At 42.9% G+C, this 105,040-nt stretch overlaps 2 protein-coding genes and 1 pseudogene across 10 annotated transcripts; 2 read left to right on the forward strand and 1 right to left on the reverse strand.

Moving 5' to 3' along the window:
• The first annotated feature begins 1,925 nt into the window (after positions 1-1,925).
• LOC105601988 (zinc finger protein 160-like) lies at positions 1,926-25,712 on the forward strand. Its single transcript, XM_060398959.1, is given in 7 exon segments — positions 1,926-2,108; positions 3,463-3,588; positions 7,918-8,018; positions 14,594-14,730; positions 15,844-15,932; positions 16,843-16,969; positions 21,302-25,712. Coding segments are annotated over 3 exon segments (1,818 nt in total). The 5' UTR covers positions 1,926-2,108; positions 3,463-3,588; positions 7,918-8,018; positions 14,594-14,730; positions 15,844-15,917; the 3' UTR covers positions 22,978-25,712.
• LOC114118018 (zinc finger protein 665-like) lies at positions 1,926-97,180 on the forward strand. Of its 9 annotated transcripts, XM_027978657.3 has the most exons (14): positions 1,926-2,108; positions 3,463-3,588; positions 7,918-8,018; positions 14,594-14,730; positions 27,125-27,318; positions 28,766-28,934; positions 29,016-29,097; positions 29,238-29,447; positions 30,008-50,158; positions 57,624-57,682; positions 70,752-70,839; positions 74,783-74,865; positions 79,974-80,100; positions 94,045-97,180. In XM_027978657.3, the coding sequence occupies exons 12-14, from the start codon at positions 74,851-74,853 to the stop codon at positions 96,543-96,545; spliced, it is 2,643 nt and encodes an 880-aa protein (XP_027834458.2). In that variant the 5' UTR covers positions 1,926-2,108; positions 3,463-3,588; positions 7,918-8,018; positions 14,594-14,730; positions 27,125-27,318; positions 28,766-28,934; positions 29,016-29,097; positions 29,238-29,447; positions 30,008-50,158; positions 57,624-57,682; positions 70,752-70,839; positions 74,783-74,850; the 3' UTR covers positions 96,546-97,180. The 9 variants fall into 9 exon arrangements, with proteins under 9 accessions (XP_027834458.2, XP_027834457.2, XP_060254910.1 ...); XM_027978656.2 differs by lacking the exons at positions 1,926-2,108; positions 3,463-3,588; positions 7,918-8,018; ... (4 more) ...; positions 29,238-29,447; positions 30,008-50,158 and adding an exon at positions 55,423-55,479; XM_060398927.1 differs by lacking the exons at positions 1,926-2,108; positions 3,463-3,588; positions 7,918-8,018; ... (4 more) ...; positions 29,238-29,447; positions 30,008-50,158 and adding an exon at positions 55,423-55,479 and having other exon boundaries at positions 74,783-92,129.
• Positions 78,706-84,002, reverse strand: LOC132657782 (uncharacterized; annotated as a pseudogene).
• Positions 97,181-105,040: the final 7,860 nt, after the last annotated feature.

Below are 105,040 nucleotides of genomic sequence, written 5' to 3' on the forward strand. Positions count from 1 at the left end.
CATCAGTCTGTGTGCAAAAATGCAGCTCTGTGGAGGCTGGGTAGGAAGCTGGCCAGGGCCCCAGAGGCTCAAGAATTCCAAGACATACTACCTTATCTAAAGCACTGCCTGACTTGCTGTGCTTGGGGGCAGGCATGGAATCTGGGCTGTGTCTGAGCAGGTCAGAAGCCTGCTCTCCTGCTACTGAACCCTGAACAAGACTTCCTTCATTTTAATTTCCTTAACAGCATGGTAGGCACTAAGTTAACTTGAGGTTTTCTGAAGCTGTGTGAGGAGCATGTAGAGAATAACAGCATAATTATAAATCATTTTTGTACTATATACTCAAAGAGGTGGACTATAATTCCCAACTCTCTTCAGTGTTGCCTGCATTAATTACTTGCTTTTAAACAGTATGGTCTGGACTATAAATAAAATAGATGAACAAGTTCCTCCTATATAGCACAGGGAGCTATATTCAATACCTTGTGTTAAAACATAATGGAAAGTACAAAAGAAAGTACATGTATGTATAACTGAATAGCAAAGATTAACATTGTAAATCAACTATACTTCAATTTAAAAAACTAAATGCAGCTCTGCATTTTTTTCTCTGCTACCTTTGTGGAGAGAATTTCTCGGTCCAGAGGTTGGTTTTCATTTGTATTTTTTTTCTTTTTTCATGCTTTTAATTATTGAAATATAGTTGATTTACAGTGTTCTTTTAGGTTCAGGGGTATAGCACAGTGATTCAGTTTTACATATATATATTCACACCCTTGGGCTTCCCTTGTGGCTCAGCTGGTAAAGAATCCGTCTGCAACGTGGGAGACCTGGGTTCCATCCCTGGGTCAGGAAGATCCCCTGGAGAAAGGAACGGATACCCACTCCAGTGTTTTGGCCTGGAGAATTCCATGGACTGCATAGTTCATGGGGTGCAACAGCTGGACACAACTGAGCGACTTTCACTATTAACACCCTGATCTTGTCAACAACCCTACTGTTTTGAAACTCTAAAGAAGACAGCAAGACTATTACTGCTGATCCTTATCACATATCCTCCCCTGACTATATAAACTCTCCCTGCTCCCTGCTCATCAAGCAGTTCTTGAGGTGCTAGACTACTGTATCCCCACTTTGTCTAGAAAAGTTATAAAGCTACTGTTTCTTCTCCTCCATAACTCTTGTCTCCACATTTCAGTTTGGCCTTAGGGCACTGAGAGCCAAGATTTTGGCATCAATATAACCTCTGGGTTCTTGTTCAGTTTAAGAGCAACCCAGACCTCTGACTTGACTTAATGATTTAGAGCAACATTCCTTCAACACGTACCGATGTCTCTAGGATGTGACAAGACCATACACAACACAGCCACATATGGACACGCAGGACCCTTCCCCATCATTCAAAGGTATATATGCCAAGGTTCTTGGGCCTTTGTTATTGTCTTTATTATTATTAGTTTAATATTCCTAACGTTCCATTTTCAACTATAGCATGTGTATTTATCATTTTTTACTTTTGCCTGTTGTTACAGTTTATGGTGACAGAGTTGAAGCTTACTTCAGACCCTCTAATTGTGGAAAATAGCAAAGGTTAAAGATTTCAAGTTCCAGGAAATGGCTTACTGTCAAGACCCACCCTCCCCCATTATCACTGATTTAAGACTCCCGCTTGGTCCCTTGTTTACATGGGGAAAAGCCAGATTGTCCAAAATTCCATTCTTTGGCCTATCAATGATTACCCGCCGCTGGCCCCGCCCACCGCGCCCCGAGGCCCCGCCCTCCGCGCCCCGAGGCCCCGCCTCCCAACCCAAGGTCCTCATGCGAGCCCCGCCCTCCGCGCTTGGGGTCCCCACGCAGGCCCGATTCTCTCCACGACCCGCCCCCTTACGGCCTCGCCCCGTCTAGGCCCCGCCCTCTAGGCCGCTCAGCGTTTTCAGTTTCTCACACACCCGGAAGCTGAAAGCTGAGAGCAAAGGTCTCGCTGCGCAGCGTGAGTTTCTGTCTTTTTAGTCAAATCTGAGCCTCGCAGTTTCCTTTCTTCTGTATCCGGGGTCTCAGGGTCGCTACAGATCATGAATTTCCGCGCCCGCCCCACCACCCCGAAGCAAATTCAGGCGTCTCTCCAGGTACTTACCTTTCGGTTTAAAGTCGCTCTGGAGCCGGTTCCTGTCTTCGGTCCGCTTAGACGCTGCCTTTCGCACCCCTTTCCAGCTTACAACCTTTCACTGACCTCACTGACCCCTCTCCCCTCCTGCACCGCATAAAATTCTCTCCCATGAGGTGGATTTACTCGCACTACCGCCTCTAGCCTCGCCCTCTCGGCCCCTGAGGTCAGCTCCGGCCACCCCACTCTCGGAGAGGCCGCGTCCTCTCCCCGTCTTGAGACCCCCCACCCTCCCAGCCCCGCTGTCCTCGAGTCTCCTCAGGCCGGTCCTTCTGCCCCGCAGGCGTTCCCTTCATAGTGACCTCTCCTCTAAACCCGTGTTGGCAGAGGTGACCTGGGTCAGCCATGTGACACCCATGGTCTTCGGTTCCAAATTCCACCCTCTGGAAAACAGGCTCTTGCGGAAGAGGGTGCTTCTTATTCAGTCGCCATCCCTGTAAATAGTGGGCGAGGAGGGTTCAGGAGAAGCAGAGACAGCTACTCCGAGAGAAAAAGAAAGTTAAGAAAAGCATGAGGGAGAAGCGATGGCAATGAAGAGGATCGGTGAGGCACTTGGAAGAGACACCTTCATGAAAGAGAATAAGCCTTGAAGGTAGCGGGTGGGGAAAGGAGAGAAGTTTAGAGAAAAGCAGGATCTCCGGAGAAATGAAGGTGAGCAGAATAGGAGAGGGGCCCTTGCTCAGCGGTAGCAGCGGGGAAAGAGTGGTGAAGCGCATCATTCTGATGGGGCAGGCGAGAGGGTGAGACTTGGAGCCTTGGTGGTGCTGGAACAGAAGGAGACCTGAACGAAAATCTGCCCCCAAGGATGCGAGGCGGGGCGGGGTGGGGGGGGTGGTTGTGGAGGGGGTCGAGGGGAATGTCACAGGGATAAGAGGGAGGGAGAGGAGAGGAAGCTCAGATGGGAGAAGAAAGAGGCAGAAATATTAATACTTGGAGATTTAGGACAGTCAGGTTGGAGAAAAAAAGCAACAGAGAAGTACTGAGTGGCAGAGTGGGCAGGGCTGGTGTGAGAGGAGAAATAGAAGGGCAGTAACAGCCCAGAGCAGAGGGGGAACAAAAAGACAGAGAGAGAGAGAGGAAAAAAAGAAATAGGGAGATAAACAGAATGACAGAGGGGAACGCGTATTAGTGAAGAAAGAGGAGTGACCTGGACCCATGTGAGTCAGTTGGATATGAATTTGGATATAAATGGGTATAAACTATTGTTGTGGTATCATGACTTTGTAGTCTAATAAATTTAAAAGTTGGAATAGATGATGAGAATTGCAAAATTCTACTCTCTAATGCTTGTGTTGTTTTATATTTATTTTTATCAGAAGATAACTTTCATTTGCAATCGTTCAACCAGAGACATGGAATAGGGTGTGTGTGTGTGTTTGGAGCAAGAGAAAATTGTCACTTCATGGTGCCTATTTAAAGGAAAATTACAACTCCTTTTTCTGGTAATTTTTTTCATTGTTCTTTTTGTAGCTTGAACTAAATCTTATCATTCAATTTCTACTTTCCTATAAATAATAACTTCTGAATTGCTTTGCTGAAATTGCTGGGCATCCTGTAATCAACTCATGTGATTTTCTAAATTTATATTCATAATATTTTCTGACTTTGACACCAGAATTGTGTAGGATATATATATATGTAATATATATAATTGTGTAGGCTATATATGTATGTGTGTATATAATGGTGTAGGCTATATACATAGGCTATCAGTTCAGTTCAGTCACTCAGTCAATCCGACTCTTTGAGACTCCATGGACTGCAGCACGCCAGGCTTCCCTGTCTGTCACCAGCTCCTGGAGCTTGCTCAGACTAATGTCCATCAAATCGGTGATTCCATCCAACCATCTCATCCTCTGTTGTCCCCTTCTCCTCCTGCCTTCAATCTTTCCCAGCATCAGAATCTTTTTAATGAGTCAGTTCTTCGCATCAGGTGGCCAAAGTATTGGAGTTTCAGCTTCAGCATCAGTCCTTCCAGTGAATATTCAGGACTGATTTCCTTTAAAATTGACTGGTTGGATTTCCTTGCAGTCCAAGACACTCTAAAGAGTTTTCTCCAACATCACAGTTCAAAAGCATTAATTCTTCTGTGCTCAGCTTTCTTTATAATCCAACTGTCACATCCATACATGACTACTGGAAAAACCATAGCTTTGACTAGATGGACCTTTGTTGGCAAAGTAATATCTCTGCATTTTAATATGCTGTCTAGGTTGGTCATAGCTTTTCTTCCAGGGAGCAAGCATCTTTTAATTTCATGGTTGCAGTCACCATCTACAGTGATTTTGGAGCCCCCCAAAATAAAAAGTCTGTTACTGTTTCCATTGTTTCCCCATCTATTTGCCATGAAGTGATGGGACTGGATGCCATGATGTTCGTTTTTTAATGTTGAACTTTAAGCCAACTTTTTCACTCTCCTCTTTCACTTTCATCAAGAGGCTCTTGAGTTCTTCTTCGCTTTCTGCCATAAGGGTGGTGTCATCTGTGTATCTGAGGTTATTGATATTTCTCCTGGCAATCTTGATTCCGGTTTGTGCTTCATATAGGCTAGCATTTCTCATGCTGTACTCTGCATATAAGTTAAATAAGTAGGGTGACAATATACAGCCTTGACGTACTCCTTTTGCAATTTGGAACCAGTCTGTTGTTCCATGTCCAGTTCTAACTTGTTTCTTGACCTGCATACAGGTTTCTCAGGAGGCAGGTGAGGTGATCTGGTGTTCCCATCTCTTTAAGAATTTTCCACAGTTTGTTGTTATCTACACTGTCAGAGGCTTTGGCATAATCAATAAAGCAGAAGTAGATATTTTTCTGGTATTCTCTTGCTTTGTCAATGACCCAAAGGATGTTGGTAGTTTGACCTCTGGTTCCTCTGCCTTTTCTAAAACCAGCTTGAAAATCTGAAAGTTCACAGTTCACATACTGTTGAAGCCTGGCTTGGAGAATTTTGAGCATTACTTTGCCAGCATGTGAGATGAGTGCAATTGTATGGTTTTGAACTTTCTTTGGCATTGCCTTTCTTTGGGATTGGAATGAAAACTGACCTTTTCCAGTCCTGTGGCCACTGCTGAGTTTCCCAAATTTGCTGGCATATTGAGTGCAGCACTTTCACAACATCATCTTTTAGGATTTGAAATAGTTCAACTGGAATTCCATCACCTCCACTAGCTTTGTTCATAGTGATGCTTTTGAAGTCCACTTGACTTCATATTCTAGGATGTCTGGCTCTAGGTGGTGATCACACCATCATGATTATCTGGGTCATGAAGATCTTTTTGTATAGTTTTTCTGTATTCTTGCCACCTCTTCTTAATATCTTCTGCTTCTGTTAGGTTCATACCATTTCTGTCCTTTATTGTGCCCATCTTTGCATGAAATGTTCCCTTGATATCTCTAATTTTCTTGAAGAGATCTCTAGTCTTTACCATTCTATTGTTTCCTCTGTTTCTTTGCATTGATCACTGAGGAAAGCTTTCTATGTATCCTTGCTATTCTTTGGAACTCTGCATTCAGATGAGTATATCTTTCTTTTTCTCCTTTTCATTTAGCTTCTCTTCTTTTCTCAGCTATTTGTAAGGCCTCCTCAGACAACCATTTTGCCTTTGTGCATTTCTTTTTCTTGGGAGTGGTCTTGAACACTGCCTCCTGTACAATGTCAGGAACCTCCATCCATAGTTCTTCAGGCACTCTATCAGTCCCTTGAATCTATTTGTCACTTCCACTGTATAATCATAAGGGATTTAATTTAGATCATACCTGAATGGTCTAGTGGTTTTCCCACTTTCTTCAATTTGAGTCTGAATTTGGCAATAAGGAGTTCATGATCTGAGCCACAGTCAGCTCCTGGTCTTGTTTTTGCTGACTGTATAGAGCTTCTCCATCTTTGGCTGCAGAGAATATAATCAATCTGATTTCGGTGTTGACCATCTGGTGATGTCCATATGTAGAGTCTTCTCTTGTGTTGCTGGAAGAGAGTGTTTGCCATGACCCGTGTGTTGTCTTGGCAAAACTCTGTTAGCCTTTGCTCTGCATCCTTCTGTACTCCAAGGCCAAATTTGCCTGTTACTCCAGGTATCTCTTGACTTCCTACTTTTGCATTTCAGTCCCCTATGATGAAAAGAATATAGTTTTTGGGTGTTAGTTCTAAAAGGTCTTGTAGATCTTCATAGAACCGTTCAACTTTAGTTTCTTCAGCATTACTGATTGGGGCATAGACTTAAGTTACTGTGATATTGAATGGTTTGCCTTGCAAACGAACCAAGGTCATTCTGTCATTTTTTTATACTGTACCCAAGTACTGCATTTTGGATTCTTTTGTTGACCATGAGGGCTACTTCATTTCTTCTAAGGGAATCTTGCCCACAGTAGTAGATATAATGGTCATCTGAATTAAATTTGCCTGTTCCAGTCCATTTGAGTTCACTGATTCCTAAAATGTCTTGCCGTATCCTGTTTGACCACTTCCAATTTACCTTGATTCATGGACCTAACATTCAAGGTTCCTATGCAAAACTGCTTAAAGATGGCAGAGTAAAAGGACGTGTACTCATCTTCTCTTTTGAGAACTCCAAAATTACAGCTCACTGCTGAACAGCCATCGACAGGAGAATGTTAGATCCCACCAAAAAGAAATACTGCACATCCAAGGGCAAAGGAGAAGCCCCAGCAAGACAGTAGGAGGGGCGAAATCACATTTAAAATCAAACACCATACCTGCCAGAGACGCTTGGAGAGCTCAAACCAAACCTTGTGCACACCAGGACCCAGCGACCCCACAGAGTGTAGTGTATACATATATATACACACCTGTATATATACGTATACACACACACACACACACACACACACACACACACACATATATAAGGTCTTATATATAAGGTCCTGTATATATATGTATATATATATATATATACAAATTTGTGTAGGATATATACATGTGTGTAGGATGTGTGTGTGTGTGTGTGTGTGTGTGTGTGTATTTGGTTGTGCCTGGTCTTCGTTGCGGTATGTAAACTCTTAGTTGCAGCACATGAGATCTAATTCCCCCACCAGGGTTTGAATCCAGGCTCCCTGAATTGGGAACTCCAAGTCTTAGCCACTGGACCACCATGGACGTCCCTTTGTAGGGTTTTCGGTTTTTTTTTTAATTACAAATTGTTTTCCTTTTAAATTTGTTTCTGGTTTAGAGAAAGCCTGTGACTTTCTTCTTTTATATATTGGAAATATTCTTCGGTAACTAGTAAAGAATTTTAGACTGTCTCCCAATGGATACTGGGTAAAGGTGTCCATGGTCCTTTATTTTAAGTGTTGGAAGCTGATTTTACCTAGTTAGTCTGATACTCCGTTTTCTTTGGTTTCACATAATCTACTACAACATGAGCCATGAGCTCCTGAGCAGATGTCTCCAGTCGCATCCTGGGAGCTGACCCTTTTCTCACAGTTCCCTCTGCCCTGGTCACATTCGCCTTTTCTCTGCTCCCAAACATCAACACCTTTTCTGTCTCAGATCTCACCTCCTGCTTAACCCTTTGTCTCTAAAGCATCGCTGCTCTGGCCCTTTCTCCTCCTCAGGTCTTGGCCAGAGTTGTCTCCCCACCTTCTCCTGCTCATCTTCTGAAGTTCCCTTCACCTGCCATTCTCTGTCCCATGACCCAGGTTTTATTGCTCCCACATTGGTCTCCTCTATCAGAAATGTTTTTCATCGATTATTTTGGGTCTTTCCTGTTTCCCCTCCATTGGAGGGTGCCTGGTCTCTGTCTTCTTTCCAGGACACCTGTGACACTTTCCTTTGGGAAGATTTAGATGCTGAGGACTGTAATTGGATGGAATACTCCTCAGGGAAGAACGAGGAGCTTGGGCAGGTGATGAGGTTAGTTCCCATATTTTTTCTGGAAATTTCAACTTGAACTAAACCTGCTATGACTACTTATTTACTCAAAATAAGAGCAAAATTATATGCTCTGAGGCTTAGCCCTACAGAACCAGTGTCCCCCATGCAGTGTGCTAAGGTGTCCCATGTTCATTCCACTGTGTCTCTGCACCACTATAGTGCCCAGGTCTTCTAAATTGTGTGCTTCTGGGGTGAGCTGCCATCTTGAACAGGAGCCTTGCCTTACAGCAGTTATCTGCTCAGAGTCAGGGATACTGACTACACTTTGCTAAGGATGCAGAGAAGCTTAGGAGTGTGGGGATGGGCATGAAGGAGGGCCCTGCCTTGGCGCTGGGGTACCTTGCGGTTTTCTCTGAGTGGGGAGGACAGGAGACAGTGAGAGCGGGGCTGTCTTTCTCTCTCTCTCTCAGTGACAGCCTCACCAAACACAATCCAGCCAATCCTCAAACACCTTTAAAACTAGAATCCATCATGTCCCCAATTGCTGGTGAGGGCCTCCTTTTCCAGGGAGGGCCCGCTTCTTGATCTCCATACTGAATGCCCAGTGTCCCACTGTTTGCAGCACTGTCCACTCCTGTTGCAATGCCTCTGCATATGGGTTTGTTTTAGCCTGATTTGTTCGTACGCACCTGAGGCATGTGTGTGTACTCAGTCATGTCCGACTCTTTTGCAGCCCCACGGGCTGTAGCCCACCAGGCTCCTCTGTCCATGGAATTTTCCAGGCAAGAATACTGGAGTAGGTTGCCTTTTTGTTCTCCAAGGGATCTTCCCCACCCAGGGATCGAACCCACATCTCTTGCATCTCTGGCATTGGCAGGCAGATTTGTTACCACTAGTGCCACCTGGGAAGCCTGGAGGAAATGTCAAGACCTGCACAAAAGTGGAGGAAAGACTTTAGGGGTTTGCAGGAGGGATATGGCAGCAAGTGTGGGCCTCTAGAGGAGCCCAGTGAGCTGTATGAGCGCCTGTCCCATGCATGGCTTGGGCTTCAAGGGGTGTGTGGAACTTTTGGAAAGGGGCATCTTAGTTCTGGCTGGAGCATCTAGACATGGATTCACAGGGAGCTATGGGGCTGTATGGATCGGGCTTGGTGCCATAGTGTCTTTTCTCAGGTTCCCTGGGACGCAGAAGCTGAGACTGAGTTGTTGGTTTTGTTTTTTGAGGTTGAGATTTTCAGGCATGGGTTTCATAAAAGCCATGATCACACCTGAAAAGGAATGAGGAAGTAGAATTAGGAAAAGGAATGTTATCCTGTATTGTTACCCAAAGCCTGAGAGGAGCCCACAGGAAGCTCTTGGAGCAGGAGGATGGCTGCCTTGGGACAGGGGGTGGATTCAAGAGGTGCCCCACAGCACTCACTCCACACCGTGGATTTTGTGGGGTCTTTTGGTGCTGGTTTAGTCCCTAACTCATATCTCACTCTTGTGACCCCATAGACTGTAGCCCACCAGGCTCCTCTGTCCATGGGATTTCCCAGACAAAAATACTGGTGTGGGTTGCTATATCCTTCGTCAGAGGATCTTCCCGACCCAGGGATCGAACCTACGTCCCTTGCATTGGCAGGTGACTTCTTTACCACTGAGCCACCAGCGAAGTGTGGGGTCTTTGTGGGGGGCAGAAATCATTGTGCAACCCATTGTGTAGTTACAGAGAACATCTCCGAGGCCATTTTGTGGGTTATCTTTGGTATTTTGGGATATTTGGGCAAAGTTGCAGCAAAGTTTCAGGTGCATTTTGAAAGACACAAAGGAGAATTTGGAATGTTTCCTGGGAAGACGCTGAGGTCTCATTGGCATCACGGGCCAAAGCTCTGTTTTGTTAGTAGATTTTGGAGGTGACAGTGCTCAGACTGGGGTCACTGTGAATGAAAACGTGGTGTCACGTCTAGTGGTCTTCATGAGTAATCATTCCATCGTGAATGCATGAGTCATGGGGCCTTAGAGTGTTTGATGGGGTTGTGTAGCAGGTAAGGGGATGGCTTTGCTGTTTCTGGGGAGTGTGTCAGACCCCAGGGAAGACTATAGGTTTGTTTGAGTCCAGAAGGGAAATGATAGGTGTTAAGACTCACATGGCAGAGAGTTATCATCGAGGGCCTGCTGGGGATGGGACCAACGGGAGAAGGGCTGTGAGAACTCATGACTCGGGGAAAGATTGTTCAGCTGATCAGGGGCAGTCACAGCGGAGAGACGTCAGCCTTGGGAAGACCCGGCTGCTTTTGTCTTACTGCCAGACCAGTGGTGGTCACTCTGCTGCCTCCGCCTGCCCGTCCCGGAACTCACACACACACAGTACAGTCATAAGGAAGCTGTGGTGCGGAGGGGCAAGGTGTTTTAAACTAAATGTGGGACAAGCGTATTTCTTTGAGAAGGAGGGCTGCTGTGTTCTGGGGAGGAAACAGGAAGGTGGACAGTGTTTGGGAACTCAGAGCCCTGGCGATAGCAGGAAAGCTCAGGAAAGAGGTGAAGGAAAAGCTCTGTTCCTACTCACCAGTGCTCAGCAGCTAGCCCAATAGAAGGGGGTGAGGTATCAGGGCCCCATTTAGAGAAAGGATCTTGTCTTTCTACTCAACACCCACTCACCCTCTGTGCACATGTCTTCATTGTCTTCTCTAGAATGGCACTCACGGTGGTGTCCCCAGTAGATGACCTGAGAAAGTAAAGTGTTTTCTCTCTTTGTGCCCTGGTGGCCTCAGCTTCTCCTCCACTGTTCTATCAGACACCCACTTCCCTGCTGTTCTTGAAAGGTTGTTGAATTATGACGCCGGGATTCTTGGCCCCCGGAGGAGAAGAATTCAATCCGGGGCCAGAGACGAGGCTTGATCGCTCAGAACTTATGTATAACAAAGTTTTAAGATAGAGAAAGCTTCTGACATAGGCATCAGAAGGGGGCAGAAAGAGTACCCCCCTGTTAGTCTTTAGCTGGATGTTATATAGTCACCAGCAGTCTGTTAATGAAAGAAAGGAATGTCTCAAAACTTGGAATGGCACCAGGCCCCTCACCCATAACATGTATTTTGGCATAATCTTGGCTCCAAATGGTTCATCTTGGGCCATAAAAGGATTAACTTGAATCTTGAAGAAGGGCAGAGCACCATACAAATAGTGTCGTTTACGTAGATTAGAGGAAAGATATCAGAGTATTACATACTGGTTTATCAGGTGGGTTCTGAGCCCAAAAGGCGGAACCGACTTAAAAGAGTTTGGGGTAAATGCATAGTACATTAGCATAGCTTAAGATAAACATTTCCATAAGAAAAAGGCAATGGTTAACTTCAAGTGAAACCAGGTGTCATTATGGCAACACAGAATTTTAAGAGAAACCTCCTTTTAAATTTGTATAGAGAAGGAAAAAAATATATCGCTAAATTGTTTCTTCCTGCCGCTTAAGGGAGATAAAAATGTCTGACATTTGCAGGCTATTTCCTTCACTTGGAGACTCCTGGCCTTCCTGCCTGTTACCCTCTCATTCTTCTCACTGTTAGTTTGCACAATCCCAATGAAGCCAGTCAAGTCAGCATTTCAGGCTGTGATTTTTCTTCAGCTAACATCAATGTAGCTCAGTCGGTAAAAGAGTCTGCCTGCAATACTGGAGACCTGGTTTCAATTCCTGGGTCAGGAAGATCTCCTGGAGAAGGAAATGGCAACCCACTCCGATATTCTGGCCTGGAGAATCCCATGGACAGAGGAGCCTGGTAGGCTACAGTCTATGGGGTCGTAAGAGTCAGACACGACTAAGCACACAGACAATATCAATGCAGAGTGAGAAACCTTAGATTCCAGGAACCTTTTTCCCGATTAAGTGTCAAGGCAGCCAGGAGCCTCCTCCTTTTTCTGTGGATTGTTTTATATTATGTTTGACTGCACAGCTTGTGGGCTCCTTAGTTCCCCTACCAGGGACTGAACCCGGGCCCACAGCAGTAAAAGCTGATGAGTCCTAACCACTTGACTGCCAGGGAAGTCCCAGTTTTTGACTCTCTATTGCCAGACTGGGTCTGCTCAGCCTCAAGCAGCTACTGCTGGGATGAGCTCACTGCCATCCTAGTTGGACTTGCACATGACCTTTGCACCTCTAAATAGAGGACCCTTGGCTCCACCGTCCTCAGCTGTTCCTGTTTGGCCTGTCTTCACTCCTCCAGGGCAAAGGTCCCCTGCCCACGTCAGTCCCCCAACGTGAAGACGACGGCAGAGTGGAAACTAGTGTAACTTTGTGTCCATCTCATTCACTTATTCACTACATAAAGAGTACCATATTTTTAATTTCTGTGTGTGTGTGCTTAGTTGCTTAGTCATGTCCAACTCTTTGCAACCATGTGGACGGTAGCCCTCCAGGCTCCTCTGTCTGTGGAATTCTTCAGGCAAGAATACTGGAGTGGGTTGCCATGCTCTCCTCCAGGGGATCTTCCCAACCGAGGGATCAAACCCTGGTCTCCTGCATTGCACATGGATTCTTTATCACCTGAGCCACAACGGAGGCTGGTGTTTAATATTTATTGGGGTATGGTTGATTTTCATTGTTGCATTAGTTTCAGGTGTTTAGCAAAGTAAATTGTCAAACACATACATCCACTCTTTCAGATTCTTTTCCCATGTAGGTCATAGCAGAGGACTGAGTTTAATTCCCTGTGCTACACAGTTAAGGCTTAGTTAGTTATCTATTTTATATATAGTAGTCTGTATGTGTCAGTCCCAATCTCCTGGTTTATCCCTCCCCCTCTTACCCTTTGATAATTATAAGCTTATTTTTTACATCTGTAACTATTTCAGTTGTGTAGATAAGTTCATTTGTAGCCTTTTTTTTTTTTAGATTCCGTGTATGATTGATATCATACAATATTTGTCTTTCTCTGTCTGACTTACTTCACTCAGTGTGAGAATCTCTAGGTCCATCTGTGTTGCTGCAAATAGCATTTTTTTTTAAATGACTGAGTAATATTCCATAAGTGATGGAAACAGGGACTTCCCTGGCTCTGCAGAGTGTTTTAGTGTTTAAGAGTCTTTAAGACTTTGTACTTCCTGGGACTTCCCTGTGGTTAGGACTCAGTGCTTCCACTTCAGGGGCACAGGTTTGATCCCTCATCAGGAAACTAACATCTTGCATGCTGCCTGGTGCAGCACCTCACCCCCACTCCCCCAAAATGGAGACAAACCCACCTTGTCACTTACAGTCATGCAAGTCAAATGCCCCAAAGCGAAGCCCTGGTGTGTGGACGTGGATTCTCCCCAACACCCACTGCTCTCCCGACACCCCCATCATACCAGCTCTACCTTGTCCCTGTGTGGTTCATCACAGCTGGAGAAAAACACGCCCCTGAACTGACTGGTCTTGCTTCAGATTCCTCTGTTCCCTCACATTCCCTGTGTGTTTGCTCCATACCTTTCCTATGGAGCTCCTCAAAAGTCTACCTCCACCTCTCCCATCTTTTTTTCTCAAAGACCCTGTTTCTTCTCCATTGAGCTCCTGGAGCAAAGGGAAGAGATCTCCTCTAACTGCCTCAACTGTCGGCCTCAGGGCCTGTGCTCTGTCCTTAATAATTGACTGCGAATAGTCTGAAACTTGCCTCTGGCTGTTGCTGGCCCTAAAATTGTGCCCCGGTTGCCAGCTCCACTGTCTGGGTCAGGGCTGTGTGGCATCATGTATTTTTACTTCTCGAAAGTTACTTTGATCAACATGGTGGCATTGTCTCTCTGAAACACAAAGATGGGCACTCACATACACCCCACACCTTTTTATACACTCAGTTCTTTCCTCTTTAAAATACAGTGTTCTCAATTAGCTACATTTTCGTCTACTATTAAATGCCACGATATACTGTTGCAGAAGAATGGGGGTGCGAGAGAATGATCATGTCCCAGGGGAAATCTTGTGATAGGTCTCCAAGTAAGGGTTCCTGGCTTCCTGCAGGAAAGAATTTAAGAGGGAGACATAGTAGAGTGAGCCATGCTATGCCGGGCTGCCTAAGATGCCCGGGTCTTGGTGAAGAGTGCTCATGAAACGTGGTCCACTACAGAAGGGAATGGCAGACTCCAGTATTTTCGCCTCGAGAACCCCAAGAATGATAAAGCAGGTTTATTGAGAGAAATACACATTCCATAGGCAGAATATGGTTGTCTCTGAAGGGGAGAATGACCCTGGGCTGTGGGCATACTTAGTTTTTATGAGCTGAGTAATTCATGCATTAACGTGTAGGAGGATTTTTCCAGCTATTTGGAGGAAAATGCAGAAGTTGATTTTGGTAGTTATTTCACAATATATGTGTATATACATATTTCGAATGTCACATTGTATGTCTTAAATATGCAAGATATTTATTTGTCAATTATACCTCAGTAAAACTTTAAAAGAAAAAGGTACAAAGTATGCTGTGCTTGCCTCCACTGAGTGCTGCACATCCAGGCTACACATTACATCCATGAGGCATTTTACAAATACATTTGTGCCCTGACCAGAGATTCCCCTTCGAAAAGTCCAAGTGGGGCTCAGCCTCAATGGTATTTAAGGGGCCTTGGTACGTCACGGCTGTATATTGTCATCCTGCTTATTTAACTTATATGCAGAGTACATCATGAGAAATGCTGGACTAGAAGAAACAAGCTGGAATCAAGATTGTCGGGAGAAATATCAATAAGCTCAGATATGCAGATGACACCATCCTTCTGGCAGAAAGTGAAGAGGAACTAAAAAGCCCCTTGATGTAAGTGAAAGGGGAGAGTGAAAAAGTTGGCTTAAAGCTCAACATTCAGAAAATGAAGATCATGGCATCCGGTCCCATCACTTCACGGGAAATAGATGGGAAAACAGTGGAAACAGTGTCAGACTTTATTTTGGGGGGCTCCAGAATCACTGCAGATGGTGATTGCGGCCATGAAATTAAAAGACGCTTACTCCTTGGAAGAAAAGTTATGACCAACCTAGATAGCATATTCAAAAGCAGAGACATTACTTTGCCAACTAAGGTCCGTCTAGTCAAGGCTATGGTTTTTCCAGTAGTCATGTATGGATGTGAGAGTTGGACTATGAAGAAGGCTGAGCGCCGAAGAATTGATGCTTTTGAACTGTGGTGTTGGAGAATACTCTTGAGAGGCCCTTGGACTGCAAGATCCAACCAGTCCATTCTGAAGGAGATCAACCCTGGGATTTCTTTGGAAGGAATGATGCTAAAGCTGAAACTCCAGTACTTTGGCCACCTGATGCGAAGAGTTAACTCATTGGAAAAGACTCTGATGCTGGGAGGGATTGGGGGCAGGAGGAGAAGGGGGCGTCAGAGGATGAGATGGCTGGATGGCATCACTGACTCGATGGACGTGAGTCTGAGTGAACTCTGGGAGTTGGTGATGAACAGGGAGGCCTGGCGTGCTGCGATTCATGGAGTCGCAAAGAGTCGGACACGACTGAGCGACCGAACTGAACTGAACTGAACTGGTGCATCTGGCATTGAGCATCAGGACTCTTAAGTCCTTCCATCCTGAGGGATGAGATCTGGGCTGAGGGTAAGGCTGCTTTGCCCTGAGTGGGGCTGGACCAGGGCCTGCTGTGTGACCTGAAGGGGATCATGGTGTGAGCGGAGGTGCCCCCTGCTGCTGTGTGCATGAGGCCTCACCAGGAGGGGAGTGTGATCCGAGGGAAAGTGTGGGAAAGTCCTGTGTTGGACTCTGTGCGGGAGTTGACTGTCCTGCGTCCCTCCTGAGACAGTGGCCACAGGGGACTGTCTGTTCCTCATGGTGAGGGCTTCCCTGTGTGTGTGGTTGGGGCTCAGGAAGGGGGTGTGTTGACTCTAAACATTAAACAGCATGTTTTCAATTTTAAGGATAGACCTCTGAAGACTCATGTTGCCTGAGGAAGCCCAGAAGAGGAGGAAGGTGAAAGAAGGAAGAGTCTGGAATGGCTCTTTCTCAGGTGAACTTATATTCTTGGTTGATTATTCTGTTTCTCCTTTCTTTTCTTTTTTAATTAATTTTTTTTTTTTTTTTTTTTTTTTTTGGCGTAGAGCTACTTTGCAATGTTGTGTTAGTCTCTGCTATTCTCCTTCCTTCTTTGCAGTTGCTAATCTCTGACTCAAGAAGTAGCCTGCTTGATTCCTGTTCATTCACACTCACCCAGGACCTTCTCTCAGTCACTGATACGTACCCTTAGATTCCATCTGTGACTCAGTTTTCTGCTCTGTAAAATGGAAACGGATCTTTCTCTGATGAGTTACTACACTGACAACAAGTTAATTCATGAAAAGCATCTAAAGTAATGCTTCCATGGTAGCTCAGATGGTAAAGAATCTGCCTGCAATACTGCAGACCCGTGTTTGATCCTTGGGTTGGGAAGATCCTCTGGAGAAGGAAATGGCAACCCACTCCAGTATTCTTATCTGGAGAATCCCATGGACAGAGGAGCCTGGCGGGCTACAGTCCATGGGATCACAAAAGAGTCAGAAACGACTGCTACTACTCCCACTACTACTACTAGAGTAATTCATAACATACAGGAAGTGTTCAAATACTTTTAGTCATTGCTGTTAATCATCATCACAGTTTTTAGATTCTGAGCTTTCTTTAACACCTTTGTATAGATGACCCAGTGTTGAATTTCTGTTTGTGTATTTCACGTGTCATACAGAAAAATGAGAAATCCACATTGATTTGGAGGCCGTTGTAATCTCCTATGGGAAAGCAATTAGAGATGCATAATTTGCTCTAAATACCTTTACATGAATCTGTCAGAATATACAGTTCAACTGAATCAATCTTCTTCTCATTTTGTATGAAGATAAGAACTCTCCTTATGACCCCATTAATGATATGTGTTTTCATTTCAGCAGCAGCTGACCATTGAGGATGTGGCCATCGAATTCACTCCTGAGGAGTGGGAATGCCTGGCCCCTGCACAGAGGACTTTGTACTGGGACGTGATGCTGGAGACCTACAGGAACCTGCTCTCTGTGGGTAAGGATCACTTCCCTCTCAAGTTGGGATCTGTCCTTGGGTATCTTTACATTTTCCTTCGCATGCCTTTTGGGAGCCCCTACCTTGCTTGGCTGAGCTCGAAGCCCTATTGAATCAGAGGCCAAAGCCTCATAATGTGGCATGAGGACTTTGAAATTGCCCTTTCCTCATTTGATCTGCCCATGTTATGATACCTCGAGGGTGGGTCCAGAGCTTAAAAGTGCATAAAGCCTGTAGCAAACTTAAAACCTACACTTCCCTGTTTTGAAAATTTTATTTATTATTTTTTGGCTGTGCTGGGTCTTTCTTAGTTGCTGTGATCAGGGGCTACTCACCAGTTGCGGTGCTCGGGCTTCTCATTGTGGTGACTTCTCTTGCTGTGGTAGGCGGGCTCTAGGGTGCAGGGGCCCCACAGTTGTGGTACACGGGCTTGGTTGTTCTGCGGCATGTGGGATCTTCCCGAACGAAGAATTGAACCTGTGACCCCTGCACTGGCAGGCAGATTCTTAACCACTGAGCCGCCAGGGAAGTCCCACTTACCTTTTTACTACAAGCAAGATGTCTGCATATTACACTCTTCCCTGTGCATTCACTTGATCTTAGCCAAAAGGCTAAGAAGTGATTCCCCTGTGCATTCAGAAGGAGGCAAGCTGTGCATTGAAGTGTTTTCCACAACCACTTCATATTGTCCTCACTCTTCAGCTGAACAAAGAGCTGGGGTTCTGGAAACACATAGCATGTGATGTTTCTTTCTTGCAATTAGCAATAATTTCTATTTCTGACCTGAATATTCTTATGTCCATTTTGGAGTAAAGAAAAGAGAGCACTGGACCCTGGAGAGGGAAGTGAAAATAGCAAAAAATAAAAATTAAAAAAGAAAGAAAGGAAAAAAACCACTAGAGGGGTGGAAAGTACCAGGTGTAGACACAGGTCAGATCTCAGATGAACAGAGAAGAAACCGCACCATTAATAGTTTCAGGGAATCTTTCCCCGAGTGGTAGAGTTCTGTGGGAAAAGAACTTATTTTTTGGTAAACTCTCAGAGGAAATTGTTGTTCTCCCCATTGTTTCACTCTGTTCTTTAGTATGTAAAATGTATCTTGTCCTCCAGTGGTGCCACAGCTCCTACAGAGACAAAGGCAAGGTCTTTGTATGATCTACAACAGCCTGTCATTTGACTCCTTTCAGCTTTGTCACTTGACTTTGAAGAACGTGGGATGGGCCCTTTCAGAAGGGTCTCTTGCCCCTGCGTCTCCACTTCTGTGTGTGCTTTCATTGGCTGCTCAGTTCTTGGTCCCTGCAAGTAAGAGCTGAACTGCTCTTTAGCACCACGCTGTCCTAGTTCCATCCCTACTCGTTGTTCTAGGAAGATGTAGTCAAGGAGGTAGGAAACCACTGGTGCTCTCTGATTCCATCTCTTACCCCAGAACCTGCACGGAGCTGTCTCAAGCCCCATCTGCCTGTTCAGATCCCTCAGCCCTTCCTTCTGGGATTGTTACTTAGGAGAACTGTAAAGACAGTAGACAGATCTTCTCTTTGATCCTAGATCCTACATGGGGAGCATATGTCAGCCTTTGAGATTCTTAACTCAATGTCTGTGAGGAGAGCACACATCTCAAGATCCTGCAGAATCCCCCCTCCTGTCTTGTATTTTCATCACTCTTCCACTGCTCTACCTGGTCTGGGAATGTAGACTTTTCCTAGTTGCCTGTTGTCTTAAGTTGCCTCTGATGATTGCCTTTGAAATACACATTCCTAGGATCTGAGATTTTATCCTATATATTTTTTGCTGTGATAATAACACTTTTAAAGGATAGACAACTTCTAGGGACTCTCCCTATGGAGTAGGGTTATTTGGTGACAGAAAATTACCCCCCCACCCCGAGATTTTTTTTTTTAATTGAAGTATAATTGATATACAATGTTGTATTGTCTTCTGATGTAAAGCAAGGTAACTCAGTAATACATACGTATACATTCTTTTTTTTATTGTTTTTATCACAGGATATTGAATATAATTCCCTGTGCTGTACAGTAGGACCTTGTTGTTTATCTGTCCTATGTATAATAGATTGCATCTGCTATTTGCAAACTCCCAACCTGTCCCTGTGCATGCACACTTGGCCACCAGAAGTCTCTTCTATATGTCTGTGAGTCTGTTTCTGTTCATAGATAAGTTCATTTGTGCTGCATTTCAGATTGGACATACAAGTGGTATCATATGATGTTTGTCTTTCTCCTTCTGACTTATTTTGCTTAGTATGATAATCTCTAGGTCCATCCATGGTGCTGCAAATGGTACTATTTCATTCTTTTTTTAATGGATGAGTAATATTCCAGTGTGTGTGTGTATTTATGTGTAGACACACAACATCTTTATCCATTCATCTGTTGATGGTCATTTAGATTGTTTGCATGTTTGGCTATTATAAATAGCGCTGCTGTGAACATAGGGGTACATGCATATTGAAAAGAGTCTTTTTTACTTATTTTTCATTTAAAAATTTTTTTATTTTTGCCACACCTCAGAACTTGTGGGAACTCAGTCCCCTGACCAGGGATCAAACCCAGGCCATAGCAGTGACAGTGCCAAATCCTAAACACTAGACCACCAGGGACTCCAAGCATCAAGCTCCTGCTTCTTTCACTTTCTTTGTAATTTGGGGTTGTGTACATAGCCTTCTAAGTCTTGTGCCCTCATTTGAAAAATAATGGTAGTTTACCTCAGACTTTTAAAACAAATAAGTACTGATAGATAGCTTAGATATAATAATATTGCACATTTTATAGAAAAACTCTGTTACTGTTGTTTAATGATATATATCTACTTTGTCATGTTTTGTTATGCCATATCCCTTTGTGTGCATTATATTTTATATGCTTTTATTTTGCAGTTTGTCCTCAACAATGCAGTCTGTGACCTTAGTTAATATATATTTTAAGCACACACTTCATACTACATATCTGGGGACAATAAGCTGGAGAATTAAAGGGCACTGCATAGATAAGAAATTGCTCTGCTTGGTTATTATATAATGGCAATCATGAAATCATGTGACTTTCGACTTCTTTCTTCAGTTTCTGTTCCTTTGTTTTTCATTCACAAAGTCATGTCCAACTCTTTGCGACCCCATGCCAGCTTCCTCTGTCTTTCATATCTTCCGGAGTTTGCTCAAATTCATGTCCACTGAGTCAGTGATGATATCTAACCATCTCATCTTCTGCCACCCCCTTCTCCTTTTGCCTTCCATTTTTCCCATGTGAAAGTGAAGTCGCTCAGTCATGTCCGACTCTTTGCGACCCCATGGACTGCAGCCTACCTGGCTCCTCCATCCATGGGATTCTCCAGGCAAGAATACTGGAGTGGGTTGCCTTTTCCTTTTCCAGTCTTTCCCATAATGTTATATATTTTCCCCACCTAATATTTTAGAAGTCAGTTATGTCAATACCTTTTACAGTTTTCATATTATGTGCCCTTTCCAGGGTAAAATTCTCTTCTTTATTCTTAAGGAAGAGTGTTTAGAATTCCATAGAATATAATGTACAACATGGTTACTTATTACTGGTTATTTTACTGCAATAGTAAAGGGTTACTTTACTAGAATAGAAAGGGTTACTAGAATAGTGTGTTTATTAATTTTTATTGTGATTTACAGTTGATGGTCTTTCAGAACATATTATGCAATATAATTGACATTTACTTGTTAATGTTATAAAATGCCTGTTTTTCATGGATATTGATGCTTTTATAACATATAATTCAGGAAAATATTTCATTTTTTAAATATCCTTAGTAAATTCTTTATTTTCTCAGTGCTGTATTTGTTTTGCAATTCTAAACTGCCGTTTATTTAGGTTATTTGTTAGATAAGCTTGTTTTGGATTATTTACCATTATATTACTTATTTTAAGTATTAATTTATATACAGTAATGATGTAGATACTGTATGTAGATTATGTATAATAAGTATGTGGAAAATATGTCTGATATGTTTCTCTTCAGTTACAGTCAGTATTTATATGCTTTGGGTTCATGGTCATGAGATTAGCCATTTTTTAAGAGCTAACTTAAGTTTACACAAACTGAGTGGTTTTGTCATACACTGTTTGAAATGAGGCTACCCTAAAATCAGTTTGAATTTTATGTGAACATACTGTCTTTATTAAAGAATCCTATTTCTTTAATGTTTCTCAAAATTTGAAGATCATGGTTGGGAAGTTTCATAACTACATTCAGTGTAAATGTTATTTTTGGTATAATATGTTTTCAACATAAAATATTTACTTATGAGTTATAATTAATAACATACCTATGATTTTTTGTATTTTGTAGATATCTCTCCCATACATATTATCAAGAACTTACAACCAAAGGAGAACACTAACTCAACAGATACATTCCAAACAGTGATTTTGGGAAGACATGAAAGCCCTGGAGTCAAAGATTTCTACTTAAGGGAAATCCGAGGCAATATGCTTGAGTTTGAGTGTCAGTGGAGAGATGATGAAAGAAATTACAAAGGAGTGCTTGTAACCCATAATGAAAAGCTCACCGATAGAAAAAATCAATGTGGTAGAAGCAATGCAGGAAACAATGCAATTGAAAATAAACTTGCATTAAGCTTTCAGGATGAATTGCAGATATTTCAAATGGAAAGGAAAATTTTTGAATGTAATCAAGTTGAGAAGGTTATCAACAATAGTTCCTCAATTTCAGCTCTCCAAAGAATTCCTCTGAGTGTTCAAACCAACATTTCTAACATGTATGGGAATGATTTTATCCATTCTTCAATACTGACAAAAGACCGTAAAGCACATAGGGAAAAACCTTACAGGTGTAATGACTGTGACAAAACCTTTACTCATGTCTCACATCTCACTAAACATCGGGTAGTCCATACAAGAGACAGGCCATACAAATGTGATACATGTGGCAAGGACTTCAGTCAGAGTTCGAACCTTGCAACTCATCGGAGAATTCATACTGGAGAGAAACCTTACAAATGTAATGAGTGTGGCAAGGTTTTTAATAGAAAATCAAACCTTGAAACTCATCAAAGAATTCACACTGGATAGAAACCATACAAATGTAATGTGTGTGGCAAAGCCTTTAGGGTGTGTTCAAGCCTCAGGAGCCATCAAGTAATCCATACTGGAGAGAAGCGTTACCATTGTAGTAAATGTAACAAGGCTTTTTCCCGTAATTCCAAGCTTCTAAAACATCAAAGAATTCATACTCGAGGGCAGCCCTACAAATGTGATGCATGCGACAAAGCCTTTATTTTGCGTTCAAGCCTAATCAACCATCAGGTAGTCCATACTAGAGGGAAGTCTTACCCATGTAATGAATGTGGCAAGACGTTCATCAAAAGTTCACACCTTAGGCTTCATGAGAGAATTCATACTGGAGAGAAGCCATACAAGTGTACTGAATGTGGCAAGGGCTTCAGGCAATGGTCTGATATCAAAATTCACCAAAGAATCCATGCTGGAGAGAAACCTTTCAAATGTAGCGAGTGCGGCAAATCCTTTACTCGGAGTTCACACCTCACTAGACATCAAATCATCCATACTGGAGAGAAACCATATAAATGTGAGGTCTGTGACAAGGTCTTCAGTCGGAATTCACATCTTGCAGGTCATTGGAGAACTCATACAGGGGAAAAACCTTACAAATGTAATGAGTGTGGCAAAGCCTTTAGTGATCGTTCAAGCCTAACTTACCATCAGGTAATTCATACTGGAGAGAAGTCTTACAAATGTAATGAATGTGGCAAAGCTTTTATTAAGCCTTCATATCTTAGGCATCATGAGAGGATTCATACTGGAGAGAGGCCATACAAGTGTAATGAATGTAGCAAGGCTTATATCAAGCTTTCGCATCTTAGGTATCATGAGAGGATTCATACTGTAAAGAAACCATACAAGTGTACTGAATGTGACAAGGCCTTTCAGCAATGGTCTGACATCACTATTCACCAAAGAATTCATGCTGGAGATAGATCTTAGAAACGTAAGTGTAGTGTGGCAAATCCTTTAGCCTTTGAAGCCTCAGTAAACACCAGGTGACCCATACTGGAAAGAAACTTTACAAACAATGAATGTGGCAAGGCTTTTAGCAGGTGTTCACACCTTCGGCTTCATGAGAGGATTCATACTGTAGAGAAACCATACCAATGTACTGAGTATGGCACAGCCTTTAGACAATAGTCCTACCTCAGGATTCACCAAAGAATTCATTCCGGAGAGAAACCTTACCAGTTCCACGAGTGTGGGAAAACTTTTGTTCAGGGTTTACACCTCCCTAATCATCAGATAATCCATAATCCATACAGGCTTGCAGATGTACTGCGTTTTGCAAGGCTTTTAGCTATTGCCTTAAACTCTGGGTTCACCGAGTAGTCCATACAAAACAAATGTAATGAATGTGGCAACGTTTCAAATTATTGCTCACTTTTCACTAAATAAAGGGATCTGTATTCTGGAGTTAAAGCACACAAGTGTAGTGTGTGGTAAGGATTTTACCCATATAGCAAACATTGGGGGAAGATATAGAGTTGACACCTTCAAAATACAATAAACATGGTAAAGACTTTCCCTTGAATTCAAATATTGTGCAACAACAGAGTATATTGGAGAGAAATCACTAAACTTTACACGATACATCCTTGAGAGAAGCCACAAAAAAATAATGTGCATGCTAGTTACGGTTCAAGATGATGGGGTAGAAAGACAAGTGTTCATCTTATGCAAGAGCACCAAAATCACAACTAGCTGTTGAACAATCATCAACAAGAGGACATTGGTCCAAAGACCAAGAAGCTACAAGATGGTAGGAGGGGCGCAAACACTATAAAATCAAATCCCATACTGGCTGGGTGGGCAACATACAAACTGGAGAACAATAATGCCAAAGAAGTTCTCCCACTGTAGGGAAAGTTCTGAGCCCCACCTCAGGCTTCACAGCCTGGGGATCTAACAAAGGAACTGGGAAGACCCAGGGAATCTGACTTTGAAGGCCAGCGGGATTTGATTATAGAACTTCCACAGTTCAAAACAGATTCCACTCTTGTAGGGCACAAATAAAATCTTGGCATGCACCAAGACCCAAGGGAAAGGAGCAGTGACCCCACAGGAGACTGAACCAGACCTACCTACTGGTGTTGGAGGGTCTTCTCTGGAGGCATGGGTCAGAAATGGCTCTCCATGGGGGCAGGGGCACTGATAGCAGCAGCCTGGGAAGGTCCTCCTTGGTGTTAGTCCTCTTGGAGGTCGCCATTAACCTGACCATAAACCCCAGAGCTGGGTCACCTCAGGCCAAACAACCAACAGGGAGGGAGCACAGCCCCACCCACCCATCAGCAGATAATTGGATTTAAGTTTTACTTGGTGAGCCCCTGCCCACCAGAGTAGGACCCAGTTTTTCCCACCCAGTCTCTCCCATCAAGAATCTTACATAAGCCTTTTAGCCTCATCTACCAGAGGGCATATAGAAGAAATAAGAAGAACCACAATTCCACAGCAGCTAGAACAAAAGCCACATTACTCTAAGTTAATTAGGATGAAAAAGAAGAGTTATATCACAGATGAAGGGACAAGATAAAACCCCAAAAAACAACTAAATGAAGTGGAGATAGGCAACCTTCCAGATTATTCATGATTCAAAATCATGAAGATGATCCAGAATCTCAGAATAGAATGGAGAAGATGCAAAAAAAATGTTTGCCAAAGACCTAGAAGAACTAAAGAATAAACCAACAGAGATGAACAATACAGTAGAAAGAATCAACAGCAGAGTAACTGAGGCAGAAGAACGGATAAATGATCTGGAAGACAGAATGTGGAAATCATTTCTGCAGAACAGAATATAGGGGGGAAAGGAATGAAAAAAAAAAAAAAAGCCTAAGAGACCTCTGGGACAACACTAAATGCATTAACATTTGCATGATATGGGTTCCCAGAAGAAGAGAGATAGAGAAAGGACCAGAGAAAATATTTGAAGAGATAATAGCTGAAAACTTCCCTAACATGGGAAAGGATATAGTCAACTAAGTCCAGGAAGTGCAGAGTCCCAGGCAAGATAAATCTAAGGAGGAACACACTGAGACACACAGTAATCAAACTGACAAAAATTAAAACAAAGATAAAATATGAAAAGCAACAAGGGAAAAATGGCAACATAAATGGGAACTCCCATAAGGTTAAAAACTTGATTTCTCAACAGAAACTATACAAGCCAGAAGGGAATGGCACTATATATTTAAAGTGATGGAAAGGAAGAACCTACAAACCAAGAATACTCTAACCAGCAAGACTCAATGAGATATGATGGAGAAAGCAAAAACTTTCCAGACAAGCAAAGGTTAAGAGAATTCAGCATCACCAGACCACTTTTACAACAGATGTTAAAGGAACTTCTCTAGGAAGGAAACACAGGAGAAAGAAAAGACCTACACAAAATAAACCCCAAACAATTAAGAAAATGGTAATACATATCAATAATTACCTTAAATGTAAATGGATTAAATGTACCAACCAAAAGACAGACTGGCTGGAGCAATAAAGACATGTGCATGTATGCACTTTGGCTTACCACATCACTCTCCTTAATCCCCCAAATTGTAGGTAATTATTTTATATTGTTAGGTTAATCATGTTCCTTTTATGGCTTGCGGTTATAATTATCTATGAATCTTGGATGGCTATTGATTGTGAAAACTGATAAACATCTTTTACTATTGTGATTATGTAACTGTTATTCACTTAATACCATTCTATCATGATTGGTCAACAGAAAATAATAGAATTCTATATCACCAAAATTGCGATTTAATGGAAAAACCTGTAATCACTTTTTAAAATCCAGATGCATACCAGAATTATCTTGGAATTTTTTGAAAAATACAAATGTCCAGGTATAGCTTTTTTTCTCCAAAGCTCCAGATGTATTTCTAATGAACAGCCATGTTTAAAAACAACCGGACTCTATGGGAAAAAAAGGGTGCAACACCAGTTCAGTTCAGTTCAGTCGCTCAGTCGTGTCTGACTCTTTGCGACCCCATGAATTGCAGCACGCCAGGCCTCCCTGTTCATCACCATCTCCTGGAGTTCACTCAGACTCACGTCCATCGAGTCCGTGATGCCATCCAGCCATCTCATCCTCGGTCGTTCCTTTCTCCTCCTGTCCCCAATCCCTCCCAGCATCAGTCTTTTCCAATGAGTCAACTCTTCACATCAGGTGGCCAAAGTACTGGAGTTTAAGCTTTAGCATCATTCCTTCCAAAGAAATCCCAGGGTTGATCTCCTTCAGAATGGACTGGTTGGATCTCCTTGCAGTCCAAGGGACTCTCAAGAGTCTTCTCCAACACCACACTTCAAAAGCATCAATTCTTTGGCACTCAGCCTTCTTCACAGTCCAACTCTCACTTCCATACATGACCACAGGGAAAACTATAGCCTTGACTAGACGGACCTTAGTCGGCAAAGTAATGTCTCTGCTTTTGAATATGCTATCTAGGTTGGTCATAACTTTTCTTCCAAGGAGTAAGTGTCTTTTAATTTCATGGCTGCAGTCACCATCTGCAGTGATTTTGGAGCCCAAAAATATAAAGTCTGACACTGTTTCCCTATTACCCAAAGATGAAAACTATGGAGCATCAGAGGATTTATATTTGAGACCACCCTTACAACTATAATGAATGTTGTAAAGCTTCAAATGTCCATGCCTTTGGCATAATGAGAGAATTAATGCAGGACAGAAAATACACAGATATACTTACTGTGGAAATACCTTTAAGAAACAGTGTGTTCTCAGGACTCACCAAATAATTCATATTGGGGAGAATATTTTAAAAAGTATGTGGTAAATTTCTTAACCAGTTTTCCCAATGGACCACACCTCAGAGGAAACTATACTGGGAATAACTAAGTCTTCAATTTTTTGAGATTCGTCTGAGATACTATAAACTGCAGAATAATTCAAAGTCAAAATATATTAAAACTCATGACAGTTATCCTGGGAACAAGGACTTACTTGTGTGGAAATGGTTCATTATCTCCAGTGTATATTTAAATATTTAAATTTTCTTGAAAAGACTACTATCTATGACTTTAAACTTGAGGTTTGAAATCTTTTGATCTTATTCATTCAATACAGGCCTTTCACAATGGTCTTTTTACAAAAATCATAAGTCCGTGTGCCCAACGTACAGTGAAGCTCATCAATACTAAACATTAAGAGTTTGGACCAGAGAAAGGTTTATTACAGATTCATACAAGGAGACGGGTGGCTCATGCCCTAAGAACCCCAGAGTTACTGCAAACTTTCAGCAGATCCCGTTAAAGCAAAAGGTAAGGGATGGGCATGGTTAGTTGTTGGAGACTTCTCAGTGTCAGAGCCTTTGTTCTTGAGGTCTGGTCATGGTCAGGTAATGGTGTTACTGTACCTCTCTACCAGATGAATGTTATTCTCTATTCTGAACAAAATGGACAAAGTCCCAATGCACAACTTTCACTCTTCAAGGTCCCAGTCCTGACCAAGAGGAGGCAGATCTCAGTTGGCAGTTCCTTCAGGGCCATGTTCCCACATCCTTCCCAGCTGTCATCCCTTAGGGAGCCAGCATCCAACCCAACTGGCCCTCAGTCTCCTTAGGCTACCCAAAGGAGGAGACCAGGTCTCACAGACTGTGACCCATGCAGACGGCCACTGCTATTAGGTCACAGAGACAGGAATGGAGGAAAGGTTCACTGCGGCCTTAAGGCCTGGGCCAAGGCTAGTGGAAGGTCTTAGTGAGGGCTCTGGAGCCCTGCAGAATATAGTCCCCAGGCTATTCCCTGGGCCCTCCAGCTCACCCACTGGCCCAAGGCTGGGTAACCTGCAGGGCCTCCGGGAGAAGCCCTGAATCTGCCTCTTACCTCACTCTCCACCTGATGACCACCACTGACCCTTGTCTTAATCACTTCCCCAGTGGTTCTTCATTGACAGTTACCAGTGGGCAGGGCCCACTGTGGTGCTGGCCAGTAACCAAGCAGGACAGCTAACGGGTCACTCATTGATAGTTGGTGGGGCCCACTGAGGCACCAAGCAATGACTGAGCAAGACCTGTTGCCTGGTAACAGGGTGCAGAGTAATGAGACACAACAGTGGCTACCTGCTCCACTTGCTCTGTTGTGGGTTGTGCTCCACTTGCTCTGTTACAGTCTCATGATGGTTTCATGAAGGAATCAGATGAGGGAGTTGACTTCATTAGGTGTGCTTTGTTCACATTTGTGTTCCCTGGAGAAACAAGGACACAAAATTATCAACTTCAGTAGTGTGAATTAGTCAGGGAGGGAAAGAGAATAATGTACAACTGTGATGACTCATCATGCCCATTATGTTCAGGCTGCCCTTCCATAGATAGGCAACTGTGGGTTATAGGAAAGAATGTTGTATAAATTGACCTTGAATAGAGAAGGCTGAAAGGACATGGGCTTTTCATGGGAGGAGACTGACAGGTTATGACTGAGAATGTGGTGGAACTAGTACAAGAATTGTGATCACTTTCTCCTTTAATTGGCAATAGCTGTTGTATATCAATGGAAACTTAGTCTTATTCTTGGAAATTGTAGAGGGCAGTTTTCTTGAGTAATCAAAAGACCCAGAGAGGTATGTGTGTGTGTCTGTTTCATATTTAATTGCTGCCATTATGTTTAGCTACTCCTTTATTCAGAATATATCATAAGTCTCATGCATATTAGTTTTCATTTGTAAAGTAACTGGCTTATAAAATATGCTTTTACCTTAAAACTGTTACAGATAGAGTAAGCAGGTGAAAGTAAGGTGAAGCACCTTCACTTCCCAGCTCTTCTGGGCTCCCTCCTCGCCCCGCTCCCAGCAGTAACGCTCTGCTCAGTCCTCGCCTCTGGAAGTCCCGCCTCTTCCTTTCTGACACTATCCCTGGGAACCCAAATGCAGTACGCAAACGGTAATTGACTTGTGTGAAGCCGATGTTTCAACTTTCTAGTGTAAATCTGTGCCGCACTGTCTGCCCTATGCTTTCTTTAAGGTCTTGGGAGTGACTCTCGACCTTGCAGCCCAGCAGCCGGCACTTAACCTGAGTACGCCCAGACATCGCTGTTACTCGTCGGGTATGTGTTCATTTTGGTTTGATGGTGTGAGGCTCTCCAGTTCTCTTGACATTTCTGCCATCGTTACACGTAGACACCGCCTTTCACTGCATTTTCTGCTTAAAATCCTTTACTACCTCTGTCCTCCGCCCCATATAAAGCCCTTGTCCGCGAGATGGATTCGTGGCCCTCAGCATCGCCCTGGAGGTCTCACAGGCCGCCCTGCTCCCGGAGAGGCCGCATCCTCTACCCGGTCCTGGGATTCTGGAGAGCCCGCCCGGCTCCTGAGATCCTGTCCGCCTCTGTTCTTCAGTCTCAGGCACCTTCTGCCTCGGAGGCCTTTCCTGTTCCCTCACCCCGCATAGGGGCAGGTGAGTTGGGACAACCTTTTACTACTCACTCTTCTTCGGTTCTCAATTGCAAATGGTCTGTTCCCATCCGCGGGCATCTTTTTTAGTCACCATTCCTGTGACCATTTAGTCACCAACTTGATGGATGTGAGTCTGAGTGAACTCTGGGAGTTGGTGATGGACAGGGAGGCCTGGCGGGCTGCGATTCATGGGGTTGCAAAGAGTCGGACATGACTGAGGGACTGAACTGAACTCTTTCCACTGCTGGTGTCCACAAGTCCATTCTCCAAGTCTGGGTCTCCATGCCTTCACTGTGAATAGATTCATCAGGGCTATTTTTTTCTGATGAACCTATTTACAGAGAAGACAGACAAGGAATTGGTTCGATGACATCACTGACTCAATGTGGGCCAGGAGGTTCTAAACAAGCAGAGACAGAGTGACCGAGATAGAAGTAGAACAACTGAGAAAAAGGGAGAACCAAGTGGAAGATGCAAGATGGCTGAGGATGTTCCCACTAGCTATGTATTTTACACATGATAGTGTATATATGTCAGTGCTACTTTCTCAATTTGTTGTAGCCTCAAAGTCACTGCAGATGGTGATTGCAGCCATGAAATTAAAAGACGCCTACTCCTTGGAAGAAAAGTTATGACCAACCTAGATAGCATATTCAAAAGCAGAGACGTTACTTTGCCAACAAAGTTCCGTCTAGTCAAGGCTATGGTTTCTCCAGTGGTCATGTATGGATGTGAGAGTTGGACTGTGAAGAAAGCTGAGCACCGAATTATCTATGCTTTTGAACTATGGTGTTGGAGAAGACTCTTGAGAGTCCCTTGGACTGCAAGGAGATCCAACCAGTCCATTCTGAAGATCATCCCTGGGATTTGTTTGAAGGGAATGATGCTAAAGCTGAAAGTCCAGTGTTTTGGCCACCTCATGTGAAGAGCTGACTCATTGGGAAAGACTGATGCTGGGAGGGATTGGGGGCAGTAGAAGGGGTTGACGACAGAGGATGAGATGGCTGGATGGCATCACCGACTTGATGGATGTGAGTCTGAGTGAACTCTGGGAGTTGGTGATGGACAGGGAGGCCTGGCGTGCTGTGATTCATGGGGTTGCAAAGAGTCGGACATGACTGAGCCACTGAACTGAACTCCTTCCACTGCTGGTGTCCACAAGTCCGTTCTCCAAGTCTGGGTCTCCATGTCGTCACTGTGAATAGATTCATCAGTACTATTTTTTTCTGATGAACCTATTTACAGAGAAGACAGACAAGGAACTGGTTCAATGGCATCACCGACTCAATAGACATGATTATGAGCAAGTTCTGGGATATGGTGAAGGACAGAGAAGCCTGGCGTGCCACAGTCCATGGGGCCACAAAGAGTCAGACACAATATCATGCTTGTTTTCCTGTTTCTGACTTCACTCTGTATAACAGACTCTAGGTTCATCCACCTCACTTCAACTGACTCCAGCTCCATTCCTTTTATGGCTGAGTAATATCTCATTGTAGTCAGATACCACATTTTCTTTATCTATTCATCTGTTGATAGACATCTGGGTTGCTTTCATGTCCCGACTATTGTATAGCATCTCTTTACCTCCAGGTGTGCATGCCTCTTTATGTGCACAGGCAGAACAAGCTACAATTATTTTTCTTCCCCCAAAGATACAGATTATTATGAACAGTAGTGTTAATCCACTTCTCTGAAGGCCAGTTCTGGGAACTACCCTAGGCACAGACTCGATACTGGCTCAAGATGAAGCACTTTATGGCATGGGTGCAGTCGGGTCATCATGCAGTTGGCCTTTTCCCTCTGGTGGCAGTTACCGTATCTGTAAAACTCAGAAATGTAGGACTTCCTTTGTGGCCCAGTGGTTAGGAATTTAATTTCTCTTCCAATGCAGGGCACATAGGTTCCAGCCCTGGTCATGAAACTGGGATCCCACATGCCACACAGCAACTAAACTGGCACGCCAAAACAAAAGATCCCACGTGCCACACCAAAGATTCCATGTGCCACAACTGTGACACAATGCAGTCAAATAAATAAAATATTTTTTTAAAGAACTCAGAAATGTGCATCAGACACTGAGTCTGTGGTTCCTTTGTCCTATTTATTAGATGCTTGAGTCTTTCTCTTTTGTGCCTCAGGGAGGTCTGGGAGACTTCAGCTTTTCTATCAACAAGAGACAGAAGAGAAAGACAAATCTAGGGTTTCATTTATCTGTGGAATCTAAACAAAGGGTACAAATGAACTTATCTACAAAACCAGAATAGAGGTATAGACATAGAAAACAAACATGGTTATCAGGGAGTGAGGTGTGGAGGGATAAATTGGGAGATTGGGATTGACAGATACATACTAGTGTATATAAAGTAGATAATAGTGACCTACAGTATAGGACAGTAAATTCTACTCAATGCTCTCTAATGAGCTATGGGGGAAAGAATCTAACAAAGTTTGGGATGTGGATAACATTGAATTTGTTATACGCCTGAAACTAACACAATATTGTGAATCAACTATACTCCAGTAAAAATGTTTAGAAAAGAGAAGACATGGAAGGGCCTTTGTACTTGGGGTTGGGGGGGGGGATGAGTGCAGGGTTCTTCTGGGTTCCAAGAAGATTCAGTCTTTTAAGGGGTCGGGATAAATGACAATCAAGGGACTCGCATACATATATATGTATTCATTCTTCCCCTAAACTCCTGTCCCATCCAGGCTGCCACATGACATTGAGCAGAGTTCCCTGTGCTATACAGTGAGATGTTTCTGTTTTGTAAATGAGTTCATTGGTGTTTCTTCAGATTCCACCTATCAGTTCAGTTCAATCGCTCAGTCATGTCCAACTCTATGTGACCCCATGGACTGCAGCATGCCAGGCTTCCCTGTCCATCACCAACTTCCAGAGCTTGCTCAAACTCATGTCCATTAAGTTGGTAATGCCATCCAACCATCTCATCCTCTGTCGTCCCCTTCTCCTTCTGCCTTCAATCTTTCCCAGCATCACCGTCTTTTCCAATGAGTCAGTCCTTTGCATCAGGTGGGCAAAATACTGGAATTTCAGTTTTAGCATCAGTACTTGCAACGAATATTCAGGACTGATGTCCTTTAGGGTGGACTGGTTGGATCTCCTTGCAGTCCAAGAGACTCTCAACAGGCTTCTCCAACACCACAGTTCAGAAGCATCAATTCTTCGGTGCTCAGCTTTCTTTGTAGTCCAACTCTCACATCCATATATGACTACTGGAAAAATCGTAGCTTTGTCTAGACAGACCATTATTGGCAATGTAATGTCCCTGCTGTTCATGGGGTTCTCAAGGCAAGAATACTGAAGTGGCTTGCCATTCCCTTCTATAGGATACCAAAAGAGGAACTCCCCAGGTCATTAGGTGCCCAATATGCTACTGGAGATCAGTGGAGAAGTAACTCCAGAAGGAATGAAGGGATGGAGCCAAAACAAAAACAATACCCAGTTTGCATGTGACTGCTGATAGAAGCAAGATCCGATGCTATAAAGAGCAATATTGCATAGGAACCTGGAATGTCAGGTCCATGAATCAAGGCAAATTGGAAGTGGTCAAACAATAGATGGCAAGGGTGAATGTCAACATTCTAGGAATCAGCGAACTAAAATGGACTGGAATGGGTGAATTTAACTCAGATGACCATTATATCTACTACTGCGGGCAGGAATCCCTCAGAAGAAATGGAGTAGCCATCATGGTCAACAAAAGAGTCCAAAATGCACTACTTGGATGCAATCTCAAAAACAACAGAATGATCTCTATTCGTCTCCAAGGCAAACCATTCAATATCACAGTTATCCAAGTCTATGCCCCAACCAGTAATGCTGAAGAAACTGAAGTTGAACGGTTTTATGAAGACCTACAAGACCTTTTAGAACACCCAAAAAAGATGTCCTTTTCATTATAGGGGACTGGAATGCAAAAGTAGGAAGTCAAGAAACACCTGGAGTAACAGGCAAATTTGGTCTTGGAATGCGGAATGAAGCAGGGCAAAGACTAATGGAGTTTTGCAAAGAAAACACACTGGTCATAGCAAACACCCTCTTCCAACAAAACAAGAAAAGACTCTACACATGGACATCACCAGGTGGTCAACACTGAAATCAGAGTGATTATATTCTTTGCAGCCAAAGATGGAGAAGCTGTATACAGTCAACAAAACCAAGACCAGGAGCTGACTGTGGCTCAGATCATGAACTCCTTATTACCAAATTCAGACTTAAATTGAAGAAAGTAGGGAAAACTGCTAGACCATTCAGGTATGACCTAAATCAAATCCCTTATGCTTATACAATGGAAGTGAGAAATAGATATAAGGGCCTAGATCTGATAAATAGAGTGCCTGATGAACTATGGAATGAGGTTCGTGACATTGTACAGCAGACAGGGATCAAGACCATCCCCATGGAAAAGAAATGTAAAAAAGCAAAATGGCTGTCTGGGGAGGCCTTACAAATAGCTGTGAAAAAGAGATAGGCAAAAATCAAAGGAGAAAAGGAAAGATATAAGCATATGAATGCAGAGTTCCAAATAGCAGCAAGAAGAGATAAGAAAGCCTTCTTCAGTGATCAATGCAAAGAACTTGAGGAAAACAACAGAATGGGAAAGACTAGAGATCTCTTCAAGAAAATTAGAGATACCAAGGGAACATTTCATGCAAAGATGGGCTTGATAAAGGACAGAAATGGTATGGACCTAACAGAAGCAGAAGATATTAAGAAGAGGTGGCAAGAATACACGGAAGAACTGTACAAAAAAGATCTTCACGATGGTGTGACGGCTCATCTAGAGCCAGACATCTTGGAATGTGAAGTCAAGTGGGCCTTAGAAAGCATCACTATGAACAAAGCTAGTGGAGGTGATGGAATTCCAGTTGAGCTATTTCAAATCCTGAAAAATGATACTGTGAAAGTGCTACACTCAATATGCCAGCAAATTTGGAAAACTCAGCAGTGGCCACAGGACTGGAAAAGGTCAGTTTTCATTCCAATCCCAAAGAAAGGCAACTCCAAAGAATGCTCAAACTACCACACAATTGCACTCATCTCACACGCTAGTAAAGTAATGCTCAAAATTCTCCAAGCCAGGCTTCAGCTATACGTGAACCGTGAACTCCCTGATGTTCAAGCTGGTTTTAGAAAAGGCAGAGGACCTAGAGATCAAATTGCCAACATCCGCTGGATCATCGAAAAAGCAAGAGAGTTCCAGAAAAACATCTATTTCTGCTTTATTGACTATGCCAAAGCCTTTGACTGTGTGGATCACATAAACCGTGGAAAATTCTGAAAGGGATGGGAATACCAGACCACCTAACCTGCCTGTTGAGAAATCTGTATGCAGGTCAGGAAGCAACAGTTAGAGCTGGACATGGAACAACAGACTGGTTCCAAATAGGAAAAGGTGTACGTCAAGGCTGTATATTGTCACCCTGCTTATTTAACTTATATGCAAAGTACATCATGATAAATGCTGGATTGGAAGAAACACAAGCTGGAATCAAGATTGTCGGGAGAAATATCAATAACCTCAGATATGCAGATGACACCACCATTATGGCAGAAAGTGAAGAGAAGCTAAAAGCCTCTTGATGAAGTGAAAGAGGAGAGTGAAAAAGTTGGCTTAAAGTCAACATTCAGAAAACGAAGATCATGGCATCCGGTCCCATCACTTCATGGGAAATAGATGAGGAAACTGTGGAAACAGTGTCAGACTTTATCTTTTTGGGCTCCAACATCACCACAGATGGTGACTGCTGCCATGAAGTTACAGATGCAATCAGAGTGGAAAAAGTTTCACCTTGAGTTGAAGTGTATTATGCAATAAGATTCCATATTGAAGAGAAGTCATGAACTGTATAGCCAAGGGCTTTCTCAAGACATCAGAGTGTATTAGACTTGAAAATATATGTCTTTCAAAGAAACCACACAAAAGTTGTGTATGCTATTTCCTCTGAAATCAGGAAGAAGACAAGGGTGCCCACTGTCACCACAACTATTCAACATAGTTTTGGAAGTCCTAGCAGTGAGAGAAGAAAAAGAAATAAAAGGAATCCAGATTGGAAAAGAAGTAAAATTCTTACTGTTTGTAGATGACATGATCTTCTACATAGAAAACCCTCAAGATAGCACCAGAAAATTACTAGAGCTAATCAATGAATATAGTAAAGTTTCAGGATATAAAATTAATACTCAGAAATCTTTTGCATTCCTATATACTAACAATGAAAAAAGAGAAACTAAGGAAACAATCCCATTCACCATTGCATTGAAAAGAATAAAGGACTTATGAATAAATCCACCTAAAGAAACAAAAAGACATGTATACAAAACTATAAGACACTAGTGAAAGAAAGATGACACAAATAGATGGAACAATATACCATGTTTGTGGATTCGAAGACTCAATATAGTGAAAATGAGTATTCTACCCAAAGGAATCTATAGATTGGAAGATGTTAATGTATGAACTTTGAGGTATAAAATGAGTAAGTTTAGGGGAACTATGTGCAGCATTTTAACTGCAGTAAATTCTTCTGTGACACTACATACTTTAAATTTGCCAGTAGAGTAAATCTTAAGTGCTCTCACCATACGAAACATGGGAACTGGGAGTTTATGGATGTGTTGATGACTGGATTGTGATAAATATTTCACAGTGTGTACCTCTGTCAAATGGTCACATCATGCATGATAAGTATACACATATCCATTTCATTAGTTCTATCTCAGTAAGGCCGGAAAAGGAGAAAGTAGGAGGTGGGCTGAGTTTGCCACCTTTAATGGTGTTCAACCCATGTTTCCCATGAGATCCATGAAGCATTTTGCAAAACCATGTATGGTACCCCCTGCCCTATCAGACATCCTCAGATACTTATGTGGGTCTAGTCCCAGGTATGTTCACAGTGCAGTAAATCTGATCTGGATCCTACATTGAGAACCAAGGCTCTTAGGCTCCACTTCTGAGACTGAGAACAGCCCCAGAGATGAGGAGGCCACTCTGCTCTGAGTGGGGATGGACCTGGGCCTGCTGTGTGACCTGAAGGGGATTGTGGGGTCAGCGGAGGTGCCCCCTGCTGCTGGGTACGTGAGGCCTCACTAGGAGGGGACTGCGATCCAAGGGAAAGTGTGGGAAAGCTCCTGTGTCGGTCTCTGTGCCGGAATTGACTGTCCTGAGTCCCTCCTGAGATAGTGGGCACAGAGGACTGTCTGTTCCCCATGGAGGGCTTCCCTGCATGTGTAGTTGGGGCTCAGGAAGGGGGAATGTTGATTGTAGGTGTTAAACAGCATATTTTCAACTTTCAGTATCAACCTGTGTAGGATGCCTGAGAAAAAACCTGGAAGAGGGGAGAAAAAGAGGCAGGAATGGCTCTTTCTCAGGTGTCATATTCTGAGTTGGTTCTCAGTCTGTCCTTTCTGAAGTGCCCCTCTCTGGACTTGCTAATCGTGTCAGACTCTGGAGTATCCTGTCTGTCTCCTGTACATGCACACTCACTGGGGGCCTTCTCTGAGGGCCTGTTATCACCACTTAGATCCCGTCTCCCCATGACCTGGTGACCTGGCCCTTGTGAGGAGGCTCCCCTGGGCACCGTCCCGTGCAGGGCTTCTCACCCACGGGTTGGAGATGGGGTCTCAGTGCTGTTAGGCAGCAAGTTTGCTTAGGGCCCATCTGGATGCGCTGTCTGCTCTCTGTCAACCATAATAAAGAAGCTGCACGTGGACATCAGGTATTAACACTCACAATATGTGGTAAAATCTGGAAAAGAGGCCAATAAGGGGAAATCAGTCCTGACTATTTACGGTACATTTAAAGCTAAATGAGGACCTCCTTGAAAATCTTAGTGTTTGAGAATGGAATGGAAAGTTCAGAAAGAGACCTCAGGGCTAGTGGGCTTTTCATTCCATCATCTATTTTTCACTATGAAATCCAAGTTTACTGATATTTTTTTGTCTTCTTTGTCACATGGTGCAGCTTGCAGAATCTTAGTTCCCTGAGTATGGATTGAACCTGAAACTCTGGAAATGGAAGTGCAAGGTCTTAACCATGGGACTGCCAGGGAAGTCCCCACTTTATTAACTTTGGTTCATTGTTTTATTGTGGAATTAACAAACTTTGGTTTTTGTTAATAACTACATACCTAAAATTAACTGCAGATAAAATCATTTTTTTAGAACAATTATTTATTTATGTGTTCTGGGTCTTTGTTGCTGCTTGGTCTTTTCTCTAGTTGCCAGCAGTGGGGGCTGTTCTCTAGTCGTGGTGCATGGGATTCTCGTTGTGTCTTGTTGCAGAGCATGGGCTGTATGATGCTTGGGCTTCAGTAGTTTCAGCACGTGGGCCTAGTAGTTTGGGCTCTTGGGCGTTACAGCACAGGCTCAGTAGTTGTGTCACTTGGTCTTGGTTGCCCCGAGGCATGTGGCATTATCCTGGAGCAGAACCCGTGTCTTCCACATTTGCGGGTGGATTCTTTACCATTGCGCCAGGAGAGATGCCCTCATATTATTTTTGAAGACAGGTATTTTATAGAGATTGGACTCAAAGTATTCTATATATGTTTTTTATGTGTCTACTACTTTTTCTTTTAAACTAATATAGTATTAGAGTTGAGATGTCCCTGTTGGTACGGTGGATAAGAATGTGCCTGCCAATGCAGGGCATATGGGTTGGATCTCCCTGGTCCGAGAAGATTCTGCATGCCCAGAAGTAACTAAGCCCATCCACTGTAACTACTGAGCCCATGCTCGAGAGCCTGTGAGCCAAAACTGCAGACCCCATGTTTTGAAACTACAGAAGCCTTGTGCCTGCAGTTCACCTACAACCTGTTCTCTGTAACAAAAGATGCCATTGCCTGAGAAGCCCGCTCACCACAACTACAGAGTATCTCCCCCTCAGTGCAACTAGAAAAAGCCACACAAAGTAACAAAGACCAGCACAACCTAAATAAACAAGCTTTTTAAAAAAGATAATATTGACACACTTAAGTACAGTTGATTCATTTTCATGGCCCCAGAGATGCTGAAATACATATGACTAAACGTGATAGTGAGAAAATGATTTAAAAATGTGTCAAGAGGCAACTCTTCATTTCAGTCAATTGTGTGTTTACATGTGCATGCATGTGTGCATGGATATGCACTCCATGGTTTTATTACAAAACATCATCTCATAAATAAGCTTTGTACTTTTTAACAGTTGAAATTATATCTTAAATATATTATGTAGCCTTAAATTTTTTCTGCCCCAGCACAGGAATGATTTAAATAGTAACAAGATTACTGATATTGTGTGTGGGGGAGGGGTTGAGAAGTGACCTTATACAATGACCTTTTATGGCCTTCCATTGCTCTTCAAATTCCTTGATGTTATTTGAGGTTTCTCAGGGAACTCTTATTGATGGACTTTTATGCTCTGTTACTTAACTGTTTGATTCCTTAGGTTCAAAGGAATTTGACTTGACTTGATTCCCTCCTCTTTTAGTATAAAAGGTCACTGAGTTCCAACTCGCATAAGATGGTTTTGTGGGTACAGTCCAGTCTACCATATTTTCGGTTTGCTGACTTTCTGAATAAAGTCATTATTCCCGCCCCAGCAACTCGTCTCTCAATTATTGGCCTGTTGTGTAGAGAGCAGTAGAAGTTTAGAATGTGTACTAAAGGAACAATGCGGTTTTCATCAATTTTTAAAGATGTATTGCTCTTTTTGGCCACATGATGCAAAGAGCGGACTCAACGGAAAAGACCCTGATGCTGGGAAAGATTGTGGGGAGAAGAGGGTGACAGAGGATGAGATGGTTGGATGGCATTACCCACTCAATGAACACAAGTTTGAGAAAACTCTGGGAGATAGTGAAGGACAGGGAAGCCTGGTGTGCTGCAGTTCATGGAGTTGAAAAGAGTCAGATTCAACTTAGCAACTGATCCCTCCAACAAAAATTGCTCTTTTTAAAGCAATGGTTAGTAAACTCTATCAATTTCAAAATAAAGAAAAAAGATACTGACAGAAGTTCCCATCACATACCTTAGTCCTCCACTCTCAGACTGTATGTTTTGACCTTGTGTCTCTGGAACTGAGCCATGTGGAAAGAGGGAAATTTGTGATACAGGATGTCACTGTAAAATGACATGTTTTCCCCAGGGATAGTTTTGTATTTCTTATTTTAGTTTGCAGTACAGAGAAAAGTCCAGAAAAATTTCTTGTTTTCTTAAGATGGTTAAATTATTCTAATGGCAGGAAATGTTCTGCATCCAATTACCGCCCTATAGGAACTCTTTGGAGACCCAGGTTCCCAACCCCTGAATTGCCAGGAGCAGGACAGGCAAGAACCTGCTGACAAACCATTTATTTATTTATTTATTGCACTTTAAACTATGTGGGTTATTTCCAAATACCTTTGGTATTGATTCTCACATAGTTTCACAGTAAGAAGAGAGCAGACCCTGTATGATTTCAATACTCTTTATTTAGGCCGTGAAACTTTTGCACCTTGTTTTATGTCATGTTCCAGTGTCTCCTGGTTAATAATCTATGGGAACTTGAATAAAATTTGTATCCTGCTCTTGTGTGAAAATTGTATAAGTCTTAATTATGTTGAATTGGTTCACAATTCTTTTCAGGTCTAGTATATCCTACTTTCCTGTCCATTCTATTAATTTTTGAGAGTTTAATATTGAAATTCCAACTAAAAATCTTAATTTGTCTACTTAAAAAATTGTAATATATAGTGGAACTGTCTGTAACTACTTTCAAAGCCTCATGTAAATGTCATGCTTTCGTAATTTCAAAAAATTTTAAGAAGGAAAATAAAATCTTTATTGAAACTTTTCTACTTGTTAGGAGGACATATCCTAGTTTCCAACATACTGGTCTCCAAAGTTATAAGCTTTTGCCTTAATAGTGTAACGGGTTGACACAGCGACCTGGGAAGGCCGGCCGCCTCTGCCTGCATGGCAGCGTGGAGCCGTGCCGTAACAGTGCCTCTGGTCCCCGGAACCCACCAGCTTCCTCCTCTCCACTGTGCCCAGTGCATGTTTTCCTGGCATCCTGAGGGGGGAGCTGAAAGTGACCGAAATCAAATTAAGTCGGAAGAATTTAAGGAGAAGAGAACTGTCTAGCAGCCAACAGGCACTAAAAGAAATCAAAGGTAGGCTCGGATTGCAGATTTTTAAGTCTGTCCCCAAACACTGACCATACCCTGGCTGCTTAGATGTTGTTGCTAAAACACTGGATGAATCTTATTAACAGGGGCTTCCCTTGTGGCTCAGCTGGTAAAGAATCTGCCTGCATTGCGGGAGATCTGGGTTAGATCCCTGGCTTGGAAAGATCCCACGCAGAAGGGAAAGACTACCCACTCCAGTAATTCTGGCCTGGAGAATTCCATGGACTGTATAGACCATGGGGTAGCAGAGTCGGACACGACTGAGCGATTTTCACTACTAGCACCATTCTTTCCTCAACATATGACAAAGAGTTTATTTTGTTCATAGACATTTCTATAGTAATTATAGAAGAATATGCTATTTAGATGTTAAAGGCAACAGATTAAAAAAGAAAGGCTGTAATTTATTGGGCATCACAGAATGTTTCACACCTCCCGGCCCCTTGCAGCGCCTTGCTCTGACTCTGGAGACCTGGAGGCTCCTCGCCCCGCCCCTCGCCTGCAGCGAACCGCCCAGCCCCCCGACCCGGATGCTCCGCCTCGGAATCCGCGCGTGCGCAGTTTCCTGCGGCAGCGGAAGGCCGCGAGAGAAGGTCGCCGGGCGGCCCAATTTTTGCTCGTATTGTAAAGGTGTGCTGCGCGCTTAGCCGTGCAACCCGCCCTCCCTAGTCCCATCTTCAGCGTTCCCCTGGTTCTGCTGCAGTAATATCCCGATACCCCGCCGTCCGCCCCAAATAAACCCAGAGGCCGCGTTTGCAGGTCGAGTGTTCGAAATCGCTCTGAGGCTTGTCCTTGCCGTTTGCTTTTCGGCCTTCGGCCCCAGAGACACCGCCTTTAGGGAAATTTTCCTGCTTAAAACTTAACCGTTAGTACCTACGCCTGTGCCTTGTAAAGTCCCCGGGCGCGAGGGGGATTCGGGCACGCCCACCTCCACCGCCTCACCCTGTCGGCCCCTGGAGGTCGCCTCGGCAGCCCCGCTCCCGGAGAAGCCCCGTCCTCTCCCCGGTCCTGGGATTCTGGAGAGCCCGCCCGGCCCGAGACCCCCACTGGCTCCCAGCCTCTCCCCTCTCGTCTCCTCAGGCCGATCGTTCTGCCCTGAAGGCCTCCCTTCCTGGTCAGTCCCTTTTCCTCACCCCTGGGCTGGACGTGTGACACCCAGTGTTTTTCCGTCACGAGTCCGTCTCGTTGGGAAAGGTGCTCTTTTGATAGGCGGGCGTTTCATTTACTCATCATTTCTGTAGATACGTGGGCGAGGGGGATCAGAAGAAGCAGTGACTGAGAGTGAAAGGCAAACTCAGAAGTGGAAAACAATGAGAGAACCGACGGGGTCGCCCAGGATGGCTGAGGCGGTTGTAAAGGGATGGTAAAATGAAATAGAGTTAGCCCTTAAAGCAGCGGGTGGGTGAAAGAATAATGGACAAAGGCGTGGGATCTCGAGGAGTTGGACACAAGGAGACAGGGGCCCCGCCTCTGCGGTAGGAGGGCTGACGGGTGATCCTAGGAGAGAAACAGGGAGAGGTGTTGACTAAAAGAGAAGGAAGTAAGCCTAGACACCTGGAGTGCCCCAGAGTGGGAGTGTAACAGGGAGAGAAGGGGTGTGACTAGAAGGCAGAGAGGGAGCAGAGTTGGAGAAAGAGAGACAGATGTATAGATGTTTAGGACAATTAGAAGGGTGAGGGTGGGGAGAAGAGCAGCAAGAGGAGAAACAAGTTGCGGAGGCGGGGCAGGACATGTGTGAGGGAAGAAATAGGAGGGCAGAAAGAGCATCCCACCTGAGGCAGTGGACACTAAAGGACTGTTCCACATAGTTGTTAGGTAAGGACGACCGGGACACCAAAAGAGTGTCTAACAGGCTTTAATGGGGAAGTACTCCTGGGCGGGGTTCCCGGATGGAATGAGGCAGGTCGAGGAAGTCCGCGCCTGGACTGCGTTAGAGGCGGCTTATATAAGTTTGTTGCGAGGGATGGTCAGGTCAACGGACGGGGGTTCGGATAGGTCGCCAGGCCAAGGCGTCGCAGGCTGATAGGTCCTTCTACGTGGCTGCAGTAGGGCGGCTTTAGTTGGCGAAGTGTGCTGTCATTGGTCCCTGGGATCTGGGAGGCTCCTTCCGTTAAGGACTTCCCCCGCTGGCGGGGGAGAGGAGGGCAACCCATCATGGCCCCCGGGGTCTGACCTTACATTCTGACCCTTTCAATAGGATAAGGGGTGCCCTTATCGTTTCTGGCTACTTCCTGCTGAACTGGGGCATCGTTGGGGTGAGGGTCATGGCCGGATCCTGTTGACCTTTAGTGGGCCTCAGGGTCTCTGGACGGGAGTTTGGAGTATGCGGCCACCATCAACATCTGTCCAGTAGCTTCTGGGTCAGGTCCCTGACCCTCCGGAGGATGATCTGAAAAACACAAGGTCCTATCGACAGGATGAGGAACAAGGCTGTGAGGGGTCCAAGAAGTGGGAGAAGCCATTTTGCCCAAGATAACTTCCACCATCCCAAGAAACCGGAACCGCTGGACTCAGCCTAAGTCTGATGTTGTCTCTCAGCTCTCGGACCTTGTTCCGAACTATCCCAGAGGCATTAATGAAAAAACAACAGTCTTCCCTTAGGAACTGATAGGTTCCCCCTTTTTCAGCCATTAGCAGGTCTAGGGCCCGTCAATTTTGGAGAGCCACTGCTGCCAGAGAGGTTATCTGGGTCTGTAATGCCATCAGGGAGTCTGCCACCTTGTCTAGGTCTCAATTGAGGTCTGCGGACAGCCTATAGTAAAAGTGCGTGGCTGATCCCAATCCTCCTACCCCGAGTCCTAAGGCTGTGAATAAACCTCCCCTGAGGAGCAGGGGAGCTGCAGTTAGTGCCCTCTGGTGGCAGGTTGACTGGGTTTGGTCCTCCATTGCCTGGGGTGTCAGAATGGTCAGGTAGGGAGTAAGGAAGATTGGGGTGTAAGGCTGAGTCCAGTTGGGCGGGAAGCATTGTAATAAGGTGGTTTGATTGCAGAGAAAGAATATCCCAGGCTTTCTGCATACCAGAGGGTTTGGGGATAGGGGGTCTCGTCTTGAGCCTACACAGGCCACTGTGGTTAATGAGGTGTCGTTGGCCAGGACACAAGAGGTGTTAGCTGGGAGGTACAGTACCTCGGTGGTCAAGGGCCCCATTGGCCAGGTTACTTCAGTGGCATTTTGAGTGAGATTTTGGGCCTCTATCTATTTTTTGGGGATCAGTTGGGTGAGGAATGGTTGGGGTCTCAAGGGAAGATAGAGCCCATGGAACACTCCCGATTAGACTTTGCTGCTGCAGGAGTAGCAGGTGATTTTTTCCATACATTCTCTAACTTTATTTTAGGAAAAAACATTCTGTCTACTATTTTTTGCTATGCTGTTGTGGCTGCTCTAAAAAGGGGGAGATGCTGGGAGCCAGCACGAGAGATTCCACCCATGACAAGGTCATGCAGGAAGAATCCTGATAAACAAAGCCTCAGGACTCAATGGACCCCCTGGACCTTCTCAAACATCTACCCCCAAACCGGAATCTGTCTGTCTTACTATTTTATGCCTTTCACCAATTCTTCTGACATTAACAGGGGGCTGTTCCCAACCACCTTTCTCTGAAAAGAGTTAACTTAGGGCTCTAGTTGATAAATCTCCTGGGCATGAAAAGAGTGTTTCAAACCCTGTGTTAGCATTCTAGCTTACTTGGCAGGTTTATCCAGACTCTTGCCACACTGTTGAGCCAATGCTTGCTGCCAAGTTCTCACATCCCTTATCCATTGTGTTCCTGGGAGTGCATATAGTTAGGGTGTAGAAAAAACAAGCAGCAGCTTTAGCATTAGCAACATTTGACTTTGAGTTAATAAGTTCTTTCTTTGCTGTAACCCACTGAATCTTTGCTCCATAAAAATGTAACTCTGTACTTTAAGGGTGACGCAGGCTAGGAATTTAAGAAGAAACACTTTAAGGGAAAATTATTGTTCTGTCTGACCAACCTTTATCAAAAAGCAGTCATAAAATATCAACAGGCCTCCGGGCCAGAAGATAATGTACAAAAAATAAGACTCTTGTAGGAAGGAACGTGATATCGATAAAAGTTAATACTGATGAAATGTTGAGTTGACTCTGCATTTTTCACCTTGCTATATGTACAACTCAGGGTAGGAGTTTATTGGGCTCATGGTGTGGATTAGAGGCTTTAGTTGTCAACTTTATTAAGTCCTGTTGGAGCTTATGTTGGATTTGTTTTTGTCTCTGATCTTAGGCCCCGTTTCCGTCTGTCATTCCATAGTGGGTTTGTATGGTGAAACAGAGGTCTTTGTCTCTAGCTTTATAGCAGTTAGAGGCTGAGTTTGATTTGGCAGTCCCAAGGCTCTTGGCCGTCCAATACCATTTACCCCCACGGGAGCATGGCTGGGCAGGTGAGACATAAGAATCTTGGTGGACATAAGTGTAGGCTGTGAACCCAGTTTTTTAGTGGTCTTGTTTGGTGTAGCTCCGGGGGCAGGGCATAGGTTGTCCCACCCGTGTTATCACAGCCAGGAGGAATAGTGACAAGAGCATGTTTAGCTATGATATTAGGAGGAGAGTGATAAAGGAGAAAAAATCAATTTGAGCTTTTGTGAAAAGGAGGAAGGTCTCCTGTAAGTGCAGATCAAAAATTGCCTGGATGAAAGAGTCAGTCAATAATCAGGGTAGCCAGCCAGAGGTCTTGTAGTAGGGTCAAAATAAAGTCCTCAAGGCAGGCTAGAGATATAAGGCCAGGTCAGGCCATTCGAAAGGAATAGCACCCCAGGAGTAGTGAACAGATGATAAGGTAAATAAGGGCCAGTGAAAGTCAGAGTGTGGGTGGCAAGTCCTGGGAGGTGGGAGCTGTGACAGCCAGTCCAATGGAGAAGAGTATAGCCAAAGTTGTGATTGGCAACAGCCACAGCGGATGAGGCCAGACAAGCATTGGACAGGGCGTATCACTCACTGGCAGGAGGCAGGGGTGTCTTAGTAATGGTGAATTGCTGGAGCCGAGAGTCACTAAGGTCTGACAGGAATTTGGAAGCCAGGAGGTCAGCCAGGCAGTGTGGTGAGAATATAGTTAGGGGTTGATCTAAAATTCGCCCTTTTTTTTTTTTTTTTTTTGCATCTGCGTATAGAGAAGCTGCTGCTGCCAGGGCGTGTAGGCAGGGGAACCATCCCTGGGTGGTGGGGTCTAACTGTTTGGAGATAAATGCCACTGGCAGCATTTCAGGGCCTGCAGGCTGTGTGAGGGCTCCAAAGGCTATGACCCATTTTTCATCAGTATATAGGTGATAGGGGAGGTTGGATTGGGCAGGAAGAGTGGGGAAGAGGACAGCAAAGCTGAGCAGAGGTTGTAGAAAGCCTTTTGGACCTCTGTTTCTGAGAGAGCGGTCCAGTAGGGGTGTCTTTTGTGGCTGTGTAGAGGGGTTTAGCCAGTGAAGCATAGTTGGGTACCCAGTGCCAGAAGAATCCTGTTAACCCCAAAAAGAACAAGATTTGTTCCCCAGTGGAAAGGGGGCAGAGGTCTCGGAGAAGGCTGAGTCTGTCAGTAGTTAGAGCCTTAGTTGTTGGGGTAATTGTTAGACCTAGGTAAGTTACAGAGGTCTGGGTGAGTTGGGCTTTTTGTTGAGATGCTCGGTATCCTTTAGAGCTAAGGAAGTTAAGAAGAGTAGTGGTATGCATCAGAGAGAGAGCTTGTGAGGGGCTGCAGAGCAGAAAGTCATCCGCATACTGTACTAGGGGCCAAAGGGCACGTAGCCAGATCCCAGGCCAGAGCCTGCCAAAAAAAAAAAAAAAAAAATGGGGGCTATCTCAAAACCCTTGGGGGAGGACTGTCCACGTTAGCTGGGAGGATTGTCGGGTTTCTGGGTCGGTCCATGTGAAAGAAAAGAGGAACTGGCAGTCTGGGTGTAAGGGAATAGTGAAAAAGGCATCTTTGAGGTTTATGACAGTAAAGTGAGTCGTACTGCTAGGGATGTCAGAAAGCAAGGTATAAGGATTGGGGACAATCAGATGAGCAGGGATTACGGCCTCGTTTATCAGTTGAAGGTCCTGGACCAATCGGTAGCTGCCAGAAGTTTTCCGCACCAGGAGAATGGGGCTATTGCAGGGTAAGGCCGTGGGGACCAGGAGGCTGTGGCCTAAGAGACGGTCTATGATTGGTTTAAGACCGTGTAGGTGAGTCTGAGAGATGGGGAATTGAGGGTGGCTTGGGAAGTGGGAAGGATCATGTAGTTTAATCAGGATGGAGGTGTGATGGGTTGCTACCAGAGGGATTTCAGTGTCCTAGATGGTAGGGTTGACAATTGGAGCCTCAGGGGAGCAAAGGAAGAGTAGGGGCAAGGTGAGAGATTGGGAAAATGAGAGAGGTAGGTGAATGGTGGCCCTAAGCTTAGCTAAAATGTCCTGCCCCCGCAGGGAAGTGGGGCATGAAGGGATTATCAGAAAAGAGTGTGTGAACAGGAAGTGGTCAAGCTGACAGGGATGTGGCCCAGTCTGTAAGGGTCGTGAAGACATGCCATCTATACCCACCATCAAGACCTGGGAAGGATGTAAGGTGTCCCCGAAGGAGGGAAGAACCGAGTAAGTAGCCCCCATATCTATCAAGAAATTGATAGACTTACCTGCCACTTGAAGCATTACCCTGGGCTCGGCTTGGGTTATGGGAGTCCCCGAGTCTGGGCGCCATCAATCTTCATCAAAGGAGAGAAGTTCCAAGGCGGGGTGCGGGGAGGAAATGTCCTTTTGGGAGCCCAGACTTCGGCCCGGTAAGGCCAGGGCCTGAGTTGCCCAGGGACAATCACTCGCCCAATGTCCTGGTTGTTTGCAACAAGGGCATGGCTTTGTCGGGGGCCTGGGGTTTGGGCATTGGCGGGCCCAGGGGCCCTCATGACCGCATTTGAAGCAGGCTCCCAGTGGTGGCTTCTGGGGACCCACCTTTTGTCCTGTGGCCGGCCGCAGGGCTGCTACCAGTGCCTGGGTGTGTCTGTCAGGGGGGTTAGCCTGGAGTTTGGCTTTTTGTTTAAGCCTTGCCTTGCGGCTGGCTTCAGTGGCTTCTTCTTGGGCATTATAAACCTTAAAGGCCATTTTTACCATGTCTCGGAGGGGGGTCAGAGTCCCATCCTCAGCCTTGGAGAGTTTTTTCCTGATGTCTGAAGCTGATTGGGATATAAAATGGTTGGCTAGGGTGGTGACCCCCGCCGGAGAATCTGGGGCAATTCGGGTATAGGTGGTGAGAGCCTCTGTCAGCCTGTTAAGGAAGGCTGCCAAGTTTTTGTCGGTGCCCTGAGTTACTTCATCTAGCTTAAGTAGGTTCACCACCTTAAGGGAGGTGGTCTCCATCCATTCTGCTAGGCATTCTACCATGTACCGAATGTTGGCCCTTCCTCTCTGTCCCTCCTGATAGTCCCAGTCTGGGTCTACTTCTGGAACAGCAGCCGCTCCAGGTGGCCAGGCAGAGTCTGCTGGGTTAGCTAGATGTTTTTGGTCAGCCACCACTCTTGCCGCAGCCCAAATAGCCTTTCTTTCTTCTGGGATAGTGGTGGACCCCAGTATGACAAATACGTCTTGCCAGGTGAGGGCATAAGACCAAGACAGCTGGGTAAAGTTTTTGATGTAGTTGGAGGGGTTGGCCGAGTAGGAATCTAGCCATTGTTCGATATGGGCGAGGTCTTGGAGTGAAAAGGGCACATGGACATGGGCGAGACCCTCCGGGCCGGCCACCTGGCAGAGAGGAAGCAGAGGAGTTGGCAGTAGATTGAGAGCAGTCTGGGACCTTGTGTATGAGCTGACCGGTGAGTCAGAAGGGGGGTGGGCACGGAGGAAAGAGTGGATATTGAGGCAGAGCCAAGGGAGTGGCGAGAGGCGTAGTCACAGGAGGGAGAGGCCTGGGCTGTGAGGACTGTGTAGGAGGGGAAGACATGGGAGAAGTTGGCAAGGGCGATAAAGAGGAGGTTCGTGTGGGGGAAGTCGGTGAAGCCGGGCACGAAGGGAGGGGTGGATATAGAGGTGGCTTTGTCACAGGAGGGCTGGGCTGTGAGGGCGGTGGAGGAGGGGAAGACATGGGAGAAGTTGGCAAGGGCAGTAGAAGGGGGTCGGTGTGGCAGGGGTGGAGGGCGTCAAGGGAGTAGCAGGGGCCAAAGTGTAAGGTGGCGGGGGGGCACCAGGTCTTCCAGAGGCACTGTGAGGGCAGAAGTTTCTATCTCGGGCATCCCCGGGGGGGCCGCTGGCGGCCTCTTTGGTGTTGTAGGGCTAGGAAGGGCCATGGTTAGGAGAATTTCAGAGGGGGAGCAGCGGGTACATAGGGTGGGGCAGGAGCACAACAGCCAGAAAGCCTGTACGTAGGGTACCTCAGACCATTTTCCTGTCCTCTGGCAGTAATTTTCTAAGTCACGGAGGATATTAAAATCGAAAGTTCTGGTTGGTGGCCATTGTGAGCCATTATCTAGAGAATATAGGGGCCACGCCTCAGAACAGAGGAAGGTTAAGCGTTTGGAGCGAATTTCCCCAGAGATATGTAGAGTTCTGAGGTTGGCAAGTAAACATTCCAGCGGTGTAGACCAGGGTTGATCAGCCTTGGAGGCAGCCTCCCCCATGGCGAATATGAAAGGTCCTGGACTGATTGGAAAGTGGGGCTGGGAGCGGTCCGGTCAGGTGTCCCTGAATGGGCCGTCAGCCAGCGAGGTGAGGAGAGGGCCACTCAGCCAAGGCAGACGTCTCCGAGTTGGCTGGCGCCGAGGAACAGGAAGCCTGGCATGCAGAGGTAGGGGTCTGGACGTGGCCGCGATTTAAAAGGACCGAGATGCACTAGGAATAATTGACACGGGAGAAACACCCCCCAGAGCCCGAATGATGGAACTTACCCTGTATCCTGCCAGATGGTTGTGTGGTCCCGGCGGGGTGGCGGGGTGACCTGGTCAGGTGCAGGCCGGACCCAAGTGGGCCACAAATCCCGCTCATCGCAGGATGGGCCCTTGCCCCGAGCCCCACGTTGAGCGCCAAGTGTTAGGTAAGGACGACTAGGACACCAAAAGAGTGTCTAACAGGCTTTACTGGGGAAGTGCTCCCGGGCGGGGTTCCCAGACCCGAACAAGGCAGGTCCAGGAAGTCCGTGCCCAGACTGTGTTAGAAGCGGCTTATATAAGTTTGTTGCGAGGTATGGTCAGGTTAATGGACAGGGGTTCGGATAGGTCGCCAGGCCAAGGCGTCGCGGGCTGCTAGGTCCTTCTACGTGGCTGGGGTGGGGCGGATTTAGCTGGCGAAGTGTGCTGTCATTGGTCCCCGGGATCTGGGAGGCTCCTTCCGTTAGGGACTTGCCCTGCCTGTGGGGGAGAGAAGGGGCAGCCCATCATGGTCCCCAGGGTCCAGCCTTACAATAGTGAGGTCTTCCTGTTTTTGTGGTTGTGGCAAATGAAGGGGGGACGTTGATTCTAAGCCCTAAGCAGCCTGTTTTCCACTTGCCAGATCAACTTCTAAAAACTTACATTGTCTGAGGAAGAAGCTGGGAAGAGGAGGAAAAAAGGCAAGAAAGGAGGAATGGCTCTTTCTCAGGTAAAATCATATTCTCAGTTGATTCTCAGTCGGTCCTTCCTGAAATCCCTTCTTTGGACTTACTAATTATCTCTGACTCTGAAGTATCCTTCCTGACACTGGTACATGCACACTCAGCAGGGAACTTCCCTCAGGGCCTGTCGTCTCCACTTAGATCCCATCTCCCCATGACCCAGTGGCCTGGACCTTGTGTGGAGGGCACCATCCTGGGCAGGGCTTCACACCCACAGGTTTGAGAAGGGGTCTCAGTGCTGTTGGGCAGCAGGGATTGCCTCGGGTCCTTCTGGCTGTGCAGTCTGCTCTCTGTCAATCAGGATTAAGAAGCTGTGGGTGGAAGTCAGGTATTAACATGCACAGTACCTGGTAAAATCTGGAAGTAGACCTAAAAAGGGAAATTTGTTCTAAGGTAATTGAAGCTAAGTGAGTGAGTCACTGACTTCAAAATCTTGATTGGAAATGGGATGGAAAATTCAGAGTCAGGTATCAGTGACAGTGTGCTAATCCATCATCTGTTTGAAACTGTGACATGAATCTAAATCTCTGAGAGCTGAAATTCACTTTCATTGCCTTCATTGTTCAGATTTTGTCTTTTCACTGTGTTCATTTTGTGGTTTGGCACAGAGATGTTTTTACTTTTGATGCAGGTGAGGTTTCCTCTTCATTGTTTAACCCATAGATTCACCATTTGTTATGGCAGCTGTCTTTTTTCCACTGGGTTTTCTTAGCATCCTTGTCATTAAATTTTAAATATATGCAAATGGTTATTTCTGAACATTCCCTTTTGTTCCCTTGGTGTATAAATCTGTGTTTATGCCAGTACTACACCATCTGGATTATATTGTGATATGCTTGAAATTTTAAAAAGGGTGGCCTTCATCTTTTATTGAAGAGTATTTTTGCAGTTTATGGTCCCCTTGGGATTCTTTATGACTTCTGGCAAATTATTTCTGTTTCTGCAAACATTTCTATTGTACGCTTCATAATGAATTCATTAAATCTGTGGAACACTTTGAGTAACTTGGAAATATAGAGTACTGAGATTTCCAGTCCATGACTATTAGATTTATTTGTTTATTTTGGATTTCTTGTAGAAATGGTTAAGTAGTTTTCAGTGTATATGTTTCACCTCCTTGGTGAATTATTCCTAAATATTTCATCCATTTTTAATACAATAGTAAATAAAATTATGTGATTTTCTTTTCACATTGTTCATTGTGTATAGAAATGCAGCTGATTTGCACGTTGACTTTTGTATCCTGCAAGTTTGCTAAAATTGCTATTTGACGTGGCAGGAGGTTTTTTGTTTCTGTGTGGAATCTACAGTTTATACACAAAAGACCTTGTCCCCTGGGAAAGAAGGTAACTTTCTAATTTTTCACTTTGGGAAGCTTTGATTTCTTTTTCTTGTCTAATTGCTCTGGTTAGCGGTTTCAGTCCTTTGTTGAACAGTGATGAAGAGTGCATGTCCTTGCCTTCTTCCTGATCTCAGAGGAAAAGTTTTCAGTCTTTCACCATTGAAAACAATGTTAGGTGTGCTCTTTTCATACATCATATATTTTAGTTTGAGATACTCGTTTTGAAAACAAAACAAAACCTCCAAATGGACGGGAATGTATCAAAAGTGTGAACAGAGATGAGCTCTCAGGGCAGAGAGGAAAGCACAACATTAATAGTGGTTGGAAACCTCTTGAAATGGTACATAGAGATGAGAGCTTACGGTGAACAACATCAAATTCATGATCTCTGAAGAATAAGATATAGTTTTGGGATCAGGGACCAGGCTTGATCACTCAAGAGCTTTTGTGTAGCAGAGTTTTATTAAAGTATGAAATGGGACAGAGAAAGCTTCTGACATAGACATCAGAAGGGGGATGGAGAATGTCCCCCCTCGCTAGTCTTAGCAAGGGAGCTATATACTTTCTCAATTAGTTATTACAGTAAGTCAAAAGACTGTCTCAAAGTCATAAAGGTCTTACCAGACCCATGCCCTGAATTTACATTTCAAGATGACAGGATTAGTCACAAGGTGCTCAAGAAGGAGAAACCTGTCCTCAAGCAGGAAACATTGCTGTTATATTATCTTCAGTTCAGTGCAGTGGCTCAGTCGTGTCCGACTCTTTGTGACCCCATGAATTGCAGCATGCCAGGCCTCCTTGTCCATCACCATCTCCCGGAGTTCACTCAAACTCATGTCCATCGAGTCGGTGATGCCATCCAGCCATCTCATCCTCTGTCGTCCCCTTCTCCTCCTGCCCCCAATCTCTCCCAGCATTAGAGTCTTTTCCAATGAGTCAGCTCTTCGCATGAGATGGCCAAAGTATTGGAGTTTCAGCTTTAGCATCGTTCCTTCCAAAGAACACCCAGGACTGATCTCCTTTAGAATGGACTGGTTGGATCTCCTTGCAGTCCAAGGGACTCTCAAGAGTCTTCTCCAACGCCACAGTTCAAAAGCATCAATTCTTTGGGGCTCAGCTTTCTTCACAGTCCAACTCTCACATCCATACATGACCACTGGAAAAACCATAGTCTTGACTAGACGGACGTTTGTTGGCAAAGTAATGTCTCTGCTTAGTACAGAGTTTAAGTGGAGTTGTTTTGTTGTATAATCATCAGCTCTGGGCTTAAAGAAAAAAGTTTGTCCTTTTCTTCTCCTTCATAATTCCAGACTGCTTTGTATCCTCCCCGAGAGCCCCAGACCCCTTTCTCCTCCTTGGGTACCCTGGACTTCTCAACCTACCTCAAAATTGACTCTCTCAGCTCTTTGGCCACACAAAAGTTTGTTTATTAAAGTCCCAGAGGAAGCTTAACCTTTCCCCGAGTTCTCAGCCTGTCCTTCAACATGTATCATGTATTCTTTCACCTGCCAGTGGTGCTGCAGCTCCATCAGACACAAAGGCAAGGTTTGTATCCACAACACTCGCCATCTCCCTGCTGTGAGCTCGTTGTTCTTGAGTGTGAGGAGCATGAGGCGGGCCGCCTTGCCCCCTCTTCTCTCTTTGTGGGCTTGGATGTATTGGCTACTCAATTCTTAGTCCATATAGATCAGAGCTGATGCCCTAAGCATCTAACCCCGGATCCGGTGCTGCTTTCATCACAGTTGTCATATTTGGAAGATAGAATCGGCAAATGGGAAAGTACTGGCTGCTCTTTAATTTTATCTGGCACCTCAGAACCTGTAATGAACTGTCTTAGTCCCTGTCTGCCTCTTGAGATCGCTCAGCCATTTCTGCTGTTCTCCTTTTGCTGCCATACATGTCAGGGTGTGTGGAATAGGCTGGTGGATTGGATCTTCTGTGCCTGTTACTTGGGAAAACTGTAAGGACAGCAGTCCAACAAAGGGAATATGTGTGAATCTTTCAGGCTCTTAGCTTGGCATCTCTGGGTGGACCAAATAGTCCCATCTCAAGGTCTTAGGATATGAGACCCCCACATGTCATAGTTTTCCTCTCTTGTACTGGTCTATCTGGTCTGGGAGTGTAGACTCTTCCTGACTTTGCCTTCTCCTTAGTTTGTATAATTTTTCCCTTAAAATTTGATTTGGAAGTATGTGGCTCTAGGGTCTGAAGTCATGTCCAGTTTCTTTGCTGTGGTAATCCGCCTGTGTTTACAGGGCAGCTCCTCATGGACTCTCTGTGGTGTGGGTTTACTGGGTAAGAGAAAATTTTTAAAGGAGAATACTTTCCCTTATTGGTTGTAATATTTTCCTGCTGCATACAGAATTACCACTTGAAGCTACTTAGCATAGTGGTCAGCGTTTTCTGTGATAAGAGAAAGTATCTGAAGACCTTGACCTGTACATCTTTTTCTGGCTTTGAGTGATGTCAGAGAGGCCTGGGTGAAGGCCACTGTGATAGTGTTGTTCACGTGTACTATCACCATGCCCTTTGAGCCTCACCAAGAGGTGTAGGAGCTTCTCTTGACAAGGGTACTGTCCAGGTTCACACCCTCAGAGTTGTGAGGCTGTTGACTAAACTGTTGCTGTTGCTGCATGCTTGTCACCTGGGTGCTATTGATCATTCTGCCTCCACACTTAATTTTGTAGCAACTTAATGACAGAGCTTATGTAGTGGAGTGATAACTTCAGTGATGAACCATCATTTGTTTTTTTTTGAGGCATAGCTACTTTCCTTTTTTAATATTTTTATGCATTATAAATGATTGTCTTTTATATTTGCCATTAAGTTTCTATTTTATGTTACTCTTTGTATTTTGTCATATGTGGGATGGTTGGTTAAGAAAGCTCCCCCACCCCTGTGGTGGAATTGGTGATCAGTACTTTTTAGAGCTCTTTATGTATTCTTGATGTTAAACTATTATTGAATATATGCTTGGCAATTTTTTGTTATTATACTGTACATTGTTTTTTCACTGCTGAGGATGGTTTACTGCCCAATATTTGATAATTAGGATGTGTGCAGTTTACCTCTTTTTATTTTGTTGTCGTGAGCTTTTGGTGTTGTATCTGATAAATCATTGGTGAATCCACTGTCGAGAATCATTTTTAGGTTACCTATACGAAATTATGGATGCTAGACAAACTTATTGTGATAATCGTTTCACAGTATACGTATCAGTTAATTTTTTCTCTGTAGCTTAAACTTACACAATGATATTTGTCATTGTAAGAGTTGTTTATAAAACCCCTTTATGTCACTGTTTAAAGAGTTGGGTTTAGAAAGGGGAAATAATTAAAACACGTTGGATAAAAGAATCAATAACACAGTTTATAATCATTTAAAGTGTCTTGCTCTTAAAAGGCTGTGCTTAGTGACCCAAATGATCACATCCCTTAAGCCCTCCATCTCAGACACCCAGGTACTGACCCTGAGTTTGTTGAACTCATCACTATGCGAAGTTTGCTGTTTTGTAGGGTGTGAGTAGGGAATAGCCCATTTCTACCAGGCAGAGTTTTGTAATTGTAATATAGAGACTAGTCGCATTCTTGTTTCTTAAAACTGCCCAAGTTCCCAGATCCCTGAATTGCTTCAGCTTCACCAGCAGGATCTGAGCACAACATGCTGTGAAAAACAGCTTTTTATTGAGAATAAGCCCTTTTAGTCTTAAGAGGAAGTATCTTGGTTTCCCACATAACTTGAAGCTTTTACCTGAGCAGTGTTTCAGACTATAACCTAAAGCTGTCAGGGTTACAGGCCCCGCCCCCTCCGCGCCCCGCCCCTCCCACGAACTCTGCGCACAGCGAGTGCTCGCCCCGCCCCTGGTCGGAAGCCGCGGTTCGAATACCACAAGCCCTTTCCCACAGAGCCGGAAGTTGGAGAGCGCGGAGCCGAGGTTCCCGAGCGGCGCCTAAGCTTCCTTCTAGAGTAAGTTTGTAGAGCTCGCCACCCATCCAACCCCCACCTCCGTCCCCGCTCACTCGTCCTCATGGTGTGGGAATTGCCAGCGACCTGCAAACCCTGGCACCCGGTGCTCGGCCCCCAATAAACGCTGCCGCTGCCGTTGCGGCCCAGTTATCTTTTCGTTTGGGTTTTAAGTGTTGCTGAGGCGGTTTCGGCCCTGGGTGCGCGTAGACACCGCCTCTGGCGACATTTTCCTGCTTAAAACCCTTTTTGAGCTCTGGCCTCGCCAAGTAAAGCCCTCTCTCGCGAGTTGGAGTCGCGCCCGCCGCGTCGCCTTGTCGACCGCTGGAGGCAGAGTCCAGATAGGCTGCGCGCCCTCTCCCTGGTCCTGGGATTCCGTAGAGGCCGCCCCGCTCCTGAGCCCCTTCCCTCCCAGCCCCTCTGTCCTCGCGTCTCCTGAGGTCGGTCCTTCTGCCCCGCAGCAGCCCCCTTTCCTGTCAGCCCGTCCCCTCACCCCGCGCAGGGTCGTGACCTGGGCCAGCCATGTGACAGCCAGTGCTGTTCCATGCCCAGTTCAACTCGGGGGAAAAGGTGCTCTTCCGGTCCGGGGGCGTCTCATTCTGTCGCCAACTCAGTAAATTAAGGAGGCAGGAGGATCAGGAGAAGCAGTTCCTCAGTCAGAAGGACTGAGAGAAATAACTGAAACTGAGGAGAAAAGCATCAGGGAGAACCAATGGGAACACAGAATGGCTGAGGGATTTGCAAAGGGATAGTCAAGTCAAAGAGGTTAAGCCTTGAAAATAGCCAGGTGAGTAAAATAGAGAAGTATTAATAAATTAGGAAGCCAGATCTCCAGGGATTGGAAAACAGCATAGGGAGAACGGCCCTGTCTCAGTGATGGGAGCGGGGAGGCGAAGGGCGATGAGGACGTCAGAGGTGGAGTCCTTAACTGGGTTTAGGCCGGGTTTGAGTCCTGGCCTCTTTGGTTAGAGTCCCGAGTTGTGTTTTCACCCGGTTGGAGTCCTGCCACAAGGGTTCAAGTCTCAGTCTGAGGTGACCGGTTTTATGGTGCTGGCAGAGAAAGGTAAGGAGCAGAGGAAGAAAGGGCTGGAAGGAAGCATAGCCACATGGCCTGCCAGAGAGTGGGGAGGAAGGGAGAGTCACAGCGAGAGAAGGGGAGTAATTTGGAGCGCAGAGACGGAGTCGAAATGGGGAAAGAAAGAGGCAGACATAGGTATGGATATTTGAAAGACTCAGAAAGGTTGGAGAGAGAGCATTTCGAGGGGGAACGAGTTGCAGCAGCCTGAGACAGGACACGTGTGAGGGAGGAAATAGGACACGAAAAGCAGGAGAGCAGAGAGGGAGAAAAAGACACACCAAGACCCAGATGAAATAGGGAGATAGGTGAACAGAGGGGTAAGCTCGATGCAGGTTTGGCCAGCTGTTTGGATACAGATGATCGTTTTAGTTATGCAGAGGAGGATAAGAATTCCAAAACTCCTGTCTGTAAGGCTTGTGTCTTAATTTATTAGTTGTGGCAGAAGATGACTTTCATTTGCAAACCCTGTTGAGCCTGGGGCAGTGGCTTGATTGACTGAGCTGTGAGTGACCCCCTTCCCTTGTCCTATCATAAGATAGAGGTCAGGGAAGAAGAGACCTGGGGCAAGAAATGACTGACTCTAGAGTGTCACTCTGTGGTAGCTTTTTTTTTTTAAATGAATTTTTTTGGCTGGGCTTGCCGTGCCCTCAGGAGTTGTGGCTCCCAGGTTCTAAAGCACAGGCTCAGTAGTTGTGCAGGGCCTTAGTTGCTTATACTTGTGGGATCTTCGTGAACCAGGGATGAACCCATGTCCCCTGCATTGTCAGGCAGATTCTTATCCACTGTATCATTATTGGGTAGCATTTTTAAAGGAACACTTTTTTTTTTTTAAACTGATTCACAGTTTCTCCTTTCTTTATGAATGGTGCTTTTTGTAGCTTGGAAAACGTCTTAATTCTTTCAGTTTCTGTACTGATTTTTAACTTCAGAAATAAGCTTTTTTAGTTTCCAGTATTCTACTCTTATCATCCTTTTCTAAATATGGTTATTCTCCACAATTTTTTAAACTTTGACACCAGATTTTTAGATTAAAAATAATTCTCAGTTCTTTTTTTCAAAATTTTTTCAGATTCATTCCTTGCCTGAGTGCTTTCTTCCCTTCATCTCATACGTTTGAAATTTTCTTTGGTAAGTAGTAAATCATCTTAGACTATTTTGTGCCATACTTAGCAAAAACGTCACCTCGTTTATCAGTGCTGGTGAGGTAGATGAGCCTAGAGTCTATTATACAGAGTGAAACAAGTCAGAAAGAGAAAGACAAATACTGTATATTAATGCATGTAAATGGAATTTAGAAAGATGGTACCAGTGATCCTACATGCAGGGCAACAAAGGGAGACACAAATGTAAAGAACAGACTTTTGGACTCAGTGGGAGAAGGTGAGGGTGGGATGATTTGAGAGAATAGCACTGAAACATGTAAATTACCATATGTAAAACAGAATTATCAGTGCCAGTTCAATGCACGAAGCAGGGCACCCAAAGCCAGTGCTCTGGAACAACCCAGAGAGATCTGGTGAGGAGGGAGGTGGAAGAGGGTTCAGAATGGAGGGGCTGCTTCTGCTGCTAAGTCGTGTCAGTCGTGTCCGACTCTGTGTGACCCCATAGACGGCAGCCCAACAGACTCCTCTGTCCCTGGGATTCTCCAGGCAAGAATACTGGCATGGGTTGCCATTTCCTTCTCCAGTGCATGAAAGTGAAAAGTGAAAGTGAAATCGCTTAGTCGTGTCCGACTCTTAGACTCCTTAGTGACCCCATTGACTGCAGCCTTCTAGGCTCCACCATCCATGGGATTTTCTAGGCAAGAGTACTGGAGTGGGGTGCCATTATAGTTACTAGCAGTCTGTTAATGAAGGAAAGGAAGGTTTTAAAACTCAGAATGGCACCAGGCCCCTCATCTATAAAATGCATTTTGGGATAATCTTGGCAGCAGATGATTCATCCCAGGCCGTAAAATGATTAACTTGAATCTTGTTGAAGGGCAGATTACCATACAAATAGTTTTGTTTACATAGGTTAGGGGAACAATATCTGAGTATAACATACTGGTTTGTGAAGTAGGTTCTGAGCCATTAGGCGGAACTGACTTGAAGACAGAGTCGGGGGTAAGTGCATAGTCCATTCACATAACTTAAGACTAACATTTCCATAAGAAAAATGCATTGGTTAACTCAAGGTTTGAGAATAGTTAACTTCAGGTGAAACCGGGTGTCATTATGGCAACACATATGTTAAGAGAAACCTCCTTTTAAATTTGTGTATAGAAGGAAAAAAGTATCGCTAGTTTGTTTCCTCCTGCCACTTAAGAGAGAGAAAAATGTCTGACACAGCCTATTTCCTCCATTTGGAGACCCCTGGCCTTCCTGCCTGTTACCCTCTCAGTCCCCCCTTTTCTTTTAGAAGAATTATGTTGCCTAGGGAAAAGGGGCATCATTCTCATTTCATAAGTGCTTCCGAGCTGAAAAGGGGCATTGTCCCTAAATTGGTGAGGCAACGTATTCTCCTAACCCTCATACCGAAGATGTCTGATCCAGGGCCCCCAAATGGTAGTTGGAAGCAGCTGCAGCAGTAGCAGGAGTTTGAGCAACTATTGCAGGAAGGGGGACCCATTCCAGGGTCCGAAACTGAGCTCTTGTCTAACAGTCTGAAATACACTGTCTGAGGAGACATATGTGCTGACAAACAAGAGATATCATTGGGAAGGGCACTTGGGTGGAGAGCAGTAGGGTAAGGGAACCCAGGAGAACTGCTCTGCCACACTGTCCGCAGTCTTGGATTTTAAGGTGATGAGATTAGTTTCCAGGTGGTCTTTGGCCAATCATTCTAATCAGTCTTTCCTGGTGGCACACGCATCGCTCAGCCAAGATAGATGCTAGCGAGAGAGATTCTGGGAAGTGGACAGACACTCCCTGTCTCCTTTCGACCTTTCCCGAACTCTTCAGTTTGGTGGTGGTTCATTAGTTCTGTATTCCTTATCAGGATCTCCTGTCATAGAACAACTCATGCAAATGGTTACTATGGTGCCTGGCCAGGGTGGGGAGTTTCAATCAGTGTGCTTCCCCTAACACTGCCATTTGTAACTTAAAAGCTTTCATGCAACTAGAAACAAATCCAGTTATAAGTTACAGATGCAGGGAGCAAACAGCAAAAACAAAACAATCAGAATTATTTTAAGTAAGATAGTTTTCCACCATGGGGCACTAGTTAATATCTCCCAAAAATGAGGCAATTGAGGCTTCAGGAATATCCATAGCCCCAATCATCTTGTTCATGTGTTTAGTAAAATGAATAATATTAGTGTTCATAACAGGTAAATATGTACTGCATTGGGTATGATTAATGGCACAAGTTCCTCCTTCGCAGCTGTCAGAATAACTAAACCTAATCTGTTTTGTAAAACCACCTTTCTAATTTGTGCTTGTTCAGCATTAAGAGCTGAAATAGCTTTTTGAGAATCTTGTAATGCCCGTTGAGTAAAATTAGTCAAAGCATCCACTCGTAGCATATCATCTGTAGTTCCCAAAGAGGGAACAAAGACTGCAGCCAAATAATCATATCAGTGAAGTACAGGCCTTGCCCACCAAGTTTTAAGGTGGGGTAAATTAGCAGGCTTTTCTGGAAGCTCTGAAAATATAAAGGCGTGAGTAAAGGCTAGACCCAGGGTGCATCTCCCTATCCAACCAAGGGGAGGCCACGCCTATAGGTAAGAGCCACATATCCAGTAGGTCCCGTTTGGAGCAAGCCAGCTGACTGAGATATCCAGTCCCAGTTAGTGCCTGGCTAGACAAAGGGAGGACCTGAATTGGGGTTGGAAAACATGGGAATGATTATGTTGCATACTTCCTGAGGCAAAAATCCCAATTGTTTCCAATCATTGTAATGAAGTTGTTGGTTAACTCTTGGGATTAGCTCTGTTTGTTCTCAGCATATAGGGGCAGTAGATACTAGACGTCCTTTTTCAGGAGTTAGCCATATAACCTCATCCCATATTTGATAAACGTCAGGTAAAAAACCATTAGATCCAGACCTATTTTCCTTATGTGTAGCGAAATAGTCATTAAACCGAGACAATGTATAATCAAAATTAAAGTCACGTTATGTCCATAGTTAAAGTACAAAGTGGTGCACCAGTCCATTTTAGGGTTGGTAGATGTCATCAGATGAAGAAGAGGCATCACATATGATTGTTGTGGAAGGTATTTGGAGAGATGGAGAAAGTATTTTTCTTGAAGTGGAGATGTCCACCACAGAAGCCTTTCATCATGAAGAGGGGAGCATTCCGCAGTTAGACCAGTTGTGGAATGCAGCGTAGGAGTGAGCCCAGGGCATGAAGGCACTGTCTTGAGGATCAAATGGCACACTCAGGATTTTTGGAGTCAGCAGAAGTAGGCTCACATAGATTATCAGGCCCATCTGAAAAGTACAAAGTCAGAGCATAGAAAGTAAAGACATAAGATGAAGTTACTTAGTTCTGGTCAGGATGCCACCTCTTAACTCAAGTGAAATGTACCCACGAATAAATTCCTGGCACTTTGACAGCTGTGGAAGAAGAAAGAATAATCTGGCAAGGGCCTTCCCAGAGGGGCTCAAGGGATGGGCCCCCAGATCCCAATGTTTTTATGAGGCCCTCGGTTCCTGTCTCAAATAGAGGCTTGATTGACTCAGAGGCTGGGTCAGGAGTCCTCTCCCTGAGTTCTGTTATTGCCTGTTGAAAAGCTGAGAGCTGAGTTACATAACTAGTTAATTCCAAGGCTTCAGGATCTATAACGTCTGTGCATAAGAAAGTCCTTCCATAAATACATTCAAAGGGGGACAGTCCCTCCTTTTGGGGGGCAGTTCAGGCCCTCATTGAAGCTGTGGGTAGGACTTTAATCCATTGTCCTGCGTCTCTTGAGTTAATTTGCGCAGATGTCTTTTGATAATGTCATTAGATTTTTCAACCTTTCCTGAGGATTGGGGTCTCCAGGAACAGTGTAAGTGATATTCTATTTCTAGAGGTTTAGATACCTGCTGAGTTAGAGCAGCTTTAAATGCGGAGCCATTGTCACTCTGAAGACTCCATGGCAGCCCAAACCTGGGGATAATTTCATGGATTAAAATCTTTATAACCTCCTTACCGTGCTTACTATGACAGGGAAAAGCCTCAATCCATCCAGTAAAAGCATCTACCCAAACTTGTAAGCAAGAATATCAATTAGCTTTTGGCTTAGGAGTAATATCAATTTCCCAGACCTCTCCAGGATACTTTCCACTTCGTTGTAACCCAGATATTGCTAGCTTCTCAGTCTTTGGGTTATGTTTCTGATGAACCTCACACCTTTTGGTAATGTTCTTTAAAGTTATCATTACATTTTTACCTTCAAACAAACGAGAAGCCATCTGGTAAGTACTCTCTGCACCCAAATGAAAACTGGTGTAAACCCTTAAGAATTTTCCATTGAGCATTTTCAGGAATTATTAATCGTCCATCCTCAGACTGTAACCATCCTTTATATGTAATCTTTGCTCGTCTTTTCTCACGTCGTTCTAATTCTTCCTCAGTATATTATGGTTTTTCCTGTTCCACAGGATCTGTCCAGATCAAAGGCAGCTACAGTGAAGGGGTTTCATAAAGTGCCAGCTTTTCTGGCTTGAGAGTCAGCAAGCTGATTACCTTCAGCTGCTTTACTCCCATTCCTGCTGTGCCCTTTGCAATGCAAAACAGCTACTTCTTTAGGATAATATATAGCAGTTAAACGGAGAAGGCAATGGCACCCCACTCCAGTACTCTTGCCTGGAAACCCCATGGACAGAGGAGCCTGGTAGGCTGCAGTCCATGGGTTGCGAAGAGTCAGACACGACAGAGCGACTTCACTTTCGCTTTTCACTTTTATGCATTGGAGAAGGAAATGGCAACCCACTCCAGTGTTCTTGCTTGGAGAATACCAGGGACAGGGGAGCCTGGTGGGCTGTCGTCTATGGGGTCCCACAGAGTTGGACACAACTGAAGCAACTTAGCAGCAGCATAGCTCCACTCCTCTCAATCTCTTTGAAATGCTTCATAGGTTCTCCTGTTGCTGTTTTAAACTGTCTTTCTTCCCATATTGCAGCATGAGCATGTATAGTCAAATAAGCATACTTAGAATCCATGTAGATATTTACTCGCTGCCCTTTGTGTAACTCTAGAGCTCGGGTCAGAGCCACAAGCTCCATTAACTGAGCACTGGTTCCCTGGAGGAGAGATTTTGTTTCTGAAACCTGTTCAGCAGTCACCATGGTGTGACCTGGTTTATGCTTTCCATCCCGAACAAAAGAACTGGCATCTATAAATACTTCCATGTCAGGATTGTCTAACGGGGTTTCCATTAGATCCTCCCAAGCTGCATAGTTTAAAGTTAGGAATTAGGAACAATTGTGATCAGGTGTTTCATTTTCCTTCTCAGGAAGGAAAGTGGCAGGATTTAAATGTCCACTGACTTTAAGCTAAGTTACTGGTCCTTCTAACAACAATGACTGATATTTAAGAAGCCTACTTTCTGTCATCCAAATATTAACCTTAAAATTTAAGATCCACTCACATCATGAGACGTCAGGACAGTAAGATTTTGTTGATTAATTATTTTTAAAGCTTCAGGTGTTAATAAAGCCACTGCCCCAATTACTCTTAGGCAGTGGGGCCACCCATGTGAAATTACATCTAATTTTCTGCTTAGATAAGCAATAGGGTGCTGGTGAGGCCCTCGGGCTTGTGTCAAAATTCCCAAGGCCATGCCTTTTCTTTCAGTGACAAACAAATTAAATCCTGACCCTGTGGGCAAGCTCAATGTGGTAGCTTGCAGGAGGGCAGTCTGAAGAACCTTAAAAGCCTTTTGAGTATCTGGAGATCAAAGCAGTTTGTCTGTCTGGGCCTGCTGAATTTCAGCTATAAGTTTATATAAAGGCCAGGCAAGTTCTTCATAACCCAGAATCCAAATATGACAGTAGCCTGTGATTCCCAGAAATCTTCTCAGTTCTCTTAAAGTCATAGGTAGGGGGTGATTTAGTACAGGTTTAATTTTCTCAGGGCCTATGGCCCTAGTCCCTTCTGATATGATAAGGCCCAGATATCTAACAGATTGTTGACAAAGCTGAGCCTTTTCTCCTGATGCCTTATAACTGCAGCCTGCCAGAATGCTTAAGAAATCTTCTGAGGCTCCTGAACAAGCTTCCTCTGTCTCAGCACAGAGCAAAATATCGTCTACATATTGTAACACCACCGCTTCGGAGCTATTAGTTTTGTAGATCCCGTGACAAACTTTGTCCAAATAAGTGAGGACTGTCACAAAATCCCGGGGGCAAAACCGTCCAGGTTAACTGAGAAGCTGGCTGCATAGGGTCTTCAAAGGCAAATAGAAATTGACTTTCCTCCACCAAAGGCACAGAATAGAAAGCATCCTTCAAATCAATTACGGAGAAATATTTGGCTCATTCAGGAATTTCAGACAATAGAGTATAAGGATTAGGCACCATGAGGTGTAAAGGAACTACAGCCTCATTTATTATTTGTAAATCTTGAACTAGTCTCCATTTACCATTTGATTTCTTTATACCCAAAATAGGAGTGTTGCATGGACTGTTACAGTGAACCAATAGTCCCTGTTCCTTTAAATTTTCGGTGATGGGTTTTAACCCTTACCCTCAGGTTTCAGTGGATACTGCTTCTTATGTGGAAATAGGTAGGTCTTTGAGCTTGACAACTACAGGAATAGCATTTTGTGCTCGACCCACAGATTTTCCATCAGCCCATACTCTAGGATTTACAGTTTGTTCAACTAAAGGGAGAGAAAGGGAGGGCTCCATATTTATGAAAACAGAGGCATGGACCTTGTTCAGTATATTCCTCCCCAAAAGGGGTGAGGGAGACTCTGGCATGATCAGAAACTCGTGTGAAAATAGCCGAGAATCTCAGTTATAACATAAAGAATAACTGAAATAATCCCCTTTGGCTTGTCCAGACAGTCCCCTTATGGACGTGGGTCAGGAAGGAAGTGGGCCAGGGGCTTCAGTAAGCACGGAGTAAGTTGCCCAGTATCTAAAAGGAAATCGATGGCTTGGCCCCCCCACAGTTATTAATACCCGGGGTTTCTCAGGTGTAATTAGGACAGGAGCTTGTGTGGGGACCCCTGGGCACCTTCAGTCCTGATTGTCTTGAGAGTCTGACCCCAGGTGTCATTATGACAATCCAGTATTTTTAGAGAAACCTCCTTTTAGATTTGTATAGCGAAGGAAAAAAATATTGCTAGTTTGTTTCGTCCTGCTGCTTAAGAGAGCAAAAAATGTCTGACACTTGCAGCCTATTTCCTCTCTTTGGAGACCCCTGGCCTTCCTGCCTGTTACCCTCTCAACATCTTGTAATAAAATAGACATATTTTCAAGTGTGGTTTTACCAAAGACATGAATTGTTTGTATGTGTTTATGTGTGCACACACAAATGGATATTTCTGGTCTCAGCTCTTTACCATAGAATAACGGAGGTATGATGTTAGATCTTGTGAAATTAAAGCATTTCTTTGAGAAATGGGAAAATAAAAGAACATTTAACATGATAAAACCAACAAAATGCTTCATTCTTCCCTTTCAAAAAAAGAAAAACACCTAGTTTAACTGGTAAGTATAATGGTCTGTTTTCTCCATTTTCTATGATCAGTGAAAAAAAGTGAGCTGTGCAGTGATATGACGCTGTTTCCCTCAGGTCCCTTTGTGACTTTTCTGTGCAGATGAGGAAGGATGGGCTAGATTGACCTGGAAACTTCCAACGGAGCCTCTCTATTCATAATGAAAAAGATTGCTCAGATCCTATTTCTAAGCTGCGCCCTTACAATGTTTTTTGTACCAGTGGATGTATATTAGCAATTCTGTATTTTTAAAATATTTTACTGCAATCGTATAATAAAGGATTACCTGCTTGATATCAGTTTGACCCAATCTTGAAAGAAAAGTTTCTTTTGCTCAGATACATGACAGATGTTCATGGTCTTAAATGGGATGGGCAATAAGGAGAAATTTGGGCCACTTGCCCTTCAGCCTCCCATTTCATTATTCAGTTATACCCGGTTCTCTTCACTCAGCTCAGACCTTCTCATAAACGGCTTCTCTCTGGGCCTGAGGGAGCCCACTTGTAACATGCAGATGAGAGCCTAGACTGGAATCTCTGAGTCTGAGCAACACTGACCCCTGAAATGATTAGCCAGTTGGCTGTGTGTCTGTGTGTGGCAGTTCTGGTTTGGAGGGAGTTTCTGGTGGTAATGAGAATTTTAAATAGATCCCAGTCCTCCCTGAATGAAAAACGAAAAGGAAAACTGTAGGATGGAGGCAGGATCACAGGCTCAGAATTAGATGACTTCTATGAATAAGGCTAAATCTAAAGGGAGATTTTTTTTTTACATCCTGATATTCAGACCTCCACTGGCTTTCATTTGTTCTTGGGTCAAAAGCTTGACTCCTCGCTGTTTCTCCACAGCCCTCTGTCAAGCTCAGGGCCCTGTCAGTGTCTCCAGCCTCTTCCTGGGAGTTGACCCTTTGCTTATGGTTCAGCCTGTCCCAGTCTCATTTACGTTTTCTCTGTCTGACATTGTAGTTCCTTTTCTCACCTTCAGGTCACCGTGCCTCAGGCCCTTTGTCACCCTTCAAGTCTAGGCTCAGAGAGGTCTCCCCATCCCCTCCTAACAGTCTCTCTCATTTTACCCAACTTTATTGGCTCTGTATCAGTTGCCATCAGCAGAAATCAGTGCCCTTCTTCATGGGTTATTTTGAGTCCTTCCTGGTTCCCCTATTTTTGGGGCGTATAGTGTTCCTCTTCTTCCCAGCATGGCTACAGTACCTGTTACTGGAAATGTCTTTAGATGAAAGGACTATGGGTTGGGCTGAATAATCCTCAGGGAAGACCAAGAGAACAGGGCAGATGATGAAGATGTTTCCCATGTTCTGGACATTTCAGCTGTAATTGATCTTTACCCCATGTGACTACTTAATTACTCAAAAGATGAGCCAAGAAATATAGGAAGTCCTGAAAAGCCCTGCAGAACTGGTGTCCTCAAGCAGTGGGCTAAGATGTCCCCATGTTTCGTCTGCTGGGTTTCATCCTCTGCAGCCCCCAGATCTAAGCTCTGTCCAATCAGGACCAGTCACCATCCTGGACAGCAGCTTTGCCATCTAGGAGTTCATGTGCTCAGTGTCAGTGTTCTGATTTCAGTGCACTGAGGATGAGCAGAAATCCAAATCTAATGGGGCAAGAAGGAGACGCTGCCCCCCTGCGCCCCCCAAGAGCTAGAATATCTTCCAAGTAGGTGTGGGTGGAGAAAACAGGAGATCGACCTGGAAACCCTTGCTTTGAGACTTCCTGATCTCAAATGCCTTTGTACGTGCACTCCATAATGTCCCCAGGTGGTGGCAGACTTTCCCAGGAGGGCCAGTCTCTTGATTTTCGTACTGCATGTGCAGTGTCCTTTGGGTGGTAGCTCTTGGGCACTCCTCTTGTGATCCCCTTTGCCAGGAAACCCCTGTGCACTTTAGTCTTGCTTTGTCCAGTCATCAGGGAGGAGAGGTAGACAAATGGGGAAAGTGGAGGGAGCCTGGTGGGGTCTGCACGAGGGTTGTGGCAGTACTTGGGGGCATCCAGGTGAGCCCAGTGAATGGAGCATGTGCCCATCCCAAGTGTAGTTGCAGGGACAAGGGGTGTGTGGATCTGTTGGACGAGAATGTCTCCGTTCAAGCTGGGGCACCTGGAAGGGGGTTTGTTGGAGAGCCTGCATGGAGTGGTTTGAGGTTCTACTGCCTGAGCTCGTGTTCCCCAGGACAGCAGTGCTGAGGCTGACATATGCCTGCACAGGTTTGATTTGACAACTCGTGACCATGTGAGCAGCAATGAAGGACGTAGCATTCATCCAAGAGAAGTCTTTCCCACTGTTAGAGTGGTGGCCTGGGCTGAGCCCTCAGGCACCTGTGGGTGCAAGAGGATGGGAGCCTTGGGCTTGAGGGGCTGGTTCTAGCAGGTGCCCCCAGCATCCACTCCACTCCCTGGCTTTTGTTGGCGCTTTTACCAGGCAGGCAGCGTAGAGTAACAGGCAAAATCTCAGGTCATTTTTTGCATCAACTTTGGTATCATTGTGTACTTGGGGTTGCCAGTGCAGAAAGGTTCATGTGCATTTGGGATGATGCCAAGAGAATCTGGAGTGTTTCCTTGGAAGATGCTGAGGTCCAGTGGGCCATGTGCATCATTTGAATTATCCCTTTTTTTCATAGTCTTTGGAGATTTCTATGTTTGACCTGGATCACTCACTGTAAATGAAAATATGGTGTCTTGTGTCTGTGGATCCTTGGGTGTCCTCTTTTGTATTTTGCCTCATGCATGAGCTATCAGGGCTTGGAATGCTTTGTGTTTGTATAAGAGCATTAGAGGCTCATTTTGGGCTCTGTGGACACTGTTGGCACCATGAAAGTTTGTAAGTTTGTTTGAGTCCTGCTGGGAAAATAGGAGTACTGGACCTAACAGAAGCAGAAGATATTAAGAAGAGGTGGCAAGAAAACACGGAAGAACTGTACAAAAAAGATCTTCACGACCCAGATAATCATGATGATGTGGTCACTTATCTAGAGCCAGACATCTTAGAATGTGAAGTCAAGTGGGCCTTAGAAAGCATCACTACGAACAAAGCTAATGGAGGTGATGGAATTCCAGTGGAGCTTTTTGAAATCCTGAAAGATGATGCTGTGAAAGTTCTGCACTCAATATGCCAGCAAATTTGGAAAACTCAGCAGTGGCCACAGGACTGGAAAAGGTCAGTTTTCATTCCAATTCCAAAGAAAGGCAGTGTCAAAGAATGCTCTAAGTACTGCACAATTGCACTCATCTCACATGCTAGTAAAGTAATGCTCAAAATTCTCCAAGCCAGGCTTCAGCTATACGTGAACCGTGAACTCCCTGATGTGCAAGCTGGTTTTAGAAAAGGCAGAGGAACCAGAGATCAAATTGCCAACATCCGCTGGATCATGGAAAAGCAAGAGAGTTCCAGAAAAACATCTGTTTCTGCTTTATTGACTATGCCAAAGCCTTTGACTGTGTGGATCACAATAAACTGTGGAAAATTCTGAAAGAGATGGGAATACGAGACCACCTAATCTGACTCTTGAGAAATCTGTATGCTGGTCAGGAAGCAACAGTTAGAAGTGGACATGGAACAACAGACTGGTTCCAAATAGGAAAAGGAGCGTGTCAAGGCTGTATATTGTCACCCTGCTTATTTAACTTCTATGTAGAGTACATCATGAGAAAGGCTGGACTGGAAGAAACACAAGCTGGAATCAAGATTGCCGGCAGAAATATCGATAACCTCAGATATGCAGATGACACCACCCTTATGGCAGAAAGTGAAGAAGAACTAAAAAGCCTCTTGATGAAAGTGAAAGAGGAAAGTGAGAAAGTTTGCTTAAAACTCAACATTCAGGAAACCAAGATCATGGCATCTGGTCCCATCACTTCATGGGAAACAGATGGGGAAACAGTGTCAGACTTTATTTTTTGGGGCTCCAAAATCACTGCAGATGGTGACTGCAGCCATCAAATTAAAAGATGCTTACTCCTTGGAAGAAAAGTTATGACCAACCTAGAAAGTATATTCAAAAGCAGAGACATCACTTTGCCTACTAAGGTCCGTCTAGTCAAGGCTATGGTTTTTCCAGTAGTCATGTATGGATGTGAGAGTTGGATTGTGAAGAAGGCTGAGCGCCGAAGAATTGATGCTTTTGAACTGTGGTGTTGGAGAAGACTCTTGAGAGTCTCTTGGACTGCAAGGAGATCCAACCAGTCCATCCTGAAGGAGATCAGCCCTGGGATTTCTTTGGAAGGAATGATGCTAAGGCTGAAACTCCAGTACTTTGGCCACCTCATACGAAGAGTTGACTCACTGGAAAAAATTCTGATGCTGGGAAGGGTTGGGGGCAGGCGGAGAAGGGGTTGACCAAGGATGAGATGGCTGGATGGCATCACGGACTCAATGAAGTTGAGTCTGAGTGAACTCCGGGAGATGGTTATGGACAGGGAGTCCCGGCGTGCTGTGATTCATGGGGTCGCAAAGAGTTGGACACGACTGAGCAACTGAACTGAACTGAACTGAAAGTTAAGATCGTGGAATGCTTATTAAAAGGTGGTACTGCTCGGTAGGGATCTCTGGGCCCAACCTGAGAAGAGTCATAAAGTCCTGTGACATAGGGGAGGATGGCTCCAAAAAATCAGAGGGCAGCGATGCCACAGTAATCTGCAGCCTGGAGGCTTGTCCTCTAGAAGATGCAGCTACCAGGCTGGGTTCTGTTTTATCCACTCCTGTCCCTCCCAAAATAAGCACACATACAGGCACAGTACAGAAAACACAGAATCTTAACTGCACTGTTGATGGTAATGTAAATGGTACTGCTATGTTGGAAAATGAAATGGAAGTTCCTTAACAAATCAGTATAGAACAGGCCTACACTCTGTCAAACCCATTTCTGACCGATATCCAAAGGAAAAGCAATCAGTTTTTCAGGGATATGTCCACAGTCCTATGAGTGTGGCTGGATTTGCAGTAGCCAAGGCATAGACACAGCCCAGATGTGTCTTGACAAAAGAATGGGTTTCAAAAGTATAGTATACTGTATATTCATGAACTATTTTTTCTCTGTATATTAATATAAAAATCAAGGATCCTGCATTTATGCCAGAATGAATGAACCTAGAGAACATTATGCTACGTGAAATAAGCCTGGCAAAGGAGGACAGACCCTATGTCGAAACTAGAATTGTCAAACTCATAGAGCCATCAAGTAATAAGGCTGTTACCAGGAGCTGGGTAGAGGGGGAAATGAGGCACTGGTAGTCAAAGAGTAGAGATTTTCCATTGTAAAATAAGTACGTTCTGGTGTTCTGAGGTACTGCCTGCTGCCGGTAGTGTTTCTATATCCTTGAAATTTGCCCAGAGAGAAATAATACAGTGTTGTCATAGGTGGATGTGTAACTTACTTCACTATATAATTATTCATTGTATGAGTCTATCACATGATCACTTTGTACACAGTACATTTATACCATTTTTGTTAGTTACACCTTAGTAAGGCTGGGAAAGAAAAAGAGAGTTGGGGGGTGCTTTTCTCTGAATGGTGCTCAGTCCAGGCTTCACGTTTCATTGATGACGTGTTTTGCATACAGATATGCCGGAATCCAGCTCCAGCAGCCAGGAAATCAGCCTGAAGAGATGAGCATTGTCGGTGGAGAATGATGCAGCCTCTGACTCAAGGTACGGGACTGCATGTTTATTTCAAGCTTCAGGTTCTCCTTTATACTTTGACAAAAGCATTAGGTCAGAGGTTTGGCATTTTCAGTTTCCCCTCACCCAGATTTATTGTCTCCATAAAACATTGTTGCCCTTCAAACAGAGTTTCTGCTTCAGCGATTCTCTCAGAATCCTGTTTACTTTGACTTGTGATTACATTGTAACTCATGCTTGTGTTGGGCTGCATACCACATTCCTCAGTTATTTCTTATATTTCTAAATCTTGTTTGCCCTTAGAATCCTAAGCACACTACCTCCTAAAAAGGCTTCTGGCTATTAATATCTCTGAAATTCCTGATCTGTATAAGCTATAGTAAAACATGCTAGCACTACCACATTCCTTAAATTTTTAGGTTCTAAACTATTCTTCAGTTCAGTTCGCTTCAGTTGCTCAGTCGTGTCCGACTCTTTGCAACCCCATGAAGCACAGCAGGCCCGGCCTCCCTGTCCATCACCAAATCCCGGAGTTCACTCAGAATCATGCCCATCGAGTCAGTGATGCCATCCAGCCATCTCATCCTTGGTCGTCCCCTTGTCCTCCTGCCCCCAATCCCTCCCAGCATTAGAGTCTTTTCCAATGAGTCAACTCTTCCCATGAGATGCCCAAAGTACTGGAGTTTCAGCTTTAGCATCATTCCTTCCAAAGAAATCCCAGGGCTGAGCTCCTTCAGAATAGACTGGTTGGATCTCCTTGCAGTCCAAGTGACTCTCAAGAGTCTTCTCCAACACCACAGTTCAAAAGCATCAATTCTTCGGTGCTCAGCCTTCACAGTCCAACTCTCACATCCATACATGACTACTGGAAAAACCATAGCCTTGACTAGACGGACCTTAGTAGGCAAAGTAATGTCTCTGCTTTTGAATATGCTATCAAGGTTGGTCATAACTTTTCTTCCAAGGAGTAAGCGTCTTTTAATTTTATGGCTGCAATCACCATCTGCAGTGATTTTGGAGCCCCCCCCCCAAATAAAATCTGACACTGTTTCTACTGTTTTCCCATCTATTTCCCATGAAGTGATAGGTCCGGATGCCATGATCTTCATTTTCTGAATGTTGAGCTTTAAGCCAACTTTTTCACTCTCCTCTTTCACTTTCATCATGAGGCTTTTTAGTTCCTCTTCACTTTCTGCCATAAGGCTGGTGTCATCTGCATATCTGAGGTTATTGATATTTCTCCCAGCAATCTTGATTCCAGCTTGTGTTTCTTCTAATCCAGCGTTTCTCAAGATGTACTCTGCATAGAAGTTAAATAAGCAGCGTGATAATATACAGCCTTGACGTACTCCTTTTCCTATTTGGAACCAGTCTGTTGTTCCATGTCCAGTTCTAACTGTTGCTTCCTGACCTGCATACAAGTTTCTCAAGAGCCAGGTCAGATGGTCTGGTATTCCCATCTCTTTCAGAATTTTCCATAGTTTATTGTGATCCACACAGTCAAAGGCTTTGGCATAGTCAATAAAGCAGAAACAGATGTTTTTCTGGAATTCTCTTGCTTTTCCGGTGATCCAGTGGATGTTGGCAATTTGATCTCTAGTTCCTCTGCCTTTTCTGAAAACAGCTTGAACATCAGGAAGTTCACGGTTCACGTATAGCTGAAGCCTGGTTTGGAGAATTTTGAGCATTACTTTACTAGCATGTGAGATGAGTGCAATTGTGTGGTAGTTAGAGCATTCTTTGACATTGCCTTTCTTTGGGATTGGAATGGAGACCGTCCTTTTCCAGTCCTGTGGCCACTGCTGAGTTTTCCAAATTTGCTGGCATATTGAGTGCAGCACTTACACAGTATCATCTTTCAGGATTTGAAATAGCTCTACTGAAATTCCATCACCTCCAAGTAGCTTTGTTTGTCGTGATGCTTTCTAAGGCCCACTTGACTTCACTTTGCAGGATGTCTGGCTCTAGATGAGTGATCACACCATCGTGATTATCTGGGTTGTGAAGATCTTTTTTGTACTCTTATTCCATGTATTCTTGCCACCTCTTCTTAATATCTTCTGTTTCTGTTAGATCCATACCATTTCTGTCCTATATCGAGCCCATCTTTGCATGAAATGTTGTTTTGGTATCTCTAATTTTCTTGAAGAGTTCTCTAGTCCTTCCCATTCTGTTGTTTTTTTCTATTTCTTTGCACTGATCACTGAAGAACGGTTTCTCATCTCTTCTTGCTATTCTTTGGAACTCTGCATTCAGATGCTTATATCTTTCCTTTTCTCCTTTGCTTTTCGCCTCTCTTCTTTTCACAGCTATTTGTAAGGCCTCCCTGGACAGCCAGTTTGCTGTTTTGCATTTCTTTTCCATGGGGATGGTCCTGATCCCTGTCTCCTGTAGAATGTCACAAACCTCATTCCATAGTTCATCAGTCACTCTATCTATCAGATCTAGGCCCTTAAATCTATTTCTCACTTCCACTGGAAAATCATAAGGGATTTGATTTAGGTCATACCTGAATGGTCTAGCTGTTTTCGCTACTTTCTTCAATTTGAGCCTGAATTTGGTAAAAAGGAGTTCATGATCTGAGCCACAGTCAGCTCCTGGTCTTGTTTTTGTTGACTGTGTAGAGCTTCCCCATCTTCGCCTGCAAAGAATATAATCAGTCTTGTTTCGGTGTTGACCACCTGGTGATGTCCATGTGTAGAGTCTTCTCTTGTGTTGTTGGAAGAGGGTGTTTGCTATGACCAGTGCATTGTCTTGGGAAAACTCTATTAGTCTTTGCCCTGCGTCATTCCGCATTGCAAGGCCAGATTTGCCTGTTACTCCAGGAGTTTCTTGACTTCCTGCTTTTGCATTCCAGTTCCCTATAATGAAAAGAACATCTTTTTTGGGTGTTAGTTCTAAAAGGTCTTGTAAGTCTTCATAGAACCGTTCACGTTCAGCTTCTTTAGCATTACTAGTTGGGGCATAGTTTGGATTACCGTGATATTGAATGGTTTGCCTTGGAACCGAACAGAGATCATTCTGTCTTTTTTAGATTGCATCCAAGTACTGCATTTCGGACTCTTGTTGACCATGATGGCCTCTCCATTTCTTAATTATTCCTACACTCTAAATTCAGCTAACTTCCTTTGCCATAAACATTTTGTTCACAAATAGGTCTCAGATGACAAGCCTTCCCAAGGCCTCAAGCTGTGGCCTATGTGAGCATCCTGGAACACTCTTTGTAAAGATCCTTGAACAAATGTCAATGGTTAACTTTATGGATTATTCTCTGGGCACAACTGCAGAAGGCTTTGTCCCTTCTCATGCTCCTCTCAAGATCAAAAAGCACCTTAACATTCTTTTCAGTCAGCTCTACTGAGGAAAGGAAATAACAAGTCATAATCACAAGACCTAATTCCTTCATTCTGGGTTCGTGCTTGCAGGATAAGTAGAGGGGTTTGGGGCCGTGCCTCCGTTTTGTCAGTAACGTGTAATATGGCTCCCGACACACATGTTTTGTACCCTCTGACCAGAGATTCCCCTTCAGGTAGTTTGTGTTGGTCCACAGCTTGAGAATGTTTAAGATGGCCCAGTTGATTCCAGTCTGGATCCCTCACTGAGCATCAGGACTCTCGAGTCCTCCCTTTCCTGACAGCTGAGATCTTGGCTGAGGAGGGTGTGCTCTGTTTTGGGGGTTGGATCAGGGCCTGCTCTGTGACCTGAAGGAGATTGTCTGGTCAGCGGAGTTGCCTCCTGCTGCTGTGTACTTGAGGCCTCAGCAGGAGGGGAGTGTGATCTGAGGGAAAGTGTGTGAAAGTCCCATGTTGGGACTCTCTGCGGAAGTTAACTGTCCTGAGACCCTCCTGAGACAGTGACCACAGGGAACTGTCTGTTCCTCATGATGAGGGCTTCCCTGTGTGTGTGGCTGGGGCTCAGGAAGGGGATGTGTTGACTCTAAGCATTAAACATCATGTTTTCAACATGATGATAGACCTCTGAAGACTCGTGTTGCCTGAGGAAGCCCTGAAGTTAAGGAAGAGGAAAGAAAAGGATCGAGACATGGCTATTTCTCAGGTAAGGTCATATTTAGTCTGTCCTTCCTGAAATGCCCTTCTCTGGACTCGCTAATCATGTCTGACTCTGGAATGTCCTGTGTGACTCCTGTACACGCACACTCACCCGGGGCCCTCCCTCAGGCCCTGTCGTCTCCACTTAGATCCCTTCTCCCCATGGCCCAGTGACCTGACACTTGTGGGGAGGCTCCCCTGGGCACTGTCCTGGGCAGGGCTTGTCGCCCACGGGTTGGATATGCGGTCTCAGTACTGTTGGGCAGCAGGGATTGCTTAGGGCCTATCTGGATGCGCTGTCTCCTCTGTCAACCAGGGTAAGGAAACTGCTCGTGGAAGTCAGGTGTTAGTATGCACAATAGCTGGTTAAATCTGGGAAACAGATCAGTTGAGCCTGTCCTTTCCCTTTTGTGTATCTTGACATCCTTGTGAACATATGTTACATATACACAAAGAATTATTTCTGAGTACTGTGTTCTGTTCAGTTGGTTTATTTGTCTGTTTTAATACCAGTACCACATCACCTTGATTACCTTGTAATAGGTGTTGAAATAGAAAGACCTCCATCTTGCTTCTTCAAGAGTTTTGCTGTTTGCTCTTAGAATAGTTCTATGACTTTCATGATGTTTTATTCTGCTTCTACAACGATTGCCATGGCAGTTTTGATAATGAGTTAATTGGTTGATTGACCCTTTGTGTGGTTATTAATATCTTTTTGATATTACATGTTTCTTTTGTAATCTTTGTGATTCTTACTGATGAAACTTTGTCATGTGGAAGAGAAGATACATTTACTTTTTCAATTTGGGGACCTTTGATTTCCTTTTCTCATCTACTTGCTCGAAGGGTTTCAGTGCTTTGTTGAACTGTAGTGCAGAGTGTGCATCCTTGCCTTCTTCTTGACCTCAGAGGAAAAGCTTTCATTCTTTCCCCATTGCTGTGCTCTTTTCATAATGGCATTTATTATGTTGATGTTGGTATAATTTATTGTTTGTAGTTTGTTGAGTGTTCCATCTTGAAAGGTTGTCAAATTGTTATCGAATGTTTTTTTTTCTGCATCGAGATGATCCTGTTTTTTCCCCTTTAATCTGTTAATGTAGTGTGTCATATTAATTGATTTTTGTATGTTGACTTCTCCTTGCCTTATATGAATAAAATCCACTTGGTTATGGTGTCAGATCTTTTTATTTATTTATTTAAATTATTTTAATTGACGGATAATGGCTTTACAGAACTTGTTGTTTTCTGCCAAATACCAATATGAATCAGCCATAGGTATGCATATGTCCCCTCCTGACCATCTTCCTCCGTATCCCACCCCTGTAGGTTGTTAGAGAGCCCCTCTTTCAGTTCCCTGAGTCATTCAGCAAATTCACATTGGCTCTCTACTTTACATATGGCAATGTAAGTTTCCATGTTACTCTCTCCATATATTTCACCCTCTCCTTCCTCCCATTCCCCCTGCATTTGTTCTTTGTGTCTGTTTCTCCAGATCTTTTTAATATGTGTTGAAGTTGGTTTGCAAGTATTTTAATTTTGCATCAGTATTCATCAGGGGTATTGGTTTCTAGTTTTCCTTTCTTGTATCTTTGGGAAATCATCAAACTGTTAGAATCATGCTTGCTCCATAGAATTAGCAGGATTAGTGGTAATTCTTTTGTAAATGTTTGGTAGAATTTGGCACTGTATTTTTCTTAGAGGTTTCTGACTACTTTTTAAATCTCTCTAGTTATAATTGGCTTCCCTGATGGCTCAAATCAGAAAGAATCTGCCTTCAGTGCGGGAGACCCAGGTTCTCTCCCTGGGTTGGAAGATTCCCTGGAGAAAGGAATGGCTCTCTAGTCCAGTCTTCTTGTCTGGAGAAATTCCATGGACAGAGGAGCCTTGTGGGCTACAGTGCATGAGGTCACAAAGAGTCAGACACGACTGAGTGGCTAACACTTTCACTTTCAACAGTTCTCAACTTTTTTATTTCTTAATAAGTAAAATAGTTTGTATGTTTCCAAGAATTTGCCAGTATCTCCTATATACTGTCACTTATAGGCATTATTGGTCATAGTACTTCCTTATCTTTAGAAACTTTCTTTGACATGAGTTGTAATCACTCCAGTTTCATATCTGTTTTTAATTATTTGGATCTTTTTTTCTCTTGTCGTTAGTCTAGATCGGGGTTTTTGTATACAGTTTTTTCAAAACATCAACTCTTGGTTTGTTGATTTTTATATTTTTCTACTTTCTATTGTATCTCTGGTTTAATCTTTCTTATTTACATGTTTCCTTCTGCTAAACTTGAGTTTAGTTTGTTTTCTGTTTTCTGCTTCCTAGAGGTCTAAAAATAGATTTCAGATTTAATATCTTTTCTCTTTTTACGTAAGCATTTAACCTTTCAGACTTTGCTTTTAGTACAGTGGTTTCTGTGTGTTATAAATTTTGTAATGTTGTGTTTTCGTTTTGATCCATGTATTTAAAAATTTCCATGTGTTTTTTTTCTTAGACCCATTTGTGGTGTAAGAGTGAGTTTTTTAATGTCCACATTTGAGGAATTTTCTTTTTTTCTTGTGTTTATTTCGTTGTTGTTAGGGAAGATACTTTTATGGTATCAGTCTCTTAAAATGGTTAATTTTGGCCTAACATGTGGTCTCTCATAGAGAATGGTTTATGTGTCCTTGAGATACATGTGTTTTATAGTTTTGTTGTGCCGTGATCTGTACATGCCTGTTCAATGTTTGTTTTATTTTTCTGAGATATCTAATGTTAGATGTGTATATATTTTTACTTGTTACAGCTTTTTGGTAAATTGACCGTTTTATCATTATACAATATTTATCTCATTGCACTTTTTTTTCTTCAGTTTATTTTGTCTGATATGATATAACAGTCTCCCCTGCTCTCTTTAGGTTGGACTGTCTTTTTCCATCCTTTCACTTTTCACCTTTCCATGTCCTTAGGTTTGTGAGTACTACCTATTTCAACTCTCTGACAAACTCTGTGTCTGTTGCCCTGTGTTTTACCTCCTCTTACTTCTTCTAGTGTCCCCTCTTCCTGTGCATCCTGTGGTGGTGAAAGACAGGCACCCTGAACAGCTCCTTTCATGCCACTGTAATTTCAGAAGGAATGTATTGAATGTTTCCTTCCTATCATGATGTTTCTTCAGATAGTCTTGGTTAATAACTATATCTTTTTCCATATTCTTTTTTGACATGATTTTTAATTCTCCGAGAAGTTTTTTTTACTTTTGTGATAATTCTTTTTTGTCATAATCTAATGACTCTTCTAATTTCAGATCAGTTTTATTAGTGGAAAAAAAAGCAAAGAAAGTCTTTGGCTTCTGTTAATGCCTTGCTATGTAAATTTAAATGGGTAAAATTTTATCTTTATATATAGTAATTTTATTATGACTTGAGTTCAAGTATTCTTTTTTTTTTTTTTTAATGTTTTTACCAGTTTTCTTTTGGTATCCTAGCATAGAATCCTGTTGACAAACTCAGCTGAGTACAAAGGATACATATTTATTGTCTGAAGAATGCTGAAATACATGTGAATAGAAGGATAATATAAAATTGTCCAAAAAATCTGTCAAAAGACAAATCCTCTCATTCCAGTTAATTTTTTATAGATAAGTATGCATGCATGTGCAAGTCTGTGGTTTAATAGAAGACGTGATGATTTAAAAACTACATATCACCTTTTTTTTTTCAGTTGAAATTATGTTATCAGTATAATCTGTGGCCTTGAAATTTTCTAACCAATCCTGTTAGTGTTTTAAGTAGTAAATTACTAACAGTTGTGTTTCTGTATCCACGTCTATAATGACCTTTCATGCCATTCCACATTGTTCACCTTGGACTTTTTTTTTTTTTCATACTAATACAATATTTATTTGTTTTCCTTCTGTCAAACCCTGAGCCCACCACTTTCCCCAGGCTGCCTGGGGAGTTACAGGAAAGGGAACGTACAGGGCAGACACAGGAGAAAGAACTATGGGAGGTGGAAATAGCTCCTTCATATCGTGAAGAAGACGAGCTAGACAGCCATCAGGCAAAAGAGCCCCATGGCCTTTGAGAGGGCCAAGCCCGTGGTGTAGAAGAGCTACTGTTTCAGAGAAGGGTTCCTGGCATAACAGTGTTGAGGCTCCCAAACACAGTCCCACTTCCAGCCCTGGAGCCAGCCACCCCTGCTGTGGCAACTCCAGCTCCAGGGAACTTGGCTGCTGTGTCAAAGTCCTTTGAAATGGCAGTGGTTTGGAAGTTGTGGCTAGGAATAAGTGAGGTAGTCTGGGGACCTGGGGCTGCCAAGCTGCTGTGGCTCTCATGGGTCAGTGTCTCTGGTCCTTCACCACCACTCTGGACAGTGATCACTCAACAAGGGGGAGGTTCTCCCAATCAGGGAGTGAGTAGAGACTACTTTGGCACAGGTGTCCGCTTTCAAGGGATGAAGGCCCAAGGCCCAAGAGCTGCTCCTCCTGCAGAGAAGACAGAGGGGCAGGGAGGAGGCTCACTTTGGACTCCTTTCAAGTTTTCTTTAGGAGCCCTCTGTCAAAGGACTTGTAATGTTCTCTGTATTACTTCACTGTTAGATGCTTAAGCTTCAGTTGCTGAGCCCAAGCTTCTGAGTTCAGGTGCTTCATGTAACATTTCTCACCTTCTTGATCTGAGTCGAGTTTCTCAGAGTGTCTGTGACACAGGTTTTTTTTCTCTAAGGTGGAAACAGGTGGTTCTTTAATGAGCTATTACGTTGATGACAGGTTCTTGCCTGTAAAGTACTTATTTAATGTTTAGAGTAATACTACAGTAATTTAGAGCAACAGGAAGCCTTCAGACACTTTTGGTCCTTGCTGCTATTATCAACATCATACCTGAAAATTTTGACTTTTCCATTAAAAGTGTCGTGGACTTTGTCATCTCTGAAGACACCACTCATGCTGTACCTCATCAAGATAATGAGTTTAATAAGAAATTAAAATTAGAGATCCATAGTTCCTCCAGATACCCCTGCATGGATCTGTTAGAACACATACTTCAACCAAGTCAATCCTTGCCCCTTACCACCCTTTCTCTTTTGCATGAAAATGAGAACTTTTCATGGCTCTTTTGGTGACGTGTGGTTTCATTTCAGGAACAACTGACCTCTGAAGATGTGGCCATCGAATTCACTCAGGAGGAGTGGGAATTCCTGGATCCTGCTCAGAGGGCCTTGTACAGGGACGTGATGCTGGAGACCTATAGGAACTTGCTGTCTGTGGGTGAGGATGACTTCCTTCCAGAGCTGCCCTTGGGTATTTGCATTTTCCCTGTGTGCCCCTTGGGAGGCCTGATGTCTTTCATGTGAGAGTTCTGGTGACTGGGGCATGACACAGCTTCGCAAGGTTAAACTGACCCTCTTCAGATGCTGTGTCTGTTTCATGTCATATCTGAGGTTGTCCCAGAGCTTAATTATCTACAAAGCTCACTGGCAAATGTTAAAAAAAATACCAAAAAACCCAATTTCCTATTTTCTGCCTTTTGACTTTTGCTCAGTGTTTAAAAAAATCCACAGCACTTTAGATTTCTTTCTTCTGATAACGCTGAATATCTACTTGTTTGTTTTTGCTTGCTTGTTTACTACTTTTGGCTGCACCATTCCGTATGTAGGATCTTAGTTCCCTGACTAAGGATCAAACCTGTACCCCCTGCATTGGAAATGCAGAGTCTTAATCACTGGATCACCAGGGAAGTCCCAGAATTTCTGTTTCTGATCTGAATATTATCTCCACATTGGAGCATGAGAAAAAGCTCTGGACAGTGGGTGCTAGCGACGGAATGAAACACCAACACTGCAGAGTGGTTTGAATCTTTCTATTTTTTCCTCCCGCTTCTCACAACTGCTTTACTTTATATCTTTTGCACAACAATCTACAGGGCAAGTTGCCAGGCACCATGATTCAGCGACTATACAGTGCACAGGCATGGGGCGAGATAACCTTTTCTTTAACTTATTTACTGCAGCTAAGACTTTGTTTTGAGAACTTCCTTATCAGCTGAGAAACCATTTTGTCCCTGGGTCTGTTCCTTTTGAGGAATCAGAGAAACATCCTTGTGTGCAAGAAATGTTCTTTTCCCATGGGAACAGAGGATTCTGGGTAGAACATCTTGTTTGCGAGAATGTTCAGCCCTGGTTGAGAGTCTCATTTGCAAGCACTTCCCAACCTTCCTTATGCCTTGTACCCTACATCTCCCCCTTTCTTTTCTTGCAGGTGCTGAATAAGCACTTGAATATGGAAAGCTTTTTCTTTTAATTGTTTACCTTTTTGTTAGCGCCAGTTGACTATAAAAGCAATAAAACTTAAAGCAACAATTAACAAAGTATTCACAAAGGATGTTGTTAACAATGTAGATACATGCCCTAAAGGATTGAGGTTGTCTAATCCTTCTTAAAGACTCTAGTATATCAGAACCAAGAATATCAGGCAGCGTCTTAGTAAAAGTTGACAATATAGTTTGTTCCAGTTCCATAATTTCAGCAGTTAAATTCTGGTGTCCCATCAAAGCCCTTTTCACCTTTTCCCAACCCTCACTCATATGAAAGGGAATGGGGTTACGCATAAGTGAGATGAGTTCCAATCACATTTTAACACACTCCTTGTAGCTAACACAGTCACTTGATCTCCTAACCAGGAAACAGTGTGTTGTAAATTCAATACATCAGTAGCCAATTGAGCGTCCAAATCATGTTGTTGTTGCCACAATAAATGAGCATCTTTATGCCACTCCCTGACAAAATCAGCAGTCTGTATGCCCTGATGCAAAGCAAGACCTGCTACAGTTGCTGTTGCTGTTACTGAAGCCACGGCAAGAATTGATGCGATGACGATGCCAAGCATTCTTCGAGATCGATGGAGAAGAGTTTGTACAGCATTCACAAGATGAGTGACAGCAAGAGTCCAACCAAGGCCGAGTAAGATTAACAGGCAACCAGAGTCAGTCCGTGCTTTCACAATAACCAAAGAGTAATTACTGGAATGGACCATCTTGTTTTCAACATTTTCCCACCAGGAACAGTTTATACATTGAGTCAAGTTACAATCAGAACATGATATAACTCCCAAAATTTCATTCCAAATCCATTGCCCATACAGTAAAGAATAAGGAAATTTTACACATGCTATAGCAGAGTAAGATCTATTAATATGCAAATGAACTTGAAACAGCCCTCTAGGATCATTAATATTCAAAGTAAAGTTTCCCGTCCATATAATGATAGAGAACACAATTAGAAAATTGTCGCCTCACAGTGATAAGAGCACGATCAACAAACTCCTGACAAAGTGTAGGGCTATTAATCATTCCTTGAGGCAACACTGTCCATTGATAATGTTTTACGGGCTGTCCATGATTATACACTGGAATAGTAAAAGCAAATTTATTTCTATCTTTTATTTGCAAAGGAATAGTAAAAAAGCAATCCTTCAAATCTAAAACCATCAAAGACCAATTCTGTGGAATCAAGGCAGGAGAAGGGAGACCTAATTGCAAAGCTCCCATAGGTTCTATACATTTGTTAACTTCCCTTAAATCAGTCAACATTCTCCATTTACCAGATTTTTTTCTTAATGACAAAAACGGGAATTCCAAGGAGATGTGAAAGGTTCAATATGGCCAGGTTGAAGCTGTTCATCTACTAATGGTTCTAAAGCCTCGAGCTTCACTTTTGGAAGCGGCCACTGCTCAACCCATTTAGGGACATCAGTTAACCATTTCAGTGGGAGAGCTCGAGGAATCTGAGCAGTGGCTGCAAGTTTTCCAATGAGATGGTGAGCATTGTTCCTAAAGAAAATAAGATCCCTTCCCCAGATATTAATAGGTATATTAACAATGTAAAAAGAAATAAATACTTTTTTTCCATTAGACAATTGGCATGACAAAGGTTGAGCACTTCTCCACACATCTGCTATAGATCCTAAGCCTGTTAAAACAAGAGGACTTTTTTCTTTTTTTCAGTCATTAGGCCACTGCTGGAGAGAAATAACCAAAATATCTGTTCCTGTATCCACTAATCCTTCAAATTGTCTATCTTCAATAATCAGTGGCATTAAAGGGTGAGAGTCATTAACAAGCATTTCCCAAAATATACTTTGTCCCGTACTTCCAAAAGCACGGACTCTCTCCCTACTTCAGCCTTGTCGGCAGCTACTGGAAATAGGGATGCATAAGGTGGTGCAGAACGTTTAACAGCCTCGGAAGTTTGTTTTTTATTTAATAAAAGCTTCTGAAAGGCAGCAGTCATTGCCTCTACAGAATCTGAATCCTCCCCCGAACTCACATCTCTATCTGACTCTGTGGATGAATCTGTACTATCATCTGGAGGTTTGGGCGGAGGCCGAGGTGAAGCCCCCCCTTCACATTCGCCTTCCTTCTCCCCACTCACAGGCACATCCTCATACAGGGGATCATCCTTCTTAAGAGAACATGAGACGGCCTCACTATCAGCAGCCATTAATTTTAAAGCCTGTGTTATAGCGCTACAGAGAGTCCACAGCTTTAAAGGAATCACATTTCCTTTTTGATGCTGCCTTCTTAACTCTTTTTGTATTACTTTCCATTCCTTCAAATTCAGCTGTACTTTTGTTTGATATTGAAACCAATAGCAGTGCTGCTCTATGAGGCCGAACAACTCACTCAAATGGCGGGTAGACATTTTAATTCCTATAGAATGCAGGAGCCCCTTAACCAGCTCCATATAGTGTGACTTTAAAGATGGGGAATTCCCCATGGTTTTTTCTTCCTTTTCTCTTTTCTGTTTCTTTTTCTCCTTTTTTTCTTTTTCCCAAAAATCTCCCTTTCAGCGTCCCGCACCGGGGTGCTTACCCTTTTGGTTCTTTTCTTTTTTCTCTCTCTCTTTTTTCTTTTTCCCCGAAAGTCCCCCTTTCAGCGTCTCGCCCCAGGGTGCTTACCCTTTCAGTTCTGTCGTGCCCCTCGCTGGGCACCAGATGCTAGCGACGGAATGAAACACCAACACTACAGAGTGGTTTGAATCTTTCTACTTTTTACTCCCACTTCTCGCAGCTGCTTTACTTGATATCTTTTGCATAACAATCTACAGGGCAAATTGCCAAGCACTATGATTCAGCGACTATACAGTGTGCAGGCGCGGGGCGAGATAACCTTTTCTTTAACTTATTTGCTGCAGCTAAGACTTTGTTTTGAGAACTTCCTTATCAACTTAGAAACCATTTTGTCCCTGGGTCTGTTCCTTTTGAGGAATCAGAGAAACATCCTTGTGTGCAAGAAATGTTCTTTTCCCACGGGAACAAACAGAGGATTCTGGGTAGAACATCTCGTTTGCAAGAATGTTCAGCCCTGGTTGAGAGTCTCATTTGCAAGCACTTCCCAACCTTCCTTACACCTTGTTCCTACAGTGGGCAGTGATGTAAAAGTAGCCAAAACTACAACATATAAAGAAAAACGAGTTATCTCAAAAGGGCTGTTTTTTTCTGTTTAGGAGTGGGACAAGTTGGTGGATTGGATCCTCTGTGGTTGTTACTTAGGAAAATGTAAGAGTGGGTAGAGAGATCATCTTTTTGATCCTAGATCCTACATATGTGAGGGGAGCATATGTGAATCTCGCAGGCTCTTAGCTTGCCATCTGTAGGTCGAGTGCATGGTCCCATCTCAAGATGCTGTAATGTCTGACCTTCATGTTGTATTAGTTTTACTCTTGTGCTGCTGCTCTACCCAGTCTGGGAATGTCAACTGTTCCTGATGTTCCATTCTCCTTACTTTGTATCATTTTACCTCTTCAACTTCCTTGAAATATATTCCTGAGGGTCTGAAATTTTATCTGGTTTCCTTGCTGTGATAATCCACCTATGTTTAATTGGCAGCCTCTGGTGAGTCTCTGTGGAGTGGATTTAGTAGGTAACAGAGAACTGTGATGGAGACACTATGCCTAATGTTATTTTCTTGCTCTGTACAAAGTCACCACTTGAAGCTATCCAGTAGAGTGGTCAGTATGTTCTAGGATGATGAGAGAGAAAGTATCATGAGAGCCTGATACATCTTCCCAGGTTATTTTCTGGCTTTGGAGACTCTGTCAAGGGCACCATGACAGTGTTGTTGATGTGTATCAAGGACCATATATTTTAGCCTCTGTAAATGATATGGGAATTTATCCCAGGACAACTTTGTCCAAGTTCACATTCTCATATCTATGAGGCTATTGGCTGCACTGTTGTTCTGTGCATTGTAGGTATTTTTTTATTTTATCATTGAGTTCAAATTTCTGTGTTACTCTTAGTGTTTCTGTTTTGTATTTGCAATGCTTTGGATGATTGATTGTGAAATGGTCCCTATGGTGGAACTGGTGATCAGTCCCTCTTAAAATTCTTTATATATTCTTTGTACTCAACTTACTATCAGATGTATGATTTCTACATATTTTCTCTTTTACTGCTGATTGTCTTTTCAAACTCACTGCACTTTAATGCAGAGTAGTTTATAATTTTGATATAGTTCAATTTATTAATATCTGGTTTTATTTTGTGGCCTGTGCTTTTGGTGTTATATCTGGTAAATCATTTGTGGGTCCAGTTTCCAGAAACATTTCCTGCACGTTTACTTCTAGGAGTTTTATACATTTGGGACTTAGGTTTAGGTCTTTGAACCATTTTGAGTTCCTTTTTGTCTGTAGTGTAAGATAATGTCCCAAGTAAATTCTTTTGCTGGTGGGTATTCAGTTTTGTCAACATGTCTTGTTTCATAGACTGCTTCCCCATTTAGTAGTTTTTATACCCTTGTGAAACATCTTTTGAACATCTCTGCAAGAGGTGATTTTGTTTTAACAATTCTTTTTAGGTATGCTGCTGCTGCTAAGTTGCGTCAGTCGTGTCTGACTCTGTGTGACCCCACAGACGGCAGCCCACCAGGGTCCTCTGTCCCTGGGATTCTCCAGGCAAAAACACTGGCGTGGGTTGCCATTTCCTTCTCCAATGCATGCATGCATGCATGCCAAGTCGCTTCAGCCATGTCTGACTCTGTGCAACCCCACAGACAGCAGCCCACCAGGCTCCTCTGTCCTTGGGATTCTCCAGGCAAGAATACTGGAGTGGGCTGCCATTTCCTTCTCCACTTTTTAAGTATAGTTAATTTACAATGTTGTGTTTCAGGTATACAGCAGTTTACAAGATACTCAATATAGTTCCCTGAGCTATATCGTTGGTTCTTGTTGTTTATCTATTTTATATATACATTAGTTTGTAAATATTCAGACTCCTAATTTATCTCTCCCTTTCCTGCCCCCATCACCATCCTGTACTATCCCCTTTGGTCACCATAAGTTTGTTTTTTATTCTGGGGAGTTTATTTTGTGAATAAGTTCATTTGTATTATTTATTTCAGTTCAACACAAAATATCCAATGATATTTGTCTTTCTCTGTCTGATTTCACTTAGAATAAACCCTAAGTCTGTCTATATTGCTGCAAAAGGCATTACTTCATTGTGTTTTATGCTGTGGAGGTGGCAACCCACTCCAGTGTTCTTGCCTGAAGAATTTCATGGACAGGGGAGTCTGGCAGGCTGCAGGCTATGGGGTCTTAAAGAGTTGGACACTGCTGAGCTACTTTCACTTCACAATATTCCCTTGTATATATGTACCACATATTCTTTATCCCTTTGTCTGTCAGTGAACATTTAGGTTGCTGCTGTGTTTTGGCTGGTATAAATAGTGCTCCTAAAAACATTGGGGTGCATGTATCATTTTGAATTCGTTTTCATCCTTTCTGGATATATGCCCAGGATTGGAATTGCTGGTTCACGTGATAGCTCTATTTTTAGTTCTTCATGGAACCTCCATGCTGTTCTCCAAAGTGGCAGTACCAATTTATGTTCCTTCCAACACTGTAGAAGGGTTCTCTTTTCTCCACACCCTCTCAAGCATTTATTGTTTGTAGACTTTTTGATGGTGGTCATTCTGATCAGTGTGAGGTGATACATTTTTGTGGTTTTGATTTGCATTTCTCTCATAAGTGGAGATGTCAAACATCTTTTCAGGTGACTGTTGGCCATCTGTTTGTCTCCTTTGGAGAAGTATCTGTTTTGATCTTCTGCCCAGTTTTTGATTAGGTTGTTTGTTTTGATATTAAGCTGTATGAACTGTTTGTATATTTTGGAAATAAATCCCTTATAGGTAGCATCATTTGCATGTATAGTCACCTAGTCCAAAAGTTGAATTTTTGTTCTTTTTTTGGTTTCCTGTGCTTTGCAAAAAGGTTTTAAATTTAATTATGTCTCATTTGTTTGATTTTGCTTTTATTACCATGACTCTAAGAGATAGATTCAAAAAAATTTTGCTGACATTTATGTCAGTGTTTTGCATTTGTTTTCCACTATGAATTTTATAGTATCTGGTCTTGCATTTAGATGTTTAACACATTTTGAGTTTATTTTTGTGTATGGTGTTAGAGAATGTTGTAATTTCATTCTTTTTCATGTAACTATCCATTTATCCCAGCACCGCTTATTAAAGAGACTTCTTCATTTTATATTCTTTCCTCTTTTGTTATAGAATAATTGACTCTAAGTAAATTGGTTTATTTCTGGGTTTTCTGTCCTGTTCTACTGAACTGTGTTTCTGTTTTGTGCCATCATCATACCACTTCCTTGGTGGCTCAGACGGTAAAGCCACCTGCCTACAATGCAGGAGACCCAGGTTCAGTCCCTGGGTCAGGAAGATCTGCTGGAGAAGGAAATGGTAACCCACTTCAGTATTCTTGCCTGGAAAATCCCATGGACAGAGGAACCTGGTAGTCTACAGTCGATGGGGTCACAAAGAGTTGGACACGACTGAGTGACTTCACTTTCACTTTGTCAGTTTGTAGTATAGTCTGAACTCAGGAAACATGATTCCTCCAGCTGTGTTCTTCTTTTTCAAGATCATTTTAGATATTAGGGTCTTTTTTATTTTGGTACAAATTAAGTTTTTCTTTGTTTTATGAAATATGTCATTGTTAATTTGATAAGGGTTGCGCTGAATATGTAGATTGCCTTGGATAGTATGGTCATTTTGACAGTGTTACTTTTTTCAATCCAAGAACATGGTATGTTTGTGCCATCTGTTTGTGTCATCTTTGGTATCAGTCATCAGCATCTTATGGTTTTATGAGTACAGTTCTTTTGACTTTTTAGGTAGGTTTATTCTTTAGAATTGTATTCTTTTCTCTGAGATGGTGGATGGGATTGTTTCATTAATTTCACTTTCTGATGTATCATTGTTAGTGTATAGAAATGCAGCAGTTTTCTATATATTTTGTATCCAGCAAGTTTACTGTGTTCATTGATGAGGTCTTGTAGTCATTTGGTGGCATCTTCAGGATTTTCTATGTGTAGCATCATAGTGACAGTTTTACTTGTTTTTAATTTTTTTTTTTTACCTTGAATTCCTTTTATTTGTTTTTCTTTTCTGATTGTTGTGGCTAGGACTTCCAAAAATATGTTGAATAAAAGTGGCAATAGTGAACATTCTTGTCTTATTCATGTTGTTAAGGGGAGTGCTTTCAGTGTTTCCCTGTTGAGTATGATGTTAGCTGTGTTTGACAGATACAGTCTTAATTATGTTGAGGTAGGGTCCATCTGTGCTGACTTTCTGAAGGGTTTTTTCATAAATGGCACTTGAATTTTGTCAGAACCTTTTCTGCGTCTCTTGATGATCATATGGTTTTTAGTCTTCAACTGTTACTGTGGTGTATCATAGTGATGAACTTGTGGATATTGAGAAATCTTGCATCCCTGAAATAAATCCCACTTGATCATGGTATGATCCTTTAATGTCCTTTAATGTATTAGTAACTGTTTGAATCTGCTCTTTTGAACTCAGGGAAGGTCTAGGAGAATAAAGCCTTTTTCTACAAAAAAGAGTTGGATGCTTCAGAAAGGCTTTTGTAACTGGGAAGGTCTTCCAGAGTCGGTGTCAATCCCTCGTTTCCTTTGATACTCCTCGATCTTGAGATGACCATGTGTGGAAGAAGAAATGAAATAAATGTCCAATGGAGAGGTTAATCATACTTGGCAGAGGAACCCAGGTTTAGATAGCCTTTTCCTGGATTTTCCTTCTGATTTCTGCTAATAAGATTGTTACACAATATCCTGGAATATTGTGTATGTTTTTCTTGAATATAAGCATTCCATTGTAACTTACAAAATTCACAGTAGGATACATTACATTGTAAATAGTATAACAGGTATTATCCTGCTTTCTCCATATATCACAGTCACTTTTAAAATCTCTCTTGTTTCTGTCCCATACCCATAGTATAATGCCCTAAACTTGCTGAACCAGTTCTTTTCTTTTAAGGTCAGTATGTTAGTTTGTGCTCTCAGTTATTTTCACAGAGACATGCAGTCACAAGCTGATATCTGACATAAACCTGTGTACCCTATGCTCCACGCAGGCCCTTTCTTAGTCCTGACCAGTCCTCACATAGTACCTTGATATGGATGGAAACGTTGTTCTTACCTATCACGTCCCTCCACCTTCTACATACTCTCACTTTAAAGATAATCTCTGATCATTTATTGAACACGTTTCTCAGGACATGACCTAAATCACTCTGTGCATCCATGATGGCTCACAACCCATTTCGAGATGGGATGGTTGAATAATAATTAAACAGGCTACTTCTGTCTTGTACCTTCCTTGATATTTTCTTTCTAAGTTCCGTATATTTTTTAAAAAATAGTTTTTTAGTCTATTCATTTGGTGGGTGGTCCTGTTTGCAAATAAGTTTTTTCAGTCATCCCAGTAGGTTCAGATTCATATCCTGGTTCTCTTACCACTTTGTAGGCCAATTGGGTGTGTCTCTTGCTCTGATTAGAGGAAAGCATGTTAGTTTACCTCAAGCCTTTTAAAGCAAATTAGTGCTGTCAGTAGAACATGTTTTATAGTAAATACTCAGAATTGATTTGTTTAAATAAAGCTAATATCTATACTCTATCATGTTCTTTATGATATGACTTTATCTACATTATATATATATTTAAAATATAAATGTATTTTTCATCGGAGGTTAATTACTTTACAGTATTGTATTGGTTTTGTCATACATCAACATGAGTCCACCACAGGTATACACGTTTTCCCCATCCTGAACCCCACTCCCTCCTCCCTCCCTGTACCATCCCTCTGGGTCATCCCAGTGCACCAGGCCCAAGCATCCAGTATCATGCATCGAACCTGGACTGGCGATTCGTTTCATATATGATATTATACATGTTTCAATGCCATTCTCCCAAATCATCCCACCCTTTCCCTCTCCCACAGAGTCCAAAAGTCTGTTCTATACATCTGTCTCTCTTTTGCTGTCTCGCATACAGGGTTATCATAACCATCTTTCTAAATTCCATATATATGCGTTAGTATATTGTATTGGTGTTTCTCTTTCTGGCTTCCTTCACTCTGTATAATAGGCTTCAGTTTCATCCACCTCATTAGAATGATTCAAATGAATTCTTTTTAATGGCTGAGTGATACTCCATTGTGTATATGTACTACAGCCTTCTTATCTTTTCATCTGCTGATGACATCTAGGTTGCTTCCATGTCCTGGCTATTATAAACAGTGCTTCGATGAACATTGGGGTACACGTGTCTCTTTCAGTTCTGGTTTCCTCAGTGTGTATGTCAGCGGTGGGGTTGCTGGGTCATAAGGCAGTTCTATTTGCAGTTTTATAAGCAATCTCCACACTGGTCTCCATAGTGGCTGTACTAGTTTGCATTCCCACCAACAGTGTAAGAGGGTTCCCTTTTCTCCACACCCTGTCCAGCATTATTGCTTGTAGACTTTTGGATCACAGCCATTCTGACTGCTGTGACATGGTACCTCACTGTGGTTTTGATTTGCATTTCTCTGATAATGAGTGATGTTGAGGATCTTTTCATGTGTTTGTTAGCCATCTGTATGTCTTCTTTGGAGAAATGTCTGTTTAGTTCTTTGGCCCATTTTTTGATTGGGTCGTTTATTTTTCTGGAATTAAGCTGCAGGAGTTGCTTGTATATTTTTGAGATTGGTTGCTTGTCAGTTGCTTCATTTGCTATTATTTTCTCCCATTCTGAAGGCTGTCTTTTCACCTTGCTTATGGTTTCCTTAGTTGTGCAGAAGCTTTTAAGTTTAATTAGGTTCCATTGGTTTATTTTTGGTTTTATTTCCAGTATTCTGGGAGGTGGATCATAGAGGATCCTGCTGTGATGTATGTCAGAGAGTGTTTTGCCTTTGTTCTCCTCTAGGAGTTTGATAGTTTCTGGTCTTCTGTTTAGATCTTTAATCCATTTTGAGTTTATTTTTGTGTATGGTGTTAGAAAGTGACCTAGTTTCTTTGTTTTACAAGTGGTAACCAGTTTTCCCAGCACCACTTGCTAAAGAGATTGTCTTTAATCCATTGTATATTCTTGCCTCCTTTGTCAAAGATAAGGTGTCCATAAGTGCATGGATTTATCTCTGGGCTTTCTATTTTGTTCCACTGATCTATATTTCTGTCTCTGTGCCAGTACCATACTGTCTTGATGACTGTGGCTTTGTAGTAGAGCCTGAAGTCAGGCAGGTTGATTCCTTCAGTTCCATTCTTCTTTCTCAAGATTGCTTTGGCTATTTGAGGTTTTTTGTATTTCCATACAAATTGTAAAATTATTTGTTCTAGGTCTACATTATATCTTTTTAAAATTTTATTTATTTTTTTAATTGAAGGATAATGGCTTTTCTGAATTTTGTTTTCAGTCAAACCTCAACTACATTATATCTTGTATGTGTTTCACTTGCAACATTTTTCAGCAATATTGTGTCTGACCCTAGTCAATAAATACACAAAGCACTCACTTTAATTTATTATATTTTGGTGCCATTAAACTAGGTAATTAACAGTAGTGCATGGCTAGAGATTAGCCTTGCTTGGTGGCTCAGTGGTAAAGAATTCAGCTGCTAATGCAGAAGATGCAGGTTTGGTTCCTGAGTCAGAAAGATCCCATGGAGAAGGAAATGGCAACCCACTCCACTATGTTTGTCTGGGAAATCCCATGGACAGAGGAGTCCCATGTGCTACAGTCTGCAATGTCGCAAAGAGGCAAACATGACTGACTGACTGAACAACAACATAGGTGGGGATTGCATCGTTTGTTGGCTGTTAGAAAACCGGTGAATATTTTATGTCTTAATTTATGTGTCATTTACAGATGATGGTCTTTTAGCATTTATTCTGCAATACAGCGGACACAACTGCTTGTTAACATTGTAAAATGCCTTTTCTTTTTGGGTACGTAGTTCTATAGCAGATTTAAAAAGTATATTGTTTCCAAAAAATTGTTTTAGTCATATTCTTCATTTTCTCATTTGTTTTTAATTGCAAACAACCTGTAATGAACAGTTAATTATTAATTGGGTAAGCTTGGTTTTGGATTATTTACTGTTAGAAAATATAATATATTGTTTAGAATTTATTTATGTACTGTAAGTTTGCAGAATACAATGATAGTGTAATATTTTTCTTTTCAATTTGAGACAACTGTTGATTGATAACGTTGCTGGGGACCAGCCTGGGTGGATCGAGGGTAATTCGAAGCGGAACGGCATGGCGAGAGAGATATATAAATGTGAAGAGAGATAAGGAATGATTTTGCAGTTAAGAGAATAGAGGAGAGAAAGAGGCTGTATTCCTTGGTTTGCATAGAAAGCCAGTAAAGCCTCAGTCAAGAGACTTTCACCATCTATGTAAAGGCACAGGTGCCCGCTTAAATAGGAGAGGGTGACCCACCTTGAGCTCCCTCTTGCGTGGGTGTTAGAAGCCCAGGCAAATAAGTATACTTGGTGATCCTTTATGCTCCAGATGGGAATCAGTAAGAAAATAGAGTAAGAAAGAAAAGAAGACACGGGGGAAGCCAGTCTTTCCAGGAACTGTCCAAGAAACTGGTCCATCCTTTATTTTCTAGGAAAAGCTTTTATACTTTTAGTTGTACATAGATATTAATGGATAATGCAAAGTCATGCAGAGTCAGCAGCCCTGACCCTTACTGAGACCAGGCTTTCTCTCTGCATGCTTCGCTGTATACACAGGTCTTAGGTGATTTACATCATCTTCTAGCCAGGAGCCCTATTAGCATTTTATGGCCCTTTTCTGATAAGGATCCGTCAACCAGAAAACTTATTTGCCATAAAAGTGTTGTTCTTACTAAAGTCTGGTGCCACTCTCAGAAAGCACTAATTAAGGTTACATTCTTACATAGCAAGGACACAACAATTTATAACAAGGAAAGAGGAGTACAGTGATTTATAACAAAGAGAAAATTCATTAACTCAAAAGTCTAGTATTGCTAATATCAAAACTACTATATTCTTTTTTCTACATCCCAATTACATTGATTAATATCCTCCAGGTGCCTAAAAGATAAAGGATATGGAGTCCTGGCGGCAGTCATTAACTCAACAATGAAAACCTACACCGACATAATTCTTAGCTCTTTAAAAAAGGCTCTGTATCTTTAAGATGTGTTAAGCTTCTTGCCTCTCGCAGTTGGGGGGCTGTAAACAATCACATGCATAGTTGTAAAAGTCTGGACAGACCGGTCAGGTAAGTTAGAAAGCTATCAGAGGGGTTTAAGCCTAGACATTCTTTTTAAACCCAGGAGACTTATTGAGTGGAGCTCTAAGTTAATTCCTTTTTGAGGAAGGTGGTGGGGGACAGCCCCTGTTAATGTCAGATGCATAAGCGAAAAGCATAATGCATTACGGGCAGGCAGACTCTGGTTTTGGGGGGTAGATGCTCGAGAAAACCCAGTGAGGCTTGCTTAAGGCTGGACTCACCTTTGCCTGTCGGACCCCTTAACCTCATGACCTTTGCCAGGGGCGGGACTCCTCATGCTGGCTCCCAGCAATAGGTTCCTAAGGGTCCTGGTAGAAAAACACTCTGTTTTTGAGAGTTGGCGTAAGATTGTCCAATGTGAGTGTGTTTGGCATATGGTTTTTAAAACTAGGCTACTGTAACGGTGAATTTATGTTATGCTTTCTTAAGTTAAGAATTATATTCCTTTAGTGTTTCTAAACACTTAAGGTGATGATTGTGGTGTTTCATAACTTCATGTAAGTATTACTTTTGGTGTAATATATATTCAGCATGGAACATTTATTTTTGAATTATTGTGAGCAGGATACCTATGATTCTTTTCATCTTGTAGATATCTCTCCTACACATGTGATCAAGCATTTACAACCCACAGCGAACAGTGATAAACTAGAAAAATTCCAAACATTGATGCTGAGAAGCCCTGAAAGCTGTGAAATCAAACATGTTCATCTTTGGGAAAGTCAGGAGAATATGTGTGACTTTGAGTGTCAAGGGAGAGATGACAAAAGAAATTACAAAGGGACACCTGTAAACCTTAATGGAAATGTGCCTGGTGGAAGAGATTCGCATGATAGAAAGGATGCAGGCATCAAGCCCTTTGGAAAGAGGTTTGGATTTAACTTTCAGGATAAACTGCAGATATTTCAAACTGGCGGAATAATTTCTGAATATAATGAAGTTAAGAGTTCTGTCAACAACAGTTTCTCATTTTCACCAGTTCAAAGAATTCCTCCTTGTGTCCAAACTAGTGTTTCTAACATATATGGGAGTGATTTTATGAATCCTTCAGTAATAAGAGAAGAACTCAAAGCACAGAGGGAAAAACCTTACAAATGTGATGAGTGTGGCAAGGCCTTTCGTGTAAAGTCAATCCTTTTAAGTCATCAGACAGTTCATACTGGAGAGAAACCTTACAAATGTGATGAGTGTGGCAAGGCCTTTACTCACAGCTCACACCTCAGGAGACATAAGAAAATTCATACAGGAAAGAAATTATTTAAATGTGATATATGTGACAAAGTCTTCAGCCGAAATTCAAACCTTGCTGGTCATCAGAGGGTTCATACTGGAGAGAAACCTTACAAATGTGAAGAGTGTGGAATGGCCTTTCATGTAAAGTTAACCCTTTTAAGGCATCAGACAGTTCATACTGGTGAGAAACCTTACAAATGTGATGAGTGTGACAAGGCCTTTTGTGTAAAGTCAAGCCTTTTAAGGCATCAGACAGTTCATACTGGAGAGAAACCTTACAAATGTGATGAGTGTGGCAAGGCCTTTCGTCTGAAGTCAAGCCTTTTACGTCATCAGACAGTTCATACTGGAGAGAAACCTTACAAATGTGATGAGTGTGGCAAGGCCTTTCGTATAAAGTCAAGCTTTTTAAGTCATCAGACAGTTCATACTGGAGAGAAACCTTACAAATGTGAGGAGTGTGGCATGGCCTTTCATGTAAAGTTAACCCTTTTAAGTCATCAGACAGTCCATACTGGAGAGAAACCTTACAAATGTGATGAGTGTGGCAAGGCCTTTTGTGTAAAGTCAAAGCTTTTTACTCATCAGACAGTTCATACTGGTGAGAAACCTTACAAATGTGATGAGTGTGGCAAGGCCTTTCGTCTAAACTCAAGCCTTTTAAGTCATCAGACAGTTCATACTGGAGAGAAACCTTACAAATGTGATGAGTGTGGCGAGGCCTTTCGTATAAAGTCAAACCTTTTAAGGCATCAGAAAGTTCATACTGGAGAGAAACCTTACAAATGTGATGAGTGTGGCAAGGCCTTTCGTGTAAAGTCAACCCTTTTAAGGCATCAGACAGTTCATACTGGAGAGAAACATTACAGATGTGATGAGTGTGGCAAGGCCTTTCGTCTGAAGTCAAGCCTTTTTGGTCATCAGACAGTTCATACTGGAGAGAAACCTTACAAATGTGATGAGTGTGGCAAGGCCTTTCGTGTAAAGTCAAACCTTTTAAGTCATCAGACAGTTCATACTGGAGAGAAGCCTTACAAATGTGATGAGTGTGGCAAGGCCTTTCGTGTAAAATCAAGCCTTTTAAGTCATTGGACAGTTCATACTGGAGAGAAGCCTTACAAATGTGATGAGTGTGGCAAGGCCTTTTGTGTAAAGTCAAACCTTTTAAGTCATCAGACAGTTCACACTGGAGAGAAACCTTACAAATGTGATGAGTGTGGCAAGACCTTTTGTGTAAAGTCAACCATTTTAAGGCATCAGACAGTTCATACTGGAGAGAAACCTTACAAATGTGATGAATGTGGCAAGGCCTTTCGTGAAAAGTCAACCCTTTTAAGTCATCAGACGGTTCATACTGGAGAGAAACCTTACAAATGTGATGAGTGTGGCAAGGCCTTTCGTCTAAAGTCAACCCTTTTAAGGCATCAGACAGTTCATACTGGAGAGAAACCTTACAAATGTGATCAGTGTGGCAAGGCCTTTTGTGTAAAGTCAGTCCTTTTAAGTCATCAGACAGTTCATACTGGAGAGAAACGTTACAAATGTGATGAGTGTGGCAAGGCCTTTCGTCTAAAGTCAACCCTTTTAAGTCATCAGACAGTTCATACTGGAGAGAAACCTTACAAATGTGATGAGTGTGGAAAAGTCTTTGGTCAAAAATCACATCTTCAACTTCACTGGAGAATTCATAATGGAGAGAGCCCTTTCAGATGTAATGAGTGTGGCAAGTTCTTCAGTCAAAATGCGAACCTTAAACAACATCAGAAAATACATATAGAGAAAGCTTTCAAATGTTTCAAGTGTGGAAAATCCTTTATTCAGGTCTCAGCACTCACTAAACATCAGAAAATCCATACATGAGGGAAACTCATGTGAATGTGGTATATGGTAGAAGGCTTCAAATGTCTAAGTTCAAAATTCACACCCTACTGTTGCTCAGAAAATCATCCTCCTGAGAAACCTTACAAATATCCTGAGTGTGGCAACATCTTAGGCTTTATGAGAATATTCATATTGGATAGAAGCCAGATATATATGTATTTATTAGTCAGGCTTTAGAAAATGAATTCATTCTAGAAAGATTCCTCACCAATTTCACAAATGTTAAAAAAACAAGCAAACAAACAAACAAATATCCCTATCCTGTCATCTCACCAGTAGCATCAGACTATTTATCCTGGAGAAAACACACAGCAATGTAATGTTTGTGGCAAGGATCTTACCCAAAAGTCACAAGATAGGAACATAGTGGGGCCATACTTCCCAGATTCAGTGGTTGTGGCAAATCCTTTACCTTTTCCACTCTATGTATTCTCTGATGACTTTAGTTCAGGTACTCAGCAACTGCAGTAAGTCCATATTTGAAGAGAAGCTATAGAGATCTTTTCGTGTAAAAGAAACCCGAATTCTACCTCAGCAAATATGATTCTTTGGGACAGTAGTCCGCCATCTTTTTGGTGTCCTGGCTTTCTGAATAAAGTCACTTCTTTTCCCAACAAGTAGTCTCTCAGTTTATTGGCCTGTTGTGTGGTGAGCTCTCAGAGCTTGGCTTTGGTAATACATTGATCAAATGCATTTGCTACATGTGTTTCACGATGGTCTCTGGAAAGGAATCAATGAGATGAAGGGACTGACTTCATTAGATACAATTCATTCACATCCATGTTCCCTGGACAAACACACAGTCTGAATTACAAAATTCAATAGTGTGTGTGAATTAGCAACAGGGAGGGGAGAAAATAATGTAAAGCTAGGACATGACTCATCATGGTCAATAGGATCACGAAGCCCTTCTGTACATAGTCCAGCCTGTTATAAAACATAATGTTCTACCAACTGACCTTGAACAGCGTAGGCAAGATGTTAAAAGGCCTGGGCTTTTTGTAGGAGGAGAGGGACAGTTACCAGGGACTGATGGTGTGCTAGGAAAGATGCATAGGAATAGGGTCATGTTCTCCATTGGATAGAAATAACTGTTATATGTATGATTAAAGAAGAGTTAACTCTTATTTGTGGAAATTGAAGACAGAGCTGTCATGGTCTTTGTAGACCGGGAACTGAGCAATGGAGTCGATGAGAAGAAGGAAGCAGGGGCCCCAAGTCTCGAGTGAAACAAGGGTGCTTTATTTGCAAAAACGCACGTTTATATATCTTTATACAAGGGAGCTTTAAGCAGTAAAAACATTGAAGATAAACAAAGCCAAGCAAATAACAGTCTTGAAATTTCCAGAAAACATTCCATATCCTGAGGAAGAGGGGCATAACTGAATAGATTACCTTCAAGTAAAAGGTCACTGAAGGGAGTCACTGAAGGGAATCCAAGCAGATGCTGTTTCTCATGACCTCAGTCCTGAGAACTGCATGCAGCTCTGCTTCTTAGTGTGTTCCAGGAACTGATAAAGAATAGAGTCCTTGAGAATTGGCACACAAAAGAAGAAAATATCATGTTGGATCCTTTAAAGTTGAATGTCCCCTGACACTTCCCCCTTTTTTACTTTTTCATAATTGGGGATGACTGTAGATACTTTTGAGAAAAAGGCCCTGAGCAGGTGAGTTTGTTTAGTTTGAACAATTTTAGTTGAAAGGCATCAGTATGTTACAATTATAATCACCAGGATAATTATCAGCATTATAGTTCCAGATCCAATACTATGTATAATGCCTTGAAACCATCTTCGAGGGTCTAGCCCAGATAATTGATCAGCTAGCTGTTCAGCTAAGGTTTCCAAATTGTTGGAAGAGGGTAGATTCGTAGAGAAGGTTTCGAGGATTTCCTTTTGCAACAATTGTACTTTAAAGGAAGCATTATTATGCATATCTTGCAAATGAAATTTGATTTTTTTCCAATTGTAAGCACTATGGTTGAACCAAAGAGGAGTGATACAAAATTGAGTAGAATTCCAATCACAATTTAATAATACTTGTTTTTGTAAATCTATTATTTGATCTCCAACCCATTGCGTGGCTGTTTTTTAATTCTTGAATTTTATCTTGAACTTTTTCATCTTTCTGAACCTGAGTGACCCACATAGTATGAGCATCTTTAGTCCAATTTTGAATAAAGTTTTGTGTTTGAGTTAAAGTTTGTGAAGCAGTGTCTGTAACAGCGGCAGTGGTGCAAATGGCTATTAACCCCAAAATGCCAAGAATCAAGCATCTAATTAATCGCTTAGATTGTCAGAGTAATTTCATGAGTAACTAGGAGGTAAATCTTGCCATGGGATCCTCTTTCCAGGGTCGTTGGAGATCTGCTGGCAACCACAGACTATGTCGAGATCAAAGAATCAAAAGGGATTCGTTTTTTTAGAGAAATAGAGGAATTAAGACAAGTATACAATTTGCAATCTATACAAGTCACAGAACATAAAGTCTTATTAAATTGTAAGTTTCCTATGGCAGTAACGAAGGGGAACGCAAGCTTGTATAAAATATGAATGATTATAATGGAAGGAATAGTTACTATGACTATGACTGGTCCCTGTGAAATATCCAGTCCAAGTTCCAAGTTTTCAGTATTTGTAGCAAGTTTCCAGATGTCCCATTGTTCAGGCCCAATTTGTTTATTGAGGACAATTTGAGGGCAAGGAGGTGCCATTCCACCATCAAGCCAGCCAAGGAGTCCTTTGTCATGGAAGTGTTCCATTGAACTGTTGGTAATCTTCCATGTTACTTAAGTAACAATCACACATAGTACTGTTAATATCTGAGAGGTTAGATAACCACATACCATAGGGTCCCCAATCAACAATGCTGTAATTGGCCACAAACATGAATTTCCATGATTTAACTTGACATCTATCTCAATAAATAGGAGTATATTTAAAATCCTTATAAGTAAACCCCTTACATTCCAACTTTTGTCCTTGTCTTAGAGTTTTGGTAGTATTGACATGGTTCTCATAAAAGAACAGGGAAGTTAACAGTCTAAACAATGTGGAAGTTCTTTTTTATAGACAGGATGAAAGCCCACGTTTGTTGACTAACATTAATACATGATGCTGCTGGGCCCATGCATAAAGGAAGGATTTTATAGCCTAGAGGAATGTTAATCTTCCTTCATCCTCAGGATGAGAGGGCCCCTCCAACCAAGCTCCAAGGAGGAGGCATATGTACTGAGTTATTAGTGAATACAGCTGGTCCTATATCTGTCCATTCTACAACCTGCAATAAAGGGGGGTTAGGTATGTAAGCCCAGTAAGTGTGATTAATCAGGTCAGCCTGAGTGGGAGAAGCAAAAGCAAGCATAGTGACAAAAATATTTTTAGAATTCTGAGGCATTCTCTGTTGAGAAACCAGATTTTCAGCTTGATTAGTAAGGGTTTTTATCTGTCCCCAAGTGGGGAAATCATAAGGTCGATGACATTGAGTGCAGCATTTTTTGGAAATTTTTCAAGTCGCCATGGCTTGTACTGGAAAGTCCTCCTCCTCGGGATTTCACCGTTTCTTCTCTATCTTGAATGCCTGTGGCTCCCCTGGGGCGGATCTTCCGAAGAGGGAGCCAACTGATTTCGTTGGGTCCATCTGGAGAAATCCAAGCATATCCCTTTCCCTGTAATTTAATTTTCCAGATTTCCATTGTTGAGTCAACCTGTCTTGATACCAAATGGGTAGAGGAAGGGAGGTATCCTTCAATGCCTCAAAATGTTTTTTTTTTTTGCTTTGTCAAAGTATCGCCTTGCAGCAGGTTTAAAAATTTTAAGCAAATAAAGCTGTATTAACAATGGTTATAGGATTAGAGAGGATATTGTGTTGGAATCTGTTGGGGTCCTTTAATGGACTGGAACCTGGCGGTCCGGAGTCGATGATAAGAAAGTGAAAGAGAGAAAAAGAAAGAAAGACATGGACACGCAAGCTCTGATGCAGCAAAGATGCTTTAATGGTCTTTCTGTGAGTATATATAGGCTGTCGTACAAGAAATTTCTTTCAATAAAAATCAGAAAACCAAATGGACAGCAACCATTACCAAGGGAACAAGGGATTAATAATGGTCACAAGGTCAGGAGACAATCCATATCTCAAGAAAGAGGATCAAGACTAAGCAGTTGTGTCGTAAGGAGAATGTTTACTGAAGGAGATTCAAGCCTGTCTCATCCTATGACCTCAGCCCTGGGAGCGGTGTGCTGTTCCACTGGTTTCTGACAACAGAAACTGATAAGGAACAGAGGATTTATGAGGAACAGCACGTTGGAATCCTCCTGTTAAACATTCCCTGACAATTCCCACTTATTTGTAAAAAGGGTTCTGACCATTTGAGTTTGTTTAGTTCTAACAATTTTGCATGAAGGCAACGGTGAACAACAAATAAAATTGTCAAAACAATCACCAAAATTACAGTTCCAGACCCAAGGCTGTGAGTAATGCTTTGAAACAATCCACATGGGTCTAACCCAGATAATTGATCAGCTGGTGGTTCAGCTAAAGTTTCCAAATTAGTGGAAGAGGGCAGATTTTTAGAAAAGATTTCAAACATTTCTTTTTGTAATAATTGTACATTCAGAGAGGCATTATCATGTGTTTTATAAATGAAATTTGATTTATTCCCAATTGTAGGTACTTTTATTGAATTGAACAGGTGTAACACAAAATTGAGTACATTTCCAATCACATTTTAGCATCACCTTTTTTTGTACATCTATTAATTGATCTCCAACCCATTTGATGACTGATTTTAGTTCCTGTATTTCATCTTGAATATGCTCATCTATCTGAGCCTGAGTGGCCCACATAGTATGAGCATCTTTAGTCCAATTTTGGATAAAATCATGTGTTTGAATTGAGGTTTGTAAAGCAATGCCAGTGACGGCAGCAGTGGTGCAAATAGCTATTAATCCCCAAATGCCAAGAATCAGCCATCCAATGAATTGTCTAGATCACTGGAGCAGTTCAGTAAGTAACCGGGAAGCAAGTCCAACCATGTGGCCTTCTTCCCAGGGCCGCTGGAGATTTATTGGTAACCCCAGACTACCTCGAGATCAAAGAATCAAAAGGGATTCATTTCTTAAGGAAACAGAGGTATTAAGACAAGTATGTAATTTGCAATTTATAAAAGTTACAGAACGTAAAATCTTATTGAATTGTAAACTTCCTATAGCTAGACCAAAAGGAAGGGGAACAGAAGCTTGTATGAAATATGATTGATTATAACAAAAGAAATAGTTTCTGTGACTACGATTAGTCCCTGTGAAATGTCCAGTCCTAGTCCCAAGTTCTTCGGTGCTCGCAGCAAGATTCCAGGTGTCCCATTGTTCAGGCCCAATCTGGTTATCGAGGACTATTCGATGACGAGGTGGGTGCCATTCCACTGTAAAGCCACCCAAGAAGTCCATTGTCATGGTAATGTTGCATTATAGTGTTACTAACCTTCTATGCTACTTGAGTAGCATAAACACATGCAGTGCTGTTAATATCATCTGAGCAGTTAGATAACCACATACCATGGGGTCCCCAATCGACAATTGTGTGATTAGCTACAAACATTAATTTTCCTGATTTGCCCTGACACTTGTCCCAATGAACCGGAGTATATTTAAAGTTACTATTAGTAAATGCGTTGCATAGTGTTCTTTGTTCTTTCCCTAACTCTTTCCCTAACGTTTCAGTAGTATAAACATGGTTCACGGACAAAGAAAGGGCAGTAAATAATGTAAGCAACATCCGAAGGTCCTCTTTTGGAGGCAGGGCAAAAGCCCAAGTTTGTCTGCTAACATTTATGCATAATTTTGTTAGGCCCATACACAAAGGAAGGACTTCATAACCTAGAGAGAGATTAGTTTCCTGTCTTCTTCAGGGCGTGAGGGCCCTTTAAGGCTCCAGGGAGAAAGCATATATATGGAGTCATTGGTTAATACGATTGGTCCTTTCTCTGTCCATTCTACAACCTTAAGTAAAGGGGGGTTCGATATGTAAGCCCAGTGTGATTGATTAGTTCAGCTTGAGTTGGGGGGAAGCACCAGCAAGCAAAGCAAGCAGGGGAACAAAAACATTTTCAGGACTCCGAGGCATTCTCTATTGAGAAACCGGATTTTCAGCTTGATTAGTAAGGGTTTTTATTTGTTCCCCAAGACCAGAGATCCTAAGGTTGATGCCACCAAGGGCGGTGCTTTCTGGAGATCTTTAGAGCCACCATGGCCTGTATTGGAATTTCTTCCTCCTGGGGTTTTTGTTGTCTCATTTCTATGTTGAAGGCCGGGGTCCCCCTTGGATCGAATCTTCCAGAGAAGAAGCCATGTGAGTTCATTGGATCTATCTGGGGAAATACAAGCATACCCTTCTTTCTGTAAGATTAATTTCCCACATTTCCATTTCCATTTGTGGCAACATTTATGGCAAAGGAAGTTTGCTGAATTTAGGGTGTAGGAATAATTAAGAAATGGAGTGGCCATCATGGTCAACAAAAGAGTCCAAAATGCAGTACTTGGATGTCATGTAAAAAAGACAGAATGATCTCTGTTCGTTTCCAAGGCAAACCATTTAATATCACAGTAATCCAATCTGTGCCCCAACCAGTAATGCTGAAGAAGCTGAAGGTGAACGGTTCTCTGAAGACTTACAAGACCTTTTAGAACTAACACCCAAAAAAGATGTTCTTTTCATTATAGGGAACTGGAATGCAAAAGTAGGAAGTCAAGAAACTCCTGGAGTAACTGACATTTTTGGCCTTGGAATGTGAAATGAAGCAGGGCAAAGACTAATACAGTTTTGCCAAGAAAATGCACTGGTCATAGCAAACACCCTCTTCCAACAACACAAGAGAAGACTCTACACATGGACATCACCAGGTGGTCAATACCAAAACAAGATTGATTATTTTCTTTGCAGCCAAAGAAAATAATGTCTATACAGTCAACAAAAACAAGACCAGGAGCTGACTGTGGCTCAGATCATGAACTCCTTAATACCAAATTCAGACTCAAAGAAAGTAGGGAAAACTGCTAGACCATTCAGGTATGACCTAAATCAAATCCCTTATGATTATACAGTGGAAGTGAGAAATAGATTTAAGGGCCTAGATCTGATAGATAGAATGCCTGATGAACTATGGAATGAGGTTTGTAACATTGTACAGGAGACAGGGATCAAGACCATCCCCATGGAAAAGAAATGCAAAAAAGCAAAATGGCTGTCTAGGGAGGCCTTACAAATAGCTGTGAAAAGAAGAGAAGTGAAAAGCAAAGGAGAAAAGGAAAGATATAAGCATCTGAATGCGGAATTCCAGAGAATAGCAAGAAGAGATAAGAAAGCCTTCAGCGATGAATGCAAAGAAATAGAGGAAAACAGCACAATGGGAAAGACTAGAGGTCTCTTCAAGAAAATTCGAGATACCAAGGGAACATTTCATGCAAAGATGGGCTCGATATAGGACAGAAATGGTAAGGACCTAACAGAAGCAGAAGATATTAAGAAGAGCTGGCAAGAATACACAGAAGAACTGTACAAAAGAGATCTTCATGACTCAGATAATCACGATGATGTGATCACTCATCTAGAGCCAGACATCCTGGAATGTGAAGTCAAGTGGGCGTTAGAAAGCATCACTACAAACAAAGCTACTTGGAGGTGATGGAATTCCAGTTGAGCTGTTTCAAATCCTGAAGAGGATGCTGTGAAAGTGCTGCACTCAATATGCCAGCAAATTTGGAAGACTCAGCAGTGGCCACAGGACTGGAAAAGATCAAGTTTCATTCCAATCCCAAAGAAAGGCAATGCCAAAGAATGCTCAAACTACCGCACAATTGCACTCATCTCACATGCTAGTAAAGTAATGCTCAAAATTCTCCAAACCAGTCTTCAGCAATACGTGACACGTGAACTTCCTGATGTTCAAGCTGTTTTCAGAAAAGGCAGAGGAACCAGAGATCAAATTGCCAACATCTCCTGGATCTTGGAGAAAGCAAGAGAGTTTCAGAAAAACATCTATTTCTGCTTTATTGACTATGCCAAAGCCTTTGACTGTGTGGATCACAATAAACTGTTGAAAATTCTGAAAGAGATGGGAATACCAGACCACCTAACCTGCCTCTTGAGAAATCTGTATGCTGGCCAGGAAGCAACATTTATAGCTGGACATGGAACAACAGACTGGTTCCAAATAAGAAAAGAAGTACGTCAAGGCTGTATATTATCACCCTGCTTATTTAACTTCTATGCAGAGTACGTCTTGAGAAAAGCTGGACTGGAAGAAACACAAGCTGGAATCAAGATTGCCGGCAGAAATATCAATAACCTCAGATAGGCAGATGACACCACCCTTATGGCAGAAAGTGAAGAGGAGCTAAAAAGCCTCTTGATGAAAGTGAAAGAGGAGAGTGAAAAAGTTGGCTTGAAGCTCAACATTCAGAAAACGAAGATCATGGCAT

Source organism: Ovis aries, chromosome 14, assembly GCF_016772045.2.
Source record: "Ovis aries strain OAR_USU_Benz2616 breed Rambouillet chromosome 14, ARS-UI_Ramb_v3.0, whole genome shotgun sequence".
NCBI classification, from domain to species: Eukaryota; Metazoa; Chordata; class Mammalia; order Artiodactyla; family Bovidae; genus Ovis; species Ovis aries.

What these genes read in the sequence shown, in the direction of transcription:
- LOC114118018 (XM_027978657.3), top strand. An exon ending in TAGGAACTTGCTGTCTGTGG is followed by an intron (nt 80,101 to 94,044) that starts GTGAGGATGACT and finishes TTCATCTTGTAG; the next exon opens with ATATCTCTCCTACACATGTG.